The sequence below is a fragment of the Panonychus citri genome, unplaced genomic scaffold (assembly GCF_014898815.1).
Source record: "Panonychus citri isolate SS breed McGregor unplaced genomic scaffold, ASM1489881v1 Contig00040, whole genome shotgun sequence".
In the NCBI taxonomy this organism is placed as follows: domain Eukaryota; kingdom Metazoa; phylum Arthropoda; class Arachnida; order Trombidiformes; family Tetranychidae; genus Panonychus; species Panonychus citri.
Genome location: NW_026515445.1, coordinates 587,911 through 716,589, shown reverse-complemented (window position 1 = coordinate 716,589; position 128,679 = coordinate 587,911). Strand labels below are relative to the sequence as shown.

General features: G+C 32.4%; 30 protein-coding genes, 2 long non-coding RNA genes and 1 pseudogene across 40 annotated transcripts; 18 read left to right on the top strand and 15 right to left on the bottom strand.

The window, feature by feature from the left end:
• The first annotated feature begins 3,478 nt into the window (after positions 1–3,478).
• On the top strand, positions 3,479–7,085 carry LOC128397917 (potential E3 ubiquitin-protein ligase ariadne-2-like). Of its 4 annotated transcripts, none has more exons than XM_053358697.1 (3): positions 3,479–3,673; positions 4,109–4,495; positions 5,034–7,085. In XM_053358697.1, exons 2-3 carry the CDS (start codon positions 4,238–4,240, stop codon positions 6,270–6,272), a joined length of 1,497 nt encoding a protein of 498 aa, XP_053214672.1. In that variant the 5' UTR covers positions 3,479–3,673; positions 4,109–4,237; the 3' UTR covers positions 6,273–7,085. The 4 variants fall into 4 exon arrangements, with proteins under 4 accessions (XP_053214672.1, XP_053214671.1, XP_053214669.1 ...); XM_053358696.1 differs by having other exon boundaries at positions 3,479–3,684; XM_053358694.1 differs by having other exon boundaries at positions 3,480–3,725.
• A 307-nt stretch (positions 7,086–7,392) lies between these two features.
• On the top strand, positions 7,393–11,764 carry LOC128397916 (probable serine/threonine-protein kinase clkA). Of its 3 annotated transcripts, XM_053358692.1 has the most exons (7): positions 7,756–7,978; positions 8,279–8,372; positions 8,797–8,965; positions 9,036–9,103; positions 9,201–9,316; positions 9,401–10,915; positions 10,989–11,764. In XM_053358692.1, the coding sequence occupies exons 2-7, from the start codon at positions 8,332–8,334 to the stop codon at positions 11,417–11,419; spliced, it is 2,340 nt and encodes a 779-aa protein (XP_053214667.1). In that variant the 5' UTR covers positions 7,756–7,978; positions 8,279–8,331; the 3' UTR covers positions 11,420–11,764. The 3 variants fall into 3 exon arrangements, with proteins under 3 accessions (XP_053214666.1, XP_053214665.1, XP_053214667.1); XM_053358691.1 differs by lacking the exon at positions 7,756–7,978 and adding an exon at positions 7,393–7,457 and having other exon boundaries at positions 9,201–10,915; XM_053358690.1 differs by having other exon boundaries at positions 7,753–7,978; positions 9,201–10,915.
• An 18-nt stretch (positions 11,765–11,782) lies between these two features.
• Positions 11,783–13,062, bottom strand: LOC128397919 (acireductone dioxygenase-like). Its single transcript, XM_053358699.1, has 3 exons — positions 12,788–13,062; positions 12,371–12,670; positions 11,783–12,154 (listed from the first exon to the last, which is right to left on the bottom strand). The coding sequence occupies exons 1-3, from the start codon at positions 12,908–12,910 to the stop codon at positions 12,011–12,013; spliced, it is 567 nt and encodes a 188-aa protein (XP_053214674.1). The 5' UTR covers positions 12,911–13,062; the 3' UTR covers positions 11,783–12,010.
• A 156-nt stretch (positions 13,063–13,218) lies between these two features.
• Positions 13,219–14,236, bottom strand: LOC128397920 (acireductone dioxygenase-like). The gene is made up of 3 exons (XM_053358700.1): positions 13,928–14,236; positions 13,558–13,851; positions 13,219–13,490 (listed from the first exon to the last, which is right to left on the bottom strand). The coding sequence occupies exons 1-3, from the start codon at positions 14,048–14,050 to the stop codon at positions 13,353–13,355; spliced, it is 555 nt and encodes a 184-aa protein (XP_053214675.1). The 5' UTR covers positions 14,051–14,236; the 3' UTR covers positions 13,219–13,352.
• Positions 14,237–16,179: 1,943 nt separating this feature from the next.
• Positions 16,180–23,968, top strand: LOC128397918 (inositol-trisphosphate 3-kinase B-like). The gene is made up of 6 exons (XM_053358698.1): positions 16,180–16,712; positions 17,536–17,644; positions 18,111–18,251; positions 18,438–18,817; positions 22,610–22,681; positions 22,895–23,968. The coding sequence occupies exons 1-6, from the start codon at positions 16,560–16,562 to the stop codon at positions 23,105–23,107; spliced, it is 1,068 nt and encodes a 355-aa protein (XP_053214673.1). The 5' UTR covers positions 16,180–16,559; the 3' UTR covers positions 23,108–23,968.
• A 9,044-nt stretch (positions 23,969–33,012) lies between these two features.
• LOC128397710 (uncharacterized) lies at positions 33,013–33,828 on the bottom strand. Its single transcript, XM_053358455.1, has one exon. It carries the CDS (start codon positions 33,760–33,762, stop codon positions 33,028–33,030), a length of 735 nt encoding a protein of 244 aa, XP_053214430.1. The 5' UTR covers positions 33,763–33,828; the 3' UTR covers positions 33,013–33,027.
• Positions 33,829–36,515: 2,687 nt separating this feature from the next.
• On the top strand, positions 36,516–38,976 carry LOC128397808 (sialin-like). Its single transcript, XM_053358559.1, has 5 exons — positions 36,516–37,026; positions 37,115–37,676; positions 37,736–38,015; positions 38,180–38,421; positions 38,491–38,976. Exons 1-5 carry the CDS (start codon positions 36,767–36,769, stop codon positions 38,824–38,826), a joined length of 1,680 nt encoding a protein of 559 aa, XP_053214534.1. The 5' UTR covers positions 36,516–36,766; the 3' UTR covers positions 38,827–38,976.
• Positions 38,977–39,316: 340 nt separating this feature from the next.
• LOC128397744 (ubiquitin-like modifier-activating enzyme ATG7) lies at positions 39,317–49,387 on the top strand. Its single transcript, XM_053358491.1, has 13 exons — positions 39,317–39,542; positions 39,620–39,677; positions 39,758–39,875; positions 40,406–40,486; positions 40,566–40,682; positions 40,752–40,889; positions 40,948–41,379; positions 41,445–41,661; positions 41,731–41,861; positions 41,940–42,113; positions 42,180–42,295; positions 47,664–47,820; positions 48,595–49,387. The coding sequence occupies exons 1-13, from the start codon at positions 39,404–39,406 to the stop codon at positions 48,745–48,747; spliced, it is 2,031 nt and encodes a 676-aa protein (XP_053214466.1). The 5' UTR covers positions 39,317–39,403; the 3' UTR covers positions 48,748–49,387.
• On the bottom strand, positions 42,481–44,859 carry LOC128397751 (uncharacterized). Its single transcript, XM_053358500.1, has one exon. It carries the CDS (start codon positions 44,080–44,082, stop codon positions 42,718–42,720), a length of 1,365 nt encoding a protein of 454 aa, XP_053214475.1. The 5' UTR covers positions 44,083–44,859; the 3' UTR covers positions 42,481–42,717.
• LOC128397748 (uncharacterized protein DDB_G0271670-like) lies at positions 49,189–52,665 on the bottom strand. 2 transcript variants are annotated; one of them, XM_053358496.1, is made up of 3 exons: positions 51,823–52,665; positions 49,641–50,875; positions 49,189–49,566 (listed from the first exon to the last, which is right to left on the bottom strand). In XM_053358496.1, the coding sequence occupies exons 1-3, from the start codon at positions 51,897–51,899 to the stop codon at positions 49,451–49,453; spliced, it is 1,428 nt and encodes a 475-aa protein (XP_053214471.1). In that variant the 5' UTR covers positions 51,900–52,665; the 3' UTR covers positions 49,189–49,450. The 2 variants fall into 2 exon arrangements, with proteins under 2 accessions (XP_053214471.1, XP_053214472.1); XM_053358497.1 differs by lacking the exon at positions 51,823–52,665 and adding an exon at positions 51,106–51,643.
• Positions 52,666–57,155: 4,490 nt separating this feature from the next.
• On the top strand, positions 57,156–59,288 carry LOC128397905 (uncharacterized). The gene has a single exon (XM_053358679.1). It carries the CDS (start codon positions 57,156–57,158, stop codon positions 59,286–59,288), a length of 2,133 nt encoding a protein of 710 aa, XP_053214654.1.
• A 1,566-nt stretch (positions 59,289–60,854) lies between these two features.
• LOC128397904 (uncharacterized protein F54H12.2-like) lies at positions 60,855–62,069 on the bottom strand. The gene has a single exon (XM_053358678.1). The coding sequence runs from the start codon at positions 62,067–62,069 to the stop codon at positions 60,855–60,857; it is 1,215 nt and encodes a 404-aa protein (XP_053214653.1).
• A 410-nt stretch (positions 62,070–62,479) lies between these two features.
• LOC128397903 (myosin-11-like) lies at positions 62,480–64,749 on the bottom strand. Its single transcript, XM_053358677.1, has 2 exons — positions 64,147–64,749; positions 62,480–63,712 (listed from the first exon to the last, which is right to left on the bottom strand). Exons 1-2 carry the CDS (start codon positions 64,747–64,749, stop codon positions 62,480–62,482), a joined length of 1,836 nt encoding a protein of 611 aa, XP_053214652.1.
• Positions 64,750–72,645: 7,896 nt separating this feature from the next.
• On the top strand, positions 72,646–74,960 carry LOC128397755 (ferrochelatase, mitochondrial-like). The gene is made up of 6 exons (XM_053358505.1): positions 72,646–72,856; positions 73,019–73,178; positions 73,249–73,470; positions 73,597–73,858; positions 73,974–74,246; positions 74,316–74,960. Exons 1-6 carry the CDS (start codon positions 72,772–72,774, stop codon positions 74,505–74,507), a joined length of 1,194 nt encoding a protein of 397 aa, XP_053214480.1. The 5' UTR covers positions 72,646–72,771; the 3' UTR covers positions 74,508–74,960.
• A 247-nt stretch (positions 74,961–75,207) lies between these two features.
• On the top strand, positions 75,208–77,245 carry LOC128397757 (3'-5' ssDNA/RNA exonuclease TatD-like). Its single transcript, XM_053358508.1, has 4 exons — positions 75,208–75,527; positions 75,615–75,713; positions 76,218–76,565; positions 76,640–77,245. Exons 1-4 carry the CDS (start codon positions 75,248–75,250, stop codon positions 76,960–76,962), a joined length of 1,050 nt encoding a protein of 349 aa, XP_053214483.1. The 5' UTR covers positions 75,208–75,247; the 3' UTR covers positions 76,963–77,245.
• A 153-nt stretch (positions 77,246–77,398) lies between these two features.
• Positions 77,399–78,723, top strand: LOC128397762 (nicotinamide riboside kinase 1-like). The gene is made up of 6 exons (XM_053358512.1): positions 77,399–77,769; positions 77,849–77,939; positions 78,008–78,195; positions 78,255–78,433; positions 78,499–78,576; positions 78,700–78,723. The coding sequence occupies exons 1-5, from the start codon at positions 77,738–77,740 to the stop codon at positions 78,573–78,575; spliced, it is 567 nt and encodes a 188-aa protein (XP_053214487.1). The 5' UTR covers positions 77,399–77,737; the 3' UTR covers position 78,576; positions 78,700–78,723.
• Positions 78,724–78,810: 87 nt separating this feature from the next.
• LOC128397763 (ribonuclease kappa-like) lies at positions 78,811–79,497 on the top strand. The gene is made up of 2 exons (XM_053358513.1): positions 78,811–79,027; positions 79,208–79,497. The coding sequence occupies exons 1-2, from the start codon at positions 78,827–78,829 to the stop codon at positions 79,304–79,306; spliced, it is 300 nt and encodes a 99-aa protein (XP_053214488.1). The 5' UTR covers positions 78,811–78,826; the 3' UTR covers positions 79,307–79,497.
• Positions 79,498–79,654: 157 nt separating this feature from the next.
• Positions 79,655–82,336, top strand: LOC128397756 (zinc finger protein ubi-d4-like). Of its 2 annotated transcripts, none has more exons than XM_053358507.1 (5): positions 79,655–79,935; positions 80,164–80,688; positions 80,915–81,012; positions 81,255–81,568; positions 81,640–82,336. In XM_053358507.1, the coding sequence occupies exons 1-5, from the start codon at positions 79,880–79,882 to the stop codon at positions 81,772–81,774; spliced, it is 1,128 nt and encodes a 375-aa protein (XP_053214482.1). In that variant the 5' UTR covers positions 79,655–79,879; the 3' UTR covers positions 81,775–82,336. The 2 variants fall into 2 exon arrangements, with proteins under 2 accessions (XP_053214482.1, XP_053214481.1); XM_053358506.1 differs by having other exon boundaries at positions 79,671–79,935; positions 80,164–80,677; positions 80,862–81,012.
• Positions 82,337–82,416: 80 nt separating this feature from the next.
• LOC128397764 (ribonuclease kappa-like) lies at positions 82,417–83,163 on the top strand (annotated as a pseudogene).
• Positions 83,145–85,473, bottom strand: LOC128397745 (pre-mRNA-processing factor 19-like). The gene is made up of 2 exons (XM_053358493.1): positions 84,824–85,473; positions 83,145–84,737 (listed from the first exon to the last, which is right to left on the bottom strand). The coding sequence occupies exons 1-2, from the start codon at positions 85,302–85,304 to the stop codon at positions 83,701–83,703; spliced, it is 1,518 nt and encodes a 505-aa protein (XP_053214468.1). The 5' UTR covers positions 85,305–85,473; the 3' UTR covers positions 83,145–83,700.
• A 198-nt stretch (positions 85,474–85,671) lies between these two features.
• LOC128397754 (protein ABHD13-like) lies at positions 85,672–88,127 on the bottom strand. 2 transcript variants are annotated; one of them, XM_053358503.1, is made up of 3 exons: positions 87,833–88,127; positions 87,661–87,674; positions 85,672–87,573 (listed from the first exon to the last, which is right to left on the bottom strand). In XM_053358503.1, the coding sequence occupies exon 3, from the start codon at positions 87,298–87,300 to the stop codon at positions 86,086–86,088; it is 1,215 nt and encodes a 404-aa protein (XP_053214478.1). In that variant the 5' UTR covers positions 87,301–87,573; positions 87,661–87,674; positions 87,833–88,127; the 3' UTR covers positions 85,672–86,085. The 2 variants fall into 2 exon arrangements, with proteins under 2 accessions (XP_053214478.1, XP_053214477.1); XM_053358502.1 differs by lacking the exon at positions 87,833–88,127 and having other exon boundaries at positions 87,661–87,819.
• A 246-nt stretch (positions 88,128–88,373) lies between these two features.
• Positions 88,374–91,977, top strand: LOC128397750 (putative ferric-chelate reductase 1 homolog). Its single transcript, XM_053358499.1, has 2 exons — positions 88,374–90,146; positions 91,184–91,977. The coding sequence occupies exon 1, from the start codon at positions 88,514–88,516 to the stop codon at positions 89,900–89,902; it is 1,389 nt and encodes a 462-aa protein (XP_053214474.1). The 5' UTR covers positions 88,374–88,513; the 3' UTR covers positions 89,903–90,146; positions 91,184–91,977.
• Positions 91,978–95,283: 3,306 nt separating this feature from the next.
• On the bottom strand, positions 95,284–97,850 carry LOC128397747 (serine hydroxymethyltransferase, mitochondrial-like). The gene is made up of 5 exons (XM_053358495.1): positions 97,690–97,850; positions 97,406–97,555; positions 96,981–97,261; positions 95,814–96,673; positions 95,284–95,724 (listed from the first exon to the last, which is right to left on the bottom strand). Exons 1-5 carry the CDS (start codon positions 97,711–97,713, stop codon positions 95,594–95,596), a joined length of 1,446 nt encoding a protein of 481 aa, XP_053214470.1. The 5' UTR covers positions 97,714–97,850; the 3' UTR covers positions 95,284–95,593.
• Positions 97,851–97,997: 147 nt separating this feature from the next.
• On the bottom strand, positions 97,998–99,863 carry LOC128397759 (protein ABHD13-like). The gene is made up of 2 exons (XM_053358510.1): positions 99,610–99,863; positions 97,998–99,523 (listed from the first exon to the last, which is right to left on the bottom strand). Exon 2 carries the CDS (start codon positions 99,248–99,250, stop codon positions 98,591–98,593), a length of 660 nt encoding a protein of 219 aa, XP_053214485.1. The 5' UTR covers positions 99,251–99,523; positions 99,610–99,863; the 3' UTR covers positions 97,998–98,590.
• Positions 99,864–103,606: 3,743 nt separating this feature from the next.
• Positions 103,607–104,657, top strand: LOC128397902 (serine hydroxymethyltransferase, mitochondrial-like). Its single transcript, XM_053358676.1, has 3 exons — positions 103,607–103,714; positions 103,759–104,227; positions 104,317–104,657. Exons 1-3 carry the CDS (start codon positions 103,607–103,609, stop codon positions 104,445–104,447), a joined length of 708 nt encoding a protein of 235 aa, XP_053214651.1. The 3' UTR covers positions 104,448–104,657.
• A 2,619-nt stretch (positions 104,658–107,276) lies between these two features.
• LOC128397901 (serine hydroxymethyltransferase, mitochondrial-like) lies at positions 107,277–109,069 on the bottom strand. The gene is made up of 3 exons (XM_053358674.1): positions 108,727–109,069; positions 108,398–108,419; positions 107,277–108,203 (listed from the first exon to the last, which is right to left on the bottom strand). The coding sequence occupies exons 1-3, from the start codon at positions 109,067–109,069 to the stop codon at positions 107,750–107,752; spliced, it is 819 nt and encodes a 272-aa protein (XP_053214649.1). The 3' UTR covers positions 107,277–107,749.
• A 1,042-nt stretch (positions 109,070–110,111) lies between these two features.
• On the top strand, positions 110,112–111,498 carry LOC128397760 (uncharacterized). Its single transcript, XM_053358511.1, has 3 exons — positions 110,112–110,574; positions 110,702–110,974; positions 111,044–111,498. The coding sequence occupies exons 2-3, from the start codon at positions 110,705–110,707 to the stop codon at positions 111,383–111,385; spliced, it is 612 nt and encodes a 203-aa protein (XP_053214486.1). The 5' UTR covers positions 110,112–110,574; positions 110,702–110,704; the 3' UTR covers positions 111,386–111,498.
• Positions 111,499–111,635: 137 nt separating this feature from the next.
• Positions 111,636–112,499, bottom strand: LOC128397765 (uncharacterized). Its single transcript, XR_008327000.1, has 2 exons — positions 112,290–112,499; positions 111,636–112,181 (listed from the first exon to the last, which is right to left on the bottom strand). It is a non-coding gene; the product is annotated as an uncharacterized LOC128397765 (long non-coding RNA).
• A 140-nt stretch (positions 112,500–112,639) lies between these two features.
• On the top strand, positions 112,640–113,759 carry LOC128397766 (uncharacterized). The gene is made up of 2 exons (XR_008327001.1): positions 112,640–112,721; positions 112,788–113,759. It is a non-coding gene; the product is annotated as an uncharacterized LOC128397766 (long non-coding RNA).
• Positions 113,760–114,422: 663 nt separating this feature from the next.
• On the bottom strand, positions 114,423–116,374 carry LOC128397746 (lysophospholipid acyltransferase 6-like). The gene is made up of 4 exons (XM_053358494.1): positions 116,118–116,374; positions 115,340–116,024; positions 115,059–115,264; positions 114,423–114,926 (listed from the first exon to the last, which is right to left on the bottom strand). The coding sequence occupies exons 1-4, from the start codon at positions 116,220–116,222 to the stop codon at positions 114,450–114,452; spliced, it is 1,473 nt and encodes a 490-aa protein (XP_053214469.1). The 5' UTR covers positions 116,223–116,374; the 3' UTR covers positions 114,423–114,449.
• Positions 116,375–117,352: 978 nt separating this feature from the next.
• Positions 117,353–119,008, top strand: LOC128397758 (gamma-secretase subunit Aph-1-like). Its single transcript, XM_053358509.1, has 5 exons — positions 117,353–117,587; positions 117,681–117,824; positions 118,116–118,201; positions 118,268–118,518; positions 118,591–119,008. The coding sequence occupies exons 1-5, from the start codon at positions 117,475–117,477 to the stop codon at positions 118,732–118,734; spliced, it is 738 nt and encodes a 245-aa protein (XP_053214484.1). The 5' UTR covers positions 117,353–117,474; the 3' UTR covers positions 118,735–119,008.
• Positions 118,899–127,878, bottom strand: LOC128397749 (uncharacterized). The gene is made up of 3 exons (XM_053358498.1): positions 127,440–127,878; positions 121,443–121,592; positions 118,899–120,535 (listed from the first exon to the last, which is right to left on the bottom strand). Exons 1-3 carry the CDS (start codon positions 127,455–127,457, stop codon positions 119,306–119,308), a joined length of 1,398 nt encoding a protein of 465 aa, XP_053214473.1. The 5' UTR covers positions 127,458–127,878; the 3' UTR covers positions 118,899–119,305.
• Positions 122,492–125,682, top strand: LOC128397753 (uncharacterized). Its single transcript, XM_053358501.1, has one exon. It carries the CDS (start codon positions 123,090–123,092, stop codon positions 124,359–124,361), a length of 1,272 nt encoding a protein of 423 aa, XP_053214476.1. The 5' UTR covers positions 122,492–123,089; the 3' UTR covers positions 124,362–125,682.
• Positions 127,879–128,679: the final 801 nt, after the last annotated feature.

Sequence of the window (128,679 nt, the reverse complement as noted above, 5' to 3'; positions counted from 1 at the left end):
TCACAAGTTGACATTATCAGAGGTTCTCATTGATTACTTATGATAATTTATATTTAATCATCCGGTTGATGTTTGGTTTTTTTGTTGATTTGTTTCGTTTAAATGTTACTTGTTGTTTATATGCTTGTTTAAGTTAATTAGTTGGTTTAATTGCTGATAAATAGTTATTATTGATTGTTAGTCTTCAATTTAGTCTCAATGGTTTCAGTTGAATATGGAAAAGTTTTCTCTTTTATAATTGTATTAGAAAGCTAATAGGGGAAAATATGCTATTCATGGTAATTAAAATTAATTTTTTTTTCGTCTTCTGCTCACAATTAACTTTCACTAATCATTTAAACAGGTATTCAAGGCTATCAGGTAATCAGTGTGACAACAACAAATTATTATCAATGGTTCTTACTAATGGTAGTTAACAACAATCAACAGTCTTGGATTGTTTATCATTTGGTTAAATCATTTGATTGTTTTACTTTTGGTTGTTTTTTTTATTGTTTATCATTAAATGAGCAACAATTTGATTAAAGTTATCAGGATGAGTATTGATGATGGAAATTATCATGTTAATATTGTTTTTAACTTTGTCTGTGAAAGAAAACCAAGGAAACATGATGATAAACAATAGATGATTCGACAAAAGTTTTTCTTTCTATTTTCAAGGTTAAATGTTAGGTTGGTCTTTCTGTTGATGGAAAAGAAGACAGAAAAGAAAGAGAATGATGATGATAAGGAGCTTGGAATCCATGGAAGAGAGAGAGAGAGAGAGAGAGAGAGAATGCGCTGTTAGAATTGAATTCTGAGCCCAAAGATCAACTTGGTAAACGTCACTACGTCATGATGAAGATGAGGATGAGGATGAAGATGATGAAGTTTGTTTTTGTTACTTTGGCTCAATTCATTTAAGGTCACAAAAAACGTTGTTGGTTAATCGCTGTTGATGATGATCAAGCTTGACGCGTCTTCTCACCTGTCGACAATGAAGAGAGAGAGAGAGAGAGAGAGAGAGAGAGAGAGAGAGAGAGATAAGAAAGACCAAGGTTTATTCAGAAAGTGATGATGGAGAAGATAACGAAAATTCAATGAAGAAAACAGATGATCATTATCGTAAGAGAATAACGAAAGAAATGAAAAAAGTATAAGTGACCAGCGACTTTGAAAGAAACAACATTTCAAAAGAATCAAATTAAATTTAATCACAAGACAATTCAGTAATCAACAGAAAGAAAACAATAGAAACATTAATTATGAATACAAAGTAAGAAACAATTGATAGAATATGAAAGAAATCAATAAACATTTTCTAAAATGTTCATATTAATTTTAAGGTCTATTAATGATCTTTTAATTGTTAACCTAATTTTCATATATTAATTTGATAATTAGAAAATTATTGATTCAGCATCTCTAATTATTAATAACACTGAAAAACTGACTGCTAATGAGTGAGTTTAATTGCTCTTATTTAATGAACATTGTAAATCAATTTTTGATATTGTTTAAATTGTTATCATGTTGAGTGAGAGACAATCAAGGTTACCACCATGTTGTTAGATAATAATAACACAGGTAAATGATATTATTATGAAACTGTTTTTACCTGAGAATCAAAATATTGATTATATGGTTTCAATTGACTCTCATTGAGTAATAAAAGTTAACAACAAAACCATCAGCAGTTAAATATCATGACAACAATCAACAAATGATGATTTAAAATCAATTGTGTTAGTTGGAGAGAGAGAGAGAGAGAGAGAGAGAGATATTTTTACGCAATTTAATAACTATCATTATAAGTTTCGGACAACAATTTATATTAGAATTGTGAAAAGTAACTTATTATTAGGTAGAAATGTATTAATATCATTACAACTTCATGTTCTTTGGGTATGAATACATAAGAAAAAAAATTTTCTCTTTCTTTTTGCTCTTTACCTGAACGCTCATCGCCCTTTTTTCAATGAAAGAGAGAGAGAGAGAGAGAGAGAGAGAGATGATGATGATGATGAGAGGAAGAAGAGAGAATAGTGATGATCGGTTATCTAGTCTGATCTTTTCTTCGCCTTCTCTCTACCTTGAGATTCCTTTTCCGTGTAATACCTTAAACTTGGTTCTAATTTGGTTCTATTGCTCTTCTTGGGTAAACGAGTTTGTTGGTGAGGGGAAGATGAAAACCTCGGGAGTCTGAGGCAAGTAGAGGTTTAGGGTGAGGTGGTGGTTGTGTAGTGGTGGTGATATGAAGGGTGGGAGGGAGAGAGAAAAGAGAGAGAAGATAAATGTGGTTGCAAATTGCATTCCAATTCTTTTATCTTCTTTCTTCTCTCTCTCTCTCTCATTTATCTTCTCTTTCTTTTTGTCAGAAAGAAGTAAAACAAGTAAATTCAGAGGTTCAATCAACTCCCGCTCTTTTTTTCTCTCTCATCTTCTTTCTTTTCTTCAAATTTCATCCTCATCATCTCTCCCTCTCTCTCTCATTCATAATGAAACCCAACATGTTCATGATTCTTATAAGAGTAACTAGAGACATCTATTATTTATCCTCTTGAAACTATTACAATTTAGTAATTGTCCCCACTAATTGTTGGCTCAACACTTACAACTTGTTGGTTAATTTTCAAATAATTATCTTTACTCACAATCAACATGAATTTGGGTTAAGTTCCCTTGTTTCCGGTTCGATGTATTTTCTCATTCCCTCTTCGGGTTTGGGTTTTTTTTCTGGTTAATTGACTTTACCCATTTGAAATCGTATCTCTAATTATCATTTCTGTTGATTAATTGTTGATTTTATGTTAAGTTAAGAAATGATGAAATTTTAATCAACTTGATCAGCTAATTGTTGATGTTCCCACTTTGATTTGTGTATTTTTGGTTCCTCTTTCTTTTCGGTTTTCTTGTTGTACCTTTTTTTAGATTGTAGGCAGGAAGAGATGATAATCATCCTCATCTTCATGATGATAAAGGTAAAAAAGGGGAAAAAGTTTCACCCACACAATTCACTTTGATCTGATTATTTTGTATCTTCTTCATCATCTTCATCAATACGATTCAATGTGTAGGTTTCATGTCATCAGTTCCTGTTCTCATTATTCTGTAGACTAAATTAACTAATTGGAAATAATTTACTTAATCTATTTAATCTTTTAATTGTTCACAAAATCACTACAATTACAATTTTCTTAAATAATTTTCGGATCAATTTTCAGAGCTTTCAAACTAAATAAACAACTATTATTATTGTTACTTTTGTATAAAACTTTATAGTTGATTGAACACTGTCGTTAGAAATCAATCAATTTTTTTCTCTAAATGATCAATATATCAGATTGTAATTGGTAATCAACTTAATTGTTTCAATCTTGTCAATTGATTGTTACGCCAGAAAATTTGAATTTGCCGCGTAAAAATTGCGAACAATTTAAGCTCCATACTTGTAGCGCCATCTCTTGGTGGCCATTAACTTATTAAATTCTTGTTTTCATTTTGTTACATCATCGGAATTAGAATTACAATTTGTTATCATCAATGATTAACTTTCGTAACAGTTTTAATTTTTCTTAATTGTTAACATTTAAATCTCTATGTTCACTTTAAGTTAGTCGCAAGTTATTTTCTCAATGATTCTGGTGGAAAATGTGTTGCGATCAATTGTTATTGTTGTTGTTCCTTATGACTGGTAATTAGATTGTAAGAGGAACACAAACAAAACTGTTGCCCCTGAAAAAAGAGTAATGATTTATATTATTATGTGTTTACATGATTCCTGTTTCCATTCCTAATCTATCCTCATTTTCTTCCGGGGTTTCCTCTTTGTTATCATGTTCTCTCAATTCTGATCATCTTGTGTGTTCACTGAATCTCTTTTTCTGTCTCAACGTTTTTGTTTATCTTCTTTCGCTTCTGGGGTTTTCCTTTTTAATTCCTCATTGTTTTTAAATCTTTTCTCTAGTTTTCTATGTTTTATTATTATCTCTGATTCTCCCTCGACTTCCTCTATCACATGGTCTTAGTTTTTTTTCTTAACTTCCCCTTTCTCTCTAAACCTGATTCTCGATTCGCTGAGTTTTCTAAAAACCTTTTAATCAGATTTTCTGTTGTTGTTTATTTCTAGTTTTGTACAAACGCTCAGCGAGTTTTTCTTCTGGTTTATTGGAATTGTCCTGATTATCGTTCATCATATTGGTTGTTTTCTATTTGTTTCGACTTGTTCCATCCACTATCCAAGAGGCTTCAATTCACTATGACCCAAAGTGATTCGGATGATGATATGGACACTTTTGAGGTCGATTACGATGAAGATGATACTTGTGATTATGATCATTACTATCGGATGAGTGAACTAGAAAATGAACTGGATTATCTTCAGGGTGATGCTAAACACAATGATCCTGAATACTTTGACTATGAATGTTTACCAGTCCAAAAAGTTGACAAATTGTTTAAAGATGCCATTGATTATCTTTGTCAATCACTTCAAATTAACTCATCCGAAGCAAAGGTAAGTCAATTAATTTAATAGTAAAAAAAGTCGACTTTCAATTAGAATCGTTTTTATATACAAAAACAACTTATCAATCAATTTAATCGTTGACAAACTTAACCTACTATAAATAATTACTTATCTTGAGTATATTGAACAATTTAACATCAAATTGTTGATAATTACTGTCACCTCTATTTACAATCTACGATTGATGTTAACCTGAATTATTTTGATAGCTAATTTAAGTGGCAATGACACAAGTTGATTAACCCTTTTGCTGATGAATTAAATTTACTCAATTTTGTTTTCATCGTAATCGTTTGATTATTGTATTAAGTTACCGTTATGTGTGAGGTCATGTTAATTTAATCAACTTCCTGGTTTCCATGAGAGTCAAAAAACCAGAGTTTTACCTCGATATTGGTTAATATTATTATTCTCTTTCATTTATTGAATCAATTTTTGTTAATTCACAGAGAAAATTAAGAAAATTAAATTCATTTCCTTTTTCCGTTTAATGTTTTCTTTATAATTGTTTATATTTTTTTCTTAGGTTTTATTGTATCAAAATAAATACGATGTTGATAAAATAAAGGAGAAAATCACTAAAGGTGAAATGAATGGTTCGAAAAACAGTCCATCGGATCAAATAGATTCCAATATTTATATGAACGGGAGTTCGAATGGTCAAATTGGTTGGACAGATTCTTCAAGTTTCATGACTTGTGTTATTTGCCTTAGACCGCAATTAACTTGCACATTTATTGGACTTTCATGTGGTCATCGTTATTGTCGAGAATGTTGGACATGTCACATTGAGACCCAAGTTACACTTGGAGCTTCAATTGGAATTGAATGTATGGCCTCCAAGTGTCACGAACTGATTCCTGAAGAATTTGCTCTTGCTAATATACGAAAAAATTGTCTCCGAGAAAAGTATTCAAAGTTTCCATTCACCGAATATGTTAACTCTCATCCAGAGCTTCGTTTCTGTCCTGGCCGCAACTGTAATATAATAATTCGAGCGCAAGAAAACAAATCGAAAAGGGTCATTTGTGTACAATGTAAAACGAGCTTCTGTTATAAATGTGGTTGCGATTATCATGCTCCAACCGAATGTTCTGTGATCAAAAAATGGTTAACCAAATGTGCCGATGATTCGGAAACTGCCAATTATATTTCCGCGAACACCAAAGATTGTCCCAATTGTAGTATATGTATTGAAAAGAATGGCGGTTGTAATCACATGCAATGTGTTACCTGTAAACATGATTTCTGTTGGATGTGTTTAGGTGATTGGAAAGCTCATGGAAGTGAATATTATGAATGCTCAAGGTACAAAGAAAATCTATCGGCTATCAAAGAATCGGCAAATGTCCAAGCTCGAGAAGCTCTTAAAAAGTATCTCTTCTATTACGAAAGATGGGACAATCATGCGAGAAGTTTACGATTGGAAGAACAAGCATTGACCGATATTAAAGATCGAATCCAACGGGAGGTAATGTCCAACAAGGGAACTTGGATCGATTGGCAATACCTTCTCGACGCCGCTTCTTTATTAGCCAAGTGCCGTTACACTCTACAATATACTTATCCTTATGCCTACTTTATGGAAACCGGACCAAGGAAACAATTGTTCGAGTACCAACAAGCCCAATTAGAAGCGGAGATTGAAAATCTCTCATGGAAATTGGAAAGAGCAGAAACAACTGACCGAGGAGATTTAGAAAATCAAATGGACATCACCGAGAAGAGAAGAGCAACTTTACTTAAAGATTTTCTCGCCGATTAACATTAATCTTAATTTTCTTTCCTCTCTTCTCTAAGCATTTAAACTTTATTTTGATTATGAGAAACAACATCCTCTTAATCAAAAGGCTTGACTTCTCTTCCGTTATCTTCCTACTCTCTCTCTCTCTCGGTCTCTCTTCCTCTCTTCCTCTCATCCTCCCGTTAACCCTTTTAACCAACAAAAAAATCCAAGTTACTAACATTAGATATTGTTAACTTATATTATCTTTGCCCTCATCCAACCTGTTTAAATGATTTTCAACCCACTAGACCGGCTTCAATTAGTTGTATTTACTTTTAATCACATCTTGCCTTTAATTTTTAGTTAATTGTGATGAAATTAACCATTACAAAGGATGAAACTGATTCCAATTACATTAAAGAGACCAATGAAGTGAATCAACTGATTAAGGACCAATTAAGCGAGACACAAGATGAATCCATACCAGCCAAATACTGGAATAAATCAACTAAAAGCAATAATTTAATTACATTATTAATATCAGTCAATTGCTAAAGATTATCTTATTCCAGTAACAATTGACTAACACTATTTTATATTGTTAAAATTAAGTCAGCATTGATTTCTTTTGCTGATATGAATCAATCCAACAATCAAAATCAACTAGAACAAAAAAAACATTTAACTTTAATTAATTTTACTCTCACTCATAAAGAGATAGAGGAAACTCCATATTAACTACGGTTTGATGAAACAATGATTTCGAAAACAATTAATCCTCTGTAAATTGTAATTCCAAATAATATTTTCTGTTAATATTTAATCAAAACAATTAAACTCTAATATAAATAACGTGCATTTTTATTTAAGAATTTAAGTTAACTGTCTCATATCACCTTTTTAAATTTTCTCTAATCATCAATCTCTATAATAAAATTGTTCATAATTGTATTAGAATTTCTATTAACAATCAAATACTTAGAAACAATTAAAATGATTATTTAATTTTCGAATTTTTAATTATTTGAATTGACCGCCAATTATTTTTCTATTTTTTCCATTTTGCAAACACTCGCCATCTGCCGGTTTACATTGCAAGTTGAAGATTCTGATGCAAGTGAAAGTCTGAATTTGATTAAACAAAAAGTTAATCGTTAATCTGTTTGGTTGGACTAATTGTTTTGTTAATTTGTTACTGGCCAATAGGAGCAATTTAAGGAACAGGTAAATAAATCAACTGTCTTATTCTAAATTCTTGTGGTTTTCTTCAATGTTACCTGATTTTTTTAATCTCTCTTGGGTCTCTCTTTTTGATTCCCCTTTTTCTCAATATTTTTTTTTTCTCTTTTTCTTTGTGTATACATTGACTTTCCCTTATTCTTTTTTTGAGTAGATTTTTTTTGTTCTATTCTACAGTTTGAGCTACATTTGCCTTTCCCCCTTGATAACTTGTCTTCAGGTATCACATCATTTCCATTTCCTTCTCTTCATCACAATTAGAGCTATTTAAAGAGACTATCTCAATCATCATCTCTCGGTGGGCTTTCTGCATATAAACCCTTATCTAAGTGACTCTCGTTCCATCTTTAAACCTTCAACAGTTAACAACATTTTCCACTAACCACTTTCATCTTTGTGAAAATTTTCTCCATCAACATTTTCCTCTGATCTCATATAGCATAATTTTTATATTCCTTTAATCAACCAAACGCTTTTTTTAAAAGTTCTACATTCACCAGAAGAAAGTGCGTGTGTAAATATATTCGTTTAATTAGCCTAATCTCAATATCTTCTTCTTCCTTTGTAATCGCTATCTTTTTCTTTTCTCTATCTTTAACTTTCTTTTTTCGTCCTCTGCTCTTTACCTTCTGAAGAATTAATCTTAATTATCTAACGTGTGTCTGCGTTCATCTAAACTGTTACTAATCTCTTGTTCTATTCTCTTATTAATTGTACCTTCTTTTTTTCTTTGATCTTTTTTTTTATTCTTCTACTTTCATCTGGTCATCGGTTTCTTTACTTCTTCCACGGATTAACCATTACAGTTTTGTTTGACAATCCAATATCCGAACAAATCGTATCAGGACCTGGTTTAGTGATGAGCCAAGACAATAATACTTCGGACACTGTTGTCAACAGGTAACTGAGCGATATCGCCTTTCCTTGCCATTGCTATTATCTTCAATTTCATCATCTTTTTTATTGTCTCTGCTTGGCTAACGCTTAATTTTTTAAGCTTTTATTTTCCTTCAGCTATTATGATCTATAGAAATGAAGCTTGTTTCTTGTTTAGACAAGTTTTTTTTTCTTTCCACTAACTATCATCTTCCCATCATATTCTAGATTAACTTACCCACCATTGAAAAAACTCATGATACTCATGATGTCCAGTTAATGGATCTCATTCTGCTCTTTTTGCTCTGAAAAAAAAATTCTCTACGTTTATCAGAAATGAAGCTTTGAAAGCTGCTTATTTGCTATATTCAAGATTCACTTTCTCTTTTAAATCTATTTTCTCTTACTCAATACTAACTTGATTTTCTCTCTATTTCATAATGATCAGTCTCTCTTCCGAATTGGAAGCTTTGAAGGAGATTTATCTCAAAGAATTTCAGACTGAAGATGAAGATACTCGGATCGTTGTATCTGTCAACTTATCGCCATCCACAGCCGATCTCGTAGATCAGCAATATGTTTGTTTAACTCTTCAACTAACAGTTTGCAAGCAGCAGGTTAGTTAATTAAATTAGCTTTTATGTCTTCTATTAACATCTAATTATAAATCAACCTTTATCTCTAAAGTATCCACATGAGTCACCAATTATTAACATTCGCAACCCGCGTGGTCTCAGCGAGGATGTCGTTGCAAGGTAAAGTATTACTAGTTCAAAATAGAATTTTTTTTTCTTGCTTTCATTCTTCATGAAATCTAATTTTCTTTTCTCATTTTCTTTCATTCTACTTCAGTATTATCGCAAACGTTAATAGAATTGCTGATGACAGGAAAGGCACAAATATGCTTTACCATTTAATTGATTTCGTTAAAGAATCATTAACATCCAACAACTTTCCAAGTGATAAATGTATGATATGTCTATATGATTTCACCAAGGATGATCAGTTCGTGGTTACCAAATGTTTTCATCATTTTCACTGTTATTGTTTAGCTCACTATATAAAGAAATCTGAGGAAGAGTCAGCAGAAGCAAGTGGACCAGCTAATGGAGACAAACCCAGTGATTCTGATTCCAAACCATGTCCAGTTTGCCGTGATGATCAAGATTTCTCTAGCCTAGTTAAACAAGAAGACTATCCTCCACCCTCTTTATCGAGTAAACCAATTCCAGGAGAAACTGTGATGCTAGAAGAAGCAAGACAAAAGCAAGAATCATTCGCTCCCATGTTCGAGAAACAACAACAACAAGGCGGCATTATTAACGAGGAAGAAGAAAAGAACAAGTTTTTACTACGAACATCCGACATGAATGGTGCTGGTTCTTCAAGCAGTACTGGTTCTTCTACTACGTTGACTTCTACTAGTGAATCTGGATCTTCAAAGCAAAGTTCTCCTGTTAAATCTCTTGAATCTGCAAATGAAAGTAATTCATCAATCGATGGCCAATCTAACAATGATAAGTCAAAAGCTAATGGTCAAGATGGTGAAGGAAAACATTCTGAAGATGATGATAAAAATGAAGAATGGGCTGATGCTAAGCCAGAAATATCTCCTGAAGAAGAAAAAGAAACTAAAGAGGAATCAAAAGGTTCTAATGATAAAGCAGAAAGTGATCCGTCCAAATCTGATTCGAACTTGGAGAGTTCCAACAAGGAAGAAGCGACGAACGGTAAAAACGAAAGTGAACAAGATACTGAAGGTAAAGATGGTAAAACAGAAAAAGAAACTAATAAAGAGAATAAAGTAAAACGCAACAAATCTAGTCGTCGTAACTCTCGACGAAATCGAACAAGATCTTCCGGACGAAGAGCAAGTGCTGGCGATGGAGTAACAACCAAAACAACTAACGGAGAAGCTGCTCCTCAAAATGATAATCGACGAAATCGTTCTCGTCGACGAAATCGTACCAGTAGTTATGATCCAAATTCTTATGGAGCAGACTATAGATCTCAAAACTATAGACCCAATAATCGTGGACGACCTCGAATGAGAGGACAAGGTCGAAACAATGTTGGTTACTCAAGTAATGGCGGTTTACCATCGCCACCTTATAAACGCAACTTTGGAAATGGCACTCAAGAAGAAACCAGCAATCGATCTGATTTATACAATCAGGAATCTTATCGTGATCGTGATAGACCAGGTTTCTATGCTGCTCGAGTTATCAGGCCAAGTGCGGGTAATAATGCAAATAACAATTCAAATCGACCTCGAAATGGAACCAGAGGAAGTGAAGATTCTTCAAAGGCAAGCATCTCCCCTCAAGCTGATTCCAGTGAATTGAATCAAAGTACAAGTGAACAAGAACAGCAAAGTCAACCCCGAAGCCGAAGTAAAAATAAACGGCGAAATCGTTCAAATCGTAATCGAACCTCAAGCCAAAATGGACGATATAGTGAAAGTGATTATCAAAATACGGATGTTCAACAAGGGAATGGTTACTCAAGCTCAAATTCCAACAAAATGAACAATCGTCAAGGTTATAATTACGACTACAGATCTCAAGGTTAGTTTATCTTTAAGATCAATTGATTGCGATCTCCTTTGGTCATTCTAACAAATTTCTATTCAATTCTTAGGCTCATATAATAAGCGAACCTCTTACTACAATGGTAACTATCCTAATTACGGATACGGTTATGGTGGTGGCTACAACACAGGATACGCAAATGGTTATAACAATTATAGTTATTATGATCGATTCAATGGAAACTATGGAAATTACGGAAATTATAACAATGGAAATTATTATCGTCAAAGGACAAACTACAATGATGCTCCTCAACGAAACAATAATTATCGATCATCTAATTACAGGCCCAGGAAACGGGCTGACACTGGTCAAAGTCAGTCTTCAGTTAAATCCAACAGCAACAATACACCAAACGTATCCACCGTCAACGCGACCACCACAACCACAACCAACAACAGCAACACAACTGAAACAGTAGCACCTTCAGCAGTAGTACCGGCCGATAACAACGTGGCCGTTGTTGAGGTCACTGCCTAGAGCGTCGGTTTAACCAAGACACTAAAAACTTTTCCCTTCTAAAACAAACTATTTGTATCTCTTTTTTGTCACTATACTTTTGTCGTTATCTTTAGATTTAATTGTTTTCGCTAATCTAAAATTCTTTAAAAAGATGAAAAATGATTAGCAGAAAAAGTTAAACAAAATCAGTTAAATTGGGATATGTTTCACTCTCTCTCTCTCTCTCAAAATCAACAAATATTTGGAGAATTTATAAAGAAAAAATTGTTTCGAAAACAAATCAACAAAATCTTGCGAAGAGCCTAATAACTGATTAAGTGATTCATTTGTAAGAATAAAAATAAAATATTTTGGCTCCGATAATCAACTTTTTCTTGATCATTTCCAATTTTCGCTCAACTGATCGAAATGTTTTTATTAGAATATTAATTGAAATGAAGTAAACATATTAAAATAGATTAAAGATACTAATCAATGAATTTCTTTTCTAAACACAATTTTCAGTTTGAAAAGTAATTAAATTCATCGGAATTTAATTTATTTCGATGAACCAATTTCTCAAAATTCGCATCTTGTTGCCAAGAATAACAAAACAGTTCGTTAATCATCTCAAGCTGATTGACTGATTGTTTGTTGGAAATTATCGTTTGCCAATTGAATGTAAGTTTTTCGAGCTGGATGATCATCAGCGGGTCGATTGATCGGAGTCCAAACGGGCTCACCAACGAAAAGACGCATCGCCTTAATATAATTCTAGAAAAGAAATTGAATTAGTGATTAGAATTGTTGATGGAAATTGGAACAAAAAAAGAAAACAATTGTGTTTCTTTTTCTCTCTAAATCAGCAATGTCAACAATTAGCTCTTAATCTCAACCATTAATTGTTCACGTGAACAATTAGATCCAATGGTTGTGATAGTTTAAATGATACTAATTCTGATGTTTACTGTGATTGTTTTTGCTGTTTACCTTTTCGTCCAAAGTGAACCGATGGTAAATACCCGCAGGTAAAGTGATAAGATCACCTTTGGTCACTTGAATTCGTATCCATTGGTCATCGATGTCTCGACAATCAAAGTAACCACTTCCGTCGAGAACGAATCTGATCTCTTCATCGGCATGAATATGTTCAAGGAAAAAGCTTCTCAATTTATCTTCATAGTTTTCCAATTTCTCTGGACAACATTCAATACAATCCATGTAAGTATAACCTCTTTCTTTCCGAATTTCGGATAATTTACCTTCGTTCTCATAATTATCAGCGTCAATCTAAACAAAGAAAATGTCGAGCATAACAATTAGTTGATTAGCTGCGTAAAAGAACAGCAGAAAATGAAAACAATCAAAATTGAGACAAAGAAAGTGAATCAGATGATTGAAACTCACCTTCCAATACAAGACACCAGTTTTTTCAGTTAATTTCTCCAAATCAACTAATTGTACTGGATCATGTTGATGGGCTAATCGTTGATCAGTTCCATCGTCGTTAAAATACCAACACTTAACCATCTTTAATTACTATTAACTGTCAATCGAAAACAAAACAACAATCAAAAAGATTTTGAAACATATGATCAATTAAAGGGAAAGTTTAGTAAGAAAAAAATGATCGATGTGAGAAGATTTTTGATTGATTAATTATCATCGATTGTTTCTCTTCTTTGATGATGATGATTGACAATTAGTATCAATCTTTTAATTGTTTTCTCATGTTAAAGATAATTGGATTTACTAATTGAGAGGAAATTATTTTCGATAGTCACTAATCACTTCGACTGATGATCAAAGTTTACAATTAATCAAGATGCAAACTAATGTATCGATAACAATTGAATTTTTATTGGCTCTTTTGTCAACAAGATCAAAATTAAAAAGTCAAATGATGTTATTTGATTGTTGATTGATTGGCGCTGTGGAATCCGAACCGACCTCTTGATGTTTCGATAGATATTCAGACCACTTCGATACCTTGGAATTGTTGAGATGCCATTTCGAGCCACTTGATTCGAGCAGGATGATCATCGGCAGGTCGATTATGGCCAATCCAAATCGGTTCTTCGGTAAAGATTCGTTTGAACGCAGTTTTACCCTGAATTGGAATAAGAATTGACGACAATTAACATTGGAACAATCGGCGAAATTGATCTACGACTTACAAAAGGTTTCGGTGAAAATCTATGGTAAATTCCCGGTGGAAGGATAAGAAGATCACCTTTTTCGACTTGCATTCTAATCCAATTATCTTTCGGGTCTCTAACATCGAAATAACCAGCACCATCGATCCAAAGTCGTATCTCCTCGTCCGGGTGAAGATGTTCAGTGAAAAACTTTTCACATTTCGCATTATAATCATCCGATAATTCTGGATACATTTCAAGAACATCGGACCCAGAATAACCTCGTTTCAAGCATATTTCACTTAATTGTTGCTCATAATTGTCATTGTCAAGCTATTAGATTGGAACGGAAAAAGGAAATAAATTGATTAATGTTACATGAATACGAATAAATTTCATGACAATTTACCTTCCAGGTAAGAACTCCAGTTCTCTCTTTCAATTCTTTACCCTCAATGAACTTCATGGGCTCCGGTTTATGAGGTGACAGGGGATCAGAACCATCGTTAGTATATTCCCAAGCTAAAACCATGGTGTTAATTAGTGGTGATGATTAGTGAACAATTGGAAAATAGTTTCAGATTTTAAATTCACTTTTGTAAACACAATCTCTTGTTATGATTTAATGATTTGCTTTATTGTTAATCAAGGTTAATCACAGAACTGGTTGTGACGTTGGTTTAGCTGATCTCTCTCTCTCTTTAAATGATTTCCAGTTTAATTGTTGAACAACAGTCAAGAAAAATCAGATAAATGGATGAATATGAGATAATATTAAGGGAAGAATTATCATTTATCATGAACAATCAGTGAAATATTTAATTGCTCTTGTGTTACACAAGAGATGAGAATTTAATAAGAGAAAGAATCAGGAAACAATTAACTAATTGTTAACCAGGACAAATTAATTTCCAATCATATTTATCATCTCATTGAAAATAATCTCTTTTATCAAATTACATTAGCAAACAATCAAAATATTGAGCCTAAAATATATTATAATTAAGAAAAGATTGTTAATCAAAGTTGATAAGATAATCTTTTCAGTCTTGTTGTTAGCAAAATCTGACTCTTAATCACTCACAATTAGGGATTAATTGTAAACATAAGACAGCAATTGACGAAATAGAGATTATTTTTAACAAGGAGACTTTAATCCAACTGATTATTTGGTAATAACTAAAATTATTTGGTTAATCAACATGAATTTTTCGGTTAATTAACTGTTACAATTAATCAATCCAATAGAACTGAAATCTTTCCAAATCACTTTTCTCCAATTTAATTCTCATTCAAATCTATTCATTAATCATTCTGCTGAAAATTTCAACCTTCACATCAACAGGGATAACCTTTAATCTTTAATTGTAACCGATTTAATTATCAAAATGATAACAATCAGTCAAGAATTAATGTTAATTTACTATTTCCTACCAACAGATGGAGTAATTGCTTTGGAAAATTTTTCTGGTTAATTTTTCCTCTTTTTCCCTGGTTGATTAATAATCAATTTACTATTAATTATTAACTATGAATAATAAAATTATCTATTTACCTTATACCAGAAAAGAACCATAAAGATAATCTCAATTTCATGTTCATCAGTTATCAGAGTTTTGCTCTTTGAATGGACATTGAAAAAGGAGCGAAACTTAATCATGTTAATCGGGACGAGAATCAATCTACAATCAAATTGATTGTACTGAACGCGCGAGACTTTGAACGTTAATAATTTTTTGATTCTGTCAAATTTTGCACTTAATTGTATTTTAATTAAAAGCTAAATGTCTAATATCTTGAAGCTGAATAAAGTTCTAAGAATCAGCTGAGTTTCATTGTGATTTATTCATAGGGACAACGGAGTTTTGTTATGTGACCTCTTAAGGAAAAACATTCGTTTTCCCTGTTCGAGATATTTGTTGAAAAGGGAAACAGCCTATGATAATAGAAGCCCTGAGTATCTCTTTATCGCTAGATGGATTCGATAATACAGAAACGGCCGTTAAAGTGCAGTCGATATGCCAAAACCAGGACAATTACTCGAAATTGTAGAGGTCTGAGAGTAACTGAGTCCAATTGTAACTCATCTCCTTGGTGTGGAAAAGTCAACTGCAAAATGGGTACTTGGTAACCTCACGTGCTGACTATCGGCCATAATGTCAACAAGTCGCTTCGAGTAAAAATCTTTAGGACTTTTCTTTAAGACGCTTCGTTCACTATGGATGAAAGCTGAGTTTATACTTATGACCCTTTAACAAGAACCGGAGCGATGGAGTGAAAAGCATAGAAGAGGTCACCAGGAGAGCGAAGGTTTATTTCCGATGACCTTAAGGCACCTGTGCGGGTATTTTTGACGATCAACCTTCGCAACTTTATTCCAAGAAGTGTTATCTCAACTACCTGAAGTTATTAAAAATAAACAACAGTTTTATACTTTGAAATTCGTAGGCAATAGTTCAAAAAGAAACTTTCGAGTGACCACAGTTTATAATAAGTCTGAGTCCTTGTTCGACTGCAGTCTTATCATCCGCTCTTCGCTAATCTGAGGTTAATAATCACTCGGCCGATTTAATAATTAAGACAAACATTCGATTCTAACGCCACCTCTCGTCATTTGACGACATTAAACGAAATTTAATTTTTCTTGTCATTTGATTTCTATTGATTGAGTTGATCGTTTATAAGTTGTTATTGATTATCATCATTATCGTCATCGTCATTATCTGAATTGAACGAGATCAACAATTTACCATCGATTTAATAGAAATTATAATCTCTCATCTTGTTGACTTTGTGTTTCTATTCTCTTTTTCATCGGTGTTTTTTTCCTTTTACTGATTTTCATCAACACAATATTTTTCTCTCTCCTTCTGATAAGTGAAATTATTTTTCTATTATTTCCTTTACTTTATATTTTCGATTTTTTTTTTCTCTCTCTCTCTCACCCTGTCTTTCTGTATCTGTGTCTGTGTCTTTTTCTATTCTGTGCCTTTAATCTGTTTGAAGCGAAAAGTTTGCTCCATTTTTCTGCAACCATTTTAATGTCAGTGTCTCGTACGATACCTAAATTAAGATCACTCGGTTATGATGAGTATTCAAAGAGTTTACAGAATTCATTTGAAGTTGATGACCTTGATTTCACCGAGGGAAGTAGCACCGAGCTGAGCAGCGATGAATGTGACCACGAGTTGCAGGTACGTAACGAAAAACACTCATCAGAATTGATCACTTTGCGAATAGTTTCAATCGCTATCACCACCACCACCTCTGAGCGACCTGACGAAGAGAAGACAAAGAAAATAAGTTGATATCAACAAAGAGAAATGTGATAGTGATAATCTGACAATAAATGAGTCAAATTCTTTAATTAATTAAGATTAAAACAAGTGGAAGGAGAGATTAAAAGAAGAGAAAAATCAACAAGTTGAAATTTTATTAAGATTATAAGATTATCTCTTTTTTCTCTTCTCTTCTCTTCTCTTTGTCCCAAGAAGTCAATCACAAAATTGATCTTCTTAATATTCTCCAATTACAGTTAATCATCAACAATTAAAATCTACTAACAGTAATTTCAAAAGTGTATTAATTACCTGATAAATTAACTCTTCTTCCCTGTTTTCCAATTTTCTGTGTGACAAATATGCGACAATATAAACCCAACCAAAGGGATAATCTAATTTCTGTCAACCAACAATTTAGAAATGTAATTCAATCAATAATCCAATCAGTTGATGATCATACAACAATTAATTTCTTCCCAATAGAATAGAAAACAGAAACTCTCAAGTCCTTTTATTACCCCGATATCCAAACAGTCCAATCAATAGTCAAGAACCAAACAATTTACTAATTGTTAGACTTTTGCTCCTCAATATCTTATCTCCACTTTTCGTATTCATAAATCAACATGAAAATTGATTTAAACATTAATCCAAATAACAATTCTAATGAAATCAACTCTTTTTCATGATTATCATCTACTCTCTCTCTCTCTCTCCACCCTGGATCCAACTTCAGCCATATAATCATCACTGGAGGATAGTTCGAAATGTACTTCGTTGGTCACCGTTCGTACAAACCTACAAAAAAGTGAAGTATCCTTGGATCCAATTAGCTGGTCATCAAGGTAAGATTAATTGTGATTCCAGCTCTCTGTTGATTGTCCATTGTATTCCAATACATTCAATTTACGAAAGTGATGCTAAACTGTCAATCCAATTTCGTCTTCGTTATAAATACATTGCGAATTTCAATTGATTTTCTCTTCAACCTTGTTGCTTTTTCTTTCGTCCGCCATCTTTTTTTCTCTCCGTCAGAAGTTGATTTTTTTTTCGTTTCATCAATTAGCCAGAATTCTAAAAATAAGACAAACTTTTCGTCAATGTTTTCCTCACATGAGAACTGATTCTCCACGAACAAAGAGCTCGACTATTGAGCTGTCATCGAAAATTAATAACAGTTAACATGATATTTCGTTGTCATTATTCAAACTCTTTGTGAATCTCTTTCATGGTGATTAATCAGATTAGTTTCTATTTTTAAATTCTATTCTTTTTCTTTAAATTAACCTTATTTTCGCTCTCTTTTCATAGGTAATTTCATTTCAGGAACCGCGGGGACAATTCTCAAGAAAAGTTGTGGTGAAGAAGAAAAATGTTTCCAGAAATTAGTTGGTGACCCTTTGAGTGAGTTCGTGCCTAAATTCAGGGGCAAAACCATTTCCAATGGAGAAGGTAATATGTTCAACAACTTATCAGCCATAACAATTAACTGATTATGACTACCATCATGCTACTAATCAACACTTTGACTAACTTATCATTCCAGTCACAACTTATCAGCACTTTAAGATGTGATGTAATATCATATTGTTTCTTATATTCCATCATCTTAACTGTTTATCTCTTTTTTTTTCTTAGAATTTCTCGAACTAGAAGATTTATTATCTAAATTCGACTGTCCCAGTGTGATGGATGTTAAGATTGGATTGCGAACTTATCTAGAAGATGAACTGATTAAAGCTCGAGAAAAACCTAAGCTTCGCAAAGATATGTTTGAGAAAATGATCGCCGTGGATCCAGATGAGCCCAATGAAGAGGAGCGAAGATTAAAAGCCGTCACTAAACCTCGATATATGGTTTGGAGGGAAACCATTAGTTCAACAGCGACGTTAGGATTTCGTATTGATGGTATCAAATTTAAGGATGGAACGACTAGTAGAGATTTTAAAACAACGAAAACGGAGACTGATGTAATCAAATCAATTCAAAAGTTCACCGAGAACAGGCATCTAATCATTGTGAGTTAAATTCAATCAGAAAGTCATGGTGATTTACATGGGGATTAAAAAAGAAACAGAAAATCATTGATTTCTGTCATCTTTTGTCTACTTAAAAACAACCATAATATTGATAGTATATGATGATAAGAATTAGGGAACAAAAAAGTTAATCATCAAGTGATGATTGACCGAAAAGATATAATTTAAAGAATTAGTGTCTTAATAGGCCGCTAATGTGCAGAGATTAAGTCTTGACTTTTTCAAGCTTAGGATATAATATGATAATCGCCTTCACGTAAATAATATGACGTTAAGAACGAAAGAGATACAGAAAGAAGCAAATTAAATGATTGGATTGCTCCTGGTCACAGTTTAATTTATTATCGATGGTTATTATTATTAACACAACTATGGAGGAAACAACTTCTCCCTCAGCTCTCTCTCTCTCTCTCTCTCTTCTCTCTTTTTTTGGTCCTTCAAAACGTTTTTTTGCTATTCCTTTTCTCTCTCTTATTATTTCGCTCTCACTTGTTTATCAATTTCTCTTGGTCCTATCGCCCTAAGGCAAACATGCGACTCTTAGGGAAGGAGAAAGATAAAGAGAGGAAAACAAGTGAATCAAGATGAAGAAGAAGATATCAGGACAAGATTTTCTTTCGCACTTTTTATCTCTCTCACGCTCACTTCGTGTTAATAATATTTTGAATGTTTGATTGAGAAAGATTTGTAATTGTGATAATTGTCTTTCGGTATATTAGAATCATCTTATAATATATTTTACTTTTCTCTTGAATACTTATTCCTTTTATTGGAATAGAAAACCAGCTCAGTCATCTTATTCTAGAACTTTTCTTGTTTCTTTTTCTTCGAGTGACATTGTTGTCAATACATAGAGAATAAAAGAAAAGGGAGCAATATTTTCTCATTCTACTGATTGTTCGTCAATTGATTCCCATCATCTTCTTATCCTTCTTCTTCTTTCGTCCTGTCACAATATGAAAGAAAATTGAAAACAAACTTGAAATGTTCGATAAAATATTCTAATTGCTTACAATCCATCCATAAACTATTAATACTTATTACAATAATCAATAAATAGTAAACAAAGAATGAAAATCTAAAAATATCCCAACGAAATAATCGTTACTAAGTTTACACTATCAACGAATATTTTTACTTTTGTTTCTTCAAGTTGATTAGATATCAATTGCAATTATAAATAACAATAAACATTGTTACCAACATTAGCATCATTTGATCAGTGGAACAACTTTAATAATGATTAACAAAAAAAGTAAATATTGCATAGTACTTGTGGTATTATTCAGTTAGACTCAAGTTACCATTCATTGACTTCATGTAACTTTACTCTAAGGTGTTTCATTGGCGGTAAAACCTTGAAAAAAAACCTGTAAGGAGTAAGTGAGTGAGAGAGAGATGATGATGATGATGATGATGAGAAAGAATCACCTCCCTCTATTAACCCTGTGACATTTAAAGAAATACATAAGCAAATGTGATGATCGTACGATGTGAATACCTTTTTTTACATAAACTCTGAGAAAAGGTATTAAAGAACAATAGAAGATTTGATGATAATTTATCTTCTTTATCATCATCATCTAAGATGATGCAAAATTATTACTGATACTTGAGCTTTTTAGCACATGAAGATTGAACATTTTTTTCCTCGTTCGTTTGAAATCAAATTGTTGGTACTTTTTGTGCTCATTTGACTTCTTAATGTAAACAAGTTTTTCTTTCGCCTCCTCTTTCTGTACTTTCTTTTATCTGTTATTATTTTCCATGATTATCATGATTATCATGGTGATTCTATCATGCTGATTATTGGATAAATTGACCAAGAACAAAACAAAAATTGTATTGTCAATGTTAACAGCAATCCAAATGGTAATTTGTTATTGTGATGACAATTTATCTCCTATGGATTGAGTTACCTTTACAAATTTGAATTGTGATTAACTTTTAATGAGAAACTTTTATGCTCTCAAATGAATCAAATCAACAAGTTATTAAATTGTTATTATATTATAATAATAATTATCATCAAGGTCCTAATCTAAGCTTAAATATTTGATAATCATGATGATAATAATACACTAATCAAAAGTTAATGTTTCCATTGCAATTGAGTGCGAAATGATTTAGAAATGATGTTACTTTCATTTCCCACAATTAACATTATTTAGCGGTTATTGATTCCCTGGATATTTTTTTCCCCGCAACAATTAACTTGGCAATTTATTTGATTCGGTTTGATATTCATTATTATCATCACCATTTCATAACAATCAGTTGATACTTTTTTTTAATGATTAACTATTAATAACTTTCAATTCCTTCATCTGTATATTAAGAGTATTATCATTGTAATTATCTTGTTATCCTCCATAATCAAATTTAATTGTGAAGATTAATTTTCTCATATTAACTCTCTTCCTATGGTTATTTTTAATTTCCCAAGTTATTAATGAGATTGAGTTGATTAACAATCTATTTATAACTGAATTAAATTTACTTTCAACAATTTGATTGTTCTATCAACATATTTAAATGTAGTATTATAATCAAACATATTGTGACCATATAATGGTGACAGTTAACAGATTAACAATCATAATCTGTTGATTTGATTGTTGGTCTTAAATAGTAATTTGATATTTAGATTAGGGTGATTAATAATTAAATCAGCTGATGATGAGAAATCATTTTTATTGATAATGATTAGTATTTGTAATTAGCTACTCGAATATCAATCAATTTGTATCACAATTTAACTAATTGCTACATTTGAAATGAAGTTAATTTATCAACGGTAATTGATTAATTGTTGTAATATTGTTCTCCAAGCTTTTAATCACAATCAATTGATCGAGTTGAACAAGAAACGAAAAAATTAATTGTAGAACTTGAATTAACTCTTGTCAACCAATCAAAAAGTTAATTTAATCAAGTTAATTGTGATTTAGACAGAACAAGGATAAATCACAATTAAACAGGGAATTTAATCAAATCATCTAATAATATTTTTAATCATTACCTTTACAATTTGTATTATGTTTAATTGTGCTGAATAATATATTTAATCATCAGAATCAATGTGATGTAATAAATTGTCAATGATTAATCAAATTAAGTAGTAAAAAGTTAATCTAATCAGAATATTGATTAAAATGATTTACTTGATTTTCCTGTAATAAGAAATGAAAGAAATTGATTCATCTAATTTTCATACATTTTAATTAATCACAATTAACTTGATCACCATTTCAGATGATTTGTTTGATCAATTGGTTAACTCATAAATCGTGAATGACAATCAATTAATCACAGTTGATATTGATTTCATTTACACCAACGAAATTGATTGATCATGAAGTGAATTTTAATTTTGTTTCTCAAATCTTTCAATCAAATTAATTGTCACCAATATATCAATTAAACCATTGGGTTGACAATTAATTGCAAATTAACATTGTGTCGATATAAATTGTAATAACAATTTTCTCTCTCTTCCTTAATTTAATTAATCTTAAAATCAGCTTTTCGTTTGCTTTTTTGATTACCAGTTAATTCATAACAATTTATGATAACTCGTATTGATGGTTCGTTAATTAATTGATTAGGGATATCCGTTGAACTTTCATTTACGTCAATTAACTTCCGTCTTTACAATGATTATTATTGATTATCAATCTTTCAAAATTGTGTTTAAATGGACAATTTTCCTGATTCTAATTGTTGTCAACTGTTATTGGTAATTAATTAATTGTTTACTTTTTCTTTTAGGTAAAATATTTGGAAAGATTGAAGATTTTAAAACAAACCTTAATCAAGTCGCAGTTTTTTCAAACACACGAGGTAATTAACTTAAATTGTTCTTCTAATTGTTTACAATCATAGCCGATTAATTATTTTTCTCTCTTCAATTTAATTTAATTGTTTCTCTTTTTTCTTCTTTTTTTCCTTGTAAATGAATAAAATCAAACAATCGACGATTGGACTGATTGATATTATTGATTGGAATCTCTCGTTATACACCATGGAAACAATCAACTAATTGTCAACAATTAGATCATTGGAAGCTCATTATTGTTTGTCCATGATTTGAATAAAGCAGATATTTGGATGATAGATTTTGCCAAAACTTATCCAGTTCCGAAAAACTTGACGATAACTCATTTGAACGAGTGGATGATTGGTAATCATGAAGATGGTTATCTAATTGGAATAGATAATTTAATCAAGATATTCACAGTTCTGGAAGCATTAACAATTAAGCTTTAACACTTGATCATCAATCCCTCATTCTCATTGATTAAATTGACATTCATCACCATATCGTCCTCATCATGATGATGATCATCATTATCAGTTATAAATATCCATAATGGTTATATAAATTTCAATATTATTTATATCTAATTGTCAACCATTAGCACAAATTGATTGATTGAAATCATTGATTACAATCAATTACAATCAAGAAAAGTTTTGATTTACAATCTACCGTATTAGTATTAAATAATTTAATCTGTTGCTCTCTCAATTTACCAACCATAAATTTCTGAATCTACCAATCAAAGTTGAACTGAATTAACAGTTAAATGTAAATAATCAATGTAATTGTTATGTATTATTATCAATCTGTTTCCTTTGTAAATCAAGCCAATCCTTTTTTTCAGTTGAAACTTTGATTGAAACTTCCTCGATTCAGAAATATAATTATTGCAGACATGTCACCAGTTTCATCATCCAATCAGGGTGATGATCATGATGATAGAAAGATATTCTGAAATTCAACTCATATCTTCACGACCACCATATTCCTGCTGATTTAATCATTCTGTCAACAAGAATCATCAATGACATGAAATGAAAGAGAGATTGAGAGAGCCGAAGAATAATTATTCATCAACATTATCTACTTTTTGTCAATCTATTTTTTCACCAGCAAATATTGATTCAGATTCAGACTAATATTATTTCAAATGATGATATTAATTTAATAGCAACAATCAAATCAAACAATCGACTCGACCGAACCATTAATTACATTTCTTGTTTTCTGTACTTGCTCTCCTTCATCAACTGTTTTGTACAATATCAAAATCTAATAACTAAAGAATTAAAAAAATTTCATTCCAACCAAGAGACAATCCATGATATTATTGATTATAACAACTTCAAATTTTATTCAAAACAGTTAATCAAAACTTTGAAGGAATCAAAGAAAAATCAACAAAATGATCCAATTCAACTCTCAAGTAAATTCGCAAAAAGTATCAGACTTTGATTTTCTAATTAAATTCTTCAATCAAGAGAATAGAACTACAATTATGAACAGTTAATCAATTAGATGATCACAATTAACTGATTGCTCTCACCAGAAAAAGAAATCTTCCAACTTATTCAGATTCCGATTCCGGTTGTGATTGCAATTGTGGTTGTGATTGTTGCTGTGATTGTGATTGCGAATCAGATTCTGTTTTGACTCTGATTCGGATTCAGATGCCGATCTTGATGCTGTGGGTACAAGCGGAATAGGAGATTTTGCCATTGAAGAGTGATCGTTAGAAAAGTTCGCAATGACAGTGTCTCGAGTATTTTCACTGCTGTCAATAATAGTAGCGTCATCACTTTCATCTCTATTCACAGAATCAGGAAGAGAAGACCCATCATCGCTTCCTTCATTTTCATCTTCATTATCACCATCAGAGGAACTCGATTGGACTTGAACTCGTTCATCACTTCTTTCATCACATGGACTTGTAAAGTTCAATGCAGAAATTCCAGGTTGGACTAAATTATCCAATGTATTGACTATACATGGGATTCTATCAAATGAACACTTTCTTCGTTCATCTCAGTATCAGTTGCACTTGAGTCTGAGGAAGTTTCCGAATCAGATGAGCAATTAGATTATTGTGATGAGTCAGAGTTGTACCCATCCATAAAACATCTATTGCAGACAAGAGAATCATATTTTAAGACCCAACCCGCTGGTCAGGTATCTTTATATCTCATGGTTAGGAAGTCTATCGTTGTTGATGATTTGATTTTTCTTAAACGGCTGTTCTGGATCTTTCTACGCCTAATTGCAGAGAATGGAGTACGACAAGCAGGACAATCAGCCATATTAACAGAAAGAACAACAAGATAGAGATGGACCGATCACCAAGGGAGCAGAGTAACAAAGAGAGAAGTATCAACCAACAAAGGAGTAGCAACCAAAAAAGAACCGGATGGATCAATGACCAAAGAAGCGGAGTAACAAGAGGATAGAGAGATGGAGTGATAGCCAAAGGAGTGGAGATACAAAATAAAGAGAAAGTGAGAACTAGAGGGAAACTAAAACAAGGAAGAAAGTATAGAGAAAAGAACTATAAGAGAGTAAGAGGTAGACTGTGATTTCCTTTAATGGATTATTGTGCTTAAATATATAAAATAATAGAGTTCAGCTTCAGCTTCAGCGGTGACAAATACAGAAATAAAGAACAGCCAGAATTTCACTAATTTAGTTAATTCCAATTGGACACAAAATATGAATTCCAATTTGATCCACTTCCATGGGAATATAACCAATTAAGAGAAATTCTGAAAAAGAAACAATTAAATTAAATCTTAATTTGATTAAGTTTTTATCTTTATGCATTAATTGAAATTATTTAATTTCAAGTATTAAAACCATCTCTGGTCAAAGGTCCAAACCGATCTCCTTGATTGTTTACCACAATCAACATCAATCAACAATTAACTCACCATTGTTAATAAATTAATATTAACAACTAACTTGTTGTTGATTAAATCAGCAACAACAATCATAATGATTCTCAACCAGCAATTAGTAGGATTGGAAAGAGAGAGAAATTAATTAGAAAAGAGAAAAATAAAAAAACGAGCAATTAGAGATCACATAAGTTCTTAATCAAAAGAACTCATATGATTCTTAAGTGCTTTCACTTTACTTTTTTTCTCTTCTTGTTTCTCTGCTTATCTTAGTAATCTCATAATCTTATAAACGCGCTGAATCAAAACAAAGATTAACATTTCAGTGTAATAAATTTTAATCAATATTTCTAAATAAAGGTACAAAAGGTATAAATGATCGAGATAATTGTAGGGAAAAATGATTGAAATTTAAAGTAAAATCGAAATAAAATATCAAGCAGAAAATTAGAAAGAAAGAAACGAAATATCAGAGCGATAGGTAAGATTATGATGATCAAAGAGATGATGGTCCATCAAATTTCCCGTGATCCTCGTCGGTATTTGATTCGATTGATTTCTCTTTGTTTTTCGATTTCCTTCAGCAATCCATCGTTCAAGAAATGAGAATCATTGAAATGTCTTTTGATCTGCTCGGTATTTGTCAACAATCTCTTGCAACTGATGCATCCAAGGCCGAAGTTGGTCCGAATATGAGCTTCGACGCCGGTCACCATTGTATGTAGAAATCGGGCACCTCGAGCGTTACAATCAATACATCTTTCCAAGACACAAGCATATTTGTTGGTATTATGTCGTGATTTTTGAACTTGCGACAAATACTTCTCAAGAAGGTGGTACGAAATCCTTTTTACACTCGATGTTCCAGATGATGTATGATTTATCTATCCCAAAATAATAGGTGGGGATAGCGTCTTCTGGTCTAAGATGAGAAAGAAAAAAAGATTGAAAAATCATCGATACACGGACAATGTAGCTTGTAAAATGTAAATACTTATATCTCTAGACATAGACGAGGCGAATCATATGTAACCATCGAATTCGAGATGGGTAACATCATTTGCTCCATCTTCTCAACGAATGGGCTGGCTTCAATTTTTGGTGTTCCAAAAACGGCCTGAATACTACGTACCGTTGCATTGAAATTTGTAAAGTCGAATGTAGTTCGGGTTTGTCGTGCAAGACTTCGACCGGTAAAAGGCTAAGTTTTGCGTAATTTTGTAGAATTTTTTTCCGCTTATCTCTGGCCTTTTGGCAATGTCAATCATAATGACCATACAATGATGATGCGATGTTGTAAGTTGAATTGCAATCATTGCAGACATAAATAACGAAATTTGAACAAATATGTCGAGACAACATGTATCTGGTTTTGAGACGCTCTGGTATTGATGGCCACATAGACAATCTTCCAAGTTACATCATGTTCCCCGGATGCTGCAATTAATCAAATCCGTGACTTCATGGTCAAATACGGGCCTGTCGTTATACATCATGAAGTAAAGTTTTATTCACTTATTACGATTTTATTACTTCATTAATTAAAGACACATATTTAAATCATTTTATTCATTTGGAACTCGAAGAGAAGGGGAATATCATCCCGACTCAACTAACTCTATTCGTTACAATGTATCTTTATTTATCTTGTACATCATCATCACCTTCATCATCACCTTCATCCTCATCATCATCTTTATTTTTAGCTCGTCTCTGGTTAAGAGACGAGTAGTTGCCAATACTTTTATTTGCCAACATCTCCCCGGCCTTATGGTGACCATGCCACTGGTCAAATCCAAATCTCGAGGGTCTTCGATATATCTGTATTAGTGTGTTTTTAATGAAGAAGTTGATCAACATTTCTCCATATTAGATCCGTTCCTTGTTTTTTATAAACGGCGAGAAGAAAAAGGTTTACCATAAAGAGCATGATGATATAAATAGATTGATTAATCGTTCGTTGGTTACAAGGCTGTTTTTCCTCCACTGGTTGTTTTTCTCGCTTCTTATACGATTTAGTTTGAGATTCATGAGGATTAAATTTGTCAAACGACTTTTTCGTTTCGTTCTCAGATTTATTCTGTTGATCAGATGATTGTTTGATTGATGGTGGATCATCAGTGTTGATTGAGTAGACAAGAAAATTATCGTGTCTTAAATTTTTAGCATTAACACTTAGAGGTGGATCATCATCGAAGATTGAACTTTCATCTGATGAATCATTTTCATTCATGATTGCGAAACTATATATAGTATTATTTTCAGAAATGATCATTATCATCTGTATCACTAAGATCAGTTTGAATTACCATTTTTACCTCTTTTGATTTTCTACTTGCGGTGGATGATTGTCTTGATTGATGAATCGATTTATTTTTTCCACTATTTTCTTCATTATCATCATTTCTTGTCTCCGGGGTTCTGGTCCTTCCACTCCGTGGAAGAGAGTGTTCAGTTTGAGTTGATTGGATTCTGCAATAATCCTTTTCATATTGTTGACTGTTTGTGAATTGGGTATAACTTTGATCGTAATGAATAGGTAATGAGTATGGTTGATTAGCTGTTGCTGGATAACTGGATGAAATAGTATTAAGCTTTAGTGTGGATCGTAGTTTACGTCGACAATTCAGTTCGGTGTGACCAACTTTATTGCAATAAGTACAAACCGTCTGATAAGAAGTTCTCAATTCTCCTTGCTAATTGTTCGATGGACTTTTGAAGATTAAATGTCGTATCGTGTATGCTAGAATTTAAGTTTTCCTTTTGCATAACGAACGGATTTTTACAAGATAGCATAGCTCTTTCCGCTAATCTTGTTGATTCTAATAGTTGTTGTAGTGATTGTGGATTTTGTAAAGAAATTCCATACTTGATTTGTGGGAGTAACTTTTCCTTAATTATGCTCAGAATAATCATCTCCGGTATATTCTCATCTATTTTCTGGCATAATTCATGAATTTCATAAATGAATGACGCTGTTGATTGACCTGGTTGTTGAGTAGCGTTATGGAGTTGTTGAGATAATTGAGAACGAAAATCAGATGGACATAAATCTCGTATCATTGAATCTTTTAAACTATTGTAGTTTTTTGGTCGTTCATCTTCAGGAGTAAATTTACCATTGATAAAGTTAAAACACCTCCGTGCTGTACCTCTTAATAAGGTTGGAACGATTATGAACATTTGATCTGAAGTCCATCCATTATTCTTCGCAGCGATTTCAAAGATCGAACCATTTGATAACATCATCATTATTTTCAGTAAAATATGGGATATTGGAGGATAATTCATACTAGTAAACTTGATCAAGTTGTTGGAATGATAACATTTTGGGTTAAATTATATTCTTTTTATGATGATTGGATGAGCAAAATTCAAATTATCTAAATTAAACTACCACAGTAACGAACTGATTAGATTAAACCTTCCCATCAGAGGTTACTTATAGTAGTTTTTATAAACAGTTCTCATTGCCAATTGGCAGATATTTAATTTTCAATGTTAGCAACCTATGATTATAATAAGTTGAGCTAATTATAATCATCAACCAATTATGGTTACAGTAAAGAGTTAAATGCTTGGATCAGATCGTCTATTAGCTAATGGTTTACATTGTGAACTTTCTCTAGCTCAATAAGCTTTAAATAGTAATAAGATTCTATAGAACTAGTGATAAATGAGAAGAGAAAGAGAGAGAGAGAGAAAATAAGAGAGAAAATAAGAAAGATAAGAGAGAAAAAGAGAGAGAAAGAGAGAGAGAGAGTAAGAGAGAGAGAGAAAGAGTAAGAGATTAATAGAGTTTCGATTTACTAAGGTTGAATTCTTACATAGGGTTAACAGATAATCACTTGGATAAAGAGATAGAGATGAAATAAACTTCTCTTAATTAGTTTTTAATTTTTTTGAAATTTTATCATTCTGAGGTTCGAACGATTGATGAATTATGATATTGATTGTTCTCTGTTAATTTCTTCAAAATGTGAGACTTATTCGTCTATTTAGTAATGAAAATGTTTGAATCTTGATTGAAGTTTAGGCTCATCATGAATTGTTATTAACAGATATCTGTTTTGATTTATAACATTAGTGTTTTCTAATTATTAGTATAGTTTCAGTAGCATAACTATCAATATTCGTTTTTCTATGGTAGTTTTCTTCAAAATTTAATTGGACAATCGATCTTTTACTGATTATTATTATCATTTTTATCAATTAACATCAACTCGAGATTAAATCGAGCTTAATTATTTGCAAAACCTCAAATTTCAAGATTTTGTTTAAGATTAAAAGAAATCGAGAAAGATTCAACAAGTAGAAGTAATGAAAAATTCACACTGACAATAAAATATCAACTTTAAGTGTAATTGATATAATATTCAACCCAAGCTGTTAATAGCAAAAGTGAGTATTATTAATAATATTGGCTAGTTGAATTTGAATTAGATTAGAAAATTTTTATATTTAACAGAAGTCTTCAGGGTAAATCGTTGTATCACCAGAAAATGGGACAATTTTTTGATAGATAATAATGATTAACAATTCGTATTTATATTGATCACAAATTCCGTAATAGGTAATTGCACAATAAACTTGATTTTAGGTAATAAACCACAGAAACTATTACGTTTGGAACAGTCAAATTTTTCACGAAACGAATGGGAATTTATAATTTAACTGGTGAGATGAACTTCGTCATCCGGCTCGACGGACCAATTGAAGTAAAGTTTTATTCACTTATTACGATTTTATTACTTCATTAATTAAAGACACATATTTAAATCATTTTATTCATTTGGAACTCGAAGAGAATATCATCCCAACTCAACTAACTCTATTCGTTACAATGTATCTTTATTTATCTTGTACATCATCATCACCTTCATCATCACCTTCATCCTCATCATCATCTTTATTTTTAGCTCGTCTCTGGTTAAGAGACGAGTAGTTGCCAATACTTTTATTTGCCAACACATCATAAAGATTTGGAAGCTCCGTGATTGTTGATGATAATGGAGATTAAGATTTCGACAGCTCCTAGAAAAAGTCAAATCGTTATTAGCAGTAGAAAGAACGTGAAGAAGCAAATTTATTTGGGCTACTTACCAGTTTAAGTAAACAAGGCCTACTGCTGGAATGACGTTGGGAGCGATAACATTGTAAAGTGCAATTATCGAAGAAAAAATCGAAATTTGCTCTTGATTGAGACCAGCCTTGAACTCTTCGAAGGTATCTTTCCATTTAAATTCTGTTGCGGCCATGGCATAAACACAACCTGTAGACAAATCTTTATCCAATTGGACTCGAAGCGGTGAACTTTCCGAACGATAGCTAACAGTTTATGAAGATGACGATGATTGATTTATTACAAGTGAAAAAAAACCAAGATTTTTTCAGTGCTCGTTGTAGGGACATTAGTGTCTGACCCAATTTGAAAACTGAAATATCCATGTTTCAACTAACGATCTGCACAGAGTTCAGGTTGTTATTCATGAAATTGAAGTGCGAATACTGCCAGACATTGGTCAGTAAGCTTTTGGTTGAAATAACGGGTAACTTAAGGAGCTCCAAATTCAACGATTGAACTATAAAACTCGTTATATTTGTCCAGTTGTAATCAGAGTAAACAATTGCCTTCAGAATTTTGAGTTCAGCATCGCTCTGTTGTACATTAATGTTTCTTTTGCTGCATATTATCTCTCGTAAGAATGTTTGAACAACATGAAAGATGCAAACATGAACTGCGGCCTGAGGACAACTCTGTAAATGAAAAAAAGAGTGGATGAAATCGAGTATTCAAAATGTGTTTAATGATTTGGACTTAGCTCTGAAAATGCATAGCGATTGTCCATGTCATTGTCAGCCATGATGACTTTCGTGAGTACAAGATTCCGATTACACTCGCATGAAAGAAAGTGAAACTACTCCTAAAGAACCATTCGATTCTGATTCAATTTATATGTTTCATCAACATGTAAAATTTTGAAATACATTTTCTATAATTCTTTCATGTATTGGTCCTGAAAAATAGAGTGTCAACAGTTTCACCAGAGTAAGTTGCATACACTGCATTGCTTTGTCTTTTTTATTCATCTCACTGACGAGTCTTTCGAACTCAGTATTGTTAATATCATCAACTAGATTCACTTAACGATTCTGTCGCACAAAATTTATCACATCTTTTCCGGTGATTGATTTATTAAGTTCCGTTTTAAATTTCTAAACCAATGCTTTAGTATTACCTCCATTCCTCCTCATCGATAATCACCTTTTTTCTTCTGCATTCAATCTTCGCAGCCACTTGAATAATCCTGATTTTCCAGCCAAAGCACAGATATGCTGATTGTTCTCTGAAGTCACAATCAACACCTTTCTCTACTACTCGTCTCTTAACCAGAGACGAGTTGCTAACAACTAAAAATAAAGATGAAGATGAAAATGAAGATAAAGGTTATGAGGGAAGTGAATTATCTCTCTCTCTTGGTCTTTCTCTCTCTTACTCTATTCTCTCTATTACTCTCTAACGCATGTCTTATCTCTCTCACCCTTTTCATTTTATGTGAAGAAACTCTTACCTTTATCATTATAACCATAATTGACTGCCGATAATTTTAGAACATCTAGTTACATCCATTATTTGTGTAAACATTTTGAAAAACTAAGTTACTGCCAATTGGCAATGCGAGCCACTTTATTTAACCTCCGATGGGAAATTTTAATCTAATCGGTTCGTTACTGTGGTAAGTTAAAATTACATTGTTATAATTTTGGTTTTCATCCAATGACTATAAAAGGAATATAATTATAACCCTAAATGTTATCACCACAACAATCCGATCAATTTACTAGTATGAATTACCCTATTTATATCCCATACTTAACTGGAGAAAATAATGATGATGTTATCAAATGGTTCGATGAATTGGTGATTGCTGCGCAGAACAATGGATGGACTTCAGATCAAATGTTCATAATCGTTCCAACCTTATTAAGAGGTACAGCACAGAGTTATTTTAACATTATCAATGGTAAATTTACTCCTGAAGATGAGCGACCTAAAAACTACAATAGTTTAAAAAAGTCAATGATACGAGATTTATGTCCACCTGATTTGCGTTCTCAATTATCTAACCAGCTCCATACGCTACTCAACAACCAGATCAATCTGCATCGTCATTTATTTACGAAATCTTTGAATTATGCCAACGAATACAGGGCATTTCACCAAGTTTCCAACAAGTTTTTCGCGAATAACTTTTTTGTCTTTGTTTTGAAATGTAAGCTCAAAAAATTTTGGCCATTACCTAGTTGTTTACCTAATATGCATCTTTTGAATTGGTTAGAACTTTCAAAATTGACAATGCAAAATGGTCAACAATACATAATAAAGGGTAAATTGCAATTTCGTTGTGCCAATTGGTTGTTATTGACTTTTCACTTTCAACTTTTTCAAGTTTATTGACTGAGCTGGAAAACGACTTTCACCAACTTTTCGACCAAGTCGAAACCCGATTTATTTGATTATCACCAAAATCAATCCAAACGAGTCGAGGTAATCCAGTGAAAGTATAATCATGAAGATGAGTTATCTTTGAATTACAAATTCGAATGACCTCAAGTTGACTGCCGAAGTTACTTCCATGGGAATGGATCGATCCACCGTTGAACGCATTAGCTGGTACATCCTCTAAATTGGATGTGATTATGTAAAAACCTTTTAAATTACCAAAGTTTCGAACTACTCTGAACAATTGGACACCATCAACAAGATTCGGTGTAAATGTAACATCCATCAGGACAATTTCACTGGTTTGACTATGAGTTGAGGTGAAGGCATTTGCATGGATAACACAAATCTTTGAATCAGTAATCTTAATTGTCTTGAATCTGAATCCTTCCAGCATATCCTCACAACAGATATTTAAAAGACCGACATCTTTAATGACCAGAATATCATAATATCGTGAAATATTGTGATGATTATGGTTATTATAATGATAAGCCCGATTAAAAGCTTCCTTGATTTGTTTACCATTTACACCTGAACAGGTAATTTGTGAATAATAATTAACTGAATCAAAGGAAACTACTGAACAATGACAAGGGTCAAAGAGATGCGGATCATCTGGACATGGGAATTCAGTTCCAACGGCCCATGAGTGACCACCACAAATGAACAAATTGAAAATGATTGTCGTTGAAATAATGAAAATCATATTGGTAATTTAAGTGGACCAAATAATCTTGGGTTAACTAATTGTTATCACTTTTAAATTACATGTAGATGAAGATGATGAGGATGATGATGGTAACGATGATGAGTATCGCTTAGTTAACATGAGAAAACAAAATAAAACAACTGAATTAATAATTAACTGAATGTAATTAACAATTGAGAGAAGGAAAAATAAACAATCGCCATTAACATAGTAATTATTGTCCTTCTAGTTAATTCTGGTCCAGTTTAAATTCACTGATTTAGTTCTTAACTAATTAACTTTTTAGTTAATGGATAATAATTATAAAGAAATTTACAAATTTTGATTGGATTTTCTAATTAAAGTGAAAATTGTCACCAGAGCTATTAATTTATTCATAGTTTTGATTTTCGAGTTGGTCATAATTGAATTATCAATAATTAAGTTACTAAATGACGATTAGTCATCAACTATTAATAATTAGAAGTGACAAATTAACTTAGCCCATCTTTAATCTAAAGATTTAATTGTGATAAATGAATTTTATTAATAAAAGTATTTCTAAGGACAATTAATGGAAATCTAAATAATTGAGCAGTTAATCAATCAGTTAAGTTCAGTCATTAATTATTATCGAAATCAAGAGATTAATCAACAGGAAAATTATTTTACAGTCATACCAACCAAAAAGAAACAGTTTGCATCCAACAAGAAACGGGGGTGGGGAAGATTTTATTACACTTGTCTTCCAACCCAAAGGTTATGACCTCTACAAAAAAGCGGGAACACTTTGCAAATGACCAGAAACAGTTAGCATTTTAACTGAAACACTTGAGATAAAATTGAATAACAATGTCACCAATTACTAAAGAAGTGAAAAAGTTAATTATTGATAATTATTCTAGTGGTAAATCAACTTCGGAAATTAGCGAATTGTTTGGTGTTAATTCTAATACAATGCGAACTATCGTTCATCGACACAACATGTTTGAAACACTTGATAGACCGATAAAGAGACAATGAAAATTGAATAATGAAATAGTGAATAAGATGAGTGAATGGTTAGGGTTGAATTGACAATTGACTCTGGATGACTCAGTTGATAAAATTAAAGAAAATTACGATATCGATGTTTGCCAATCAACTGTTCGTGGCAGTGGGTCGATCTACATGGCAGGATTTCATTTCTCTTTCAAAAGGATTTCATTTGTACCTGTTAGAAGGAATACACCTGAATTGAAGGATTATCGTTACAATTATGCTATTGATTTCTTACGATTAGATACTAGTGATCGTGATAAGATCTTTTTCTTAGATGAAACTGGAATTCAAGTTCATGCTCGATTGAGTTACGGATGGTCAAAGAAAGGTAGTAGAGCTAATCTCGGTGTTGGTGCTGTTCGCGGTAAAAGTTTCTCAATATGCGCGGCAATGAACCACCGGCAATTATTTTTCTACGAGTGTAAAGAAACCGCTTACAATTCAGCAAGTTTCATTGAATATCTCCAACAATTCATTCAATTTCTTTCTAACGAAAATATCAATGGAGTGAATTTGATCATGGACAATGTAAGATTCCATCATGTTGAGGAAGTTGAACAAATTGTGTCACGATCAGGTCATCATATTAGATTCCTTCCCGCTTATTCGCCCTTTCTTAACCCAATCGAAAACCTATTTAATCAGTTGAAACATTATGTCAAAAAATATCGACCATCAACAATTAACCAAGTATTTGAATCTGTCAATTTAGCCTCAGAAATGGTATCAAGTGAAGATTGTGAAAATTATTATCGTCATATGCTGACTTATTTACCCAAATGTATTGAAAAAGAAACAATTGAAAATTAAAACTAACTGTTTCTCGTAAATTGTATTCTGTTTCTCGTCATTTGCAAAGTGTTCCCTCTAAGTTGTAAAGTCGTAAAAAAGGGGGTGAAGACGGACGGTCATAAACTCTTCCCCACCCCCGTTTCTTGTTGGTTGCAAACTGTTTCTTTTTGGTTGGGATGACTTTAATTATTTATTTCCAATCAAATCTAAAATAAAAGTGAAAAGCTAATTAATAACACGAGTAATCAAATCTAATTGTTGATTGTCCTGAGACTTGCACTAATCGATTAGAGTCCTTTTCATTTTCATAATCATGATTATCATTTACTAGACAATCAACTGGAGTTAACGCAATTTAAATTGCTTCTTGTTTAATTGACAAATTGCTTATGATATGATAGCTAAATAATAAACCAGCAATCAGATTGTTTATCATCAAAATTAACTCTTGTTTATGATTTAAACAGTAAACCAGCAATTAAACCTTTGAGAAAAGGTTGATTATTAAAACGAAAACATGATATCAGATCGTTAATTAGACAGATTAATCAATAATGTCAACAATTAACAAACAACTAAAAATAGTTTCAACATTACAATTAAACTAATTCATCATTTTATGGCCCTTGGTGGATTTACAAGACTCAATTGTTGAATTCAATATTTGAATCGATTGATAATAACAATAAAAGTACAAACTTTTTAATCAATTTTCAGCTACTTGAGTATCAACAATCAAATTGACGTTAACAATCATGAGTCCATGTTGATGGTGTTCCATCAACACCGATCATTAACGATTGTCTTTTCCATCATTAACGCATTAATTGTTAATCAAGAAGAAAAACGCCCTGAACATAAAGATTAATCTGCGTATTTTAATCATATTATCTGAGGACTATCGTTGTGATTTACCTCAACAATCAAGAATCACAATTGAACAATACTCAGACCTCCTCTTAACCACAATAAAATTTATCAATAGTAAAGAGGAAAGGGAAGAGGTCAAAACGTTTCTATAAAACAATTAAGATAAAATGAGAGAAATTAACTAGATCATGGTGAGAATACCTGAAGATGTTTAATTGTCAGTGAAATCATGAGTTAATTAAATATTGTGTTGATTAAAGAGTAAAATCTCATTTGATTAAACAAGTGCGGTGAATTAACACCATCAGAGTAAAAGACAATGTCTCCGAAAATTGATCCACAAAATTCACAATCAAATGAAAGTAACAACAATCAAATCGGTGTGGATATAAATCAAAGTGATTCGAGATCAACGACTTCGAGCAGATCTTACGGTCCTAAAACCCGAATACCCTTTCGATTTTATATCGCTGTTTTTGGCCTTTTCTCATCTTTATTATGTTTCTCAGTTCGAACTATTTTCAGTTTCGCCATTTTAGATATGCTCGAGTCGGAAGAGGAGCAGCGCAATGCCACAGGGTAATTACAATCAGAGAACAATTCGATTTGATCAAATTGTTTACTTTTTAATTGTCGTTAACTTTTGTCTTTCTGTCATTTCTTTCAGTCCTCCTCGACCTTACAAAGTGAGATGGACTGAAGAGGAACAGGGTGTCGTCCTTGGTGCTTATTCTTATACTTATGCTGCTCTTCAGATCCTTTGTGGTCGTTTATCTGACAAATATGATGCGACCCACGTGAGTACAGTCTCGCACATTTTGTCCCTACTTTGTACAGTACTGACTCCGTTATCAGTGAATGGCGGAATCGCTACGACAATTGCAGTTCGTTTGGTCCAAGGTATCGTCCAGGCTCCAATCATATCAACTCTTTATGTTATTTACGCTCAGTGGTTCCCTCCAAATGAAGTTGGTCTTCCAATTGCTGGACTTTTAATTGGGTCAAACATCGGGTCTGCCCTGGTCATGCCGATCACTGCCTGGCTGTGTCCGTTTGACCAGTACTGGGAGGGATGGCCACTTTCATTTTATCTTTTCTCGGGGCTTAATGTGATCTTTGTGATTCTTTGGATGATTTTTGTCACCAAAGATCCAAGGGACAATCGATGGATCTCAAAAGAAGAGCTTGAATATATAACCAGTACTCGAACAAAAAAAGACAAGAAAAAGGTAGAAATGATTTCTAACTTGATTAATCAATTAACTAATCGTTGATTTCCTTTGACAAGATGAAAGTTGATTGGAAGGGAATGTTATTCTCATTGCCTCTTTGGTCAGTGACAATCGCTCGAGCGGCCAATTCATTTGCATACATGTTAATGAACTTCAAAGCTCCAGCTTATTTGCAAGAAGAGCTTAATTTCAATCTAAAAGACAACGGATTCATCAATGGACTTTTTTACATTGCAATTATGACCACAATGTTTGCGTCAGCACCGGCATCGGCATGGCTCATCGATCGAGGCTATTTTAGCGTAACAACAACTCGAAAGATATTTGAGTTTATTTGTAAGTCGATTCAACCAGCATTTTACTCAAAGACTCGTTATCTTATCATGTATTTGATTAATTGGGTTTACTCTCGCCTTGATTGGTGCACTAATCATTCTGGTTGAAACAGTAACAAGTTACTAATCTTAATTGCTCTCTCTCTCTCTCTCTCTAATCTTCAGGTAACACTGGATGTGCAGTATCAACCCTTTTAATCCCGTTCACAGGTGAAGACCCTTGGATTAAGGTGATGCTTCTGATCACTCTGATGTTCATGAGAGGATTTTCCACCGCTGGTGATCAATCAATCATCTCAGAAATGGCTCCCGATGCTTCCGGATTAGCATTTGGAATCTCTAACACACTTTCATCAGCCATGGGATTCTTGGCACCTTTGGTCGCTGGAATAATCGTCGATGCAAATGTAACGACGATAATTGATTTGTAAAAATGGTCATAAATTAATATTATTTATTTGTTTTCTGTCTCTCAGTCTGAATCAGCTCATCCTTGGAACATGGTCTGGATTACATCGGGAATCGTTTCTTTGGTTGGTGGAACTTTTTTTCTTCTATTTGCTTCAGCTGAACCTCAGCCCTGGGGAACTTTGGACTATAAACCAGGAAAAGGAAGTAAGAAGCCGATCGCTCGAGAAACGAGCGTCATTCCGTCATCGGAAGTTTATCATGTGATGGAAAGAGAATTAACATTGAAGAGAAAAGATAAAACTTTGGCTTCCAATGTTTACGTAATTTCGAACGCTAATCCAAATCTCGAATCTGGTCAATTATCATCGACCACTAGTCGAATCGCCGAAGCCAAAGTATAATCAGTTCATTTTGATTGTTAGTTATTCAGACCAAACCATTAATTACATTTCTTTTTCTCTGTGCTTGCTTTCCTTCATCAACTGTTTTGTACAATATCAACAATCTAATAACTAAAGAATTAAAAAAATTTCATTCCAACCAAGAGACAATTCATAATATTATTGATTATAACAATTTCAAATTCTATTCGAAACAATTAATCAAAACTTTGAAGAAATTAAACAAAAATCAACAAAATGATCCAATTCAACTCTCAAGTAAATTCGCAAAAAGTATCAGACTTTGATTTTCTAATTAAATTCTTCAATCAAGAGAATAGAACTACAATTACGAACAATTAATCAATTAGATGATTACAATTAACTGATTGTTCGCACCAAGAGAAAGAAGCAAATTTATCTTCCAACTGGCTCTCTTTCTCTCTCTCTTTCTCTGTATACACTTCATTTTCTGTAGAAATTGTTGTTTGTTTACATTTTGTTTTCTTTTCCATTTGAAATACTTACTATTGATTCTTATTTATTGTCAACTTTGATTGTGTTAATTTATTAATTTCTATTGATTGTTAATTGTATCATGGAGTCAACGAGTATAAAATACTTTCCATTTAGCTCATTAATTGAAACTTCTTTCTGGCATTCGCTTTCTCAGAATAAATTGAATATCTACAAATTGGATGAAACTGAGATTCCAATTCAAGCTTCTTACAGAAATGGTAAATCATTTAGACGATTTCAGTTAATTGTTCCAATTGTTCATCTCATTTACTAATTTAATTCATCTTCTAATTAGATTCATCTCGTGGCCTTTATCCAATTGTATCTCTTGACTATGAATCTTTTAATGTCAAGTAAGTGATTTTCACCTTTTAGGTTGTCCTTTTATTAGCTGATTGGGATTTCATTTTGTTTTCTATCATTTTAATTACAGAGATTCTTGGACTGATTGTAATTCATTTCCACTCTATGGATCACTGATTATCGCTAATACCATTGAAGATTTTAAATCTCTTGATAAAACTCAATTAACGGAAAAGATTGGAGGTCAGGTAAGAATTTCTATCAAATATTTTGATTCTATTTTCCCTTGTTCCTCAAACATATGATCAATGTTTTTCTCTATATTCTTGTTGATCATAATTGTCACAATACCTAATTATCAATCTAATGACCGTAATTTAGACTAGTTCGAGGTCACTTTTGTCTTTGTGAATCTCTGACGTGTTGGTGTTGATCTTGACTGTCTGTCTATTGAACGGATTAACCTTTGTTATTGGATAATGTTAATCTGATTAAATCTTTTTTCTGTTCTTAAAACATCACAATCTTTGATCTAAACCAGATTAGGGTAATTGTCAACTGTTAAACTTTAATCAAATGGTTGATAACCTTTATTTTTCACCAATTAACCTTTAATTGTTTCGGAAATGACCCGTTAATCTTTTAATCCTCCGATCAGCTGTTTGCTCATTTGCACGACTAAAAGGAAAGGTTAATCCACTTAATCCAATGATCTCTTGCTTGTTGATGAATATTATTAATACTAATTGATTATTTTCCTCTTTTTTTTCATTCTCAGATCTGGAATAATATTATAAACTCAGAATCTTCGGACAATTTACCATCAATTCTATCACGATTTCTGCTCATCGTTTACGCGGTAAATTTTCAATTCAATTTTCTGTCATGAAAACGAGTTTTTTTTTTAATTCTCTTTGATTACTTTCTTAATTGTTTAGGATCTTAAAAAATATCGATACTATTATTGGTTCTGTTTCCCTGCTCTCTGTTTTCCCAAAGAAACAATTAACTGTTCACAAGGGCGATTTCTATCTGATCTTCATTCTGAATCTGTGGTAACTTTTTCATTGATCTTCTCATTTAAATCACAACAACAATTAACTCATTTATCTTTTACCATTAAGGTCTCATCTTTGGTTTCTACTCACAAAGAATTACCAATCAATGATCGAAGCTATTTTCTCACCTTAATTTCTGGTGACAATCAAGTTAAATTGTTCCCATTGAAAGAATACTCCAATTTACTCAAATCATCTCAAAAGGTGAAAACTCATTAAATCGCTTGACCATTGGACTAATTTGATTTTTCTGTATTTTAAGTTTTATGTCTCGTTTGCTGACCCCTGCACTGACCCTAATCACCCTGGTTGGCCTCTTCGTAATCTAATCACTTACCTGGTTAAACGTTTTGAAATTCAATCTCTTGATGTTTTATGTTATCGTTTTAAAAATAACTCAGCGGGATCAAGTTTAATCATCCATTTGACCTTCGATCAGGTCAACAGGAATATCACTGAATATCCTGGAGCCATTGGTTGGGAAAAGAATGAAAAATCAAAACTTTTACCCAAAATAACTGATCTGAGTGCGACTTTAGACCCAAAAGTCTTAGCGGGTAATTCAGTCGATTTGAATCTACGGCTCATGAGATGGAGACTTATGCCTGAGTTGAATCTGGAAAAAATCGCTGCGACTAAGTGTTTACTTCTCGGTGCTGGAACTTTGGGTAGCAATGTTGCCCGAGGGCTTTTAGTAAGTCTATGAGATAAAATAATTCTCTATGTGTTAATAAATCTTACCTGTTTTCTTTATTCAAGGCTTGGGGTGTCCATCAGATTACGTTTGTTGATTCGGGAAAAGTATCTTATTCTAATCCAGTTAGACAATCTTTGTTTCAATTTGTTGATTGTCTCAATTCTGGTCGACCCAAGGCCGAAGCTGCTGCCGAAAATTTGTCCAAAGTTTATCCGAATGTGATTAGTAAAGGTTATTCTTTTACTATTCCAATGCCTGGACATGCTTCTTTCGTCGAAGGTACAAATTTGATTCCATTGCCAACAATTAACTTATTCTAATGATTTCTTTTTCCTCTTTGTATAATAGATATTGAAGAGACTTCGAAAACAGTCAGTCAATTAGAAGAGTTGATTAAAGAACATGATTGTGTTTTCCTTTTAATGGACTCACGGGAAAGTCGTTGGTTACCCACAGTTTTAGGTCAAATTCACGGAAAAGTAAGTCTTCAATTGATTCGCTTATTAAATAATCGATGTCATTTTTTTGATCAACTCATTGTTTGTATATGATTACAGCTCGTCATCAATGCAGCTCTTGGTTTCGATACTTATTTAGTCCAGAGACATGGTGTACCTCCATTAAATAATTCATTATCATCGCCATCGTCATCGGAATCATCTTCTAGTGCAAATGAATCAAATCGTAAACTTGGCTGTTATTTTTGCAACGATGTCGTCGCTCCTGGAGATGTAAGTTTAATATTTGATAATTTCTTACAATCAAAGTTAAAAATCAATTTCTCTATAAAACAATAGTCTTCCCGTAATCGAACGTTAGACCAACAATGTACCGTTACACGTCCTGGGGTCTCAATGATCGCAAGTTCGCTCGCAGTTGAATTGATGGTCTCCGTCTTACAACATCCGTTAGGGTAAGTGTTTCATTTAATCGTTTAAGATGAGAGATCTCATCTCACTTCATAGATGGCGACCATGAAGAAGCCTGAAAACTTTTGAAACTTTTCTGACCTGAAATCGCGGTAAAAATCACGATTATCATCTAAAGAATAGATAATCCATGATTTAATTTTATTTTGGATTAATTAGAGTCTTGAAATTCAATTTAAAAAACAATGTGATAAAAAGTTTATTTGAATAATTAGCAAAAGAGACAGTTAAAACACGAACAATTAAAACTTAATCAGTGAGACAATCAAATTTTGAGTTAGGAACCTAAATGAACAAATGATTAAGAATAAGTTAACCACAATTAACGAGAAGAATTGACTTTAAAAAGGTTGAAAGAGAGACGAAAACAATTAAAAGTAACCATGAGAACCATAATTTAAATTGTCTAAGCTGATTTAAAGTGTCGCTGTTGTTGCTCAAGGAATTCGGACTGAACTAAATACTCTCGAACTGGACGTTGTTGGGGTATGATCAAGTATTCTCGTTGTCGAGTTTGTTGAAGATGCTGATGATGAGGTGAATGATAGTAAACTTGTCGTGCTGGAGCTGTGTGAATATGAGTCTCGTGATGATGATCATCAGCTGAGTGATCGCGATCATATTTGATCTTTCGACAACATTTTCGGAAAACCTCGACTCCCGGTGGAGAAGTTTCAACAATTAAACGACTTCGATCACAAACATTGGGCAAATTTTTGGACCAAATTGTTTGTCCATCTTCGGTACACTTCATCTCTTTCAAGTGGAACATATTATCTTCCTTGTGATTGAATAACCATCGATGTCGACAATCACAGATAAATGGATTAGATTCAACGTAAATAACATAATTGGGTCGACGTAGAAGTGGCTCGAAAATTGTCTCGGACAAAGTTGACAATTTATTTGAATTAAGGTAAATCGTTGTCGGCCTAGTTAGGTTACCATTGTCAAAAGAACCTGGTTCAATATGTTCACTGTGTAAACGATTACCACTTAAACTAATCTCAAGTGGAGCATCAGTGTATTGGTGATAATCCAATGTAAAAGTCTTACCAGTTACCCGATTTATTTGATTATCACCAAAATCAATCCAAACGAGTCGAGGTAATCCAGTGAAAGTATAATCATGAAGATGAGTTATCTTTGAATTACAAATTCGAATGACCTCAAGTTGACTGCCAAAGTTACTTCCATGGGAATGGATCGATCCACCGTTAAACGCATTTGCTGGTACATCCTCTAAATTGGATGTGATTATGTAAAAACCTTTTAAATTACCAAAGTTTCGAACTACTCTGAACAATTGGACACCATCAACAAGATTCGGTGTAAATGTAACATCCATCAGGACAATTTCACTGGTTTGACTATGAGTTGAGGTGAAGGCATTTGCATGGATAACACAAATCTTTGAATCAGTAATCTTAATTGTCTTGAATCTGAATCCTTCCAGCATATCCTCACAACAGATATTTAAAAGACCGACATCTTTAATGACCAGAATATCATAATATCGTGAAATATTGTGATGATTATGGTTATTATCATGATAAGCCCGATTAAAAGCTTCCTTGATTTGTTTACCATTTACACCTGAACAGGTAATTTGTGAATAATAATTAACTGAATCAAAGGAAACTACTGAACAATGACAAGGGTCAAAGAGATGAGGATCATCTGGACATGGGAATTCAGTTCCAACGGCCCATGAGTGACCACCACAAATGAACAAATTGAAAATGATAGTCGTTGTTATAATGAAAATCATATTGGTAATTTAAGTGGATCAAATTATCTCCGGTTAACTAATTGTTATCACTTTTAAATTAGATGAAGATGATGAGGATGATGATGGTAACGATGATGAGTATCGCTTAGTTAACATGGGAAAACAAAAAAAAAACAACTGAATTAAGAATTGTTTTATTTTTCTTGTTGCAATGGTTCAGCTTAATTATGAACAATCAAGTTTCTTACTATGGCGATGATTAAGATGATGATGATTAAAATATGACGTTACTCTTGATTGTAACCAATTGATTAAAGCTTATCAAATGGTTTGATTATCTGTTAAAATGTAAATTTTTATACAATATTGTTGGGAGTTGTTATAATCAACATATTTCAAGGTCTTGAATATGATTTAGCTAAATTGTTAAGATGATGGCGATGATGAAGATGATGAAGATAATGTTAATGAAGAAGATGCAATTTAAACTTGATTGCAATTAGTTAATTCTGTCTTACCAGAATGTATTCGCCTCAATTAACTGAGCTAATTTATTGAGATGAGAGTAAAAAATGATGAACATGATTAAGTTTGAAATTGTGAACAAAGAAAAAGCAAAACTCTGTGGGTAAAGAAAAAAATGATTCCCAGAATCGTGAAGGTTATTCAGGGTATAAAATAATTCCTATGATAATCGTAATTTACTAATTGTTGAACAATTTATTTATCCTTATCAACGCCTACAGGTCGTATGAAAATACATTGGAAGGTCAATTATTCACTTGTAAATCTAAGTTAATCAAGTGATTTCGTTCAATGTTACCATAGGATTTTCTCTTTAGCAACAATTAACAACCTTAATCATTACGCCAACATATTAATTCACCAAGAATGACAACACCTTAGTTACTTTAATTGTGATCATCTTTTAAATTGTCTTATACTAAATCAAAAACAAAAGGGTTCGGGGTTTTTTTACCATTTAACTGATTAAGACAATCTTTAAGGCTTAATCCGATTTGTACAATTTACTTAACCAATTTGATTTGATTGTTAATTCTTACCTATTAGATTTACATTCCGCTTTCTGTAAACTTAATTTCTGTTGACAATTACTCAAACAATTGATTCTCAGGTAAACAAACAGCCTAAATATACTTGATATTTGTTTGGTGTTTGTTGATTGTTGACTTGTTGATCAAAGACAAATTATTCAAGATTATGTTTTCAATTTACAAGATAATCAACAATCAACAATCAACAAGGTTAAAATATATGTTATACTTGTTGATGAATTTTATAAGTTTGTTTTTGTTATTATTTCAGTTGATGAAGACGAAGATGATGATGAAGATGAAGATTATGATGGTGATGATGATAGAAAACTTTTCTTCATCATCTTATTGTGGTTTTCCTGGATTCAGGTCCAGTCTCAAGATGCTAGTTAAGGTGTGACCATGATTTAGGTATTTCTACTCATGGAGAGAGGCCTCAAGACTTTCTCTTTCTTTATCTTCCTTATCTTCATCATCATCTTCATCTTAGGCCTTGCCTCGATCACCATCTCAGGAATTTCATCTTCATCCTATTGATCATCATCAACCATGTAATACATTCATGTTATTCAGTTTTGAATAGCATGCAAGGTCAATTAGATAAATCATCATTTAAATCAATGATTATGATGATTGAAAACACGCGATTAAATCACTAAATCACAACTATGGTCATTTAAATAATTCTCATTCAATTTGATTGCTTTTCTCAAGCTAAGCTAATAATTTTTGCTTTCGATTAACTGAATTGCTGTTGTTTTCAACTTTACTCAATCACCACAATTAACTTAATCAATATTATCATGATTAACAATATCATCACAATAAATGCAATCTAATTGCTATAAATGTTGATTATATTCATCTGATTTCTGATTAAATTGGTTTATTTAATTGTTGCTGATTGTTGACAAAATGGAAAATTTTTTTCCAATCCTTTAACAATTAACTCATTAAATGATTGCAATTGTTTTGATTTCAATCAATGATTTTCCATGATAATCAATTAATTGCTGTATATCAGTTAGGTCTTTGTCTATTGATTGTCAATCAATTTGTTAATCAGGTTCTAATTTTGTTGTCATTGTAAATTGAAAAAACAAAACAATTTGTTGAGATGAATCAGATTATAATTAATTAGTATTATTCCAATTAATTATTAGCATTATCTAATAATTTATTAAACTTAATTGTCTCACTTATTATCAATCAATCAGATTTAATTTCTACCTGATTAGCTTATCATCAATTTTAGTCGATTGTTGTTCAAATAATATAATTACCTCGAAGTTAATTGTTATCATTGCAGAGCAAAAGAAAACCCAAATCAAGGGAGATTATCTTCATCTTTTCTGATGATGATCACAATTAGTTAATTGCTCAACCATCGAGTTAACAACTTAATCCATTTGATCACAATTAACAGTTGGAATACACCACTTTCCATAAGAGTCAATTGTGATCATCATGCTAATCGGTGTTGTTAATTTACTAATTGTTAATATTCATAATTCAGCAAAGCTTTACAATCAACTAATCTAGTTATCTAATCATGATATAAGTATCAAATGATTTAAAGAAATGGGTTAATTTCTTGTGTGTAAATATAATAATAATTATTGATCAAGTTAATCTTTAATTATCAAATTAGTTATTAATAAATTGCTGAACATTTGAATAATAGGTAAAAGGAAAAGGAGTTGATTAAATTGCGTGATTAAGATGATTGATTATAAATTGTTTGTCATTAGAAAAAAGGTGATTAAATCTCTGATTGTGGATTTTTCCACAATTAATTGTCACAATAATAATAATTTCGTTGCAACAATTAGATTGTTGAAACGAATCACAAAACCTCTGCTTCTGATTTGTTTTCATTTTCCCTCCATTGATTTATCAATTAGATCTTCTCATTCATCAATCATCTTCATCATTCTCTCTCTCTCTCTCTCTCTCTCTCTCTCTCTCTCTCTCTCTCTCTCTCACTCTGTGGATGAAGATGAAAAAGTTGATGACAAGCCTCTTACCCATGATACTTGAAACATAATCATGATAATTAATTATATTCATCTCAATGGATAAGGTTAACAATGTTTTTCTTACACCTCCCTCTCATCATCATCATCATCATGTTTATCATCATTAGTCTGCTCATCTTAATCACCAGAATTGATTATCACTAATATGGGACAAACAATTATCTTGATTTGTGTCTCAAAGACTTAACAACAATTTTCCTTCATCAATCAATCTCAAGATGATCAACTATTTTAATCTAATTGTAAATAATTACGAAATTCTTGGAATACTCATCATAGTAATCATACCTTAACAATTTTGTAACAATTAAATACTTTTCCGGCTCTAAATTGTTACCAATAAATACTCACTTTCTCAACTAAATTGTTACAGTTAAATGAACCAAAGTATCAAGAAAGTTTCACTTGCAATGAGAACCAGAAAAACTTTTCAAATTAGACAAAAAGTTTTGCACTTTTTTTGCATTTCAATTGTTAACAATTAATTTTAATTGTTGTTCTCTCTACTTTTTCCCATTGATTACAGTTATTATGCTCCCGCTAATCATGATCAACCTGGATCACAATCATCTGAATGTATACTCGGAATTATACCTCATCAAATTAGAGGATTTCTATCACAATTTACTCAATTTATGCCAACGAGTAATTCATTTGATATGTGCACAGCCTGTTCACCAATTGTAAGTATTTTAATCACAATTAACTATCCATTTGCACTGACAATTGATTATTTGTTTAATTGTTTAGTTGTTTTCAACAATTTAGATTAGTTAATCAGGCGAAACATATTATCTTGTTTTTTTTGTCATTCAACTTGATTGCCAATGTTATGAGGACAATTATTAGTTTATCACATTTGCAATACAAACTAATTAAACAAATTGTTTTAATCATAATCTAATTGTAATTAGTGTTTAACTCACACATACACCATTCAATTTAATTGTGTTTTTTACCGATTATGTTAATTGTTGATTTTCAATTGTTTCTATTAACTGAATCTCCTTTTTTTTGTTTAACTTATTCAGTTTAATATTAATTGTTAATCATTCAATTGTTTATACTTATCATTATCTTAATTTAAGTTGGGAAATAATTGTTTCAACTTATTGATTGATTAACTAAATCAATTATCATTGTAATTTATATAAATCATGTTGCACTTGATATAAAACTAATCATATAAAATGCATATAAAAGTTTGTGGACAATTTTGCAAAAAAAGACAATCAATTTTACAATTAGTGATTAATTAGTCATTTATACAATAATATATTGTGAGAGGGTTTTCAATGATTAGAGCAAAAAAAACATCTAATTAGTTAATTACTAGGAATCATTTGAGTCTATCCTTTTCCGCTTCCTCCTCGTGGTACTTTCTTTGTTGAATTGGTTAATTATTTGTCTTTAAAGTGAAACAATTTACTAATTTTGTTTATTGTGTTGATATTTAGGTTCTGGAGAGTTATAAGAATCATGGATTCCAATTTTTGGCCCAAGTGTTCAAGGATTGTAATTACTTGGAAGACTTGACTGGACTGAAAAAGCTTCATGATGAAACCAATTTGGATGATGTTATGGCTCTGAGTGATAATGAAAGTATCTAATTAAAGATACACTGAAGATGATGAAGATGTGGCAATAATGATTAATGAAGCATGAGGATTCTTGGCAAAAGATTAGATTGTTATCTTCAGCAATTAATTGTTGATTCAATTTTAGCATTTTTGTAGATCAAACAGAAATTGCAATAGATTCAAATGTGTGTCTCGCTTTTTTGCTCCAAGTCATCCAAGTCCATTTGAATCAGTTCATCATCATCAGAATCATCACCATGAAAAGAGGGAGAGAGAGAGAGAGTGAGTTGTTCTGATTACTTGTTTTCTTGAATCAATAACAAGAAAACAAAATCATCAGAATTAATTGATGTCGTTTATCAATCGAACATGCAGACGGAGTGGAAAAACTTTTCTCTTCGGTTATACTGATTTTCCTCCTTCTTTTTTTCTGGCTCCGAGGCATTTGAACTTTGCTTGTCTTCCCCATGGAATTTTTCCTCCTCTATCTCTCCTTCTCTCTCTCTCACTCTATTTATCATCTTCTTTACTCTCTCAAATCATTTTTCTTCTTCTTCTCCATTCCTTTTTAACACATATTCCGTTTTTCCATTTATATTTATATATTTGAAACTTATTTGTAACAACGAATCCATTTTAACTGCGAACAATAAAGAGGCCAAAAAGTTTATGCACCAATTTATGATTGATTATTTTTCCTATTTTCGATAATTTGATGATTAACTGACAACAATTAAGATATTGTTGCAGTGTTTTGTTTATTATAAGAGTTTCCTTTTGATCCATTTTGTGAATCTCTTTGCAATTTCAACCAAGTATCTCCCAAAGCTTTGGCAAAATGATCATCAACTGGTTTAAAGATTTCAAAGAAAAGGGTAATTAGTTAACTGAATTTACTTTGACGCATCGTAATTAAGACTTACCGCTCATTGAAACATTGGTGTAGTTACGATAATGATCACCTAAAGATCGTCGGAAATGCTCATCGATTCCCGAATCAGAATCTTCACCGAGAATTAATAATTGATTGTGTCCATCGGGTCTCTTTTTACCATGTTTATTATTAAATGAATTTAATTCATTGGCAGTTTCGGGTCGCATTGTTTGCGATTTCATGGTGGACTGATGGTGATGTCGATTGAATGAAGACGAGCAAGATGATGAGGATGAGGAAAATGATGACAATGATGATGATGATGCTGTTGATGCTAAAGATGAGGGTCGTGGTGAACTTGTATTCAAGGTTTTATCTGAGCTTGTTAAACCAGAATTAATCTGATTATGGTGAAGATTTTGATTGTGATTATGATGAGATGAATAGAGGATTGATTCATCTTTACCATTATTATTATTTGGACAAATTGTTTGATGGGGATGATGTTGATTGGAAGAGGTTGATGATGAAGATGAAGTTGATCTTCTTGGTCCAAACAATGTAGATGCACAGGTAATGACGGAAGGTCGATGTTGAAGATGAGGATTCCCATTGTGAGAATTGATATGATTGTGATGATTGATAATGTTGCTTGTTGGGCAATTGATTGTTGGTGGTGGTGGAGATTGTTGATAAACATGATGCGGTTGATTGTGATAAATTGAGTTCTGTCTACATGGAATAAAGTTTTTACTATTCATATGATTTCCCTTGTAAATTGATTCGGGTGAGCAAGTGTTGGATCGCGATGAGGTTGATGATGAGGAAGATGAGGATGTTGAGCCATGGTGGTGGTGATGGAGAGAGTTATGGTGATGCCGAAGATGATGATGATCGGACGAATGATGAGATTCAAGTGGAGGGGATGAGGAAGAAGAAGAAGATGATAAAATTCGACTTTTCTTTGACATGTCTAAAGGTTGATCGTATTCCTCTTCTTCCATGTCCATTGCAAGTGGTGGACTACGAACATCGTGATCTGAATTTCGAGCCATGGGGTCACTGTTACGACGGAAAGGATTCGAATTAAGTTCAGGTGAGTTGACAGTTAGATCATATGGTGAACCACGATAATGGGAACAGCTACTATTGGATCGATCTCGAGGATATTTTAAATACGCTGGAGGAGACAAGGGAAGTGGCGAAGTGTTGACTTCGAGAGGACAAGCGAACGGAGTCATGGGGCCGACCCCATTTTCTGATGAGGATTCACCATCTTCCACTCTACTCGAGAGGGAAATCGTATCATGGAAAAAAAAAGTAAAACAAAAGAAAAAGATTAGCAATTAACAATTATATTGATTGATTTGAATCTGACTAATCAGCTAATCAGTTAATCATCACACTCTAGTTTTGATAGACAATTGTGTTCATAAAGATGGTGAAATTATTGAGCAATAAAATGAAACGTTAACATGAAGAAAACAAACTGAATTATATAAATTGTAATTTACCTGACACCTTAATTCACTTTTAATCAGTTACACAATCAAATGTTGTCATAAAAAAATTAAACACATGATAAGATTATGATGATGATTGTGATGTTTAAATGATGACAAAATTGGCAATAGTGACAATGGAACATTGAAAAGATTATCAATTCACAAACTGGTTAATTGTTACAACTTTTTTTGGTGATTTAACATTTGATTAGGGAAGAAATAAAATCTACAGGTAATAACTGATTAAATTGTTAACAATGACAATCAATCAGTAATAAAGTTTACTGTTAATCACTCGAGTCAATATTATGGAGGTTTTAACACGAGGGCGTAGCCCGAGGGGCTTTTTACCTTAACCACAACACTAATAGTTGATAAGAAGTGGTTTTGAAAAGTGATTTACCCTCACTACCACAATTAGTGTAACCATTAACTTTTAATTGTATGTTTACAGTGGAAGATTAAGTTTAATTAATTAGTTGATTGTTTGTGCTAACAAAATACAGTTAGAATTGTTGATTTGTTGATAAAGAAAATAACTGTTACTCTGAGAGAGAGAGAGAGAGAGAGAGAGAGAGAGAGATACTGATGATCAAATCAACGTGTTAACAGTTTAACAAGAAGAAAAGAAAAGGTAAATATTACAGAAGTAGAACACTAATTGTTACAATTAGAATGTAATTGTTCTGTTGACAATTGAATAAATTAAAAGAGAAATTAACTTACAGGTAAGGTGATGATGATCTTTGATATCTGAAACTTGAGGAATGAGCAAGTTGATGTCGATCCTTGTTACGTTTCATGGTGAAAATGATGATGACAATTAATGAGAATTGATAATAAGCTAAGATGATAAACGTTATCGTTGATTGTAACAATTGAATTGATTGGAGAAGAGAACTGGAAACAAATAAATTGAAACAATAAAGAGAGAGAGAGAGAGAGAGAGAGAGAGACGATTATGGTTAATAACTATGATTTTCCAATGGTTATCAGATAAAATCAATTAATATTGTAAGTTGTAATTTAACGTGCGGCAGTGAAACAGTTTAATGATTGAAGGTGAGATTTTGTTACAATTAAATTAACGGTGAGTGAAGATTATGAGATGATGATGATGATGATGATGTTACTCGATTGGAGTGGGTTTTTCAAATGAACATGACACCAGTGGAAACTTTAAGCTTTTAAAGGTAAATCTATGGAGGAAGATGAGTAAAGAAAAACAAAGAAAAAAAAGAAAACGTTTTTATATCGAAAACGTTATTTGGGAAGATGATGAAGGAAATACACAAATAGAGATGAGAAGATGAAAAGATGAGGATGGAGAAAAGTTAAAATAATAATTATAATAAAAATAACGATAATGATGTAAAAAGAAAAGGTAAAAACATGGAAACAAACAAAAGTAATAATAAGCAAATAAAAACAAAACTAATAAAGCGAACAGGTAAACTCCAGGTAACAACTGTTTCTATGTCTCTGTGTTTGCAGTTTTGTTTACCTTTACGAACGTATTAAAGGTTAGGATGTATTAGTTAAGGGAGATGAAGAGAAATGGAAGCGATCAGGTAAGTGAGAGAGAGAGAGAGAGAAATGATGATGAGGGAGAGAAAATAAAGAGAACGCAAGTGACTACCTGTTGTAGATTGTTGGAGTTACCTGAAGCTCCTTCAGGTGTGAAATGGTCAAAACCAGTTCCATCCACTCACAGGTAGAAAGACCACATTCCGATCTCTCAGCGAATCGATTTATTAAAATTAGACAAATTGTTTAAATTGTTCTCCTATCAAATTATTCATCATCTTCGTAATTCTCCTTTTATTTGATATTATTTTTCTCTTTTTCTCTTCTCTAGAATTTATTCTCCTTTTTTTCTTCTTCTTCTTCTATTTTCAATTCTTTTCTTTTCTTTTTTTTCGGCTTGGTTGAATTCTATCAATTTCTTATGATATTTTATTCTCTTTTTCTCTTCTTTTCAGATTCTTTTTCTTCTTCTTATTTTTAGCATTTTCTTATTCTTTTACCTTTAGATTATTATTATTATTATTGTTCTCTTTTTCTCTCTTTATGGTTTATCGATAGTTTTACATATTCCATTTGTTAATTGTTCTCATCTATTTTTCTTTACTATTTCCCTTTTTTTTCTATTTCTGTCTATGAGAATTTTTATTTTCTTTCTTCCTTCCGTTTCGTTTTCTCTTTATAACTTTGAGATGTTTTCGTCTGTTTAAGTAGATGCAAAGCATACCACTTTAGCACAATTTACCTTTACACCTTCCCCCCTTTTACCCTTTCTTTTTCTAATCTTTCTCTTTCTTTTCAAATTTCTTTCCCCCTTTCTCTTCAACATTAACTTGTTTTATTTTTTCAAATTAACCCTGAGTTTAATTTCTTTTCCTCTCTCCTCCACACATCATTAACTCACTTCACGACCTATTTCCCACCTCTCTTTCCTTCTCCCTATTTAATAATTTTTATAATCATTAAAGAGATTTAATGATCTTAAAGATCATTAACGATCTTAATGATCTTAAAGATCATTAACGATCTTAATGATCATAATGGCATTTTCAATTCCAGGTCACATCCATTATAATTCTTATAAATGAATGAATGAGCGTAAAATATTCATTTTATCATACAGATTCGTAAGTAAAACGATAAATAGAAGTTTATCTTTAAAATTTAATAATCAAGTTTTCTTTTTAAAGTTTCTTTGTGAAGTTTTGTTTAAAGTTTCTTTAATCTTCAATCTTTAATTTAATTTATTAAATTAATAATTCAATCTAATCTTTGTGATATAAAATACCTGGATTATATCCACAAGAAAAAAAGTTAAAGTCATCTTTTTTTATTACACCACATCGAAAAATTAACAACCAACCATTAAAAAGTAAGTTGTTTTGATTTAAATCATTCGTTTTATCTACAATTTACGATAACGTTGGATAATGTGATAATTTTAAAGAAATACCACCATTTCAATTCTTGATTTGTTTATCTCTCTTCCCTGTGTTTATATCCATCCTCCGTGTTTATTCCCCTCTCTCTTGTGTTTATCTCTTTCTCTCTCTTGTGTTTATCTCTCTCTCTCTCTCTCTCTCTCTGTGTTTTTCTCTCTCTCTCTTGTGTTTTTCTCTCTCTCTCTTTTGTTTTTCTCTCTCTCTTTTGTTTTTCTCTCTCTCTCTTTTGTTTTTCTCTCTCTCTTGTGTTTTTTCTCTCTCTCTCTTGTGTTTTTCTCTCTCTCTCTTTTGTTTTTCTCTCTCTCTCTTGTGTTTTTTTCTCTCCTATGTTAATCTCTCTCTCTCTCTTCAGTCTCTTTTAGTCTCTTTTAGTTCCTTTGACTTCATTTCCTCTCTCTCTAGTGTTTATATACCTCTCTCTTCTTTTTGCTTCTGTATTACCAAGATTCATAACAACATTATGAATTGTAGATATCTTTCTTTATGATCTTCTGTATGACTATAGCTAGGATCCTTTACAGTTAGATAAATTGATTCACGTGACTCTAGTTCTTGTCTATCGTCATTGTTTTTCTCCATCAATTATGTTGAGGTCCAAATTCCACATTTAATATACTTCTGTACTTTGCTCATTTATGATAATGTTTTCTTTGAAATTTGATCATTTTGTACTTGTTTACACTTAACTTTTGCATACCTTCATTTCATAACCACACATTTTTAACTTTGTTCCTTAGCTAACGATCTAAGTTGCCAGATGTTCAACATCTTGAGTGAGTGAATGAGTTAAACATTTTCCCATGTTAATGAATAGGCTTTGATCTATTTATTCAATTTCAATTTATTTTTTCACTTCTATCCTTTCTTCTTTACATAAGAATGACGCGTTTTGCATGCGTTTTTTATTTCATCAATTCTTAAGTCAGTGAATGGGTTTAACATTTTCCCCATGTAAATGAATAGGCTTTGATCTATTTATTCAATTTCAAGAATTTTTTCACTTTTATCCTTTCTTCTTTACATGAGAATGACGCGTTTTACATGCGTTTTTTATTTCATCAATCCTTAAGTTAGTAAATGGGTTAAACATTTTCCCCATGTTAATGAATAGGCTTTGATCTATTTATTCAATTCCAAGAATTTTTTCACTTTTATCCTTTCTTCTTTACATGAGAATGACGCGTTTTGCATGCGTTTTTTATTTCATCAATTCTTGAGTGAGTAAATGGGTTTAACATTTTCCCATGTAAATGAATAGGCTTTGATTTATTTATTCAATCTCAATCATTTTTTTTACTTGATTTCTTCTTTTCTTTAACAAATAGTGTCTCAATCAACCTCAAGATATATTAGTATGCCGTCACTTGAAGAGTTGAATATTAATCAACCTCAATCTTCTGCTGATCAACACTCTTCTCCATCCAACGTTGACCCTCAACCTTGAACCTCAGCTATTGAGCAACCCCAACCATCAACTTCGACAATCGATAATCGTCGTATTACTCGTCTTTCTTCTCGAATGGACGGTACATCTTCTAATACCGCGATTCGAACTCCCGATGAACCTCCTATTTTGCAAGTGCGAGTGAGTGAGGTGATGAATGAGTGGCCTTCAGATCTCGAAATGTGGTATGAAGAGGATGGTTTGGTCACTTCAATGCTAAGGTGGGACAAAACGATCGTGCCAGGTGAACGATTGATAAACTTCTCTGGTCCAGAAGAGAAAAAGACAACCAAGGAAAACTTCTGGATTGTTGCTGCTCGTGACGAAGTTCAGGAAATTGAGAAAATGGAGGAAGATCAAAGACGAATTATCGAAGCAAATCCAATTATGTATCGTTGTCTATACTGCTTTCAACTCAAAGAAAAAGCTAGACAAGTGGCTGAACATGTTGGATCAATAGCCAACTTTGGCGGGGATTCATCGAAAAAAACTAAGAGAATGAATTGTGCTGCTCGTCGAGAGGTTGATTTTCCCGGTATTTCATCTGGACGGGTCAACTCTAATACCGAAGGTCCACAACGTTGGCCATGGATGGAAATGATTGTTCGGGATGGAGTCGAAATTAGTTCTGATCAATACGATAAGGCCAAAAAATATTTTGATTATATTCATTATAAATATCAAGCTGGAGAATTTTGGGAAAAAAGAGTAAATAATCATTCTTATCAACCTTGAATACGCATGACCATTAAACTTTTTTTTCTTTACGCATGCGTGATTTTTTCTTTCGGGTATATAAACGGTTGTTTTTGAAAACCTTGCCAGTCCGATTGGAGATAGGCTTTAGAATGGTAAGTTGAATGATGAGCATTTTAGATTAGATTTAATTGAAATTTTTTTAATCTTAGGATTTCAAATGCCCATGTTGTAATTATACCAACATTAATTTAGGAGTTTACTTATCTCATGAGTGTCCATGCATCGACAATTGTAGAAAGTGGGACTTCACCACTCCAAAAATACAACGACCAATTCCAAGAACAACAAAAAAGAGTCAACAATGTACAATATGTAAAAAGAGATTCTACCTATCAACTCGTTTAACTAATCACAAGTGTAAAGGTCGATCTCTTTTAACATCATCTAACACCTTCAACATCTATAATTGATGATTTTATATTAACTAAACAAGCATATAATGGAATGATTCGATATTATAAATGTTCAATTAACGAAGTTGATATCGATGAAGTTGAAAGAAAATATAGTGATAAATTGAAGAATATACTAGACTGTTTGAGAAAGGAGCTCGGCAGTGTAGTTTATGACATTAATTTACACACTCAAATGTCGAAACTAAGTAGTCAACAAATAGACACTGTTGTTGCAGATTTACACTCTATAAATAAACCACTTTATCAAGGCGATGACCTGAATATTGAAATTTCTCAAAGTTTTAATGAAATAAGAGAATTTGTGATCAGTTTACCGAGAAAGGAAGTGGGTTCTGGATTGAGTCAATTCAATACATTGAACTAAGTGTTGGTAAATATCAACCGCATAAAGGAGGATGTTCTTCTCATTCTTTACCGGCAAAATTAAATTCAAAAAAGTGTTTAATAAATCTCAAAACTGAAACAGATTGTTTTATGTATTCAATTTTAGCTTCACTTCATCCAGCTTCACGAAATGGTCAACGAATATCAAGTTATCGTACATTTATTGATTTATATGATTTCTCTTCATGTCGCGGGATTGTTGATTTGAAACAAATAGACACTTTTGAACGAAGCAACAATATTTCAGTAAATGTTTATTCTTACAACATGGATGATAAATATGTTATTCCAATACGAATAACCAAACATCAATTACAGAAACATGTTCTCCTTTTTCTTTATGGTGATCATTATTATCCCATAACTTCATTTCAACGACTTTTATCATCTAAATCGTCATATCAACGAAAATATTGTCAAAGATGTTTGATTGGTTTCCATGATGAACAAAAACTTATTGCACATATTGTAGATTGTGATCAGTATGAACCACAACGTATTGTTATGCCAAAACGAACTGGTGAACCCTCTTATTTAATGAAAAAGAATTTCAGTAAAGAAGAAAAACACCCGTTCGTCATTTATGCTGATTTTGAGTGTTTGTCTATTCCGACAGGTGATCCACAAAAACCATTCAGACATGAACCATGTAGTTATGGTTACATTGTTGTTGATTGGGAAAAAAATGTTCTATTTAAAAACTTTTGTCATGGAAACAATATCGTAGGCGATTTTTTACGGGAGATAAGAGATCTACAACAACCTTTACAAGACTATTTGAAAGCAAATATTAAACCATTAGTAATGACTGATGAAGATGAGGATGATTTTAAAAAAACTGATTATTGTGTAATCTGTGGCCAATACCTTGATTTACAAAAGAGAGTACGTGATCATTGTCATCTCACTGGTGTTTTCAGAGGTGCCGCTCACCCAGAATGTAATTTACAACGTTCTTTACCAACTCGTATCCCCGTTTTCTTTCATAACCTTAAAAACTATGATGGACACATTATTATTAAGAATATCGCTGAAAATATTTTCAATGCTAGACTTATTGTAATTCCATCATCACTTGAAAAGTATATTGGATTTTTTATCGGTCAATTTGCTTTTCTTGATTCTCTAGCCTTTTTACCAACGAGTCTTGACACTTTAAGTTCTAATTTATCAACTGATGATAAACTTCACTTCTTAAGACAAGAATGGTCAACTGGGGATTTGTCAGAAGTTTTAAAAAAAGCAACATTACCTTATGAATATATTTCATCTATTGATAAATTTTATGACAACTGTTTACCATCAAAAGACAAATTTTATTCTTCTCTAACTGATTCTAACATTTCTGATGAAATGTATTCAAGGTTAGAAAAAATTTGGCATCAATTTAATTGTGAAGTGCTCGGTGATCTTATCGATGTTTATCTTAAAGTTGACGTGTACATGTTAGCAGCCTCTTTCGAGAATTTCAGAGAAACATCAATGAAAGATTTTAAAATTGATCCACCTCACTATATGACAGGCCCTGGACTTTCTTTCGCTGCTGCTTTTCGTCGTCTTCAAATAGAAGTTGAACTTTTTTGTGATATCGATAAGTTAATGATGATTGAAAAAGGGATTCGTGGCGGTTTGACCACTGTTGCTAGACGATATGTCAAAGCAAATAATCCAAATGTACCTGGATATGACGGTGGTGATCAAACACATTTACTATATCTTGATGTGAATAATCTTTATGGCTATGCGATGTGTTCTTACCTCCCATATGCTTACTATGCTTGGAAAAACTTCGATGATGAAGAAGCTGTACTTCGCGATCTAAGATTCTCTTCCGGTTACAATTATATATATGAAGTTGATTTAGAATATCCATCTGAACTTCATGATGAACATGATGACTTTCCACTGGCACCACATAAACTAAAGATAGATAATGAAATGTTAAGTCCTTATGCTAAAAGAATTGTTGAAAAATTACAAGAAAGAGGTCATCATAGTGTAAGTAGTGAAAAACTAGTTGCCACTTTTCTCAAGAGAGAAAAATACGTTGTTCATGGTCTTAATTTAAAATTCTATATGGAAAAAGGACTCAAAGTGACTAAGATTCATCGTATTCTCAAATTTTCTTCGTTGCCTTGGCTACAAGATTATATTGAGTTCTGCACATCGAAAAGACAACAAGCAAAGATCCATTTACTTCATCTCTTTATAAACTATTCGTGAATAGTATTTACGGTAAATTGATGGAGGATAAAAGAAAACATGTCAAAGTTGATGTGACAACATCCGAACCAATGGCTGCGCGACGACTGAGAAAACATCTACTACAAAGATTCAAAATTATTGATGAAAATAAGGTCATGTTTCAGATGAAAAAAGATGTAGTTTTAATGAACAAACCAATTGTAACAGGATTTACAGTGCTTGAACTCTCGAAACTACATGTTTATACACTGTATTACGATACTTTTAAATGTACTTTCGGTGATCGTTGTCGACTCATCTATTCCGATACTGATTCTCTATTGATTGAGTTGAAATCAAATCATTTGATTGAAGATCTGAAACAAGTTGAACATGTAATGGACTTGAGTGATCTTCCACAAAATCATCCGTTACACTCTGATGAACATAAAAAAGAAATTGGATATTTGAAAGATGAAATGGCTGGTGATGAAATTCACGAAGTTGTTGCGATAAAACCGAAACTTTACGTTATTAAAAGTGCATCGGGCGTGAAAAAAAGAGCGAAGGGAGTACAGAGACAAGTTGTCGCCAACAAGCTGTCATTTGACGATTATAAACGTTGTTTATTTCAAGAGGAAATCCATATGGTAACAAATCGAAGGTTAGGTTCAACCAACCATGACATCCATATGTATACGCAAGAGAAAATAGCGATCACGCCTCTGGAAGATAAAAGATATTTATTGGGAGATGGAATTAGCTCCCTCGCGTATGGACATTATAAAATTGAAAGAGAAGATTAATGCTCATTCATTTATAGTTTTTCATTTGTGAAAGTTTATTTTTAAAAAGTGAAAAATGGAAACTGAATACAATTCTACATTAACTGTTGAATCAATGGATTGGTCCCACTTCGAGGAACTGTGGGCTGAGGGTCTTGCCGAGCAACAGCCAAGTGAAACACCATCAACATCATCACGGATTCGAAGAAAGGCCCGTGAAGCTCGAATGAAGGAGAATCCAGAAGCTGTCCTTTATTTTCTTGGTAAAAAACGATTGAAAGCCAATCGTAAGCTGATCGCTCTACAGAAAAAAGAATCTGTCAATGTCGCTAAAAAGCGACAAGAATGTGATCGCATCAAGCGACAATTTGTAGAGTTGACCAATTCAATTTCTAATTAAAATTTTTTCTGATCAACTTAATCAATTGTCTCTCATTACTTTCATATTTACATTTCGCGAAAATTTTAATAAACTTTGCACTAGCCAAACAAATAAATAAAATAGACAAATAACCACAAGAAGTTGACAGATTTCCCTGATATTTATTGGGATTGTATGTATATCCATTTGGTGCATGTTTTTCAATAAATGAAAGAATATTTCCTTCAGGCGGTCCGCCAAAAGAGTTGAAAAAACTTGCTTTTCCATTGTAGTCAAATTTAACAGCGACCCAATGAGAACCTTCTTTATATCCAGGATCTAAATTAATTATGAAGCTTTTAGGTTTAGTAAATGAAACTGGTAATCTATCAGATGGAAACACCCCACCAAAATTTCTCTTATTTTTCATTAACTTATAAATATCCTCCGTAGTTAACATTAATAGTCTAATGTAACATTTCTATCTCTATCGATAGTTATAACATTATCAAATTGACTGAAGACAATAATTTTCAACTGGTCAGTGAATGTTTCAGCGAATCTTAATTCAAGTCTTATACTTCCTCTTCGTAATAGATTCAAAGTACCACTTTCTCCTCCAATTGATCCATCATTAGTCAAATCGAATCCGAACAATGTTTTTCTTTCACAGAATTCACTGTATTTAATATCAATCTGAGGGATACCTTCACTTTGATCAAGAGCTTTGAATAAATCAATATATTCGCGAACAGCCGTTTTAGCGATAAAATCGGGTTTGTAAGGAATACTTGGAATCATGACACCATCAACATTCAATGAGATGTGATTACATTTATAATGCTCGAATTTAAATGGATTTAATTCAATTTCACCCGAAAAAGCCTTTGAATTAACAATTCCAATAATCATTCTCCTCGGAAAGATTCCATTGTGTACATTTTCGAAACTATAATCTTTAGAACCAGGATTAAGAGCAAATGCTTTAAGTTCATTTCTAACAATGAAATATTTAGCTGGAATTTTTTCAAGTGTAGTTAAAACACCAGCTTGAGCGTCAGGAAAGAGTTTAATTCTCTTGATATGAACCGATAATTTAGTAATTTTCACTGTTAATGGTGTTTTATCACCAACAACTATTGGAAATCCATTTTTCGATCGAGTGAAGCAAATTTGTATGGGCACACCATTAATCAATAAGCGATCTTGTTGACAAATTGGTACATGAAGATTAAAATACATTTCTTTTTCATCACTCCCATTTGTACCTTCTGAACCAATATCGATGTTGGAGGGATATTTAAATAATAGATTTTCTAAATAAGCTTGATAATGATACATATTTGAAGACTTGACTGTATTAACATTATTTAAAATAAAGTCAATTTGTTCAAAAATTGCATGTCCAAAATCGGGAACGGTTTGAAAAATTTTTTTTGTTGGTTTTCCTTCTTCAAGTATTTGCACTTTAAGATGAATCATTGTTGACGAAAGATCAGTGAAATCATCAGAGGCAGGAATGTATATCTCATGATATTGACTTGATTCAAGGGATGCTGAAGGGTTGTATTCAACTTCGTATGAAGATTCGATTGCTACTTGTGTTGGTGGAACAGAAAAAAGTGACAATTCACTTTTTGTTGAGGGAACAGAGGCTGCATGTAAATATTCCATTATGAAAAAATATCTTTTCTTTTCCTCTTCCTCGACTTCTTATATACTTTCTTTCTAATTCCTCCTCCGACTAATTTACTTATTTTGCTTGAGGCATCCATTGCTGTCTTCTTGAGACCTTCTACACCTCTAGTTTTAAGTGATTCTTTAATGTTTTTCTTCTCTAGAATATCTTGACCAACTCCAACTCCCGTTCGAATAGCCTGTTTACCGAGATATTTTAATAATGGTATACTAAATCTTCTAATAAGCGTTCCGATTCCATATCCTCTCTGGTAAGGTGAACCTCTGAACAATTCAATATCAGAGAATCCATTACCACCTTGATTAAGATAAAATCTTTTGAAATCGGACTCACATGAACAATATTTTTTTCGTTGCATTTTATAATTTAATCATTAATCAACTTCTTATATAATACGTTTCAAGTGTAGACCAATATGAACTCTACCGGAAGCAAATCTAACTAAACTTCCAGTTTCATCACCAAGAATGAAATTTATTTCTTCGATTCTATTTGTTCTTACTGGGAAATAAAGTGGCTTAACAAATCTTTCATGAACAATATCATGACTTTTCCCTCTTTTGAGAGGAACAACTCGGAGGACTCGTACAGATTGTTGACCAACAAAATGTTCAGCAACAATATCGGAATAAACATAAATTAAATGAGATCCATAATTTAAATCAACAGTTTTTCTTGCAGTGATTTTTTTCTGTGTATGTAACACTGGTGAGGGATCATAACTAAACCCAAATGTTTCTAACATTAAAGGATCATCGAACTTTGGAATAAACTTTCGATCTTCGTACATGCCTCGTTTGATAGTGATCAGGTCATCTTTCAATACAATTTCTGGTGGTTCATTTATATCAATTGAATTATCAATAATTTTCGCAACTTTTTTCCGTTTAACAGTCAATTTCTCAATATTTTTTTCAATATTTTCGATCGAGGTTTTTATTTCATCTAATTCTGCTTGAACTTTTTTATCCTGTTCACGATTTGTTGTGATCTCTGTTTGAAGAGCATCATTCATTGTTTTGGTAATTGATTTTATTTCTTTTATTTCCGCTTGTAATTTCGAAATCTCATTCAAAGCGGTTAAAATTTGACCGTTTGCCGAGTCTCTTTGAGCTATTAATTCAGTCTTTTCTTTTTCAAGTTCTTCAATTCTTTTATTTTTTTCAGCAATCACTTTTTCATAATCCGCGAGACGTCGATCTGCTTCATCTTGTTGAAGTTTTTTCATTTCTCTTTCAGCGGTTAGTTGTTTCTCTTTCGATTCAATTATGATCTTGCTATTTACCAAAGCTCTTTCAGAGTCCATTAATTGTCTTTGTAATGCAAATGCAAATGATTGAGTTGTATTAAATGATTCATTTTTCGCTCGAATAATATCGCTCAATGTTCGAACTATTTCATATTGTAAATCAACCACTTTAGGATTGGAACCTGATGATGCTAATAAAATATCCAATTTAGCATGAGCCTTTTTCAAATCTTCTTCGGGCTTTGACGCAATAACATCTAATTTTTCATTTAATTTTTTCAACTCTTCATCTGGTTTTGATATAATCTCATCTAACTTTTCATTAACTTTTTTCAACTCTTCAACAGGTTTTGTTATGATCTCCTCAATCTTTTCATTCGATTTATTATCAGATTTACTAGTTATTATTAGTGTATGTAATTTTTCATTAGCTTTTTTCAGTTCATTTTCTTTATCTTTAATCTCTTGAGTTAATTTCTCAAGTTTTTCATTTTCAATGGTCAGACTGTTTTTGTATTTTAGGATATCAACTTCCGCCGTAGCTTTTCTGCTTGTTTGTGTATCAATAATTTCGATTAATTTTGATATACCATCATCTAAACGCTGAAAGACTTCATCAAAAGTTGTTTTAATTTTATTCTGTTCATCTGCTGCATTTTTACACATCAAGATTTCTTGATCCTTAGCGGAAATTTTTGTTTCATGCCCTTTAATTTCCTCCTCAGGGTATCAATTGTAGTTCTTTGATTAGCGATTATATCATTTTTCTCGCTAATTTCTGTTTCTTTAGTTTTAATTTTCACCTTTTTTTCTTCAAGTTGCTCTTCGATTTCGATACGTTGTTTTAATTGTTGAATAGTTTTCTTATGATTCATTTCGAGAATTTTTTGTTTCTTAACCTCCTCTTCTTTCTCAATTTCCGCTGCGATTCGACCAATTAAACTTTGAATTTTTCTTCGATAGACATTTGATCCCATCGCTTCCATTTCTTCATCTGTAATAGCGAGAAGTTTTAATGTATCCATTTTTGTATCGTCTGTTGGATCAAATTTATCACTTTCTCTTTTAGCAATTTTTGCTGGAATAACGGAAATCACTTCATCATAAATTTCTTTTAATCTTGTGTTGATGTTATGAATCACACCTTCTAAACCATCAATTTCATTTATTTCGAATTTGATTTTTCTTTGTCCATCAGGAAATTCTAAAGTGAGATAAATTTCTTTTCTATCAATCACTAAATCAACGGGATAAAATATCTCATGGATAGCTACAACCCATTCTCCTATTAGATTGATTGGATGATGCAATCGATTAGTAAATTTAGTCAGAGTATTTTCAGGGAAAAGATCCATAGAAGCGTTGGAAACAGCTTCAATATAATATTCATCAGATTGACTCGACATTATCAATCCACTGATTAAATTTAGACGGATAACCAACCCAGAAACAAAATATTCTTTTTCTTTGTACGTTTATTTATTCTTGTTTTAATGATCTTATCGATCTTATATAGAGATGGTTTCTTTGTTAGTATTAATTCATATTGATAAAAATTGATGTGATTTCTTCATCATCTAAATCCTTTAATTTATAAATATAACCTTGAGGTTTTTCACATAACGAATTACAAAATTTCGGTTCCAAAATTTGGTGTATCTCCTTTTCGAAAATATTTTATATCTCGTGATTCTAACTGTATCTCCTAACTTGAAAGGTTTCTGTTTAGCTTTATTAATTATGTGAGTTTTTCTAATATTCAATAGAACTTGTTTCTCATTATTTTTATTTACTTCTGATGGGGCCATTTGAATTGTTCTGTGAAAAGATCGATTATATCCTTTAACAATTGAATCCAATTCATTAATGAATCGATGACTATTTTTATGATAAAGAAATCTAGAGATTCTATTTCTTAACGATCTATTGAATCTCTCGATAATCGCACATTTAACTGTCCCATCAGTTGTTGTGAAAAAGTTGATTCCATTTTCTTTAAAAAGTTTAATTAATTGAACATTTTTAAACTCTTTTCCTTGATCACTTTGAATTTTTTCAGGTTTAATTTTCGTAAATAATTTTTTAAACGCATCAACAATTTCGGTTGCACTTTTGTTTTATTGGTATAACCAAGCAAATCTACTGAAACAATCAATAATGTTTAGTAAATAACGATAATTATCATTGTGTTTACTCATCCAGGCAATATCCATTAAATCGATTTGCCATTGTTCATTCATTTTATTGACGAGAATAGGAAGACGAGGGAAACGTTTTTTTGTTTGTTTGAATAAATTATATTCATCCTGATCTTTCAACCATTTTTGAACATCTTTCAATTTAACGGATGGATTTGAATTTTTTAAATGATAAAAAAATCGTTTTAATCCACCTAAGGATCCGCCCTTTTCTGGGTTGAAGTATTCCTCAAAGCTGATGCCTGAAGCCATGTTACAACTTTTTTCGCTGGAACAATGAGATCTATTTTCTCATTTCTAATATAGCTTCTTAACTCTGGTTTAGAAATCATTTGCGAAATTACATATTTAGCCCCTGGTGGTGCTCTTGTTGGATCATTGCGACTAGTTATGTATCGTATAACATCATCAATATCACTTCTAGCATAAGGTTTTTTATTTTCAACAACTTGTCCATTTGCGTTAATTAGTCCGGGAATTTTATTAAGTAACAGTTTTAATCTCGTTGCCTTGGTAGTCCAAGTTTCTGAAACATTTGAACTGAAACTTTGATAATCATCTTCATCATCATTCAAATCATTACTTTGTTCATTTACTGGTTCAATTGTAGGTTCAATTGTAGGTTCAATTGTTGGTTCAATTGCTGGTTCAGAAATAGGTTCTTTTATTGCTTCAGGTATTGATTGAGAGATTTTTGTTTCTATTGGTTCTGGAAGAATCATTTTCTGACCTTTTCTTTCAGTACCTCATTTATGAATCTAATTTTAAGATCATCCGATAGATTTGAATTGAGTAAAGGTAATAATTCGGATTTATCTTCAGTACATTTGCGATTATACTGATCCTCGGAGATGAGAATCATTTTTGACTGTGTTCATATTTTACTAGCAACAATGTTAGCTAATAAAGTTAATGCTGGTATAAGTAAAGCTGGTAAAGCTCCACCTTTCTGAGAAATTATTTTTCTCAAGTTTTTACCTTTCCTTTTTCCAATACTTCTTATATCTTTTTTATATTTTTTAATTCTTTTTAAAGAGCCAGGTGAAAGGCGAATTTTACCTGTCAACATATTTCTGGCTATTCCACTAATAATTCGTAAAACTCTATCGGGTAGTTTCTTTATCATCAGCTTCCGCTTCTTAATTGGAGCCTTAACTAAGGACCTAAGAAGCGGTTCAACTGTTAATGCTTGTTTAACTGACATTTTAATAGAATCATTGAACTCGATTTCTTATATAACATAAGCATACATTAAATCTTCACCTAAAACATTAGTTAATAATCTAACTTCATGAGGTGTTTGAGGTTTCATGTCAATAAATAAGTATGAGTAAGGTTTTCTAGTTGCATCTTCAAATATTGATTGAAATTTACTGACTTTATTTGGATAAATTTGTCTGGCGATAGTTGATCCAATGATTTGATTTCTCGGATTTTTAAATAGAATCATGTATTGAGAATTGAGAGAGATGTTTCGTGTTTCATTTCCTTTAACGAATAAGTTTTGAACAATTAAAATTATTGATATGTTTCTATGATGACTTCCCTTTGTGAAAAGTTCAGAAACAAATTTAGAATTTGAAGTTTCATGCATTAAATCATCTATAATGATCCATTCAGGATTAGCTCCGTCTATTTTTTCAATTAAATTTTCAGGTAAACCTTTAATAAAATTAACATGATTTAATTCATCAAAAGTTTTCTGATATTCACCGTAAAAGTAATGAATACGTGAAGGTGGAGGTGAACATATTGTATTCGCGTTATTAATTAATTTCTTCACCCATTGTGTTTTACCTGATCCTGTTGGACCGGCGATTAACATGGTGAAAGGATGTTTTAAATAAATATCAAACATTTTTACAAAAATAATTTTTTATTTTCTTATAAAGAGTCAACCCAATCTTTAAGATTGAGTACAGCATTTAAGCTACATCTATTACCGCTTTTATGTAAATGACAAGGTTTTCTCTCCTTGAAATATTGTTCCAAGTTCCACCAATATCAATAACATTAATACAAGGAATAGCGAGTGGTAAGAATCCTCTCTCCAGTGATTTACAAGCGATTAAATCTTTACCAGGGGCAACTCTACCTGTGTAAAAATTATGTAGCATTATCGGGAGAAGATTTGGTTCCATCTTCTGATCAAGTGATATGAACGGGATTCCGTGGTATCTCTCAGCAAAGTCGATCTTTTTTCTATCTTTGTTGGAGAAGTGGTCAGGATTAAGGTGGTGTCCAATAGCGATCGACATGGTAACACAACCACCAAGAACAGCCACTTCAGCAGGATAGAATAATCCCTTATGATAGAACCCTTGAGTATCAAGTAACCACAAATACGATCCATAATAAAATGATGAATTTTGGAACCAAGATCTTCTTTTATACTACTTGGTGTGGGACTCACCCACGCAGGACAAGGGCAAGAGACTTGATCATCTCTGGATCTTTCTTGAAGGGTTCACTGATAGATTCAATGAATTGACCCATGATCCGAGAGTTGAACTGTTTCTTGCTACAAGTAGGGGGCAGCAACATCGCTCCGATGTTAGTGTTGAATGTATCATAAAGATTATCCATTTTTGAAGGATCCGAATTTGATCAAGATTTAGTTTACCGGTAGTGAAACATTCCTCTCCATCCCAGGTTTGATCGATATCCTTTCCTTGATAATCCGTGACCAGATGAAAACATCTTCAAGTAGTTTACCAGGGTTTTGACAGTCGATGAATGCATCGGGTCTTAGGAAGCCGAGAAGAAAACAAAGGCCAGGGATAAGGTTGAGAATTTTATTTACATCATCAGCCTTGATGGAAATCCTCCGATCCCGTTTCGAGAGAGATAATCTCCACAAACGGTTCGATCGATGGTTAGTTCATCAATTTGATCCTGTAGTTTTGTATCCGTTCCGTTGATATGTCCGATCATGAAGCTTGCGAGACGACTCAATTCCCATCGTTTGAGGGCAACACCATATCTTGTAGGGATACCAGCGACATAGTATCTTAGATGAACACGACCACAAACGATTTTGTTGTTTCCATCGGTTCCCCAAGAGATGATGAAACTTTGATTAGGGTTGATTTTAATTTGACTTAACGTGTGCCAATTTAATTGAGACATGTTTTTTGACTGAATCATTTCGACTCTGCTCCTGTCTTATATACCTCTTGAATCTGTGAAAAGTATCACTTAGCTCCCTCTGGTGTTGACCACCAGTAATTATAATTTTACCTGAGGGATAGATTGAAATACACTTTTTCTGGTAATACCAGTAAGCAGCGGGAAAGATTTCAGGCTCCATTATCTCTTTGAATTTTGTCAGCTCATCAAAATTTCGAATAAATATTTGACCAGAAGCAACCATGTTGATAACACGTAAACAGTCAATAGTTTGTAGTGGAAAAAAATATTCCAGTCCTTCTCTTGCATGAGCAGTTGAGAGAAAACCAACAGCAGTAATTGAACCAGAAGCGAAGATTAGATATTTCCCTTCCTTGTACTTTAACACTTCAGCATTGAACTTTTTACCAGTTTTACATTCTTTACTTTTGATGATGAAGGTTCTATCCACTTTCCAGAGAGAGACCATATTCACAATTTTAAATAAAGGTTTCATTTTATATTTTAATAGATTCGTACTCTAACCAGTACACGATACAAATAAAAACTAGTTGGAATAAGAGAGCGGACAATATAACAATTATCTCCATCATCTCACTCATGGCTGTTTCCGCTTTTTATCTAACCGTCGTATTCAAATTATATGACGTAATGACCCTAATTATAAATGACAGCTTATCATATTCTGGCGACTCATTAATTATCGTGGCTCCTCACTTCAAGGTTACAGCGCATGAGTGAGAATATGATATCATCAACGGACGGGCGAGAAGGTGATGAAGGTGAAATGACCGCCGCTATAAATGACGTGATCACAAACCTTAACCACTTTATCCATTTATTATCAACACGTGATGATGTGAGATCGTGTGTCTGTTCACAAATTCGTGGCTATTGTGATTCTCTCACCCTTTACTGCCTTACAAATTCAACTAATTCTTCCAAAGTTTCTTCTTCAACTGATGGACTTTTTCCGTCCGATTCTGAATCCGATTAAAAGTAATATTTTACTTGTTTTAAATGTCAATTTCTAATTTTTTTTCTTATTTTTCTTTTTATGTATTAGGAATGGAACGATTATTGGAGATTACTCAATGCGATGGATGATTTCATCACAATTGACCTGAATGAACGATTTGAAGATCTTGTCGAGCGGGTTCGAAATTTTGTAAGACGTTTGAAGTGGAAATGTCACCATCAGTTTCATTACAAGTTCCGATGGAGAAATTCAGGATGAACTCTTTTTTATCTACAACGAGGCCATAATTAGTTTAGAAATGGCCATCGATTTATATCAATATTCCCAACCTGATTTTATACTTTCCCTTTCCTTTTACGAACAAATTATTGAACAAAAATTAAATGTATCTGATCAAAGCAATGAAATTTCTTCTACAAATTAAATGTATTTTAATGATTTTACGTTTGTCCCTTTTTATTTCTTTTTAGATATGGAAGCGTTTTATTTATCTATTGGAAACAGTTTCGCGTTATGGCAAAGAATGTTGGAAGAGGCGAAGGATTTAATGTCATTTTCAATGAGATTTCACTTCTCAAATCTGATTTAGAAGTAGCTGCACTCGCAATGCAAGAGAGAGTTTCATCAACTGGTGATGAAAATACTAACAATTTAGTTGATTCTTATACTGCAGCTATCGACGATATTAATCAAATATTATTATTAAATCAAGAGGATTTACAGCGGATTTTTATAAGAAAATGTTTAGTTTTCAAAATCAGATACATGATAATGCATTTGCAAAGCAAGCCATCAAATCATGTTTCGTCAACATCAATAAACTAATTTTTTGCTAATTTTTTCCTCATTATCAACATGAATGCGTTTTGCATGCGTTTTTATTTCATCAATCCTTAAGTGAGTAAATTGATTCAACATTTTCATGTAAATGAATAGGCTTTTTGCTCTATTCATCCAATTCCAAAAATTTTTTCACTTTTATCCTTTCTTCTTTACATGAGAATGACGCGTTTTGCATGCGTTTTTTATTTCACCAATCCTTAAGTGAGTAAATTGATTCAACATTTTCATGTAAATGAATAGGCTTTGATCTATTTATTCAATTCCAAAAATTTTTTTCACTCTTATCCTTTCTTCTTTACATGAGAATGACGCGTTTTACATGCGTTTTTTATTTCACCAATCCTTAAGTGAGTAAATTGATTCAACATTTTCATGTAAATGAATAGGCTTTTTGCTCTATTCATCCAATTCCAAAAATTTTTTCACTTTTATCCTTTCTTCTTTACATGAGAATGACGCGTTTCACATGCGTTTTTTATTTCATCAATCCTTAAGTGAGTAAATTGATTCAACATTTTCATGTAAATGAATAGACTTTTTTCGATTAAACATTTTTATTTACTGTTTGTATTTTACAAGTATATGATTAAATTTTTCTTGAAAATCATTACTTTTCAAAACAGAAATTTGATAAGAATTGAAAAATTTAACATCGTATTCAATCTTTACCATTGCTTGATGATAAGTAAAGAGTCCAGGTTTTTCCGTTACCATATGGAACGATGGTAATGTCCGAGGGAAAAAGTCATCACTCTTAATTTCATGATTACCCATAGGATCATCCAATTCTTGAAGAACTCTTTTGAACTCTTCCAATGTACACTTGATGTAAAGGTCGGCCCATCAACAAGATTATCTCGAAATCCAGGAGCAAACAAAGAGTAAATACATCTGATATGTCCATGTTCCATTATCGCTTGCTTCCGTTCCAATACATAATGTTGTGTTATTGGTCTTGAACACCTTTTATAATCAAAAATAATTTCCAACTTATCCATTCTGCTCACAAAACTAAACTGTGGTTTTTCAGGATATGAAGTTGGCTTTTATACATTTTACTTTTGATCATGTTTGGTTAAAGCTTCTTCAAATTTTTCCGAGAAGTCTTTACTCTTCAAAATAGCAATCATATACGACTTGAAAAGCTTATCTTTGATGTAATGATATCCCATCGGATCATCCAAAGCTAAGAGAACCTTTTTGAATTTCTTTAATGAACTCGACACTGAAGTTTGGTCCATCAGCTACATCACCAGTTGCACATGATGGTGTCCATGAACTGATAAACATTCGGTAAACAAATGAATCATCTTTCTTTTCTTAATTAGAAAGTGATTCACTTCACCATGAGTTAGCTGAATAACTAAACAAAATTTCTTCACTGTTATCCATTCTGAATATGAAATGAAACTATACTTCATGTATGAACTTCCTGCCCTTTATACTTTTTAGATTTAGCTTAAGGTTAAGATTGCCTAATTTTCACGATTGAGTGATCACACTTTCGGTAAATTTTCAAGGTTAAGCGATTGCGTAATTTTATTCACGGTTGACTGATCACGATTGCGTAATTTTATTCACGGTTGACTGATTACAATTTTGTTTATTTTTGGTTATGCATGAGTGCATTTGGGGGGTGGGGTTTAGGAGGGGGAGGGACCGGAAGAAAGCGGAAGTAGTATTCCCCACCCCCTTCCTGTGCCAGAGTAGTATGGAATGCATCTACTTGTTTACAGTTTCCGATTCTATTTTCGAAAAGGTTAATCGTTATTTTCGATCAATTAGTTTATTCTTATCCTTTTCATTGAGACTATTGAGAACGAGAGAATTTTTAATTTGATTCATTTTAATTTCGTTCATTCTGATTAACTTGATCACCTTGAAATTGGTAAATTTACCTTTCGAAACTTTAAATATTCAACTTATCGAACTGATGTCATAACAATTAGTAAATTCTATCATATCGAATACACCGAATTCATGGAAATTAAGAGTATTGGAATTTTTATTATTTTCATTCGATTAATAATTGATTATAAGTTCTCTCAATTATTTGATTGATTTAATTTCGTTTTCGATTTTTAGATCAATTTAAACATTCGGATTAACCGCCAAGACTTTTTAATTGGTTAACATTAAACTCCAGCTGATTGATGTTTGCATGTTAACGTTACTGTTTATGTTGCGTTAGATTTTGATTGTGACAATTAAATTATATTGTTTTCGATTTACTGTTTAAGTTTCTTGCATTTTTTGATAAAATTGTTAACCCACTGACTATGATTATGTTACGAAGAATTAACTTAATTGAATCATTGAGTAGATCTACTGGAAGATTATGTAATAATATCGTTGAAAATCAAGGTATTTGTTTTGATGAATTGATCTGGTTTTTAATTGTTCTCTTGTCTTGTCTGATTGTTTCTTGTTAAATTAATCTTGTTAATTTCGATTAATAAGTTGCATAAGAATTAGTGTTGATCTCGTTTGAAGATAATCTATCTTTTCTTTTTTGTTCTTTTGTAGGTCTTTCCGTTAAACAATTGACTAATTACAGTTCTTCATCTTCATCGCCAACGGCCATTTTTATGCTCAACATGGGAGGACCTAAGAATTCAGAGGAAGTCGAACCGTTTTTGACCAAATTGTTTCTTGATCGTGATATTATGACTCTTCCAATGCAAGAGTAAGTTAATTGTCTTCTCAATGTTTACTTTTTGGTTGTTTGTTTATCTTGTTCATCTTTTTTTGGTTAGTAAATTAGGTCCATGGATCGCCAAGAGACGAGCACCCAAAGTTGCTGAAAAATATAATCAAATCGGCGGTGGATCGCCAATCAGAGACTGGACTGATAAACAGGGATCTTTAATGACCAAAATTTTAGATGAAATAAGTCCAGAAACGGGTCCTCATAAACATTATATCGGATTCCGCTATGCTAACCCTTTAACTGAGGACACGATCACTCAAATGGAAAGGTATTTGTATTATGGTCGTTTTATTACTTTATTTCCTCTTAATTATCACAATCAGTCATCAGTTTTATGAACTAATCAAATATTTTATCTTTCTTTTTATTGGTTTTCTTTTTTAACTCTCTACAGTGATGGTGTTAAACGAGTCATCGCTTTCTCTCAATATGCTCAGTACAGTTGTAGCACATCAGGAAGTAGTTTAAATGCAATCGCTAAATATTACGATGGTAAAAAACCATCGGTCAAGTGGAGTTTCATTGATCGATGGCCATTAAATTCTGGCCTAATCGAAGCTTTTAGAGATTTAACCAGCCGAGAGATTGAAAAATTTCCTTCATCAGTTCGAGATGATATTGTTATTCTGTTTTCAGCTCACGCTCTTCCAATGTCTGTAAGAAAAGTTTCTCCTCTTTGGTAAATTCTATTCTCTCTTTTATTCTGATTCTTTTTTTTTTATCGAATTCTTTTCTATTCCAATCTTTTATCTTCCATCTTCTTGGTAACAGGCTGTGAATAGAGGTGATCCTTATCCAACCGAAGTGGGTGCCACCGTGATCAAAGTAATGGAGGCCTTAAACTGGTCCCACCCTTATCGTCTTGTTTGGCAATCAAAAGTTGGCCCTGCCGATTGGTTGAGTCCCCAAACTGATGAAGCAATTGAAGGTTTCGTTAAACGAGGACGAAAAAATTTTCTAATTGTTCCAATCTCCTTTGTTAACGAGCACATTGAAACTTTACACGAACTTGACATTGAATATGCACACGAATTAGGATCAAAGGTAATTGATTGATTACAATTTCTGATAATCTCTATCATTGGGTACTAATTATCTAAATTATATTTACAGTTAAAGGTTGAAAATATCCGACGAGCACCAGCTCCTAATGATCATCCTGCTTTTATCAAAGGAATGGCCGATTTGGTTAAATCACATTTAGCCTCAGGTCAAATATGTTCCCGACAATTGTTATTACGATGTCCACTTTGTACTAATCCTTCCTGTTCATCAACTAAATCATGGATTGGTTCACTTTCTTAATTGTAATTTATTGATCAACAATCTCAACATCTTTGGTATCCAATTTAAAAGGCATTTCGTAATTTCCATGGACAATTTAAATGTTCCCATACCTTATTTGGACTCTAATTATGATTAATATTACTTTGTCTCTATGATTAACAAGCTATTTGTTAAATAATCAATTTTCTTACGGAATCGTGAAATCAACAAATCAATGACAATTCACCAAATTAGGTTTCAATTAATTGTACTTACACTACACAAAAATGTTAATAATTTAACAAAACTTTGTAATTACAATTTGATAATAACTTTAAATGTTAATCAAAAACCTTGACTAAATCACCAAACAGGGAAGAATCAATTTAATAAGCAACAATCAATTAGATAATAATATTTTATATTCAATTTTAGCTTATTGCTAAATTAACCTTCTCCCTATTGATAAATTGCCTTTTAAATACTAAACAATTAGTAAATCATGTAATGTATGAAAATTAAGCTCTGATTTTCAGAGGAATAGAAAAAACAATCAACAAAAGGTCTTTGATTTCTACCAATTGAATTAAAATTCACTTGCATTTACTATTGACATTTTTGTTAGAAAAATCATTCACATAATCAACTTGAAATAGTTAATTGTCAAGTTAATTGTGTCTCGAAAACTAAATGATATCAAAAGACGCGCGTAGTTAATTATTGGTCTTTATGTTTACAGATTTTGTTGTGTGTTGGTTGACGTTTTTACTTTTGTTTATATGATTTTTGGTAAATTAATTGTTCCTTTAATTAGTTGTAGATCTTTTTTGTTCAATTTTAACAAATTAACTGTACGATTATCATCAAACTCACCGAAAATGTCAATTGAATCATCATCTTCATCGAAAGTAATGTCAACAGAAAGTGACGAAGTTGAATTGATGAAGAAATTAGGACTTGATGGTGAGACTTATCTTCTCGTTGATATCGGTGCTAATTTAACTAATAAAAAGTATGCCCGTGATCTTGATGGTGTCATTCAACGAGCCAAAGATTCAGGTAATTAAATTGTGTCTAATTACAGTTAAAGATTAAAGTACAATAAGCGAGCAAATAATTGACCATTTTTCCGGTTTTTCCCTTTAGGTGTTCAAAAAATTATGGTCACCGGAACGTGTATGCAATCAAGTCAGGACAGTTTACGATTAACTCGTTTATATCCGTCAACCTTATACTCGACAGCAGGTAAATTTGTCTAATTACCTGAGCCTAATCAGTGTCATCAAATGACAATTGTGTCAACAGAGATGTTACTATTTGCTCTGGGCTCTTGTTTTCTTTTTGTTTCTCTTACTGTCATCTGGTCATAATCTGGTAAACAAACAAAAGAAACTTGACCAAGATGAGAAAAGATGACCAGAGGATAAGATGAGAATTCCATTTCAAGTACCATGATGATGATAATTTTTGTATATTCTTTTCTAATTCAAATATTATCATGTACAGAATTTTCTTCTTCCTCTTTCGCTGTTACTTTTTTAAGCTTCTTTTTTTCATTTTCCAAACGGTCTCTTGTTAGTCTCTCTCTCTCTCTCTCTGTATTGACGTAAGAATTAAAACAAACACCAATGTGACCTTAAGGTAATTAAAATCTTTACCTTTCTGGTCTAAATTACTTGTTTGTTTTAAAGCTTAGAAATGTTTCTAACCGATTCTAATGATTGTATATACACATTTTTCTTTCTACAGGTGTACATCCACATGATGCCAAAACCTGGACAGATGAAACTGAGACATTTATCCGCGATTTAGCGGCCAACAATTCGGAGGTTGTTGCGCTCGGTGAATGTGGCCTAGATTTTAATCGTAACTTTTCACCCCCTGAGACACAATTAGAGGTTTTCGAGAAACAGGTACAAATCGCCTGTGACCTAAAGAAACCGTTATTTGTCCATGAACGGGAAGCACATGAAGAAATGGTCAAAATACTGACCAAATACTCAACTAGACTTCCTCCAACTGTGATACATTGTTTCACGGGAACAATTGACGAGGCCAAAAAGTATATAGAATTAGGCTATTATATCGGATTAACAGGTATTCGAAATGAAATTAACCTCGAAAATTAAATCTAATCCATTTTGTTTTGTCATTTCTTTCATTTCCAATAGGTTTTCTTTGGAAGGATAAATCGGACAATGGTGTTCGTAAGGCCTTGGAGGAAAAGGTCATTCCCTTAGATCGGTTAATGGTCGAGACTGATGCACCCTTTATGTATCCAAATACACGAGCTAACAAATTACCAGATAAGGTCAAAAAGTCGCTCTCTGATCGATCGTTAAGTTTCCTACAACGTTATTGTACCTTCCAACGAAATGAACCTTGTTCGTTACCTGTAACCGTTGAAATGATTTCCGCTTTCATGGAAATGAAACCGGAAGATGTTGCACTTAAGACAAGTTTCAACGCTCTCAAAGTATTCGGCCTTAGCTAAGGAACGGGTTGTGATCTTATTCCTCGATTTAATTGTCCCGATAACAATCAAACAGCTAAGAAAGTGATAATATAATCCATTATGCTTTGGATCAATTTTTTGATCTTTTGTTTAACATTTCAAAAAATTATTAACTAATAATTTTAATCGAGTTAACTTTCTAAATTGTGATCTAAACTAAGCCAACATTTACCCGTTGCAATTAACATGATTATTATCATAAAATTATATCCACAATTGCAACACAATTAAAATTGAAATTAAATTAATTTCTGCAAAAAGATTTACTAATCTTTGTGTTATCCAAACATTTCAATTTTCCCCATTCGTTGGTAATTAATTAGTTAATTAGTTATTACCAAACTATCTGATGAAATTTGAATCCGGTTTTATCATTCAAATGTTACCTTGAAATGACAATTAAGATGAATTAATCTCTCATACTAATTTAATTCAATTAGAAAGATGGAAAACTCAAATTTAATCAATCATCTTGAATCTCAATTGATTCACTTGGAGATTTAATCATTTCCATCTTGAAGTAAATTGAAACACTTTCGGTGGCAATTAAACATTTTTACAACTTTAATTATCAATTCTCACAGTTATTACCCTAGTAGGTGCATATAATCATTGTAAAAGAACGTGAGTTAATTATAATAGTTAATTGTTCCAATTTTGGATAGACAATTAATCGTATATTCAAATTAAGTGCCACAAGAAAAACATTCAGTGTTAACGGTTAATCATATGTAACCCTCTCTATTTGTTAACGATGAAAAAAATCAAATTAATTGGTATTTCTGGGTAAGAATTAATTTCTAATTATCTAATTTGACTATCGTGTTAATTACTAACATTTCATTGTCACAATTAATTTAAACAGCGTTTCAAATGGTGGAAAGACAAGTTTATCCAAGAAAATTGTTGATCGTTTCCCGAATTCAATTGTGATCCGTCAAGATGATTTTTTCAGAGTTTGTTTACTATTAATGATTATGTTGATTTATCTTTAATTGTTCCTCTTAATTGTCTATATTATCAGGAAGAAGATGATCCTAATCATATTTGGATAGTACTTTCATCTGGTGTTAAGCACCAGAATTGGGAACATTTGAACAGCGTCAATTGGGACAAATTAAAATCTCAGGTCGATTTGACTCTCAAGGAACTTGCCAAAAGAGATGAAGAATCATTCCTAATCATCGAAGGACATATTATCTTTAATTACAAGTAAGTAAATTAACTAGTGATCAAAGAAGATGATTAACTGATTGTTTGTTACTCTACAGAGATTTTCCCTTCCCTTATGATAGCAAAATTTTCATCACATTACCTGAAGATGAAGCTTATCGTCGGCGACAAGTTCGAACTTATGTTCCCGCAGATCCCGACGGATTTTTCGCTGAGTGTATTTGGCCCATGTACCTAAAGAATAAGGAGGAAATGTCTCGAGAAGGTCCAGATATCGGTGAGACAATTTGATCTAATTCTTTGTAATTAACCGATCTAATAGTATTTCTTTCTCGTTTCCAGTGTTTTTGGATGGAACCAAAGATCCTGAGGAAATTTATCAAAGTGTATTGAAAGTTATCACTGGAAACAAATCTTAAGGTAATCAAGTGAATTAATTGTTTCAGAATCGGAATTTCCCTCATTTCGATTCTGAGACTCAACCCTGACATCTGAAGGTTCATCGAGACTCTAAAATATTGATCCATTCCTATTCATTTATAGAGATATAAACAGTTATCACAATTTCGAGTGTTTTTTTTGTTGTTCTTTCGTGTTTATCATTAACCAAATGAGAGAGAAATTATCTTAATATCTAATTGTCGACGATTGTAATCAACTCCAATTAGAAATGATTGTTTGTGGTAAACGATTAGCTCTTTGTTGTTCTGCCCTCAGTTGTTGGGCGATTATCATGTTAACCCTGATGGGGATTCTCCTCTATTCTCATGCAATCGCTTTTTCAGAAGATCTTGAGATCGAACCCAAATTAGAAAAAATAACAGATCGAAAAGTTCTAATATCAGAAGCTTTTAATAAATACGAAAATGCGGTAAGTCGATTAACCAAATGAGTCCAAATTCTATTCCAATTGAAATGATTCCCTTTTTTGACTTTTCGGTTTTCAGTTTTCGATTTTCACAAATTCTCATCACCATCATTATCATGTGATTTACTATTAACTAATCATTCTCTTTTCTTTTCTTTTCTTTTAATTGTTGTTAATCTTTAGGCTCATAATTGTTGGATTGCCGTTTGTCTTTACATAATAACTTTAGCGGTTTCGCTTCATCAATATTACCTTAATAGGAAAGTTCAATATGGATTATGATTAAATCCGATTAATCAAATTACTTGTCATTCCAGAGTTTCAACTGAATTAAATCTTCCATTGGTCATAATTAATCAATATGTTACCATCTATGAGCCAATTACTAAATTGTTTGAATGTTAACAATTAACGAATGAACAATAAAATGTATTAAATTGAAACAATTTCCAAAAGCCAATTGATCCTCTTGTTTATTTTCCTCTCGAATCAACAACCAGCAGATTAACAATTAGAATCAACCAGTAATCTAATCCATCGTCTCTGATTCGGTTTAACAAGAACAAGAAATTGTCCATTAGCGATGAATCTCATTTTCGCTTCTTGGATAATCACTTTTCGCATTAATTATCGATCGAATTTCTCTAACTTGTAAACAATAGAAAATAAGTAAACTGAGCATCCATATTTTGGATCTTCTTCCTTCAGATTTTCCTTTCTCTTCTCATCCATCATCTTTTTATCTTCTACTTCTCATCATCTTTTCCTCTTCCACTCACTCACTCACTTTTCTTCTCTTATTTTTCTCTATTATTTTTCTTTTGTTTAATTGAGTCAATTTTTCTTTTCTAAATCATGTCTTTCGGTCAATTTATCGAAATTAAGCCACAACTTCTCAAGAGAATCGAAAGGTAAGTGAAATTAGTTAATTTAATTAGAATTTAATTGGAAACAATTAAGCCAAAAGAAGAAGAGAAATTAATTTTAACCTCCCTCGCCCATTCAATAAGCTCTTCTATTAATACTACAGCTGACATATTATGATGAGAATTGTGGTTTTCTAATTAATTGATTGTTTTAAATGATTGTTTTCTTTTTGTTCTAATTGATTAATTTGATTTGTTTTCTTTTCTCTTTAGTGCTTTAAATGCATCAGCTTATAGAGATGCTATTGAGAATTCATCTAAATATAATAATCAATTGGTGAAGGAGAGGAAAACTCGGTTACCATTTATTGATCATCAAACGAGGGTCGCCCAAAGAAATTGTTTCCTATGGATGCACCGATGGGAACGGATGCCAGGCCTAAATCATGGGGTTGTTTATTCTTATCCTTCTCGTGAATGGCACAGGAAACGACGGAGTTACCTAATTAATCCAAGTGAAAGTGGTAAAAGCAGCAAGGAAAGTGAAGCGAGTTCAAGTAAAGATTCAAACATAGTGAATATTGATAAAATTGTGAAAAATGAAGTCAACGAATCGTCTTTGGATAAATATGATCTTTCCAAGGATAATTGGTTACATGATTTCGGTGATGAGACAAGTCCCCCGGATGCTGGTGAAATTGATGAAGTAAACAGTTCAGATTCATCGGGTGAATATACACCAAGAAAGCGGAGGAAAAAACGAGAACCAACCAAACCCAAACGCAAAGTAAGTCTATGGTAAACTATACATTCATTTGTACCTTATACCTTTTGTTTTTGTTTCTTTTCTCTTTCTTTTCTTTTTCCTCTTTCTATCTGTTTGTCTTTCTTTCGCTTTTTTTTCACCTTTTGTACCTTTTCCTTCGTGTATACGTTACATATTTACATGTGTCTTTCTTTATACTTTGTAGAATCAAACAACCTCTCACCATTCACAACATCATCCTTCTCATTCCAATTCCAGTCAAAGCCAATCACAACATTCCGTCCCAACAACAAGCTCGGCATCGACCTCACAACCGCCGTCATCGCGAAACACAACGACCACAGAGACCAATGAGGGTAAACATTAATGTTTAACGAACTAACTAACTTGCCGCTTCTAACACACTACCTCATTTTCAATTGAAATTATATTATTTGTGCTTGTGTGTGTCCATGTTTTTATAAATTCAATCACACACACTGACCACACAATCTATTCGAGTGTGTGTACGTGTGTCTTTCTTTATCTCACACTTTATGTGTACTCTTGATATACAACGAAATGTCTCTATTCTTGTCTCCTTTTCCCACCTTCTTAGATAACATCAGCACCATCAGCACCACCACCGCCGCTGCCACCACCACCAAACCAACAAGTAACAGAGAGAAAGACAAAGAGAAAGATAAAGACAAAGCATCGCCAAGCAAATATTGTGACTTTTGCTTAGGAGATTCAGATGAGAATAAGAAAACCTCTTCAGCGGAAAAAATGATCTCCTGTTCCGATTGTGGTCGATCAGCTCATCCAACATGCCTCCAATTTACCTCGAGAATGGTTTTATCAATTAAAAAGTATCGATGGCAATGTATTGAGTGTAAATCTTGTGCAGTTTGTGGTACCTCGGACAATGATGTAGGTTTAATTTCAATTGTTTACCAGTCAACTTTTTAATTGTCTTTCCCTTTTATCCTCTTACCTCACAGGAACAACTACTTTTTTGTGACGATTGTGACCGTGGTTATCATATGTACTGTCTTGATCCACCAATTAATGAGCCACCGGAGGGATCTTGGAGCTGTAAACTTTGTATCGCTGCATATCATGGAAAACCCAAATAATCAATTTAATTACAATTTACCATCACATCCTTTGGACATTGGTGCATTAAAACATCATCATAATGCTTATATAATTTTCACCATTTTCATTCAAGTCAAAAACCAAAACGTATCATACTAATCAGCAATTACCGAAAAGTGCACATACATTAATCATCAACACAAAATCTTCATAACAATTCATTTTTTTTTGAAAATCATCTATAAATTAATCACTTAAAACCCCCTTTACCTCATCAATATGTTAAATGTTTTTGATCAATCACAAAATATTATGTTCACTTTAAACCAAAATCGAAACCTAATGTTGATTAGTTTTAAACTAATTACTAACCATTAGATTTAGCAAAGCAATTTTAAAATCTATATATTGATTAATCTAATATGTCGCTTAATTGTAACAAAAAATTGATCAAACCGCTATTCTTAATTACAATTCATCACTAATTGGATCCCACCCGAATCATGTTAATGAAAAAAAGAGAGACCTGCATTATAATTAATCGTTTAATGTAATCAAAACATCAGTCAAATTAAATTTACAATTGTAAATCATCATGAATTTACTTGATTCTTTACCCTGACATCTGAAGGTTCACCGAGACTCTAAAATATTGATCCATTCCTATTCATTTATAGAGATATAAACAGTTATCACAATTTCGAGTGTTTTTTTGTTGTTCTTTCGTGTTTATCATTAACCAAATGAGAGAGAAATTATCTTAATATCTAATTGTCGACGATTGTAATCAACTCCAATTAGAAATGATTGTTTGTGGTAAACGATTAGCTCTTTGTTGTTCTGCCCTCAGTTGTTGGGCGATTATCATGTTAACCCTGATGGGGATTCTCCTCTATTCTCATGCAATCGCTTTTTCAGAAGATCTTGAGATCGAACCCAAATTAGAAAAAATAACAGATCGAAAAGTTCTAATATCAGAAGCTTTTAATAAATACGAAAATGCGGTAAGTCGATTAACCAAATGAGTCCAAATTCTATTCCAATTGAAATGATTCCCTTTTTTGACTTTTCGGTTTTCGATTTTCGATTTTCACAAATTCTCATCACCATCATTACCATTTGATTTACTATTAACTAATCATTTTCTTTTCTTTTCTTTTCTTTTAATTGTTGTTAATCTTTAGGCTCATAATTGTTGGATTGCCGTTTGTCTTACATAATAACTTTAGCGGTTTCGCTTCATCAATATTACCTTAATAGGAAAGTTCAATATGGATTATGATTAAAGCCGATTAATCTACATATCAATCCTAATGAGTTTGGTCATTTTCAGCTTTGTTTTAATTTAGCTGATTTACTAAGTGTGTAAATTGTAATTTTGTTGAGGTTTTAAATTTGTGAATTAAACTTTTCTTTGTTATAAATGATGTTTTAATATTTATGTTGAAAGTCTTGATTGACTTTATTTTATTCATGATCATTTGGTTTTGTGTGGTTGAGGTTAATCTCTCAGATTTGGGTCTTAGGAATCGTATGGGAAGGTTTCGCTTAATTCAGTTCGGGTATATTACAAGTATAACAAAGACACAAATTGGATCAATTGCTGAAGTGGATTTTGTTAACTTGATCCTGTTATATTTTGTTTCTTCTTATTCATTAGTTGATGATGAAAGAGTTTTGGAGTTACAGTCAACTATCTGATTATGTCCTACCTAAAATTGTCCGATCGATCGATGCTTCCATCTTCTTAATCGGAACTATCCCCCCATTGTCTTAATTAAATCTTATCAAATTGATTTTAAAAAAATCGAAATCAATATTTTTAGTTAAATTTCTGGTTATTTAAAAGATTTAAATAAGTTAAATTTTTGTAATCGAAAAATTTAATTAGTTTTAACCCTTTCGAATTGCTCGCTCTCGAAATCGGCCGTACAAAAACGGACAAAATTAGGTAGTTGACTGTATTAGGATGACGAATATATTTTAAGTGAACGATCCAATGATGTAGAGACTAAGAATTTAGCATTGTCACCAAATCGAACTCCAGTTGCCAGTCCAGTGTGATCTTCGAAGGTAATGAGATTATCCCATTGTTTCGTGTGATATATTCTGACATCGGTTCCAGCAACAGCTAAATAGGTACCACTGTTATCGAAATAAAGATCTTTCACTTGATAATTATCTTGGAGAACGATTGTTTTAAAGTTTTTTAATTTTCTCAAATCCCACAATTTGACTGTTGAATCTTCGGCAGCAGTGGCCAAGTAGTAACCGTTTTCAGAAAAAGCCATGGCTGAAATGGAACCAGTGTGTCCAGGGAAATTGGCAACATTACTTTTCTCTTTTAGATCCCAAATTTTCATCACGGAATCTGTTGTTCCCGTACCGAAAATCAGACCATCAGGATGAAATTTAGCAGTGGTCAGAGCGTGTGCTGAACTAGGGTCACCAACACGGCACAACATGACACCCGCATTGAGATCAGAGAAAGCCCAAAACTCATCGGTTGAAGTACTAAGAAGATAATCGCCGGTCGCATGTAAACTAATCGCGGTAATTGGACCTTCATGGGCTGAGACAACATGAGTAGTATTGGAATTGGCCAAGTTCCATACACGAATGGATGCATCAGGTGAGGCAGTGATCGCAGTTGTTTGATTAGGATGGTAGATAACTGAAGTTACCTTTTTGGTATGACCTTTCAGTGTAGTTACAACTTGACCGGCATTCTTGTCAAAAACGATAGCGACTTTATCATTACCACCAGTGAGAAATTTGGAATCATCAAGAGGACAAATGTCAAAAGAAACAATACCCGCTGTACTAGCTGAATGAAGACCTGTATGCGAGGCAACTGTTTTCATCTCTCTGATAGTATCGATATCTACTAAGCCTTCGGGGACACTTTTACCTCGTCTCTTCCGCTCTGCCGTTAGCACGGCTGCTTTGCTATCAAGTTTCTCTAGAATATCAGGAGTAATGCCAACTTCAGGTCGTAATTCTACATAATTCGACAAAAAAAATAGGCGGAAAAGAATGAGATTAGACAGCAAATTAAACAAGAGAAACAACAATTTTATATCTTACCTTCCATCGAGTGATCTCCATTGTTGAAGCTATTGTTAGATACGCTTTGAATTGAGATATTCGGATCAGTTTTGGGTTTAAGTGTTGCTAAAGCTTCTCGAGCGGCTGTCACTTCTTTGGTAAGACGAGCAATAACCCGACAGGCAGCATCATGTTGGTACAATACATGAGATAATTCTTGTCTTGCTGCTTGTAATTGTTTACGAAGAGTAAAAGCATGGAGAACTGTGGCATCCCATTCGTCTTGGAGAGTTTTCAAAATCGCTGGAACACTGGTCGCTGAAGGTGTTTTCGGTTTTACAATCGATGGACCCTTGATCTCAATCAGCATATCCTCAGTTAAATCGCTTCCATTGATAGGATCGTTTCCATGTTCATTGATGTATTTAACAATTAGACGTTTTTCAAAAATAGAACCAGAAACCGGTGAGACAACAGGAGTCTCTGGTACCTCGTTACTCAAACCACAAATCAATGACATTGTTACCAAAATGGTTAAATTAATACTTTATTCCCGCAAGATGCACTTTCAATTATCTAATTAACAATACTTTTCACAATTAAATAGATTAAATTTTATTAGCAAAAACACAATAAGTAAATCAAACACATTTGATTGAAGAAAACAACAAATCAAAATTCAACCAAAAACATGAAAGAACAATCAAACTACACAAGATGGCGCCAACTTCGAATTAGTAACGAAAAGAAACACTAGATGACACTAGTAAAGGAATTTCCGCGAAATTCGTTTTGTTTTGAATGAAAAATTTTCTTGAAAAATAATCAAAGAAAAAAATTCAATTACAATTAACTAATTGTTGAAGTGAATTTTTTTTCAAATCAAGTAAATTTGAGTGGATAAATTTTATTGAATTTGACTTGGTAAAAAGAGGATATGATTTATTGACACCAATTGTGCAGAAAGTCAATCGTAATTTGTGAACATGTTGATTGATTCAATTTGATTGCGACAATTTAAAGTCTGCACAATTAAAACACTAGGCACTAATTAGCATACAATTTAAGATAATCGATTGAAAACAAATTGGAAACAGGAAAATATACATATAATTAGGTCGCATTTTGATTGATTGTTGATTTTTCTTCTCGTTATCACAGAAAATAATTATCATCATCAATCTTAAATTATTGTTACAAGAATAATAATAAATAATAATAATGATAATTAAACTTGTAGGAAATTATAGATTGATTTAGAATTAGAGTAAAAAGAGAGAGATGAATGTTTTCAGATCCATTTACACAGGAAGTCGATGATAAATACCAGTGGAAGTTTCAATTTCATCCTCATCACTTTCGTCGTCTTCACTTGTATGAATTTGATCAATTCCACTCAGATTATCAGAATCGTTTGTCAGAAAGGTTTCAATGTGCGAATAATCTGTGAAAACTTTGATTAAAAAATTGTTAATTACTTGGTAATAACCATCACATCTCCAAGTGAAATTGTGATTTCCATTTGGAAAGGTATGAATTAATTTCATTGGACTGGTCGATGTTTGAAATAAACTGGTCATCATTGAAGGAGGAATAATTTCATCGGCAAGTCCAGAAAGAAATAGAATTGGCACTTTTATATTGGAAATTTTGGATATTGAATCATAACGATTACCAAAGACCCAATTTGGAAGCCATTTAATGAAAACATTATCAACAACAATCTTCGCAATATCAGGTAAATTGGTAAACGTATTTTCAACAATTAGGCATGAGAATGCATTTCGATATCGGGCAACTGTCGCTAGATTGATCGCTACAGCGGCACCAAGTGACCTTCCATAGAGAATAATTTTATTCTTATCAATGTTGGCCTTTTTATGAAGAAATTCTAACGCTGCTTGTGCATCTTTGTAAAGTCCTTTTTCACTTGGTCTCCCTTGACTGTAACCATATCCTCGATATTCAACTAGAAGGATATTAACTTTGAGAAAATGAAACAGCTCGGCAACGTTATTCAATCGATGGCCAATGTTTCCAGCATTTCCATGGAGATAGAGAAAAGTGGCCGGTGATTCACCCGATGATCTGGAATCTGTGTCACGTTGTTGAATGAACATACAGTGGATTTTAACATTATCCTCGGTTGTAAGGTAGAGATCAGTGAACGGAAGTTGAACCGTTGAAGGAGAAGCGACATTTTTCCTAGAATCGGGTGGACTATCAGGGTGATAGATTAAATCGTCACTTAATTTCCAAAGAAAATAGACAACAGCCAACGGGGTAAAGAAAATAATATACCAGAAACCCAAAAGAACCAGAATTATACAAAAAATGGTTAATAGTAAAAGAATATTTCTCCAGCATTTCATCAAAATGATTCCAATGATGGTCAACACTTGACGGACACTTGGAGAGAAAAATTTCTTTAACCTTAAGGTCATCCTGAAGCTTGATGAAGTCTCGTAATTAGGTCGATAATTAAACTTGTCGAAAACAGATCGAAATAGATTCATAATATTGAATTGTCGATAATAATAAGTAAATGGTTTGCCTCCAATGGTAAAAAACAAAAGGTAAACACCAAAAATGAATCAGTCATGGATTGTTTTTTAAAAGAAAAGGAATATCAAAGTAACAGGATTGGTTTATATCAACTGATTACATGACCTTTGGTCACTCAGAGATCGATAATCATGAAAAACAATCACTGTAATTATCAGGATAATAAACAATTAACTGGTAGTGTTAAGGTTAACAATGGATTAGAGGTAAAGCCAAACCAAAAACTGAAAGGAAAATGAAAAAAAAAGATAAATATGATTATCCATTTAAAATGATCAATAAATTAACAGTTAATTGAGTAAATTATTTACCTTTTTCTAGTCAACTATTAATCAGCATAAATTGGAGCATCAAATAAAAATAAAATTAAGAATTAGTTAATTGTTTAGATGAACACAATTAATATAAATACGAGTGAGATTCAATTTGGTTACGTTTGTTTTTCAGCTTCCCAATCAGCTGTTGGCTCTCAATTTAGCTCACCTTTTTTTCAGACAAAGAAACAATTAAGTTAACAATTTATGTTCCTAATTTTGACTTAATTGTTTCACAATTAAATTAGATTTTGGACAATTTGTTTTCTGTTTTGAATGATTACAAATCTTGGAACAATTGACAAAAAAATCACAATGAGACCGAAATTTTGAAAATTTTTGTTAACTAATCAATTTGTCCATTGATTTCAAATCACCTTCACGTTGATTTAATTTTGAAAATTAACCAATCGTCAAGTAATTAACTAGCAATTAAGAACCGAACCAAAACTCTTGGTAAATTTTCATTGATTTCCATTCGTCCCGGTCTATTGGAATCACGTTCGTCTATTTGAACACAAGGATTCGTAGATCAATCTAATAACAGAATATTTTATACGAATTAAATTCTAAGCAACAATTAGATTAATCAGAACAATTAAAGAATTACGATTAACCGATAACAGAAGGCGCTTTGGTTTTCCTTTTTTTCTTAATTTTTTTCTCTTCACTTGATTAACTTCAATTCTTATAAACTTGTTTCTCAAACGTACGAAAGTTTTGATCCTTGATTTTGTTTCTTCTTATTCTGAAATTTACTTCTTCCAATTCTAATTAGTTAAAATAAAACAGTTTTCTAACAATTATTATACGTAGAATTTAATTTAATCAAGTTAAATCTTCAATTAGGATGATGATATACGATAAATATCATCGTCGCCTCTCAAATGATCTTTGTTTCGGTAAATTTATTTTCTTTCTGTTATTGTTTTCATCGTTACCAAATTTGCTTTTCTGTGATAATCAACAATTAATTGCTCCATGTGTTGGTTCAGAGCAATTGTGCTTCGGATTACCATCTCAGTGTACAACTGAATCAACTGTCCCCTGTAAACAATTGGTCAGAATGATGTCAATGTCCAACCCTAAGGACGGAATGTTGGTTGAAATGTTTGGTTTAAACGCTGATCTTGGCCATTGGTTTGCCGTTGGTTTGTCGACCGATGGCCGAATGGGTGACGATATATTTGTCCATTGTGATATCTCTCGAAGTGGTAAATTAAGTGCTGGTGAAGGAATAACCCGAGGACATGCTGGTGTTACCACTTTAACTCGAGGTACAATCGCTCGTAATTTAACCATAACCTCTGGGGCTCCTGAAGTACCTGAAGGTTACCTTGTTTGTCGATGGATTCAAAAGGTTAGCGCTTTTGTCCATTCGAGAAGCTTTAGTATTCTAGATAATCGTTATCATATTCTACTGGCCAATGGTCCATTAACCGATGATGGTTCGATCTCATATCACGACGAACGTTCCTCTTCACCTAATCCCGTGAGTCTACAAAGTGTAGGTATCGTGATCGCCGATACAACAACACCAACTTTAATCCGTCTCCATGGGACTTTGATGACCATCACTTGGGTTGGAATAGTTAGTTTAGGAATTATTATCGCTCGTCATTACAAGGAATCTTGGGATGAGAAAACACTTTGTGGTGTAAGAATTTGGTTCATTTTTCACCGAAGCCTAATGATTTTCGCAATAATCTTCGCTATTCTTGGGGTCATTTCGATTTTCGTTCACGTGGGTCAATGGAGAGGAAACAGTTTACACCAATATCTTGGAATCATCTCATCAGTTTGTATGATCTTCCAACCCTTTGGTGCTTTATTTAGATGTTCACCCGACTCTCCAAGGCGCAGTTACTTTAACTGGATCCATTGGGGCGCAGGTAATATCGCCCATTTAACAGCAATGGGAACCATTTTTTCAGTGTTAACATTGAAATCAGTTAAATTGCCTGATCCTTTCTATTGGATTCTCGCTGCTCATATTGTCATCTACGTTGCCATCCACTTAATTATGCAATGTCATTCCGCCATAATCTCATCTAAGAAACGGGTGATCGAGGAAGCCCACGAATCCCTCAAGTCCTATGCGGTCACTTCGACCTCGTCCCCTAGTCCAGCATCTCGAGTGGGTGAAGGCTTCAGGCAATTCATGTTGGGTCTTTACCTTGTTATCGTAACCGTTTCAACGGTTATCCTTGTTTTAATAATTTTCTTCCAATCAAAGTAAATCAACTGGAAATCAACAACAATCAAGTGAAAAAGCAAACAATCAATTGATTGCTGATCGACCAACAACAATGAACCTTGGATATTTTCCTCTTTTTTTCTGTGTGTATTTAACTTGATTTACAAGATAATTTATTTTTCGCTTAAAAAAGTTTTCTAAATTTCATCAACATGATTTACTCATCAACTAATCAACAATTAAAATGATCATCTCATACCTGTGAATAGCCAAATGTTTAATCAAGGTAAGTCAATTTATCCTCAATACTATTATTTAGACGTTGATTGTTATCGTTAATTCAATGAAACTACATTTAGTTGAAGATTGGGTGATTTAATTTGATTCAGGAAATTTACTATTATTTGATCAGGTTGACTTGTTGTTCAAATAGTAATGACAATTAGTTAATTGGTTTCCCATTTGATATTCATTTTCAAGGTTATCTTCTTTGTCCATCATTTTCAATCATCTTCATCATTGAATTTATGTTAATCATCAACTTGATGATAGTGGTTAGTTAATCAAGGAAACTGTAGTTAGTTGAACAACCTAAACAATTGTAATTGCTGATGAATTGGTAAGAAACACAATTGGAATTGTGATTTCCAGGAAATGGAAAAAAAATAATTTCCAATGTAAAAAAAGACAACAACAATTAAGATTGACCAAGAAATTAGAATCAGGTCAAGGTGTTAATTGTTGTGAGGTGATAATTAGATTGTCAAGATAAATAAGAAACTATGATTGAGAAGATGAAGAGAAAAAATTAATTCAGTCAACTGTAATTAGTTAGAGAGAGAGAAAAAAATTAAAAGTTTAATGAATGAATTTGTTGTCAAACAATTTAAAAGTTAATTGTTGACAATTTATGTTTGAGAGTTAAAAGGAAATCACTTTTACCTTTTGTCTTTTCAACAATCTAATTTAATTTCTAACTCATTAACAATCCTTGAAATCGTTTCCTCATCTAATTTATATAACTTAATCACTATAATCAGGGTAACAATTTAATCAACAACGAGGTAATTTAATTCATGTTTAACTCAATTACGATCTCGGTGGTAGTTTAATTGATTGGATTTGTTACCAGTCAGTAATAGATTTGAATTATTTGATTATTACACTTTAATTTGTCATGGTCGTCATTGTTTGTCACCTTAAATCAACCATAACATTAACAATCTAATAATAATTACTATTGATTAAGAATCAACAATCAACTAATCAAATTGTTCAAACTTTCTCTTTTTTTAACTTTTTGTCTTTTGTTAATTGTTTCAGGAAAAAAACCAAAAACGGATCAAGTCAAGTACAAATTGTAATAATAATGATAACCGATATTGGTGGTTAATTGTTAACGATAATTAACAAATCAACACAAATCACAATGATTATAACAATTAAGCCCCTTAATTGTTTATAAAATCTGATGTAATTTCACCAACATGTTAACAAACCTTGACGATTAATGTTTACCTTTTTTTATCTTACCTGTAATTTAAATTGTTACTGTATATTAGTTAATTTGTTTTTCTCAATTGTATCACTTAATCATGATTAACTCTTCCTTGTCATCTTGATCACCATCATAATAATCATCATGATTACCATCAAATTGTATTGATTTGAAAGGATAATCACAAACATCATCAACAACTTTTGACAACAACAATACAAAAGCTGATCAGCTTTTCAATTGTCTAATCACCTTTGTTTTTTTAAATTGTTATTATTATTATTGTTACCTGTAACTTTTTTTGATTAACTGTATTGTTAATCACTCACTTTCGATGAGTAAATTGTTAATATAAACACATTGATTAGTTTTTTTAGATCTGCAGATGAAAAATGAAAAATGAGAACTGAAAATGTATCAACAAAAATATCAACTTTTCCAACATGAATCAAGTGAAAAGATTTTATTATTAATTGATTATCAGTTAAATTTGTTGTTTCTCTTGCAATTTAAACTGAATTAGGATTAAGGTGACAATCGATAAATCATTTTCTACTGATATTTAATCAAGAGGAAACCCAGTAATCATTTAAATTGGTATCGGAAGAGCTGATGTAAAGGTTAGAGGAGATGACGACAAAAAGTGTCGCGGTTACCTGATCATTGATTGTTGGTGGTGGTGATGCTCATGATTTACTTAATTGTGAGTAAATAACGACAGGAAAGGTTATCATGATGATGACGATCATCATGATTATCGTCTGAATATATTGTTCACCTGAACAAATACTTGTCACACCAAATACCTTGATAAGGTAACAGCAACAATCAATTTTCAAAGTCGTTTCGACAGTTAATCAAGGTCACAATTATATTTATATAAACCTACACAATCTAGTAATTGTGAATCAACCTGAAATTTAATCAACCATCACTGATCATCATCATCATCATCATCATCAATTCAAGAGTAAGAGGCTCAATGGGAATGATAAACAAGCGAAACAAGATCAACCTTTAACATCAATGGTTTTTCATTGTTGACTTTTGATTTTTTTTTCTGACAGAAAAACTGTCAAAATGAGTTTACCCTTTTTTTTTGCTGCTCAGGTGACATTCACCTTAATCAATAACAATTTAGCTTAATCATTTAACAACAATCAGCGATCGTTGTTGTTGTTTACCTGCGAGTGAGATGAAAAAAAGTAGAAGCCAAAAAGTTTCTGATTAATTTCCTTGATTGTTAATGATAAATGATTCAAATAACTTGGGATTTCATGATGATTATCTTCATCTTTCTCACTTTTATCATCATCTTAATCCCCACAATCAACATGGTTAATGATTAAAAAAGAAACAAAATTTAACTTCAAGAACTTTAATCAGAATAACTTTTTTTTCATTTTCTTTGGGATAAAGTTCAATGTTTTTAATTGATCATCTTAATTATTATCATTTAACTGCTTTGGGCGAAAGCTTTAAACTGATCTCAATTAAATCACGAACTTGAGAGAGAAGAGCAATCAAAATTAATCGTTGATTCTATTAATTAATAATCATCGAGATGTCAAGTAATTTAATTGAAGGTAAACAACAACACACGATGAAGACATTAAATGTTAATGATTAACCAAATTCACCAAAAAAATCAGTGTCCATCGGTTAAGTATTTGTGAGCAATTAATATTTGAGAAATGATTGATTACAATTAAACTCGATGAATAAATTTATATACAAATTAAATGGCCGTAAGGTTGATTGTTGTTTATGGTTGATGATGAATATGATGATTTAGTTTGATTATGATTAAAAGATGATCCAATATTAAATAAGGTCTAGAGTAAAGTGAGTTGATTAAGAAGAAGAAAAAAAAAGGAATTAAATTAATCATTAAAACCTAATTTCTAGAATTGAAGGTTTGGTTAGTGTAACAATTTAACCTGAAAGTTAAATTACTTTGATGATTAACTAATTTTATTTTTCTCGGCTTCTTAAACCAACCTTTTAATGGATAACAAACATGATGATTCGGGTTCGTGGATGAATTTACAATTTAATTGCCTGAGGGCATTTAGATGATGATGATAAGGTTGATACAATAGGTTTGAGTTTCTCAATCATCATCATCATTTTAATCACTGATTAGGCCTAATATGATTAAAGGAATCAGCAGATGGATTATGTTCGTGTTCGTGGATTTAATTGTGATTAAATCTAATCCTCAACTCTTTTCATTAAATTTACTAATTGATATTTAGTAATTATGATGAAGATGATCAATTGAAAAAGTTATTAACCAATGATATTTAATATTTTATATTGATAATGATTGAAACAATTAACTTTGATTCGCTTTATAGTGAAAGTCTTACAACAACAATTAATTTTAACTATAATTTGTTTTTATCAATTTCTAGTCTTTGATACTGATAATATAATTTATTATTATATCTTTTAGTTAATAGTTAATTAACTATCACGATTTGTTAATAGTTAATTTTGTTTCTGCGTAGCAATCAAATGTAATTGTTGTTGTTAAACTTGAATTGGCAACAAAAGTTAAAAGTTATGGAGTGAAGATTATGTGTTAAGAAAAATGTACACAATTTACAATATGATTAGAAGACAATTAAGAATTAAATTGAAATTTTGTAATGATTAGACTGAATCAAATTGGAAGATTAAATTGATTAAGTTTCAATTAAGGAAAAGGTTGAAAAGTTTTACAATCAAGAATAAAGTTTTTACCTGTAAACATGATAACCGATAAGTTTGCTGATTTGATCAATGGATCAATTTGACAATTTAATGAATCAGATTGGAAATGTAATCAATGAATAATCAGTTAATTGGTGAAGATTAAGACCATTGATTATAATCAGTTTTACTATTAAAGGCAATTACAAGGAGACGATAGTAAGTGTAGGCCCAATAACGAAGTGTAGGTTAGAAGAAAAAATTTCTTTCTCTTCCTCATCTTTCTCACCTTTCTCTTTCTTTTTTCTCTCTCTTTCTTACCTGAATTTTCATCTTCATCATCCTCATCATCTTCTCAAGGTTGAACAATGGGTAACAAGGTGCGGAGGATAAAAAATTGGCTCCATGATGATGAGAATCAAAATTCTGTGAGAAAAACCAGTTTCCCTTTGAAAGAAACTCTGTTGATGAGATTGTTGTTTTTCCCACTTCCATTCATAGTAACTAGTTAATTCTTGATTCAGTTAATAAATTCGCAACTCAATCAACAATTAGTTTCCTATTATTTAATCATAAATCATTTTCTATCACAATTAAATCGTAAACAATTGTCAATGGTCATCAATTGATTCCTTCGTTTCAATGGCAACCAATAAGTTCAATCTCGTTATTGTTTGTGTCTCTTTTTTAATTGTTACCGTTAATTACTCGATGGTTTCAGGTCTCAAATGTTATGAGTGCGGTCATTATTTACCTCGATCCGATGGTGCTGATCGATTTGTCCCTTGTGAACATTTTAATTCAACTCATCTAATTGATTGTAAACCTCAAGAGAAATCGTGTTTAAGACTTTCCAATCAAGGGTTAATTGTCCTCCAATGTTCAGCTAATTGTATCGGTGATATTAATTATCAGGCTGAAAGGGAAATTCATTGTTGTCATCAAGATGGTTGTAATCGTTCAATTAATTTCTCATCGTCGATTCCCTTGATTGTTACAAGTATTTTGTCAATTGTTTACAATCAACTTACCTGATAATTAATTTCAAATATTTCGTTTCATTTTAATTTTGTGTTCATTTAATCATCAAATCTTCATTCTCACTGGTGACATGATTAACTAACTGTTAATTGTTTATTGTCAATCTACCAATCAAACGTTAATCATTGTTGATTACTGAATTGGATTGGGAAAATAAATTGTTTACTGTTAATATTGTTTAATAACATTAACTGAATCATTTTTTTAATTGTTTGTATGAAAAGTGTCAAAATACTTGAATGTTTTTGCATCAAACTAATCAGGGTTTTTTTTAACAATCAACAAAATTATTATCAATTTAAAGTTGATAATTTGTCATCGTTTAATTGTTAATATTTTTGTATGACTGGTGATAAGCTCAATAAAATATTAGTTAGTTAAATGGCACTAATTAGTGAAAAACTTTCTCTGGTTAACCTCAATTCTGTAAATTTTTCCGATCCCTTTAGATGATGATTGTTATGATGCCTCTTATTTGATAGGTTAATTGTGAACAATTAATGATCATCGTAACCAGGCATTGGGAATGTGCTTGCCCACTCGTTTACACGTCTTCTAATGTCAGCGATTTGCTTAATTGTTTCCTCGTCGGTGGTGATGAATTTCTTGAAATCATTGACAGTTTTACCTATTTAAAAATGAAGAAATTAAAGTTTTGATTAAAAATTAGAAACTTTGACGGAGAAATTTAGTTGAAATCAGTGAAAACAAACTAACCACATGAAGCTTTAACTTTGAGAGACAACTGAACACCTTCATCGATAAAATCGGCCACTTTGGTAAAATCTGATTCCACAAAGTTTCGAGTAGTCAAAGCGGGAGCACCAAGTCGGATTCCACCAGGGAATAGAGCGGATTTGTCACCAGGACAAGTGTTTTTATTACCAATTATGTCACAATGGTTGAGAAGAGCCTCTAATCTTGCACCGTCAAGTCCTTTATCTCGTAAATTCAATAGTAAAAGATGATTATCGGTTCCACCAGAGACCAATGAATATCCCTTGGCCACTAACGCATCGGCAAAAGCTTTGGCGTTTTTCAAGACTTGTTCACAATAAGCTCGGAATTCATTTGATGTGGCCTCTTTCAAAGCGACAGCTACACCAGCGATTGCATGATTATGTGGTCCACCCTGAAGAGACGGAAATACAGAAGAGTTGATTCTTGATTCATAATCAAGAACGTCCTTTCCTTGTTCATTGATTTGTTTACGGAAGAAAATTAATCCTGATCGGACACCTCGAAGTGTTTTGTGAGTTGTTGTTGTAACAACGTCACAATGATCAAAAGGCGATGGGATAACACCAGAAGCAACCAGTCCACTGATATGCGCCATGTCGGCTAAAAGGATCGCACCGACACTATCACAGATGACACGGAATCTGGCATAATCTAGTAAACGAGAATAGGCCGATGTTCCTGCGATAATCAACTTTGGACGGAAAAGTTTCGCAGTTTCTGCCAATTTTTCGTAATCAATGAGACCTGTTGCAGGGTCCAATTTGTAGGGCATCGATTCAAAGAAAATGGATGTTGCCGATACTCTTTTTTGGTCATTCATGTAGCCGTGGGTGAGACTGAAACGAAAAATAAAACAATTTGTTAAAAACGAAACATTTCCAATCAACAGGTTGCAAAGGTAAACGTATATCAGACTCTTTAATGATTGATGACATAATTGAATCTTATCATGATTTCCAAGCTGATTTCATGATCTCAATTTCAAGGGTTAAAGGACTGAAATATCTACATGATAGTAAAACTATTCAAACACTTGAGATTTTATCGATTCAATCTTATCACAATTTCTACTGATTGAGTGGATATTTATGATCATTGTAAGATTATGATCACTGTAAACGTTAACCATTTCAACAAACTTACTGTCCACCTTCAGTGAGCTCAAGGCCCATGATCCGGTCATGAGGCTTCAAGAGAGCATTGTAAGTGGCAAAATTGGCCGGAGAACCAGAAAGAGGTTGAACATTGACTCCCCATTTGCTTGGGTCCAACTTGTAGGCTTCAAGAGCACGTTTTTGGCAGAGAAGTTCAATCTCATCGATAACTTCAGTTCCACCATAATATCGTTTACCAGGATATCCTTCTGAATATTTGTTATTCAAACAAGAACCAAGAGCTTCAAGACAGGCCAAAGAAGCAAAATTCTGAAAGAAACGGAAATGAAGAGACAGACACTTGTTACTAAGGGACTTGTTGAATATAAAGAATGGAGATAAAAAGACGAAAACTGGATAACCTTTGACACCAATCAAGAGACAGAAAATTAAAGGTGAGAATATTAATCTTACCTCAGATGCAATTAACTCTAGGCCTCTTTTTTGTCTCTCCTTCTCTTTCCTGATCAACTGCCACATCTCGGGATCAGCAACGGCCAAAGGAATATTTCCTGAATTCATGGTTCTCACAATGATTGTACGATAAAACTGATTGGACACCAACTAAATAAAGGAACAAAAATCAATTAAAACAACTGAAAATTAAACACCAAATATAAGTAAAACAAGAGAGAGAAACAAGATGAAGATGAAGATGAAAAGAAAACAAGTTTCATCAACAAGGATTATTCACTTACTTTAATGATCGAGCTCCTCCTCATATTTACTGCTTTTTGTTTGATTCCAATTAGAAAACAAGAGAATCAATTTAGCCATAAAAACGATAATTAATCAATCGATGGTGAGTAGATAATCGCCCAGATGATTATCAACATCTTGAAACAGAGAGAAAGAGAAAGAAAATCTAATCTAATGCAATCAAAAATCTTTTATCTTGTCACTAGAAAAGAGAAAATAAAAGTCACATTGTCACAAGAGAGAAAACACTTTACTCATATTCTCTTTCTTTTCTGTCTTTCAATTAATCGAAGTTGATTATTTGTAGATTATCTTGTTGATTGTTCTCCCTCAGTTACTAATTAGTAGTTTAATCTTTTCTCATCATTTGATTTTAGATCATCACATTGATTTGCAAATGAACATCTTGGAATTGATTGTCACCATATCGCCGATTTATTATCGAAATTCAACATTTTTATTATCACAAATACATCGTTCGATAATTGAATCGTCCACAAAAACAGTAAGAGAATAGAAATACAAGTTCCGCTAATTCAATTTACTGCTTTTCTTTTGTCTTTCCTTGCAATATTGACCTTCGCCGTTTAGATGGTAATTCAAGAAACATCGATAGTCTTACTTCTTTATCAAGTTGAGCTTTTGTCCAATCGTCATCAGGGGCTGGACATCCATATTTAATTCGGAGCTGAATTGAATCAGTATTTCTTCGATCAATAAGTTCCTGATTGATAGGAATTCGCAAAGCATCACAACCTTTTTCGAAACCAAGACAAAACGAATTGTAAGCTTGAAACACTTTCTCGAAAGTCCATTTGTAATCCGTCCTTTCTTCGTTTTGTATATTACTTCTGAGTAACACCCAGTTTATAATAATAGCACTTCCTCGGTTGTATTCAATCAAAACAAATTCTGACTGGCGAAAATTAAGGACAGCCATTTTCTGGGTGCATCTTTGTGAAGTCCTTTTTCACTTGGTCTCCCTTGACTGTAACCATATCCTCGATATTCAACTAGAAGGATATTAACTTTGAGAAAATGAAACAGTTCGGCAACGTTATTCAATCGATGGCCAATGTTTCCAGCATTTCCATGGAGATAGAGAAAAGTGGCCGGTGATTCACCCGATGATCTGGAATCTGTGTCACGTTGTTGAATGAACATACAGTGGATTTTAACATTATCCTCGGTGGTAAGGTAGAGATCAGTGAACGGAAGTTGAACCGTTGAAGGAGAAGCGACATTTTTCCTAGAATCGGGTGGACTATCAGGGTGATAGATTAAATCGTCACTTAATTTCCAAAGAAAATAGACAACAGCCAATGGGGTAAAGAAAATAATATACCAGAAACCCAAAAGAACCAGAATTATACAAAAAATGGTTAATAGTAAAAGAATATTTCTCCAGCATTTCATCAAAATGATTCCAATGATGGTCAACACTTGACGGACACTTGGAGAGAAAAATTTCTTTAACCTTAAGGTCATCCTGAAGCTTGATGAAGTCTCGTAATTAGGTCGATAATTAAACTTGTCGAAAACAGATCGAAATAGATTCATAATATTGAATTGTCGATAATAATAAGTAAATGGTTTGCCTCCAATGGTAAAAAACAAAAGGTAAACACCAAAAATGAATCAGTCATGGATTGTTTTTTAAAAGAAAAGGAATATCAAAGTAACAGGATTGGTTTATATCAACTGATTACATGACCTTTGGTCACTCAGAGATCGATAATCATGAAAAACAATCACTGTAATTATCAGGATAATAAACAATTAACTGGTAGTGTTAAGGTTAACAATGGATTAGAGGTAAAGCCAAACCAAAAACTGAAAGGAAAATGAAAAAAAAGATAAACATGATTATCCGTTTAAAATGATCAATAAATTAACAGTTAATTGAGTAAATTATTTACCTTTTTCTGGTCAACTATTAATCAGCATAAATTGGAACATGAAGTGAAAATAAAATTAAGAATTAGTTAATTGTTTAGATGAACACAATTAATATAAATACGAGTGAGATTCAATTTGGTTACGTTTGTTTTTCAGCTTCCCAATCAGCTGTTGGCTCTCAATTTAGCTCACCTTTTTTTCAGACAAAGAAACAATTAAGTTAACAATTTATATTCCTAATTTTGACTTAATTGTTTCACAATTAAATTAGATTTTGGACAATCTTGTTGATTGTTCTCCCTCAGTTACTAATTAGTAGTTTAATCTTTTCTCATCATTTGATTTTAGATCATCACATTGATTTGCAAATGAACATCTTGGAATTGATTGTCACCATATCGCCGATTTATTATCGAAATTCAACATTTTTATTATCACAAATACATCGTTCGATAATTGAATCGTCCACAAAAACAGTAAGAGAATAGAAATAAAAGTTCCAGCTAATTCAATTTACTGCTTTTCTTTTGTCTTTCCTTGCAATATTGACCTTCGCCGTTTAGATGGTAATTCAAGTAACATCGATAGTCTTACTTCCTTATCAAGTTGAGCTTTTGTCCAATCGTCATCAGGGGCTGGGCATCCATATTTAATTCGGAACTGAATTGAATCAACATTTCTTCGATCAATAAGTTCCTGATTGATAGGAATTCGCAAAGCATCACAACCTTTTTCGAAGCCAAGACAAAACGAATTGTAAGCTTGAAACACTTTCTCGAAAGTCCATTTGTAATCCGTCCTTTCTTCGTTTTGTATATTACTTCTGAGTAACACCCAGTTTATAATAATAGTACTTCCTCGGTCGTATTGAAACAGAATAAATTCCGACTGGCGGAAATTAATGACAGCCATTTTCTGGGAGCAAAATGTAAAGAAAAAGTAATTAATATTAATACTTAAACAGAAATATGAGTTTCGATAGTTTGTAGAAATGTTCATCGAAAATACTAATGTAATAGTATTACCTTCAGTGTAATTAATAAGGAAGTTGAAGCTTTGCTGGTTTGAAGACAAAGACAAAATCATCATTAGAACTTAGTGAAAGTTTCATAATGAAACTAAATGACCGGTGGTCACAATAATCGGCTCATTCAGCTGATCTAAAATAGCGCCACTTGTTAGGCAGCTACAGAAAGAAATTCTTTCGGTTTTAAACTCGTAAAAGTGATTGTTGCAGTTAGAATATTAATTGATTGTTAACAATAAACATACAAAGAACCATCAATAGTCTGATAAAGATTGAAATGCTTTTGAATTTGGTCAAACAGTTTCATTCTTATATTTTTAGTACATAAAAGATGACAATCAATGTGTTTTTACCTAATGGTTTATTTCAATTGATGCGATTGAGTCAATCGAACTGGTGATTTCGATTATTGATCACCAATTTTCATTACAACCTTAGAAATAATGTTTGTATTCAATTAATCACTCTAATTGTAGACCATCTATTTGGAGTTTTTGTCGATGTTTGTTTTTAGTTATTGATTTGGTTGGAACTTTCCTTTCTCCTTTTTCCTTAATTGCAGATCATTTCAATTGATGCTTTTATTACCATGCATTTTTTTGCACCACGAATTACAGGCAAACGCCCTAGTGAAAGTTTCTTCGTCTCTGCTTGTAGATTGAGATTCTGGAACTGGAAGACCATGCTGATCTTGAAATTTCCGAACATCATTCGCTCTTCTGTCTTTGGCGACCTTGTCAACCGGAATTCTATGTCTTTCGTAAGCTCTTTCGATTCCTAAACAATAAGCATTATAACTAATGAAGACTCGTTCCAAGTTCCATTGATATTCCGACTGCTCACTTTCTTGAATATTCTTAAGCAAGAGTTCCCAGTCCAAGTCAGTCTCTCGATCAGGTCGCTTGTAAGCTCTTCGGAAATAATGTGATTGACGAGTGGTTATGATGGCCATTTTCTGTAAACAACAAGACAAGATTGATAAACAACTAAAACTTTATGGGTTTTGATATTTCGTATAAAAGTTTATGAGCTTTTGAAGTCTCATAGAAAAGATTTCAATATGTTACCTGTGGTTTGACCAACAATTTAGAGATTTTAAGACTTGAAAATAGGAATAGATCAGTAGTATATTCCGTATAGAACTTCACGAAAACAAATGACCGGCCACTTATTAACCTCCTCTAACTTGACCAGTCATCGAGTCGGTGCGACCCACAACGGAATTTACTTGAGAATAGGCCGAAAGAGAGAGAAGATAATTTAATTCTAATGATAAAAAAGTTATCGGTGGCTTGATTCGGATCAATTATATTAGCAGTTCGAACAATTTTCAATGCACATTCCCCTTGTTATAGCAATGGATCAACATCATTTTAATTGATTTCTTCAGATCTCATCAACAATCAATATATTGGAAGGACATTTGAAGGGGAATAGAACAACCTATTACTATTTCCTGGTGGTTCGTCCAAAACATCGAAAGAGTAGAAATTAGTTGTTGGAATTGGAAGAAGATTCATTGAGAAAACTGCTTGTCCTTTGGATCGATCACTTTAGAACTGGTTGGATTTAAGGTCATATTTTATCGAATCGGGTGCGTTTCCGTTGGAGTCTAAAAGTTTATACAATTTTGAATTGATTCTTTTTGGTTGATTGATTTGGTTTACTTTTTGTTGTCCTCTTAAGTGCAGAGTAAATATTTTCAATTGGACTTTGATTTTTTATTACCATTCTCAACTGCATTTCGCTCAGTTTCAAGAGGTCTCACAATCAAGGGAAGTACGATGATTGAAAAATTCAATTATCGAACAACTAATGCGTTAAATCTCATTCTCTTTTTACTCTTCTTCTTAATAACAATTTGATATCATCACCGATCTGCGATTTGTTTGTTGAACACTTTCTATTTATTTCATCATTTTTTCTACATCTTATTATTACGAATTCATCGTTCGATATTTGAATGTTCCACAGAAACAGTAAGAGAATAAATGATAAATAAAAAGATAATAAAAATATTTCGGGTCAATTTAATGTTTTTCTTTTTCCTTTCCTTGCAATATTGATTTTCGCCTTGCAGATTGTCTTTCTAGTAACTGGAATTGTTTTATTTCTTTATCGAGCTGAGCTTTTGTCCAATCGTCATCAGGGGCTGGGCAACCATATTTAGTTCGGAACTGAATCGCATCAACGTTTCTTCGATCAATAAGTTCCTGATTGATAGGAATTTGCAAAGAATCACAACCTTTTTCGAAACCAAGACAAAACGAATTGTAAGCTTGAAACACTTTCTCGAAGGTCCATTTGTAATCTGTCGGCTCGCTGGCTTGGATACCGCTTCTTAGTAATGCCCAGTTTATAGTAGTTTTTTCTCGGCGGTATTGAATTATAATATATTGAGACTGGTAATAATTAACGACGGCCATTTTCTGTAAGCAAAATGTAAAGAAAAAGAAATTTATATTAATACTTTCACAAAAATATGAGTTTCGATAGTTTAAAGAGATGTTCATCGAAAATACTATCAACAGTATTACCTGTAGTGTAATTAAAAGGAGACAAAAAAGAGCATTTCTGACTTGAAGACAAAGACAAAACTCAACGGTAGAACTTAAAGAAACCAAATGACCGGTGGTCAGATTAATCGGCTCATTTAGCTGATCTAAAAAAGCGCCACTAGTTAGGAAGCTACAGAAAAATTATCATCGGTTTTAAGCTTGAAAAGTGTTTGTTGAAACTAGAATATCAATTGGTCGATATTCACCGGGGCGATTATCTACTCATCTTAAGTTGATTGATTATCGTTTTTTATGGATAATTTTATTATCTCGTTTTCTAATTGGAATCAAAGAAAAAGCAGTAAAGTCATCTTGTTTCTCTCTCTCGTTTTACTTATATTTGGTGATTAATTTTCAGTTGATTTAATTGATTTTTGTTCCTTTATTTTGTTGGTGTCCAATCAGTTTTATCGTACAATCATTGTGAGAACCATGAATTCTGGAAATATTCCTTTGGCCGTTGCTGATCCCGAGATGTGGCAGTTGATCAGGAAAGAGAAGGAGAGACAAAAAAGAGGCCTAGAGTTAATTGCATCTGAGGTAAGATTAATATTTTCGCCTTTAATTGTCTTTCTGTTTAATTTTCTGATCTTGATTATGAATCAAGAATCAACTCTTCTGTATTTCCATCTCTTCAGGGTGGACCACATAATCATGCAATCGCTGGTGTAGCTGTCGCTTTGAAAGAGGCCACATCAAATGAATTCCGAGCTTATTGTGAACAAGTCTTGAAAAACGCCAAAGCTTTTGCCGATGCGTTAGTGGCCAAGGGATATTCATTGGTCTCTGGTGGAACCGATAATCATCTTTTACTATTGAATTTACGAGATAAAGGACTTGACGGTGCAAGATTAGAGGCTCTTCTCAACCATTGTGACATAATTGGTAATAAAAACACTTGTCCTGGCGACAAATCCGCTCTATTTCCTGGTGGAATCCGACTTGGTGCTCCCGCTTTGACTACTCGAAACTTTGTGGAATCAGATTTTACCAAAGTGGCCGATTTTATCGATGAAGGTGTTCAGTTGTCTCTCAAAGTTAAAGCTTCATGTGGTTAGTTTATTTTCATTGATTTCAACTAAATTTCTCCGTCAAAGTTTCTAATTTTTAATCAAAACTTTAATTTCTTCATTTTTAAATAGGTAAAACTGTCAATGATTTCAAGAAATTCATCACCACCGACGAGGAAACAATTAAGCAAATCGCTGACATTAGAAGACGTGTAAACGAATGGGCAAGCACATTCCCAATGCCTGGTTACGATGATCATTAATTGTTCACAATTAACCTATCAAATAAGTGGCACCATAACAATCATCATCTAAAGGGATCGGAAAAATTTACAGAATTGAGGTTAATCAGAGAAAGTTTTTCACTAATTAGTGCCATTTAACTAACTAATATTTTATTGAGCTTATCACCAGTCATACAAAAATATTAACAATTAAACGATGACAAATTATCAACTTTAAATTGATAATAATTTTGTTGATTGTTAAAAAAAACCCTGATTAGTTTGATGCAAAAACATTCAAGTATTTTGACACTTTTCATACGAACAATTAAAAAAATGATTCAGTTAATGTTATTATAATATTGTTTATAAACAATATTAACAGTAAACAATTTATTTTCCCAATCCAATTCAGTAATCAACAATGATTAACGTTTGATTGGTAGATTGACAATAAACAATTAACAGTTAGTTAATCATGTCACCAGTGAGAATGAAGATTTGATGATTAAATGAACACAAAATTAAAATGAAACGAAATATTTGAAATTAATTATCAGGTAAGTTGATTGTAAACAATTGACAAAATACTTGTAACAATCAAAGGAATCGACGATGAGAAATTAACTGAACGATTACAACCATCTTGATGACAACAATGAATTTCCCTTTCAGCCTGATAATTAATATCACCGATACAATTAGCTGAACATTGGAGGACAATTAACCCTTGATTGGAAAGTCTTAAACACGATTTCTCTTGAGGTTTACAATCAATTAGATGAGTTGAATTAAAATGATCACAAGGGACAAATCGATCAGCACCATCGGATCGAGGTAAATAATGACCGCACTCATAACATTTGAGACCTGAAACCATCAAACAGGATCAGGAACATCGGCCTATTCTCGTTTACTAGATTATGCCAGATTCCGTGTCATCTGTGATAGTGTCGGTGCGATCCTTTTAGCCGACATGGCGCTTCAGAATATTAATCTTACCTCAGATGCAATTAACTCTAGGCCTCTTTTTTGTCTCTCCTTCTCTTTCCTGATCAACTGCCACATCTCGGGATCAGCAACGGCCAAAGGAATATTTCCTGAATTCATGGTTCTCACAATGATTGTACGATAAAACTGATTGGACACCAACTAAATAAAGGAACAAAAATCAATTAAATCAACTGAAAATTAATCACCGAAAATAAGTAAAATAAGATGGAGATGAAGACTTTTTCTACATTTTCATTATTATCAATTCATCGTTCGATATTTGAATCGTCCACAAAAACAGTAAGAGAATAAAAGTCTGTAAGTCGTATTTTCAACAATCGGATGCGTTTCCTCGGAGACTTAAAGTTGATACAATTTTACATTAATTCTTTTTGTTTGATTGATTTGGTTGGACTTTCTTTTCTCCTTTTTCCTTAATATTGAACCATTTCAATTCAGTCTTTTATTACCATGCATTTTTCTGCACAACGAACTACAAACATCAGGTAAACAAGACCTATAGGTTTCTTCATCACTGCCCGAATCTTCTGCAACTGGAAGGCCATGCTGATCTTGAAATTTCCGCGCATCAAGCGCTCTTCTTTCCATGGCGACCTTGTCAACAGGAATCTTGTGTATTTCTGAAGCTCTTTCGATTCCATGACAATAAGCATTATAGCTAATGAAGACTTGTTCCAGGTTCCACTGATATTCCGACTGTTCACATTCTTGAATATTCTTAAGCAAGAGCTCCCAGTCCAAATCCGTCTCGCGCTCAGGTCGCTTATAGGCCCTTCGGAAATGTTGTGATTGGCGAGTAGTTATAAAAACCATTTTCTGTAAACAAAAAAGCAAGAAAAGAAAAGATTAGAAAATAACAATAAAACTTGATGAGTTTCTGGAAATAAAATTAATCGGAAATCTTATGGTTGTTATGGGAAAAGATTTTAAAATGTTACCTGAAGTTGAATTGTGAAATACTTGTGAAATTTGGGACTTGGAAACAACAGATTAGAAATAATAGTCAATAGAACCTTAGGAAAAAATGACCTTTCGCTGTTCAACTTTCTCCAACTTGACCAGCCGCCGAATCACAGAAGAATTTGAATGAACTTTTACGCGGGAATAGACTGATGTTCCTGCAATGATCATCTTTGAACGGAAAAGTATAACAAAACTTTTGTTACAAAAGTGTTGCTCCAAACCGAAAATTTCTCAAGAAAATAGAGACTAATTTGATTTTGTCGTGAGAAAAACACTTTACTCATATTCTTTTTCTTTCTTTCTTCCAATTAATCGAAGTTGATTATCTGTAGATTTTCTTGTTGATTTGTCTACCTCAGTTACTAATTAATAGTTTAATCTTTAATCTTTTCTCATCATTTGATTTTAGATCATCTCATTGATTTGCAAATGAACATCTTGGAATTGATTGTTACCATATCAAAAATTTATTATCGAAATTCAACATTTTTATTATCATCGTTCGATAATTGAATCGTCCACATAAACAGAATAAATGTTCAAAGGAAATATTTCGGTTCAATTTACTTTTTTTCTTTTTCCTTTCCTTGCAGTAACATCAGTAACATCGATAGTCTTACTTCTTTATCAAGTTGAGCTTTTGTCCAATCGTCATCAGGGGCTGGACATCCATATTTAATTCGGAACTGAATAGCATCAACGTTTCTTCGATCAATAAGTTCCTGATTGATAGGAATTCGCAAAGCATCACAACCTTTTTCGAAACCAAGACAAAAAGAATTGTAAGCTTGAAACACTTTCTCGAAAGTCCATTTGTAATCCGTCCTTTCTTCGTTTCGTTCTCTTGTTTTCTAATTGGAATCAAACAAAAAGCAGTAAATATGAGGAGGAGCTCGATCATTAAAGTAAGTGAATAATCCTTGTTGATGAAACTTGTTTTCTTTTCATCAACATCTTCATCTTGTTTCTCTCTCTTGTTCTATTCCCATTCAAATGTCCTTCCAATATATTGATTGTTATCTTTTCTTTGCTAAAAATCTAAGAATCAAATGCATCGAAAAATTCAATACTTTTCAATCTTTGCTCAGCCAATTGATTGTTTTCTATGTTGATTATTAGCAATCAATTGTAATTCTATTGTCAACAACCCTTTGTACGTGCAATTGCGAAGAATAATCTTATCTTTAGTTCGTAGGACTCTGTAAATTTTCTCGTTCTCAAATTTTCTGATGATGTTTCTTAATTGTTTGCTTGTCGGTGGTGATGAATTTCTTGAAATCATTGACAGTTTTACCTATTTAAAAATTAAGAAATTAAAGTTTTGATTAAAAATTAGAAACTTTGACGGAGAAATTTAGTTGAAATCATTGCAAATAACCATATGAAGGTTTCGCTTTGAGAGACAATTGAACACCTTCATCGATAAAATTGGCAACTTTGGCAAAATCTGATTCCACAAAGTTTCGAGTAGTCAAAGCGGGAGCACCAAGTCGGATTCCACCAGGAAATAGAGCAGATTCGTCGCCAGGACAAGTGTTTTTATTACCAATTATGTCACAGTGATTGAGAATTGCCTCTAATCTTGCACCGTCAAGTCCTTTATCTCGTAAATTCAATAGTAAAAGATGATTATCGGTTCCACCAGAGACCAAAGAATATCCCTTAGCCACTAACGCTTCGGCAAAAGCTTTGGCGTTTTTCAAGACTTGTTCACAATAAGCTCGGAATTCATTTGATGTGGCCTCTTTCAAAGCGACACCTACACCAGCGATTGCATGATTATGTAGTTCACTTTGAAGAGATGGAGATACACAGAATCTGATTCATAACCAAGAACAGAAAATTAAACAGACAGACAATTAAAGGTGAGAATATTAATCTTACCTCAGATGCAATTAACTCTAGGCCTCTTTTTTGTCTCTCCTTCTCTTTCCTGATCAACTGCCACATCTCGGGATCAGCAACGGCCAAAGGAATATTTCCTGAATTCATGGTTCTCACAATGATTGTACGATAAAACTGATTGGACACCAACTAAATAAAGGAACAAAAATCAATTAAATCAACTGAAAATTAATCACCGAAAATAAGTAAAACGAGATGAAGACTTTTTTTCTACATTTTTATTATTACGAATTCATCGTTCGATATTTGAATGGTCCACAGATACAGTAAGAGAATAAAAGTCTGTAAGTCGTATTTTCATCAATCGGATGCATTTCCTTGGAGACTTAAAGTTGATACAATTTTACATTGATTCTTTTTGGTTGATTGATTTGTTTGGACTTTCTTTTCTCCTTTTTCCTCAATATTGAACCATTTCAATTCAGGATTTTATTACCATGCATTTTTCTGCAAAACGAATCACAGTAATCATCGGTTTCTTCATCACTGTCCGAATCTTCTGGAAGGCCATGCTGGTCTTGAAATTTCCGCGCATCAAGCGCTCTTCTTTCCTTGGCGACCTTGTCAACAGGAATTCTATGTATTTCTGAAGCTCTTTCGATTCCTAAACAATAAGCATTATAACAAATGAAAACTCGTTCCAGGTTCCACTGATATTCCGACTGCTCACTTTCTTGAATATTCTTAAGCAAGAGCTCCCAGTCCAAATCAGTCTCGCGCTCAGGTCGCTTATAAACCCTTCGGAAATGTTGTGATTGGCGAGTAGTTATAAAAACCATTTTCTGTAAACAAAAAAGCAAGAAAAGAAAAGATTAGAAAATAACAATAAAACTTAAGGAGTTTCTGGAAATAAAATTAACCGAAAATCTTTTGGTTTTTATGGGAAAGATTTTACATATTACCTGAAATTTAGTTGCGAAAAACTTGAAGAATTTGGGGTTAGGAAAGAACAGATCAGAAATAAAAGTCAGTAGAACCTTAAGAAAAAAATGACGTTTCGCTGTTCAACTTTCTCCAGCTTGACCAGCCACCGACTTACAGAAGAATTTGAATGAATTTTTACGCGGGAATAGACTGATGTTTCTCAATTAATCTTCTTCCAATTCCAACAACTGATTTCTACTCTTTCGATATAAAATAAACAAAAAACGACAAAAATTCAAACAGATGTCTGATGATTTCTGTGGTCGGAAAGGAATTGATTAATTTAACCGAAATCGTCAAACGAATCAAATTGAATGAACAATTTAACCCAAAATATTCCTGATGCAGAAAAACAATTAATTAATCTAAATTAATTTTCTAATCTTTCCTTTTTCCAGCTTAATAACTGAAATTGGAAACATTAGTATCACAATCAAACTTTTTTACAAGAACTGTTCTAATCCCCTTCAAATGTCCTTCCAATATATTGATTGTTGTCTTTTCTTTGCTAAAAATCTAAGAATGAAATTCATCGAAAAATTCAATACTTTTCAGTCTTTGCTCAGCCCATTGATTGTTTTCTATGTTGATTATTAGCAATCAATTGTAATTCTATTGAAAAACAACACTTTGTACATGCGAAGAGTAATCTTATCGTTAGTTACCCAACTATTGGTGATTTAAGTGCTAAAAACGTGAACGAATGGGCAAAAGCTCTTAAATGGCACTAAGATATTTTTCTCTCGTTTTAAGTGTGTTATGATATGTGTTTGCACGTAAACAAAGTGACTGAAGTGTCTGTTTTGATCAAAAAACTAATTTGGTCAAATTATCCTTGTAATTAAGATCTGGAGAAATCAATTAAAATGATGTCGATCCATTGCTATAACAAGTGGAATGTTCATTGAAAATTTTTCGAATTGCTAATAAAGCCAAAGAAATTGAGTTTGGAATAAAAATAATTCCATTTTACGCATTGAATGATTAAACTGAGATTAACTTGATTATCTTATCGAAAACCCAATGTTCTACAAGTAATCAACTTCGATTAGTTGAAAGAGTTGATATTTATTTGTATTAGTAATTTAAATCATGAAATTAGCTTACAGTCTTTTTCCTATGAATTCACCTTTTTTCTCTTTCTACTTTCTTTTCTTTTTTTCTCGATTATTTTGTTAGTGTTCTCGATATTTCTCACTACAAAAAATCTTCAGAAATATCGATTCTCGATTATTCTCACGGCAACACTAATAACCGGTCATTCGATTTCTTGCTGTTCTTGTGTTGACTATACTTTCGTCTTTAATCTCCAAATCTTCAAATCTTTTTAATTTTTTTCAAGTTGTTCACAATTATTCAGGTAACGTGTTAAAATCTTTTCTTACAACATCGATTATATTTGTTGACAATTTTTCAACAAACTATCGAAACAAAGTTCTTTTTCCAATAATAATTTTTTTCTACTTTCTCTTCATTTTTTTTCTTAGAAAATGTTTACGATTGAAGACAAACATGCGGTTCTTTTCTTAGATGTATATACACGCGATATTACTGAAGTTGATTTGGATTGGCATTCTTTGTTAACCAGTATCAAACGGGTGGACCGAGACGATGTTGATTGTGAATGGAACTTAGAAAAACTTTTTCTTTGTTATAATGCCTATTGCCTTGGTCGGGAAGAAACTTTTGATGACAATAACATTGAAATTGACAATTTGTTCCGGAGTCGGCGAGAAACAGATGCAGTTGCATTTCGATTTGTATTCGAATACCCAGCTGTTGATAAACTGATACTAATTCTTTTCTACTTTCTATTCATTTTTTCTTAGAAAATGGCTTCTATTATGATTACTAGTGAACATGCGAGTTTTTTCAAAGATGAGTACAAGCGACCTCGTAGAAGCACCTCAATTCACTGGAAACGTTTACGATCACGGATTATTTTTACTGAGGCCGACTTTGGATATTTATGGTCTTATGAAAATGTATTCTTGGCATACAACGCTTACTGTTTTGCCATTGAACAAGTTTGCCGAGAGAAAAACATTCCTATTAATCAGTTTTGGGCTGAACGTCGTGTGCTAGACATAGATTATTTCCAATTCATATTTGAGAATCCAGCTCGTTGGAGTTCCGAGAATGATGGGAATCGCAATCATTCTGACGATTAAATTGTATCAACTTTTAGACTCCAACGGAAATGCATCCGATTCGATAAAAATATGACCTTAAATCCAACCAGTTCTAAAATGATCGATCCAGAGGACAAGCAGTTTTCTGCCGCGAAACTTGATGAAAATCGAACTGCGATTTATATCATCTTCCAGTTTCTGTGGAAAATTCAATTATCAAACAACTAATGCGTTAAATCTCATTCTCTTTTTACTCTTCTTCTTAATAACAATTTGATATCATCACCGATCTGCGATTTGTTCGTTGAACACTCTCTATTTATTTCATCAATTTTTCTACGTCTTATTATTACGAATTTATCGTTCGATATTTGAATGTTACACAAAACAGTAAGAGAATAAAAATTAATGTTCCAAGGAAATATTTCGGTTCAATTTACTGTTTTTCTTTTTCCTTTTCTTGCAATATTGATTTTCGCCTTGCAGATTGTCTTTCTAGTAACTGGAATTGTTTTATTTCTTTATCGAGCTGAGCTTTTGTCCAATCGTCATCAGGGGCTGGGCATCCATATTTAGTTCGGAACTGAATCGCATCAACGTTTCTTCGATCAATAAGTTCCTGATTGATAGGAATTTGCAAAGCATCACAACCCTTTTCGAAGCCAAGACAAAACGAATTGTAAGCTTGAAACACTTTCTCGAAGGTCCATTTGTAATCTGTCGGCTCGTCGGCTTGGATACCGCTTCTTAGTAATGCCCAGTTTATAGTAGTTTTTGCTCGGCGGTATTGAATTATAATATATTGAGCCTGGTAAAAATTAACGACGGCCATTTTCTGTAAGCAAAATGTAAAGAAAAAGAAATTTATATTAATACTTTCACAAAAATATGAGTTTCGATAGTTTAAAGAGATGTTCATCGAAAATACTATCAACAGTATTACCTGTAGTGTAATTAAAAAGAGACAAAAAAGAGCATTTCTGACTTGAAGACAAAGACAAAACTCAACGGTAGAACTTAAAGAAACCAAATGACCGGTGGTCAGATTAATCGGCTCATTTAGCTGATCTAAAAAAGCGCCACTAGTTAGGAAGCTACAGAAAAATTATCATCGGTTTTAAGCTTGAAAAGTGTTTGTTGAAACTAGAATATCAATTGATTATTCACCTGGGGGATTATCTACTCATCTTAAGTTCGATTGATTATCGTTTTTATGGATAATTTTATTATCTCGTTTTCTCAATCAAGTTTTATCGTACAATCATTGTGAGAACCATGAATTTTGGAGATAGTCCTTTGCTGATCCCGAGATGTGGCAGTTGATCAGGGAAGAGAAAGAGAGAAAAAAGGAGACCTAGAGTTAATTGCATCTGAGGTAAGATTAATATTCTCACCTTTAATTGTCTGTCTGTTTAATTTTCTGTTCTTGGTTATGAATCAGATTCTGTGTATCTCCATCTCTTCAAGGTGAACCACATAATCATGCAATCGCTGGTGTAGCTGTCGCTTTGAAAGAGGCCACATCAAATGAATTCCGAGCTTATTGTGAACAAGTCTTGAAAAACGCCAAAGCTTTTGCCGATGCGTTAGTGGCCAAGGGATATTCATTGGTCTCTGGTGGAACCGATAATCATCTTTTACTATTGAATTTACGAGATAAAGGACTTGACGGTGCAAGATTAGAGGCTCTTCTCAATCACTGTGACATAATTGGTAATAAAAACACTTGTCCTGGCGACGAATCTGCTCTATTCCCTGGTGGAATCCGACTTGGTGCTCCCGCTTTGACTACTCGAAACTTTGTGGAATCAGATTTTACCAAAGTGGCCGATTTTATCGATAAAGGTGTTCAGTTGTCTCTCAAAGTTAAAGTTTTCTGTGATTAGTTCATTTGCATTGATTTTCAACTAAATTTCTCCGTCAAAGTTTCTAATTTTTAATCAAAACTTTAATTTCTTCATTTTTAAATAGGTAAAACTGTCAATGATTTCAAGAAATTCATCATCACCGACGAGGAAACAATTAAGAATATCGCTGACATTAGAAGACGTGTAAACGAGTGGGCAAGCACATTCCCAATGCCTGGTTACGATGATCATTAATTGTTCACAATTAACCTATCAAATAAGAGGCATCATAACAATCATCATCTAAAGGGATCGGAAAAATTTACAGAATTGAGGTTAACCAGAGAAAGTTTTTCACTAATTAGTGCCATTTAACTAACTAATATTTTATTGAGCTTATCACCAGTCATCCAAAAATATTAACAATTAAACGATGACAAATTATCAACTTCAAATTGATAATAATTTTGTTGATTGTTAAAAAAAACCCTGATTAGTTTGATGCAAAAACATTCAAGTATTTTGACACTTTTCATACAAACAATTAAAAAAAATGATTCAGTTAATGTTATTAAACAATATTAACAGTAAACAATTTATTTTCCCAATCCAATTCAGTAATCAACAATGATTAACGTTTGATTGGTAGATTGACAATAAACAATTAACAGTTAGTTAATCATGTCACCAGTGAGAATGAAGATTTGATGATTAAATGAACACAAAATTATGTGGAATCGTGTTATCGTGGAAGCCGACTTGGTGCTCCCGCTTTGGCCACTCGAAACTTTGTGGAATCAGATTTTGCAGAAATTCATAACCACCGACAAGGAAACAATTAAGAAACATCATCAGAAAATTTGAGAACGAGAAAATTTACAGAATCCTACGAACTAAAGATAAGATTATTCTTCGCAATTGCACGTACAAAGGGTTGTTGACAATAGAATTACAATTGATTGCTAATAACCAACATAGAAAACAATCAATTGGCTGAGCAAAGACTGAAAAGTATTGAATTTTTCGATGAATTTCATTCTTAGATTTTGAGCAGAGAAAAATAACAATCAATATATTGGAAGGACATTTGAATGGGAATAGAACAGTTCATGTAAAAAAGTTGTGATACTTAATATATTTTTCCAATTTCAGTTATCAAGCTGGAAAAAGGAAAGATTAGAAAATTAATTGATTCTTTTTGGTTGATTGATTTGGTTTACTTTTTGTTCGTGCTCGCAAGTGCAGAGTTAATTATTTCAATTGGACTTTGATTTTTTATTACCATTCTCAACTGCATTTCGCTCAGTTTTAAGAGGTCGGACAATCAGGGGAAGTACGATGATTCCAAATAAAACAGTCAAATGTCCAAAGAAATAAGTTCGACAGTAAATTTTCCAAGAATCGGCTAAAGTCAAAACAACAAACGGGAAGACAAGATAAGCCATCATGATTCGAGTGAATAAACAGGTAAGAATATCATAGACAAATGATAGCCATTGTGTTGATTGGAAGTGATGACGAAGACATCGCCGGGCTGTTCGAGCTCCTTGTGTGAATAAAGCTCCAGATAAAAAGGTTAAGTAGTAACCAGGATAAAATCCATGCCACATTGCGGATAAAACATAGGTCGCTAACATGCGATATTTAGGTGATCTTTCATAGATCGATCGTCTCAACCAACATTGAGTCGGTTTATTCCAGGTTGCCAAAGCTTCTCTAAGGTTATGTGAGAACTAAAAGAAAAAAAGATCAAGAAAATGGGGAAAAAATTAGAAATTGCCGAGGAAATAAATTTATGAACTAACGAATCTCTTTAACGAGGGAAACACAATTACTCAGAAGTAATTTAAATTGAATAATCTTACCTCGAACCGTAGGATATCCACAGGGTCAAGTAGATCCCATTTCGGTTCATTTTTCGAGTTGAACCCGTTGAAGCCCAGACCAGCGGCATTACAACAGGCTGCACCGTAATGCCAAGCGAAATAGAGCATAAATCGAGCAATGGCTGGGACTGCCAACATGTAAGCTATAACCATGATGAAGGAAGAATCTGCAAGGAACTTATCATCTAGAAAAGAAAAGAAAAGGAAAGTAATGATAAAATTACGATTTTTTTGACATAAACTTCGTAAAGTAAACTTACCATAAAGTTTGGTTATTGGGAATTTCGGTGCATATGTAACAATCATGATTGCGAAAAAGAAACTGACAGATAACTTTCTAATAACAGCAAAGCCTGGATGAGCTGATCTCTTTTCAGCTTCAGGCGATTCAATGTGCTTTGAAAAATTGGTTCCATCAATAAACTCCAAGTAATTCTTAAAGTAAACTAATGGGCCACACATTACACTTGGAAAATGAAATACATAGGATAGGAATTCAAGTAGTGTTGGAATCCTGGTAACTCGTAATTGCTTCTGTTCCAGTGTAAGATCTTTTTCTAATCGACCTCGACCATCGTGCAGGCAAAATGCGAGACTGGACACTTTTTGTACAATAATCATGGTTGGACCAGTTATGTCAATAGAATAACCACCATAGTCCTCCATTTGACGAATTAGATGAAGGTAAGAAAGATAGAGCATGGAAATGCCAAGAACAGCACAATGGACAAATCGAGGGTCACAGGCACACAAAGTAATATAACATAACATTGCAAGAACAAATAAATTACTTGTCTGATAACCGAAACAAAAATAACACAAAACAATTCCAGGTAGTAACATGATCAGGTGTTTCTGTGTATCAGAGAATTTGAATAATCGGGTCACTCGAAAATAGAGCATTGCCAAAGCTAAACCGGTGAATTGTACCAAACAAAAATTACCCTAGAAAAAAAAGCGAAGGGAAAAGACAAAAACAAAACAATTACATAAGAGTGAAAACATGAAAAATGAATCGAATCAAAAGCAAAACTTTACCTGTTCAACCGACAGACCAACATTTCGATACATGGGCTCCAATATTCGCACTCCATGGTAAGACTTAGATTCGGGCGGGTGATAAGCTGTTGTATCTTCGGCCATAATTAAAGGGATGTCAATAAACAGAGAACAGCTGAAACAATCTATTTACTATTCTTTTCTCAGATTAACCTAGTGGCTTCTCGAGACACCAACAGAAATGTTGCCTCATAGTTTTTCGTTGTGCTCACTTAGTTTCTACTCTTTGATTGACTCAATTGGCTTTTGAACATAATACTAGAGATGTACGAGTGGCTCCTCCCGGATCTCATTTACCTTTTCCAAAGATAAGAAAAATCTTATCGATAGATTAACGTTAATCAAGGTACAGATCGAAATTCGTTCTTAGCAAAGACGATTAACTAATTTATTGATATTCTCTGTTGATTTTGATCGGAGTAGATCGAATGTGGCAATCTCCTTTTGTTTGAATTTCTCTTCAAAAGTTAATATGATTCTTTTTTTTCTTCATTTAGATTCTCAATTGTTGTTGATTGTTAGTTATTGCTAACAACATGATTAATAAATCATGTGTTGTTCCAGTAATCAAATGTTATCATCTAATTGACATTTTTGTGTGACTTTAATCATGATCGTAATCAAATTGTAATCGTTGATTAATTTTCTCGATTATCTCGATTCTCTTGGAAATTAATATTCCCAATCATTTTTAATAACATAAACAATTGACTATTGTAACGACTATTAGTATACCCTTATAATAATGATTGACAATCAACGATAACCAAATCAAATGATTAATATAAATAAAAAATTGATTCATCAACATTTACCTAACTATAAATAACTAAAGAAATCAAAAAGTATAATGAATTTCAACTTGAATAACCAAAATGTTTTAATCTTTTAAATTCGTGATTAAGATTAAAATAGTTTCAACAAATTGTAGACAATCATAATTGTTTAAATTAGAGTTAATTGTGACAGTTAAATGCTGATTAAAATGAATCTTAATCTAATCTAACAAGAGAAAAGTAAACACAATCAATCAGTTTAAAGTTCCGATTTCCGCTTAGAACAAAACTGATTGTGATTAAAGTGAAATCGATTATCACTCACGCGACACATTTATCATGGAACAACAATTAATAAATTAAATTACAATTAGAATCACAATTAACACAATTGAAATTGTTTTCTTTCCGTAACCATGGTGATCGATCTCTGGTTACGCCTCTTAACATATGATGTCGGTTATTTTTCTCATTGTCAAGATTTGTTACATTCCCTTTTTGTTTAGAATTTAATTTAATTGGTTAATTAATTCGAGTTAATTGTTCCAAATTAATCCATCATGACTCTCGTTGAGTTCTGTGGCTGTGCTTTGATAGCTTTTGGTCCAGCGATGACCATGTTTTGTTTAACTGTGGCCGATAATCCAATCTATATAATTGTTATGATCTCATCGTAAGTAAATTGATTTGTTTTTCTTTGTAATGTTAATTGTTTCTTTAATTATTCTTATTCTAATTGTAATTAAATTTATTTCGTATCTTTTAGCTGCTTCTTTTGGTTATGTTCTCTATTGGGTTCATCGTTTGTCTGGATGATTGTTGTTCCATTGAAAGAGGTTCTCATATTTGGTGTAATCTGTTCAGTTTTATTCCAAGAGATTTACAGATATTTGTTTTATTTAATTCTCAAGTAAGAGATCAATGGATTTGAATCAAAATGTCCAATCAACGGTTATCAACGAGCTTTTAAATTCTCACTCATTTAATATTCATTGATTGTGAATCTCTGAAATGAAGGCTGTTCATGGCATGATGAGCTAAACGAAATGATATACCAGAATTGTGATCATTTCTAAGTCTAGTTGATTGTTTATAAACTAATCAGTGTATCTCACTGATGAGTAAAATAATAGTAAATCAGTGAAAATTTAGAAACGATCAATGTTGAAATTGTCTATATTAATCTAATTTTCTTCAATAGGAAAGCTCAGACTGGACTCCAAAAGGTTTCCGATGTTGGTAATCCAGGATCAATACAATCAATCAAATGGAAATCATTATCCTATGGTAATAATTACTAATTAGATTTGGTGTTTTTTTCTCATCTAATTTTGTTTTTTCTTTCTATTTCAGTCTCAGGATTTGGATTTGGAATCATGAGTGGAGCTTTTTCTTTGGTTAATGTTCTCGCTGATGCCGCAGGTCCAGGAACCGTTGGACTTTACGGCGATTCACCAAATTTCTTCATCTCATCGGCATTCATAACATTATCTCTTATATTACTTCACATCTTTTGGGGAATAATTTTCTATGATGCTCTTGATAGAGGTTGTAAATATCGCACTGGATACGTTGTACTCTCTCATTTAATAGTCTCATCTTTGGTATGTCTTACATTGTTACTTGCAGAATATGATTACTAATTTTAAATTTTCTTCTCCTTTCGCAATTTTCAGACCTTTTTCAATCAACATCAATTGTATTTCGCTTCACTGATACCCATCTATTTGATTACAATCTTCACTGGATTAATTGCTTTCCAAAGCGCTGGTGGTTCGTCCAAAACATTCAAAGAGTGTTTACCTTTTACCGTCGGCTGAACATTGATCATTAACAATTCCAATTCCAATCAACTGAATTGATGCCTGATGAATCTAATCAATCGTCTAAATTGAACTCGGCTATTTATTTTCCTTTTTTCTAATCATTTTCACAACAACAACAAAAACTCTTACAATTAATTTTAATTCGACCAAAATAAAAATAATTACAATCAACTATTGATGTAAATCATGAGTTGTTTTGTTTTATTATGGTTTTAATTGGTAAACAGTACAGAGGATTATGAATAATAAATAGTTGAGAAAATAATAATCAGAGAATTAGATTTGTTATTTGTTGATCAGAGGCACATTTGATTTCGATAATTATCTTAATTGTGAACAATAATGATCCATGAATCTGTTTTAATTCTCCTTAATCAGTTAACTTTCAAACCTCTAATTTAGATAGAGTTCAATTTGCGGTGGTTGATTGATGAGAATGACGAAGATGATTAAATCTAAATAGAAACAATTTTGATTTCAAATTGATTGATTGATTGATTGGAATCAAACTGAATTAATAGTAATAAGCAAAGTAAAGAAGTTGATTCAATTCAATTTATATAATTTACTCCTTGTAGACTCGTGGTGAGTATGAATTGGCTGAACTGTAGCTTGAAGGGTTGACCGGAACTGATGAGGACGATGAAAGTGATGATGGAGATGAAGATGATGCTGATGATGACGATGAATTCGTGTCATATTTAGCTGGTGTTCTCAAGGGCTGATCAACTGTTGTTGATTTTTTGGTGACAATTGGTTGTTGTTTGTTCGGGACGATTGGAGTTGCTCTTGGTTTGGTCATCGCCGAAGGGAGTGAACGTCCAGATCCATAGTAGTAACTTGATGGATAATAAGTTGAGCTTCGTTCGGACGATGAAGCTGTTTGGTCATTCGATGATGATGCTGATGATTTGCTGTTGTCAACTGATTTTCCCTGAAGTTGAGCTTGTTGAGCGACCAATTCTTGTTGAATTATCTGAGCGATATATTCCTGTGGGTTGAATAAAGCGTTTTGTAATTGCTGCTCTTGGTCATTGTAAGCCTTTTGTTTTATTTGTTCATCTGAAGTACTTGATGAAATGTATGATTGTTGTTTTTGGGGCGATTGTTGAATCGGCTGAGGTTTGACTGAATTTGGTGAAGGTCGAACTGATTTTGTTTGTTGACTTGGGGAAATGAGCTTTTGAATTTGATAGCCGACATTGGAGACCTTGTCTTGTGAGCTTCGTCGAAGTGTGTGTTTACGTCCGAAAGGAATTTGTAGATTGAATTGTTCACCAGCGGACGAAGAGCCTGAGCCTTCAGATGAAAGTTGGAATGGGAATGAATATAAATTCTTGAAGTTTTGAAGAGCAGCGGCAGCAGCGGCGGCAGAAGGTCCGTCAGGCTTAACAGCCGTTGATAAAAGAGTTGAAGCTGATGTTTCTTGATCACCGGCGTTAGAACCAGAGCCTGAGGCAACAGGTCGAAGAAGCTGTTCAAAGTATGAATGGAAATCAAAGGGAGCTGATAAACCATGTTGAGCTGTTGGAGCTGCAGCAGCGGCAAAGGTATTCGGGAGTGAAAAGGCTGGATAAATGGACGACGCTTGAGCTAAAGGAGTGTAACCCTCAAAGCCGGTGAAATGAGCTGAATAAGGGTAAGGGTAACCACCGGCGGCAGTAGCAACTGCTGGACCAAAAGCGGGTGGACCTTGGAAGGGTAGAACAGGGAAAGCGCTCTGGACAAAAGCGGGATAAAAGGTCGAAGCGGCGACATTATAAGGCTGTTGGGTTTGAGCGGTTCCTTGGAAACCCTAAACGATGAGAAAGTAAGAAAAGTCGAAACAAAAAGTTAATCTAATTGTTTTACTCTCGAATTTAGATCATTCGTAATCATTTAAGATTATGTATTCAGGTTGATTAAAGAATATGATTCTAATTAACCTGTTCATTAATCTTAATGGTCAATCAGTTAATCAGTCGATCTTGATTTCTTCTGAATATTTAACTACGATTATCAATTTGAATATCTGAAAATGATCTTGATTGTTGAACTTAATTTCCCATTTGTTAGGTGATGATAATAAATTAATTCAATTTGGTCTCTTTTTATAGTTAACTGATTGTTAAATACAATTAGATTCCGTTAGAAACTTTAGTTAACTATAATCATTAGCTGATTTCGTAACATTTATCACACAAATTATATTTAAATCAACTAATGGTCAAGACTTAGGGAAAGGTCAAGTTCGTGTTTATAATTTGATTCAATTTAATCATTTCTTGTGTTTACCAAGAAAAGAAACAGTTTTGATTAAATAATCAAATCAAAATACAATTTAAAATTAAATACATTGTATATTTCTGGTTTTGTCCTCAATAATAGTTAACGGATCACAATCAATTTTAAATTAGATTTGGTTACTTTGGATTAAAATAATAATCAACAAAAAAAAGCAACAACTTGAATACAATATAATCAAATTTGTAGATTCAATTGTAATTGAAACAATTAAGTATTGATCATCATCTTTTTCATCATAGCAATTTGTCTGATTATTTATATCATCAGTTAATAAGCTAAATAATTGAATTGGAAAGTTAATTGTTACCTCGTACAAATCTATTGGCTGATTAATGAAGACACAATCAATTCTGTCTACATGTCGTTGTGTTAATCAAAACAAGAATAATCGAGTTAATTGTGATTGATTAACTTACTGATTGTTTTCGTCGACCAAAGAATCGTTTCCACAATCCACTAATTGCTCTTGGTGTTCTGATTACCAATTTAGGTCCATAAACATCATTCTCAATATCGGCGTTAGTTAATGGTAACGATATCCAGAATAATAAGCCAATAGTGATTAACTGTAATTAGCAAGAAAAGAAAAGGAAAAGGAATATAATTAGATAATTGCTGAAGAGTAGAAAGAAACAAATGTTGATTGTTCATTGATTGTTTATCATCAATAATCATACACACTTATTGTTACAGTTACTTATTTATAACTGGATTAACTCAGAACAATGGAAAACACAGTAAACCAGAAAATAAATCAATCATCAATCATCACAATCAATTCTGCTGGTCGATTGATACAATTGGAAGATGATGTTTTGTTAACTTGTATCTTATTACGAAACATTGAGAGAGAGAGAGAGAGAGAGTAAATCAACTGAGTTAATCCACAATCAAGAAAATTTTGTTCTCAAATCATTAATCCATGTCCAAATTGTCAACCTAATTTCATCCGTTGTTGTTGTTGCACTTTTCCTATTAACCAAACTGATTGTTGATTAACTTTCATCATTGTTAATAGTTGATTTTTCATCGCTAAAATATTGACGAATATCTATTCAACCGTTAGATTCAGTTAGTTCAGTTCTCTCTCAATAGATTACGTAATTCTCATGATTATATTCACGATGGAAATTAAATCATGCGCTTATTGAGAAAATTTCAAGAACATTCTCCTTGGAATAGAAAATGTTACCAAAAGAAAGAGAGAAAAGAAAGAGAAACAAGTGTAAGCTTCAGATGAATTCTGATCATCATGATAACCTCTGAATATTTTGATTCTCATTGAATTTCCAGACAAATATTCAAAGAATCAATTGATTGTTACACTCGGAGAATAATTAAACTCGAAAGATTAGTAAACAATTAGAACAACAGAAATAAAAAAGATATTCAAAGTTGGAGTATTAAAGATGATAACAAGACAAACTCGATAACAATTAAGAATACATTTGATTCTCACCACAGACTGATCGAAATGGACCTTCAAAGGTAAAAGGTGATCACAATTAACTACTAATTAGATTTGAATACACAATAAAGTGAAAAAGAAACGAAAACAACATCAATCGAAATGAGAACATTAGTTTTACCGGTTAATCAGATTCCAAGTGTATCGATCTGTTTGTATCCAAACAATATCTTTGGATCTGTTCAATTCCTATTTAGATCATTTTGTTACTCAATCTCTGTTTTCATTTCTCTGGTTAATGTTGATTTATTTTCTCTCCCAGTTACAGAATTTAATTATCTCAATTAGTTGCAAGTTTTTCTCTTCGAATCTAATGTTATCTTTTAATTTGGTTCTCTCTGCATCTTTGGGTTACCCGAAATTGACCTCAAGTGATTCGGATAAATTGTGATATTAATAAGATGAAATCGACTCTAAATCAATGTCACAACCTGAACCAAGGAAATAAAATATTATAATCTAGGACAAGAGGGAGAGAAAGAAAGAAAGAAAAGAAAGAGGAAAAGGTTCATATTGCCAATTTGATTTGTTCTTTTCTAAGGTAATTTGGAGGTGATTGTTTTTTTCTCTATTGATTGGGCTTCGTTACCATTAGATGAGTGATTATGGATCGGATGTTGTTACTCGAAATCGCCGTTGGCTTCCCTCTGAGCCCAATCGACATCCCATGTCTCCCACCATTCCAGTAGCTAAGCTTCGTCTTTACAGAGAATTGGCTAATTCTGGTCTAACCACTAAATCGCTTTCTGATTTACCACATTCATCTTCTCATCAATTTTATTCATCATCTTTATCAACCAATTCACGAGCAATTAATCGACCCCATTCAGTTTTATCTTGTTCATCCGTACCCACTCCAGCTCCAATGGATCGTGTGACCCTCTCGTACCCTGGTACTCCCACCAAATCAAACGGGTATCTCCAACAACAGCATCATCTTCATCAGCATTTATCTGGATCAGCGACTGGAATTGGCTATGGACGGCCGAGTTCAATTAATCTTCACCATCCATCCACTAATCAATATTCACCTGACCCATATGTCCAGGGACAAACATGGTCATTGGGTTCACACCGACAATCAGCTTATCAGGATCGCTATTATCCTGCTGGTACCAATTATCCAACCTCATACAATCCTCATCTCGCTGCCACTGGATCTTATCAACGTGATCTTATTACAACATCACCATCAGCGTATGCGCGTCGTAATAATGTCGCTATTCCTGTTCATTCATCGTCATCCGCTGCCGCGGCAGCAGCAGCGGCATTAGCTACTCGATCATCAACTCTTCCAGGTTCTGCAGGCTATTATCGTCAACATCATCATTCTGATCACGATTTAAGGTACATTAGAGATCCTCTTGCGGCTGGATCATCGTACGCAAGTGTCCCTGGCTATGGGTCAACAGGATACGTTCAAAGTCCAGCCGTTCATCGATCATCAGGTTATCATCCTTCAGCGACTGCTGCAACTGCGACCAATAGTTCATACTATTACCAACAATATCCACACCATCATTCCCGAAGTCGACACTATCGATCTGAAAGTGATCTTGACACTCTATCCAATCTTTATCAAACCTACCCCACTGGTAGTGGTGCCCACAGTTATCATCAACAATCAGCATCCATGGGACCATCAGTTCATCCCCAACACCAACACCAACAGGCTTATCCAACCTCTTCCTCCTACTATGGCCAACACCAACACCAACATGATCCATATCAACAATCACTTGAACATTCACGTTATGCTCAATCAAATCCATACACGATTTATCCAGGTTATGGTCAATCAGCAGGAACAATCAACTCATCAACTGCCACAAATCGTTACAATCGATCAGCAGATCGCTACTATTAACCGACTAATACAAATCGCTAATCAAGATGAAACAAAACAATGACATAACAATAATCAACAAAGGTGCTGTTCAAGGTGACCTTATACATATTGTAAATAGTCAGAGTAAATTAGCTTAACCAACAATTAACTAGAATTGATATATGATAAGCATTAGGACTTGATAATTAACATTGATGATCATTTAACATTTGTCTCATTCAAACCTAGAGGCTAAACAATTAACCAGGAAAAAAAAATCACAACTATTAGTATCTTACACAATCAAAATCCCAATTTTAGCCAATCAATTGACTCACAATTAAGCTTTAATTAGTTAAAATTGAAAACAATTGTGATATTTAAACTTGTAATTGATAAAAATGTCAAATGATTAACGGTTAACAATTTAAATTAGCAGGTAAAAGTTTAATGTTTGATGTGCTTAACCAAAAACAGTCTCAAATTGATACAACAAAAAAGGTTGATTTAGCTAATCAGTTTGACAATTAGTTGATTATTATAAAATGTTTAATTTTTGTGACTTAATCAAAAACAGTTTGTTGTCTTTTTCCTTAATCACTCCTTAATCACAATTAAGGTGTTGATGTTAAATTTTGAGCTTGATTAATGCAATAACAATCAATACACTTACACATACCAATCAGAAAATTACAGGATAACTAAATTAACTAATTGTTATCGAGTAACAATTAGCTGAATCTCATGTTCACCAGCACAATATCATGGAAATTAATCAACATAATTAATTAATCTCGCTAACAATTAACTAATTTTAACCCGTTTGCTCTTTCCAATACCAAGAAAAAAACCTAACAGGATTAACTTATAATTAACTTGTAATTAAATTAAATCCTCTAGGAAATTAACGCGGTGGCCTTTGTCATACGCTTCCCTATTTAATTACAATCAATTAATTGTTGATTAACAAAGTAATTAATAAGGAAAAGATGTTAATTTAATTCACAATTCTAATCATAATCATAATCATCATCATCTTCAAAAGGAAAACTATTAAATTACCTTTTAATTATATAATTTTTTTGTTCTCCTGTTAAATTAACACCAACAATTTAAATTGTGTAACTTTTAATCATCTTCTTTTGTTAATTGTTATCATTAATTGTATTTTAATTTGATAAATCAATTAAGTTTTGTTGTACAAAAATAAATGAATAATTTTCAGTTATTATTATATTAAAGCTTCACCAAAAAGTAAATGAAAATAAATTAACTTGGAGGAAAAATTTAATTTCTCGACACAATTAACTAATTGTCACAGTGGAATGGTTTGTCATGGTAGACAAATGAAAAACAAAACATCAATAAATCAACAATTAACATGAATAATTAAAGTTAATTCATAATTTAAATTATTCCTTCAACACGGAACTAATAATAAACTTTAATCATGATCAAGGTCAGAGTTTAAATTAACAATCTAATCATAATATCAAATTAAGACTTGAAATATCAACAATTATCAACCGATCAACATTATTGAATACAATTTAATTGATTGCGTGATTAAATCAACATGGTAATCAGTGTATCGGTAAATTGTAATCATTAGTTGAGTAAAAAAATGAGACATTGATTGTTGGATTAAAAATTGATTAGTTTTAGTTGATTTAATTTTTTTTATCCCTTTTGATTGTTGATTAAATTGAATTGAAGAAAATGTTATTTTTGATTCAGTTTCATTCATTATTATTTAACAACAGCAACAATTTAATCAATTGACCGTTAAATGTAATAATCAGAACAACAATTTAATACCAACAATCAAGAAAAAACTAGAAAAAAGGAAAAACTGAAAATGCGAAAATTAAATTATTTCAATTGATCAAATACAGAGAGTTAATTGTATTACGTGAACAATTAAACCATCAAATTATCCATTACAATCAACAACTAATCTTAATCATTTACAAGAGAAATGATTAGCTAATTGTTGGAAACAATCAAATGGGTGTAAAGATGATCAGAGAATTGGCAAGTTATAAAAGATAATCAATCAGGGATTTTGATGTTACCCCAGATATTAGAGGGTGATGATGATTTAGGAAATGATTAAGGTGATTAAGATTAAGAGTAAAACATAAGCAATTTAATTGTGAGGATAAAAAGTAGTTCTGATTAACTAAAGTGACCTGAAAATAGCCGAGAAATCAACAATCAATCAAAGGAAGGAAAAAAAATCGATCGGGAAAAGTAATAAACTTGTTGTTGATTTTTCCATCTTGATTCTTGATTGTTGTTGATTAAGATGATGATGATTGTGGTAATGATAAAGTTAATTGTTGAAATGATGAAAACATTGTCATCCCAATAGGTCAACCGTTGCAATATGATTACTTTGGGTTTCTCTTGATTATGATTAGAGAGGGTGAAGTAAATTGCTGTAGATCAAATCAAATTAGATTGTTGGGTAAACTGTGATTTTTTGTTATAAAAATAAATCAACTAAAAATTGATCATCACAATTAAATGGCGATGATAATAATAATCCCAATAGATAATTGTTGTTGTTATTATTGTCAAAGACCAAAAGGTTTGATTACAATGTTAATTGTTATCATTATATTGTCACAATCAGAGGCTTTTTCATACCATTTTTCAGCTAAATTGCTAATCACAATCAGCGATAACAATCAGACTATCACGATTACTTTTAAAAATAAAATCAACTGTAACAATCACAATTAACGACTTGACATAAACTGTTATTTTCATTTCCATTTGATTATAATGATTAAGATACATAAATTGTTACTGTTAAAAGACATCATGATTAGTATTGAAATGGTGAAACTTTTAAATTGTGTCCAAACAATTAAATCGCTATTAAACTTATTTTCAATTGTGTGGTATAGTTTTGTGATTATTTAATTGTTTAGGTTAATTTGATATGGAATCACAAACAGAGTAACAAGATATTAGTGTCACAATTAACTTGATCACCATCTTAGGAAACTAAATCAAGGTGAGAAATTAAATTTTGAAATCTTTACAAGTTAAAGATTGAAACATCACAACAATTAGTGAACAATCAACGAAATTTGAAAATTAACTTACAGTTAGATTTATATTCATGGTGGTGATGATGATTAAGTGATAATTAATTAACTATGAATTAAGATGATGATTAGTTGATTAGAAGAAAAGTTTTCGAGCAAAAAAGATGAAAAAGTTGAACAATTCCAATCGAAGTGAAAACGTCGCAAGAAAATCGTTGACAATTAATGACTTATATTTCCATAAATGGTGGACTAATTGTGATAGAAAGTCCAGTAAATTGTGAACAATTAACAAATGATACACATGGAATCAAATCACAATCACAATTTAGATGGAAAAATGAACAACAAGCGGACGAACTAAAGTTTAGGATCTGTGTTACTTTTACCAAGGATGAACTGTAACTGAAACAGTTAACCCACAATGAGGATGATGGTTGAAGATGAGGATGAGGATGAGGATGAAAAGATCCGCATCAATGATGCATCAAGGTGTATAGTGGTAAAAGGGGCGATCAGGTAGGAAAAAAAAACTCCTCCTTCTCAACCCACTGAATCGCGAGTCCGAAAATGTGATTCATTGAAATAACATGTGAATGAAATTAGCCCAAAATATACCGGTTCAATCATCAGGCCTTTAGGGTCACTATTATGATGTAAGAAAGATGATCGTCCTTATCTTCATCCTCATCCTTATCTTCATCTTCATCATCTTCATTATCCACGTTAATCATTATGATTAACGGAACAAACTGGTTTACAGTTAACTTTCGTCTTCGGTCTTCTCATAGTAACCCCAACATCTTAATCATTACAATTTAATGTTAATTTTGTTTGTTTGTTTTCTTGTTATTTGGTTTCTATTTTCAATCCAATTATTTCAATCAGTTTAGATTAATTTTCCTTAATTAATCAGTCTAATTGATTTCATCTTTAATCATGTTCATTATTTACACAAAAATCAACGTGTTAACTGATTAATCATGATAATTAATTTGCTTGATCAACCTAATTACTACTTTTCATAAGCTTAATTGTTACAAATTGAAATCGTTTCCAACACTTTGATTTCCTAATCCATTCTGATCAGTGATTTAATTTGTTGATTATAAATTCATTTTTGTTTATTGAAAATGGTTTAATCTAAAAATTAACTAAATTAAACTTAATTCCGTTCACTTTTTTTGCTAAAAAATTAATATAAACTTTTTGATTGTTAGTTGATTAATTTTATTAATAAATCATGAGATGATTAGTTAATTACTTTGATAATGAAAACATTTATAGTTGAGCAAAAA

What these genes read in the sequence shown, in the direction of transcription:
- LOC128397757 (XM_053358508.1), top strand. Translation starts at nt 75,248, where the DNA reads ATGATTTTTGGTAAATTAATTGTTCCTTTAATTAGTTGTAGATCTTTT. An exon ending in TCAACGAGCCAAAGATTCAG is followed by an intron (nt 75,528 to 75,614) that starts GTAATTAAATTG and finishes TTTTCCCTTTAG; the next exon opens with GTGTTCAAAAAATTATGGTC. An exon ending in CTATTATATCGGATTAACAG is followed by an intron (nt 76,566 to 76,639) that starts GTATTCGAAATG and finishes CATTTCCAATAG; the next exon opens with GTTTTCTTTGGAAGGATAAA.
- LOC128397920 (XM_053358700.1), bottom strand. Translation starts at nt 14,050, where the DNA reads ATGGTTTTAGCTTGGGAATATACTAACGATGGTTCTGATCCCCTGTCA. An exon ending in CTGGAGTTCTTACCTGGAAG is followed by an intron (nt 13,852 to 13,927) that starts GTAAATTGTCAT and finishes CCAATCTAATAG; the next exon opens with CTTGACAATGACAATTATGA. An exon ending in GATTTTCACCGAAACCTTTT is followed by an intron (nt 13,491 to 13,557) that starts GTAAGTCGTAGA and finishes ATTCCAATTCAG; the next exon opens with GGTAAAACTGCGTTCAAACG.
- LOC128397904 (XM_053358678.1), bottom strand. Translation starts at nt 62,069, where the DNA reads ATGGAATATTTACATGCAGCCTCTGTTCCCTCAACAAAAAGTGAATTG.
- LOC128397748 (XM_053358496.1), bottom strand. Translation starts at nt 51,899, where the DNA reads ATGAAACGTAACAAGGATCGACATCAACTTGCTCATTCCTCAAGTTTC. An exon ending in AGATCATCATCACCTTACCT is followed by an intron (nt 50,876 to 51,822) that starts GTAAGTTAATTT and finishes CCTCTCGAGTAG; the next exon opens with AGTGGAAGATGGTGAATCCT. An exon ending in CACCAATGTTTCAATGAGCG is followed by an intron (nt 49,567 to 49,640) that starts GTAAGTCTTAAT and finishes TCTTTAAACCAG; the next exon opens with TTGATGATCATTTTGCCAAA.
- LOC128397917 (XM_053358697.1), top strand. Translation starts at nt 4,238, where the DNA reads ATGACCCAAAGTGATTCGGATGATGATATGGACACTTTTGAGGTCGAT. An exon ending in TTAACTCATCCGAAGCAAAG is followed by an intron (nt 4,496 to 5,033) that starts GTAAGTCAATTA and finishes TTTTTTTCTTAG; the next exon opens with GTTTTATTGTATCAAAATAA.
- LOC128397746 (XM_053358494.1), bottom strand. Translation starts at nt 116,222, where the DNA reads ATGGCCGAAGATACAACAGCTTATCACCCGCCCGAATCTAAGTCTTAC. An exon ending in TTGGTCTGTCGGTTGAACAG is followed by an intron (nt 116,025 to 116,117) that starts GTAAAGTTTTGC and finishes TTTTTTTTCTAG; the next exon opens with GGTAATTTTTGTTTGGTACA. An exon ending in TGGATATCCTACGGTTCGAG is followed by an intron (nt 114,927 to 115,058) that starts GTAAGATTATTC and finishes TTTTTCTTTTAG; the next exon opens with TTCTCACATAACCTTAGAGA.
- LOC128397916 (XM_053358691.1), top strand. Translation starts at nt 8,332, where the DNA reads ATGAGCCAAGACAATAATACTTCGGACACTGTTGTCAACAG. An exon ending in TCGGACACTGTTGTCAACAG is followed by an intron (nt 8,373 to 8,796) that starts GTAACTGAGCGA and finishes CATAATGATCAG; the next exon opens with TCTCTCTTCCGAATTGGAAG. An exon ending in TTACGACTACAGATCTCAAG is followed by an intron (nt 10,916 to 10,988) that starts GTTAGTTTATCT and finishes TTCAATTCTTAG; the next exon opens with GCTCATATAATAAGCGAACC.
- LOC128397755 (XM_053358505.1), top strand. Translation starts at nt 72,772, where the DNA reads ATGATTATGTTACGAAGAATTAACTTAATTGAATCATTGAGTAGATCT. An exon ending in ATGACTCTTCCAATGCAAGA is followed by an intron (nt 73,179 to 73,248) that starts GTAAGTTAATTG and finishes TTTTTTGGTTAG; the next exon opens with TAAATTAGGTCCATGGATCG. An exon ending in CTCACGCTCTTCCAATGTCT is followed by an intron (nt 73,859 to 73,973) that starts GTAAGAAAAGTT and finishes TCTTGGTAACAG; the next exon opens with GCTGTGAATAGAGGTGATCC.
- LOC128397750 (XM_053358499.1), top strand. Translation starts at nt 88,514, where the DNA reads ATGATGATATACGATAAATATCATCGTCGCCTCTCAAATGATCTTTGT.
- LOC128397760 (XM_053358511.1), top strand. Translation starts at nt 110,705, where the DNA reads ATGTTTACGATTGAAGACAAACATGCGGTTCTTTTCTTAGATGTATAT. An exon ending in ATGCAGTTGCATTTCGATTT is followed by an intron (nt 110,975 to 111,043) that starts GTATTCGAATAC and finishes ATTTTTTCTTAG; the next exon opens with AAAATGGCTTCTATTATGAT.
- LOC128397759 (XM_053358510.1), bottom strand. Translation starts at nt 99,250, where the DNA reads ATGAATCTATTTCGATCTGTTTTCGACAAGTTTAATTATCGACCTAAT.
- LOC128397762 (XM_053358512.1), top strand. Translation starts at nt 77,738, where the DNA reads ATGAAAAAAATCAAATTAATTGGTATTTCTGG. An exon ending in AAATTAATTGGTATTTCTGG is followed by an intron (nt 77,770 to 77,848) that starts GTAAGAATTAAT and finishes TAATTTAAACAG; the next exon opens with CGTTTCAAATGGTGGAAAGA. An exon ending in CATATTATCTTTAATTACAA is followed by an intron (nt 78,196 to 78,254) that starts GTAAGTAAATTA and finishes GTTACTCTACAG; the next exon opens with AGATTTTCCCTTCCCTTATG.
- LOC128397903 (XM_053358677.1), bottom strand. Translation starts at nt 64,749, where the DNA reads ATGTCGAGTCAATCTGATGAATATTATATTGAAGCTGTTTCCAACGCT. An exon ending in AGCAACTTGAAGAAAAAAAG is followed by an intron (nt 63,713 to 64,146) that starts GTGAAAATTAAA and finishes TCGAATGAAAAG; the next exon opens with ATTGAGGAGATCATAACAAA.
- LOC128397749 (XM_053358498.1), bottom strand. An exon ending in TTGGTCGACGAAAACAATCA is followed by an intron (nt 120,536 to 121,442) that starts GTAAGTTAATCA and finishes CTCATCGTTTAG; the next exon opens with GGTTTCCAAGGAACCGCTCA.
- LOC128397918 (XM_053358698.1), top strand. Translation starts at nt 16,560, where the DNA reads ATGTCAGTGTCTCGTACGATACCTAAATTAAGATCACTCGGTTATGAT. An exon ending in AATGTGACCACGAGTTGCAG is followed by an intron (nt 16,713 to 17,535) that starts GTACGTAACGAA and finishes ATCCAACTTCAG; the next exon opens with CCATATAATCATCACTGGAG. An exon ending in AGAACAGGCATCTAATCATT is followed by an intron (nt 18,818 to 22,609) that starts GTGAGTTAAATT and finishes TTTTTCTTTTAG; the next exon opens with GTAAAATATTTGGAAAGATT.
- LOC128397754 (XM_053358503.1), bottom strand. Translation starts at nt 87,300, where the DNA reads ATGAATCTATTTCGATCTGTTTTCGACAAGTTTAATTATCGACCTAAT.
- LOC128397902 (XM_053358676.1), top strand. Translation starts at nt 103,607, where the DNA reads ATGAATTCTGGAAATATTCCTTTGGCCGTTGCTGATCCCGAGATGTGG. An exon ending in TAGAGTTAATTGCATCTGAG is followed by an intron (nt 103,715 to 103,758) that starts GTAAGATTAATA and finishes TCTGTTTAATTT; the next exon opens with TCTGATCTTGATTATGAATC. An exon ending in CAAAGTTAAAGCTTCATGTG is followed by an intron (nt 104,228 to 104,316) that starts GTTAGTTTATTT and finishes ATTTTTAAATAG; the next exon opens with GTAAAACTGTCAATGATTTC.
- LOC128397901 (XM_053358674.1), bottom strand. Translation starts at nt 109,069, where the DNA reads ATGGTTTTTATAACTACTCGCCAATCACAACATTTCCGAAGGGTTTAT. An exon ending in GTTTTGCAGAAAAATGCATG is followed by an intron (nt 108,420 to 108,726) that starts GTAATAAAATCC and finishes TCCTTTATTTAG; the next exon opens with TTGGTGTCCAATCAGTTTTA. An exon ending in GGTGTCCAATCAGTTTTATC is followed by an intron (nt 108,204 to 108,397) that starts GTACAATCATTG and finishes GTTATGAATCAG; the next exon opens with ATTCTGTGTATCTCCATCTC.
- LOC128397919 (XM_053358699.1), bottom strand. Translation starts at nt 12,910, where the DNA reads ATGGTTAAGTGTTGGTATTTTAACGACGATGGAACTGATCAACGATTA. An exon ending in CTGGTGTCTTGTATTGGAAG is followed by an intron (nt 12,671 to 12,787) that starts GTGAGTTTCAAT and finishes TTCTTTGTTTAG; the next exon opens with ATTGACGCTGATAATTATGA. An exon ending in GGTTCACTTTGGACGAAAAG is followed by an intron (nt 12,155 to 12,370) that starts GTAAACAGCAAA and finishes TTTCTTTTCTAG; the next exon opens with AATTATATTAAGGCGATGCG.
- LOC128397710 (XM_053358455.1), bottom strand. Translation starts at nt 33,762, where the DNA reads ATGATTTTCATTATTTCAACGACAATCATTTTCAATTTGTTCATTTGT.
- LOC128397751 (XM_053358500.1), bottom strand. Translation starts at nt 44,082, where the DNA reads ATGATTTTCATTATAACAACGACTATCATTTTCAATTTGTTCATTTGT.
- LOC128397745 (XM_053358493.1), bottom strand. Translation starts at nt 85,304, where the DNA reads ATGTCATTGATTTGTGGTTTGAGTAACGAGGTACCAGAGACTCCTGTT. An exon ending in TGGAGATCACTCGATGGAAG is followed by an intron (nt 84,738 to 84,823) that starts GTAAGATATAAA and finishes CGAATTATGTAG; the next exon opens with AATTACGACCTGAAGTTGGC.
- LOC128397744 (XM_053358491.1), top strand. Translation starts at nt 39,404, where the DNA reads ATGGAGTCAACGAGTATAAAATACTTTCCATTTAGCTCATTAATTGAA. An exon ending in TATGAATCTTTTAATGTCAA is followed by an intron (nt 39,678 to 39,757) that starts GTAAGTGATTTT and finishes TTTTAATTACAG; the next exon opens with AGATTCTTGGACTGATTGTA. An exon ending in ACATGCTTCTTTCGTCGAAG is followed by an intron (nt 41,662 to 41,730) that starts GTACAAATTTGA and finishes TTTGTATAATAG; the next exon opens with ATATTGAAGAGACTTCGAAA.
- LOC128397808 (XM_053358559.1), top strand. Translation starts at nt 36,767, where the DNA reads ATGTCTCCGAAAATTGATCCACAAAATTCACAATCAAATGAAAGTAAC. An exon ending in GAGCAGCGCAATGCCACAGG is followed by an intron (nt 37,027 to 37,114) that starts GTAATTACAATC and finishes CATTTCTTTCAG; the next exon opens with TCCTCCTCGACCTTACAAAG. An exon ending in AAAGATATTTGAGTTTATTT is followed by an intron (nt 38,016 to 38,179) that starts GTAAGTCGATTC and finishes TCTAATCTTCAG; the next exon opens with GTAACACTGGATGTGCAGTA.
- LOC128397753 (XM_053358501.1), top strand. Translation starts at nt 123,090, where the DNA reads ATGAGTGATTATGGATCGGATGTTGTTACTCGAAATCGCCGTTGGCTT.
- LOC128397747 (XM_053358495.1), bottom strand. Translation starts at nt 97,713, where the DNA reads ATGAGGAGGAGCTCGATCATTAAA. An exon ending in TAGAGTTAATTGCATCTGAG is followed by an intron (nt 97,262 to 97,405) that starts GTAAGATTAATA and finishes CGTTTCTTTCAG; the next exon opens with AATTTTGCTTCTTTGGCCTG. An exon ending in CAAAGTTAAAGCTTCATGTG is followed by an intron (nt 95,725 to 95,813) that starts GTTAGTTTGTTT and finishes ATTTTTAAATAG; the next exon opens with GTAAAACTGTCAATGATTTC.
- LOC128397756 (XM_053358506.1), top strand. Translation starts at nt 79,880, where the DNA reads ATGTCTTTCGGTCAATTTATCGAAATTAAGCCACAACTTCTCAAGAGA. An exon ending in CTTCTCAAGAGAATCGAAAG is followed by an intron (nt 79,936 to 80,163) that starts GTAAGTGAAATT and finishes TTTTCTCTTTAG; the next exon opens with TGCTTTAAATGCATCAGCTT. An exon ending in GACCACAGAGACCAATGAGG is followed by an intron (nt 81,013 to 81,254) that starts GTAAACATTAAT and finishes CCACCTTCTTAG; the next exon opens with ATAACATCAGCACCATCAGC.
- LOC128397758 (XM_053358509.1), top strand. Translation starts at nt 117,475, where the DNA reads ATGACTCTCGTTGAGTTCTGTGGCTGTGCTTTGATAGCTTTTGGTCCA. An exon ending in TTGTTTTATTTAATTCTCAA is followed by an intron (nt 117,825 to 118,115) that starts GTAAGAGATCAA and finishes TTTCTTCAATAG; the next exon opens with GAAAGCTCAGACTGGACTCC. An exon ending in ATTTAATAGTCTCATCTTTG is followed by an intron (nt 118,519 to 118,590) that starts GTATGTCTTACA and finishes CGCAATTTTCAG; the next exon opens with ACCTTTTTCAATCAACATCA.
- LOC128397763 (XM_053358513.1), top strand. Translation starts at nt 78,827, where the DNA reads ATGATTGTTTGTGGTAAACGATTAGCTCTTTGTTGTTCTGCCCTCAGT. An exon ending in TTAATAAATACGAAAATGCG is followed by an intron (nt 79,028 to 79,207) that starts GTAAGTCGATTA and finishes GTTAATCTTTAG; the next exon opens with GCTCATAATTGTTGGATTGC.
- LOC128397905 (XM_053358679.1), top strand. Translation starts at nt 57,156, where the DNA reads ATGTATTCAATTTTAGCTTCACTTCATCCAGCTTCACGAAATGGTCAA.